The sequence below is a fragment of the Rhodamnia argentea genome, chromosome 5 (assembly GCF_020921035.1).
Source record: "Rhodamnia argentea isolate NSW1041297 chromosome 5, ASM2092103v1, whole genome shotgun sequence".
NCBI lineage: Eukaryota > Viridiplantae > Streptophyta > Magnoliopsida > Myrtales > Myrtaceae > Rhodamnia > Rhodamnia argentea.
In genome coordinates this window covers 2,963,102-3,073,324 of record NC_063154.1, presented here as the reverse complement: position 1 = coordinate 3,073,324, position 110,223 = coordinate 2,963,102, and the positions used below count along the sequence as shown (strand labels likewise).

At 41.2% G+C, this 110,223-nt stretch overlaps 12 protein-coding genes, 1 long non-coding RNA gene, 1 other non-coding gene and 1 pseudogene across 22 annotated transcripts; 9 read left to right on the top strand and 6 right to left on the bottom strand.

The window, feature by feature from the left end:
* Positions 1 to 2,943: 2,943 nt before the first annotated feature.
* LOC115726726 (receptor-like cytoplasmic kinase 176) lies at positions 2,944 to 6,077 on the top strand. Of its 2 annotated transcripts, none has more exons than XM_030656735.2 (6): positions 2,944 to 3,288; positions 3,858 to 4,165; positions 4,374 to 4,509; positions 4,606 to 4,748; positions 4,848 to 5,029; positions 5,089 to 5,369. In XM_030656735.2, the coding sequence occupies exons 1-6, from the start codon at positions 3,243 to 3,245 to the stop codon at positions 5,234 to 5,236; spliced, it is 963 nt and encodes a 320-aa protein (XP_030512595.1). In that variant the 5' UTR covers positions 2,944 to 3,242; the 3' UTR covers positions 5,237 to 5,369. The 2 variants fall into 2 exon arrangements, with proteins under 2 accessions (XP_030512595.1, XP_030512594.1); XM_030656734.2 differs by lacking the exon at positions 5,089 to 5,369 and adding an exon at positions 5,376 to 6,077 and having other exon boundaries at positions 2,978 to 3,288; positions 4,848 to 4,971.
* A 594-nt stretch (positions 6,078 to 6,671) lies between these two features.
* TRNAK-UUU lies at positions 6,672 to 6,744 on the top strand. The gene has a single exon. It is a non-coding gene; the product is annotated as a tRNA-Lys (tRNA).
* A 340-nt stretch (positions 6,745 to 7,084) lies between these two features.
* On the top strand, positions 7,085 to 10,347 carry LOC115726724. 4 transcript variants are annotated; one of them, XM_030656730.2, is made up of 9 exons: positions 7,090 to 7,205; positions 7,293 to 7,409; positions 7,855 to 8,167; positions 8,315 to 8,738; positions 8,831 to 8,930; positions 9,025 to 9,084; positions 9,214 to 9,297; positions 9,490 to 9,597; positions 9,698 to 10,346. In XM_030656730.2, the coding sequence occupies exons 1-9, from the start codon at positions 7,137 to 7,139 to the stop codon at positions 10,004 to 10,006; spliced, it is 1,584 nt and encodes a 527-aa protein (XP_030512590.2). In that variant the 5' UTR covers positions 7,090 to 7,136; the 3' UTR covers positions 10,007 to 10,346. The 4 variants fall into 4 exon arrangements, with proteins under 4 accessions (XP_030512589.2, XP_030512590.2, XP_030512592.1 ...); XM_030656729.2 differs by having other exon boundaries at positions 7,085 to 7,205; positions 9,214 to 9,597; positions 9,698 to 10,347; XM_030656732.2 differs by lacking the exons at positions 7,090 to 7,205; positions 7,293 to 7,409 and adding an exon at positions 7,416 to 7,759 and having other exon boundaries at positions 9,214 to 9,597; positions 9,698 to 10,347.
* A 781-nt stretch (positions 10,348 to 11,128) lies between these two features.
* On the top strand, positions 11,129 to 17,391 carry LOC115726723 (protein INVOLVED IN DE NOVO 2). Of its 2 annotated transcripts, XM_048279436.1 has the most exons (10): positions 11,129 to 11,258; positions 11,293 to 11,672; positions 11,937 to 12,006; positions 12,734 to 13,681; positions 13,983 to 14,164; positions 15,428 to 15,517; positions 15,613 to 15,900; positions 16,096 to 16,308; positions 16,534 to 16,772; positions 17,120 to 17,391. In XM_048279436.1, the coding sequence occupies exons 3-9, from the start codon at positions 11,952 to 11,954 to the stop codon at positions 16,768 to 16,770; spliced, it is 2,013 nt and encodes a 670-aa protein (XP_048135393.1). In that variant the 5' UTR covers positions 11,129 to 11,258; positions 11,293 to 11,672; positions 11,937 to 11,951; the 3' UTR covers positions 16,771 to 16,772; positions 17,120 to 17,391. The 2 variants fall into 2 exon arrangements, with proteins under 2 accessions (XP_048135393.1, XP_030512587.1); XM_030656727.2 differs by lacking the exon at positions 11,937 to 12,006 and having other exon boundaries at positions 11,130 to 11,258; positions 17,123 to 17,391.
* A 1,630-nt stretch (positions 17,392 to 19,021) lies between these two features.
* On the bottom strand, positions 19,022 to 21,076 carry LOC115726727 (expansin-A4-like). The gene is made up of 3 exons (XM_030656737.2): positions 20,825 to 21,076; positions 19,970 to 20,288; positions 19,022 to 19,732 (listed from the first exon to the last, which is right to left on the bottom strand). Exons 1-3 carry the CDS (start codon positions 20,973 to 20,975, stop codon positions 19,423 to 19,425), a joined length of 780 nt encoding a protein of 259 aa, XP_030512597.1. The 5' UTR covers positions 20,976 to 21,076; the 3' UTR covers positions 19,022 to 19,422.
* Positions 21,077 to 31,919: 10,843 nt separating this feature from the next.
* On the top strand, positions 31,920 to 35,234 carry LOC115726713 (scarecrow-like protein 14). Of its 2 annotated transcripts, none has more exons than XM_030656714.2 (3): positions 31,920 to 32,041; positions 32,302 to 34,739; positions 34,931 to 35,234. In XM_030656714.2, exon 2 carries the CDS (start codon positions 32,452 to 32,454, stop codon positions 34,711 to 34,713), a length of 2,262 nt encoding a protein of 753 aa, XP_030512574.1. In that variant the 5' UTR covers positions 31,920 to 32,041; positions 32,302 to 32,451; the 3' UTR covers positions 34,714 to 34,739; positions 34,931 to 35,234. The 2 variants fall into 2 exon arrangements, with proteins under 2 accessions (XP_030512574.1, XP_048135392.1); XM_048279435.1 differs by lacking the exon at positions 31,920 to 32,041 and having other exon boundaries at positions 32,049 to 32,512; positions 32,546 to 34,739.
* A 1,884-nt stretch (positions 35,235 to 37,118) lies between these two features.
* On the top strand, positions 37,119 to 40,232 carry LOC115743727 (ribosomal RNA large subunit methyltransferase E). 2 transcript variants are annotated; one of them, XR_007198542.1, is made up of 7 exons: positions 37,119 to 37,380; positions 37,491 to 37,577; positions 37,665 to 37,727; positions 37,892 to 37,993; positions 39,352 to 39,610; positions 39,712 to 39,897; positions 40,006 to 40,232. XR_007198542.1 is itself a non-coding variant. In XM_030678651.2 (6 exons), the coding sequence occupies exons 1-6, from the start codon at positions 37,303 to 37,305 to the stop codon at positions 39,822 to 39,824; spliced, it is 702 nt and encodes a 233-aa protein (XP_030534511.1). In that variant the 5' UTR covers positions 37,119 to 37,302; the 3' UTR covers positions 39,825 to 39,956. The 2 variants fall into 2 exon arrangements, 1 of the variants encoding a protein (XP_030534511.1); XM_030678651.2 differs by lacking the exon at positions 40,006 to 40,232 and having other exon boundaries at positions 39,712 to 39,956.
* A 152-nt stretch (positions 40,233 to 40,384) lies between these two features.
* Positions 40,385 to 43,782, bottom strand: LOC115743788 (protein FIZZY-RELATED 3). The gene is made up of 10 exons (XM_030678755.2): positions 43,097 to 43,782; positions 42,276 to 42,398; positions 42,040 to 42,144; positions 41,770 to 41,949; positions 41,594 to 41,656; positions 41,314 to 41,508; positions 41,052 to 41,153; positions 40,898 to 40,960; positions 40,733 to 40,801; positions 40,385 to 40,640 (listed from the first exon to the last, which is right to left on the bottom strand). Exons 1-10 carry the CDS (start codon positions 43,562 to 43,564, stop codon positions 40,587 to 40,589), a joined length of 1,422 nt encoding a protein of 473 aa, XP_030534615.1. The 5' UTR covers positions 43,565 to 43,782; the 3' UTR covers positions 40,385 to 40,586.
* A 9,719-nt stretch (positions 43,783 to 53,501) lies between these two features.
* LOC115743745 lies at positions 53,502 to 55,467 on the top strand. The gene is made up of 2 exons (XR_007198543.1): positions 53,502 to 54,107; positions 54,182 to 55,467. It is a non-coding gene; the product is annotated as an uncharacterized LOC115743745 (long non-coding RNA).
* Positions 55,468 to 71,032: 15,565 nt separating this feature from the next.
* Positions 71,033 to 74,761, top strand: LOC115743726 (peptidyl-prolyl cis-trans isomerase FKBP20-1). The gene is made up of 6 exons (XM_030678649.2): positions 71,033 to 71,172; positions 72,450 to 72,574; positions 73,578 to 73,711; positions 73,793 to 73,872; positions 74,146 to 74,238; positions 74,380 to 74,761. Exons 2-6 carry the CDS (start codon positions 72,466 to 72,468, stop codon positions 74,528 to 74,530), a joined length of 567 nt encoding a protein of 188 aa, XP_030534509.1. The 5' UTR covers positions 71,033 to 71,172; positions 72,450 to 72,465; the 3' UTR covers positions 74,531 to 74,761.
* A 189-nt stretch (positions 74,762 to 74,950) lies between these two features.
* On the bottom strand, positions 74,951 to 78,120 carry LOC115743725 (E3 ubiquitin-protein ligase SDIR1-like). Of its 2 annotated transcripts, none has more exons than XM_030678648.2 (9): positions 77,993 to 78,120; positions 77,358 to 77,525; positions 77,188 to 77,242; positions 77,032 to 77,084; positions 76,673 to 76,901; positions 76,413 to 76,527; positions 76,144 to 76,186; positions 75,650 to 75,778; positions 74,951 to 75,248 (listed from the first exon to the last, which is right to left on the bottom strand). In XM_030678648.2, exons 2-9 carry the CDS (start codon positions 77,433 to 77,435, stop codon positions 75,126 to 75,128), a joined length of 825 nt encoding a protein of 274 aa, XP_030534508.1. In that variant the 5' UTR covers positions 77,436 to 77,525; positions 77,993 to 78,120; the 3' UTR covers positions 74,951 to 75,125. The 2 variants fall into 2 exon arrangements, with proteins under 2 accessions (XP_030534508.1, XP_030534507.1); XM_030678647.2 differs by having other exon boundaries at positions 76,144 to 76,189; positions 77,993 to 78,117.
* A 1,050-nt stretch (positions 78,121 to 79,170) lies between these two features.
* On the bottom strand, positions 79,171 to 80,712 carry LOC115743749 (aspartic proteinase PCS1-like). Its single transcript, XM_048279442.1, has one exon. It carries the CDS (start codon positions 80,631 to 80,633, stop codon positions 79,212 to 79,214), a length of 1,422 nt encoding a protein of 473 aa, XP_048135399.1. The 5' UTR covers positions 80,634 to 80,712; the 3' UTR covers positions 79,171 to 79,211.
* A 3,330-nt stretch (positions 80,713 to 84,042) lies between these two features.
* Positions 84,043 to 86,042, bottom strand: LOC115743721 (probable E3 ubiquitin-protein ligase RHC2A). The gene has a single exon (XM_030678643.2). It carries the CDS (start codon positions 85,700 to 85,702, stop codon positions 84,578 to 84,580), a length of 1,125 nt encoding a protein of 374 aa, XP_030534503.1. The 5' UTR covers positions 85,703 to 86,042; the 3' UTR covers positions 84,043 to 84,577.
* Positions 86,043 to 95,707: 9,665 nt separating this feature from the next.
* LOC115743832 (glycerol-3-phosphate acyltransferase 5-like) lies at positions 95,708 to 97,567 on the bottom strand. Its single transcript, XM_048279520.1, has 2 exons — positions 96,802 to 97,567; positions 95,708 to 96,717 (listed from the first exon to the last, which is right to left on the bottom strand). The coding sequence occupies exons 1-2, from the start codon at positions 97,399 to 97,401 to the stop codon at positions 95,794 to 95,796; spliced, it is 1,524 nt and encodes a 507-aa protein (XP_048135477.1). The 5' UTR covers positions 97,402 to 97,567; the 3' UTR covers positions 95,708 to 95,793.
* A 5,420-nt stretch (positions 97,568 to 102,987) lies between these two features.
* On the top strand, positions 102,988 to 108,705 carry LOC115743712 (annotated as a pseudogene).
* The last annotated feature ends 1,518 nt before the right edge of the window (positions 108,706 to 110,223 follow it).

The following is a 110,223-nucleotide window of genomic DNA, read 5'->3' as shown; positions in this document are numbered from 1 at the left end:
GCGAGGTGGATTTCACATTCATTGTTAGGACATTGGTATTTTTCCAAGCCACTCTTGGTGGACATTGTAGGACAAGATTAAGTTGCAAAGTTCCAAAGCCGCTAGCTGGAGAGGAAGAAGATGAAGAGGAAAGAAAGAAAAAAATTTGAAAAAGAAAATTTAAAATTTAAAAAATATTAATATATTATGTCACCGGATGATGGCGGCGGACGGCCCCCATGCCATCTTCGGCTAGCCAAATTTGGCCAGATAAACTGAATTGACACAATTGTAAAAGGTTCGGGATTAAATCGAGAAAAAAATGTTTAGGATTGAATTTGCATAATTACAATAGGTTTAGGAATTTTTTGCTAATTTTCCCATTAGAGTAAGCTATTACATTCCGGCTATTCGAAAGGAGGATTTTTCATATAAAGACTCATACAATTAATCGGCCAGCACAAGGTGATCGCGACCAATGTTTGTCCGATCTCGAGCAACTTAATAAGTTGAAAGCGAGTTCAATTTTGCATTCCTTTTCTATTCGGAGAGTCGAATCTACGTTTGAGAATCAAGCGAAACCGATTTTAGGTAATGATATAATATAACCTTTTCAAGCCTAGGCATTTAGAGGAAATACTCACGTAGAAATAAGAAAAATGCAAAGAGAAAATAACATAAATGATCCTTAAATTTTGACTTAATGTGCAATGTGGTACTTAATTTTTTTATTATGTTCAATATTGCGGTTGAACTGTATGAAAATGTTCAATGTTGTCCCTAAACTTGAACTAATAAAAGGATAACATCGAAATTTTTTATATAGTTTAAGATTAAATTGAATATATATATGAAAATATTCAGTGTTATCCCCGAAAATTTTGATTTAATGTATAATGCGATCCTTAAATTCTTTTATTATGTTCAATCTAGCCCTCGAACTACGTGAAACTGCTCAACGTTGTCATTGAACTTGAATTAATGGAAAGATAACATCGAACATTTTTATATAATTTAGGAATTAAATTGAATATATATCAAAATGTTCGATATTATCTCTGAAATTTTTTATTTAATGTGCAATGTGGTCCTTAAACTCTTTTATTATGTTCAATATAGTCCTTAAACTAGGTGAAATTGCTCAACGTTGTCCCCGAACAATGATAATATTGAATATTTTCATATAATTTATGGATTAAATTAAACATATATCAAAATATTTGACGTTGTTCACTAAAAATTTAGCTTAATGTGCAATGTGGTCTCTAAATGTTTTTATTGTGTTCAATCTAATCCTTGAACTATATGAAAATACTTAATGTTGTCCCTAAACTTGAATTAATGGAACGGCAACATCGAACATTTTCATATAATCTAGAGACTAAATCGAACATATATAAAAAGTTTAGGATTACATTAAACGAATTTAAACCTGAGCGACGGCATTATACATTGAACTAAAGTTTCGAAACTCATTAAAAACGTTGCATATCATGTCAAAGTTCAAGACCGCGATTTTTCCTCGCGCAAAACGTTAGAACACGGTGTCTCCCGAGCGAGGAAAACCTTGGACATCGTACGCAACTGGGGATAGAAAAGTCAGTCTCCTTCTAGACGGGCGCAACTTTCAACCAATGCACCTAACAAAAAGATACGAAATGAGTAAAAGTGTGGTCACCAAAAATATCAGAATATATATTAAAAAAATATATTAAAAAAAATAAAAAATATCAGAATGAATTTTAAAAAATAATAATAATTGATGGAGAAATAACGACCCTCGAGCATAATTAAATCTTCAAAAGTCAAACCTAATTGCATGCACCGAAAAGTCCGAGTTTCATCTAGACCTTCTTGCCTGTTTCCCACCAGCTTTATCTTTTTCTTTTTCATTTTTTTTTAGGGGGGTCCGTTTACACCTAAGTGACGACGTCACCAACTTCTTACGCCTATATGACGACGTCGTGACGTGATCATTTTATTGCTTACTTGAAGTGATTCGAGCGCTTTGCTTCTCCACATTCCAATTTCGAATTTATTGCATGAGGTGATCAATTATTGGGGGAAAAATCTCAAATGATGATTTCAAATGCCCTCTCTTTCTCAAAAGGGCTTTTCTTACACCTTCACTTGTGGCCGTCGAGGGCGGCATCGCCTGTGGCCGGCGAGGTCAACCCTCACCTAGCTCTCTTTGGCTATCGCCCGAGAATAGTCATCGGCGAAAAGTAAACTGAAAAATAGAAAAAGGAAAAAAATAAAAAATAAAGAAATATAAAAAAATAAAGGACGAAAATGCCCTTGACCAATCTGAAGATTTGGCTCGTCGGTGAGGTTAGACACTTTTTTTATACTAATATGACTATTTCATGGTTTTATGTGAAATAATATTCAATTTATACTCTCTTTTGAGAAAAAAAGGACAATTCATGTCTTTATTTGAAATTTTTTCTAAACTATTAAAGTCAACAATTTATGAAAATCTCAACACAATCATTATCTGCCCGGCCAAGCCCTTCCATTGTGAAGCAATTCAACGTCTATTGTTTCTCTAACCAAAACAAAAAAAAAGATTTTTTCTTGACATTAACACTCTCAAACATTCAACTAGTTAATTTGAACGCGGCACATAATCTATTGATAACATCCGGAAGAAATGCCGAGGCTTACACGAGTTAATGCGGTGTGTCGACCGAATATCTCTTGCGTGCATTCTCCTTACAGCTATGCAAATTATAAAATCGACTATGAAGTGAGCTCGTTCGTAATCGGACGCCGAATTTGATGGTAATTTTGTCTTCCAAGTGCAGGTGCTCCTAAGATCGTAGACACAGAAAATTTCAATACCTGAAAGCGAAGACCAAGTCAACGCCTTTCCCGTTATTGGTGGTCATCTTCTTTTCGATTAGAACTTTCGAAGCACCCAGAAGAGGACAAACCAACTCTCTCATCTACCGTTGTCTGTTGTCGATTTCTTTATCAATCCGTGTAATAATTCCACGGAAAGACCTTTGCGTTTTCTTGGACGACGGCTAATTTCTTCGAGTGAGAATGGCTTGCTTTCACACCCGAGCGCCTCCCCTTTCCTCCCCCTTTGCTCGGGTCTAGTTTTCACACTCTCCATCATTTTCCTCCGTTGAAGCTTCAACTGCTGCCTCTCTCTCTCTCTCTCTCTCTCTCTCTCGCTCTCTCCCTGGAAGCTGGGTTGGTTCTCTAGGAGGAGAGGGGAGAGGTGAGAGTTTTGATCTTTTCTTAGCTTCTCGTATATGGGGTGTTGCTTGAGCGCAAGAATCAACTATCTGTTTCACACAGGTATGAACCGGTCCTAACTCGTTTTCAGATGAAAGTTTGAGCTATGCTTCTTGCCCCAACTCGTGTACGAGGATTGCATTGGGTGTTATTGCCTGAATTAAGGACATGTGATGGATAAATGAGCTAGCTGTGTTGGCTATTGACCCTCCATTTGTTTTAGCAAGTTTCATTTTCTTTGATCAGGGGAAAGCTTTATTAATATTGATGAGTTGTCTTTTTGGCTGATCCGTTTGTTGTTGGGTTATTCCGGATAAAAGTTTGTACTCAAGCTTCTCTTGAGTACCAGAATCTTTATTCATGTCTAAAGCTGCTCTTGTTGTCTGGATCTTGAATGCTTGGTTTTGAGTATTTTCAGTCCTGTTTTTTTTTGTAGGGTCTAAGATCACTACAAAAGGTTCTCACTATTATATGTTTTGGCTGCAAATAATTACATCAAACAATGCAGAAAATGTTGATATAGAATGTTGAGACAGGTTGGAGTAGCTGAAACCGATGATCGGATGTAACCTATGAAGAATTACTATTCTTTCATATGTGATGAGATAAATGGCTCTTTCACTTTTGTGTAGGGGGGAAGCAAGGGAATGTCTCAGGTGGTTTGAGCTGCAAGGTCTCATCCTATTCGGGGCCTCAAACTCCTCGGACAGAGGATGAGATATTGCAGCTATCCAATTTGAAGAGCTTCAGCTATAATGAACTCAGGGTGGCGACCAGGAACTTCCGGCCCGACAGTGTGTTGGGTGAAGGAGGTTTCGGGAGTGTTTACAAGGGATGGGTCGATGAACGGACCTTCGCTGCAACCAAGCCTGGAACTGGCATTGTCATTGCTGTCAAGCGGCTTAACCAGGAAGGTTTCCAAGGTCACAAGGAGTGGTTGGTGAGTGTCATCTTCAGTACTATGTATCTCTAAATAGTTTAGACATTCACAGCTTCTCTCGCATATGTTTGCCTTTGAATGTAAAAAAGCGGACAATGTCTATTAGGCATGTGGCATGCAAATTATTGCTGGCCATGTTCTTAAAGAATTTGATTTTAGCCACGCATGTCAGTTTTGTTCTCTCTTTAACATTAATTTCAAAATGCAGACCGAAATAAATTACTTGGGGCAGCTGTACCATCCCAATCTAGTGAAACTGATTGGTTTTTGCTTGGAAGATGAGCACCGGCTTCTGGTGTATGAATTCATGCCTCGAGGCAGCTTGGAAAATCATCTCTTCAGGAGTGAGTAGCTTCCTGTACTAAGCGTGCTCTTCTCTTCTTTTCTTGAAATTTTTTTCTTGTAAACTTGTAACTTAAAAGTCCAATCTTCATAAACAGGGAATTCCTACTATCAACCACTTTCCTGGAAACTCCGCATAAAGATTGCGCTTGGTGCTGCCAAAGGTGTCGCATTCCTTCATAGTGATGAGGCCAAAGTGATATATCGAGACTTTAAGCCATCCAACATTTTGCTGGATTCGGTATGTAAATGGAAAAGTTCTGTAGTGATATATAGCAGAAAGGACTCAGAAGTTTTTGTCTCGCACTTCGCACTCTTGAATTTTGCATTATGTGTATAGGATTACGATGCAAAACTTTCCGATTTTGGATTGGCCAAGGATGGGCCGACAGGCGACAAAAGCCATGTCTCTACAAGAATAATGGGTACCTTTGGATATGCTGCTCCAGAATATATGGCCACAGGTATCTGTCAATTGTACAGTTCATTTTTACATTCTGATATCCTGATTTTTAAGCAAATGTTACTGCCCGCAATTTCATCCATGTTGTCCCGAAATTATCCTGTACTAGGCGGAAAAGCCTACTACTTGATGCAGCATTTTCTAAGTTAGTACTCGACTCAGGTGAATTTGTGAGGACTGAGTCAGATCTGTTATGGAAAGACATCATGAACTGGTCATGTGCTCATGTTTGTTCATTTCGGCTTGCATACGAAGATTTCATCTGATCGACCAACAAGCTGTGGAGCTAATTTTTTAACGAAATCCTTAAAGACAATCAACTGGCATATCCAAGCATCATGATGGTCATGATCCATAAAAGTCGCCCGGCCTAGATTCCAACATTTAACTCTTTCTCTTGTGCAGGGCATCTCACTCAAAAGAGTGACGTCTACAGCTTTGGTGTTGTCCTCGTCGAAATGCTATGTGGCCGGCGAGCTGTGGACAAAAACAGGCCGGCGGGAGAGCACAACTTAGTCGAATGGGCCAAACCTTACCTCACGAGCAAACGGAAGATTCTCCAAGTGATGGATCCTCGTATTCAAGGGCAGTACTCGTTGGGTGGGGCCCTGAAATTAGCGAAGCTCGCAATCTGCTGCCTCTCAACCGAACCTAAGAACAGGCCGAATATGAACGAGCTGGTCCGAGCGTTGGAGCAACTTCAGGCTTCCGAAGAGGCGAAGGCTAACGAAACTTTGTCAGAAGGGCAACACCCTTCAAGTTCGAGCGATGATTCCAAACATCCCAGGAGCACCAACGACAATCATAACAGACACAACGCATTTCAATGAATGGCATGGTCTGTAGAGCTATGCCACAATTGGGAGGCGGGTTTTGAACTCGCTGTAGCTACACTCGCCGAACGAATCTTCGGTTTTCAACCTGAAAACCGTAGGGAATTACGATCCCCGGACCATTGTCAGTCCCAATGTTTTCAGCACCTCAGCTGCCGAATCCTGAAGAGAGAATACTGTATCTGGGTTGTATGTTATTCCTGCATAGCCGATAATATCATCCACTTGCTGTGTATACAGGTTGTTTATTGTAATGAATACCGACTTTTGCCTTGCTGATGGAAAGATCGAGCTGAATCGGCACATCGATAGAGGCTTTGGATACCTATTTACGCACTCCGCATCCCGTTCTTTCCTTTCCTTTCCTTTCCCTTCACTTTATCCTTGAAAAAAAAAAGAAAAAAAGGGAAGCTTTGAGCAGCAATCCAAAGGGCTTATAAAGCAAAGCATCCTTAGCTTTGTGTGCGCTATGGAGAAGCGGTCTGATAGCTTTTTCTGGGAATATATGCCATTCCTGTAAAAGAGAGTAAACATTCTCAAATTGTGACCATATGCAAGATGAGGAGCTGGCCATGGATTAAGATCACCATGTGACTGGAATGTAGGGCAGAGAAAGATAATCTTTGTTCACAAAATTGCGGCGCTTTTCCGGCGAGGCACGAGAACGGTGCATCTTTGTGAGTGACATACTCGTGTGTCCGTCTGCATTTCAATCTTTCTACGCTAACAAAACGACGTACTCGTCTGCAACGGGTTTAAATTCAGAGAAGCTCGTTTTGGTTAATCCTTCGTAGATTCATTTGGGAAAGGTCGGAGGTAATCATAAAATTTACATATATAAATGTAGAATTAGGAGCATGCGACCAAAGCCGTCTTAGCTCAGCCGGTAGAGCGCATGGCTTTTAACCATGTGGTCGTGGGTTCGATTCCCACAGACGGCGAACTTTAATTTTTTTTTTTTCGCCCCTGAGGAAGGTCGACATGTGACGAAAGTAAAAACTGTTCATGGGGTTCCCGTCAATGCCTGCCCAATTTGCCAAATGTAGTATTAAATTCAAATGTGTTTTTGGTTGACCTCCAAGACCAAGATTCATGTGATCACCATGCACTCCACTAATGCCCATTGCCGCCACCACCGCCACCCTCCGAACCAGATTCTTCTCCCACCGCCATTTTCTCCTGCACTCGCACACACTTTTGTAACTCCTCTCTCTCCTTTTGCCCTTTCTTATTCCCTATGCATCTCCTCCTCTTCTTCTTCTTCACATCCCTTGGTTCTCTTCTTCATCTGAACCTGGCTTTTCTTTTCCTTCTTCTTTCAAGGTTTCTAATAATGAAATTCGAGGACTTGCTGATGCAGAGAACCGAGGAGAAGCAGAAAAGACAGGACCTTGAGGAGGAGGTCTCTCTCTCCCTCCCTCCCTCCCTCCCTCTCTCTCTCTCTAGCAAATTGGTTCTTTTATGACAAGATAAAGAAAAACATTGACAGGTGACCAAGTTGCAAGCAGAATTGGATGGGCAGCAAGTGCTCAACAGGGTCTTGCACTGTGCACTCGACTGCCCTGCTTCTTCCCACCCGGGTCTTTCCTCTCTGATTCCACCTCAGGTGATGAGCTCCACCATCTAGGCAACCGTTGATACACGATGTTTGCGATTGTATTCGCAGTTGCATTGCATTTGATTCAGTGTTCTTGTATTTGTGTCATGACCTTGTGCCGTGTCATCTGTTGTCTTGGTTATCTTAATGTCATCGAAAAAGTAATGTATGCCGACTCGATTTTATTAGGGCCGAGCCAGATAGATTATAATGATGGGTCTAGATGAAGGTGCAGCACCCTTTTGGCTTAAGAGATTTCATGATGCTCCCTAGGACTTGTCGACCTCACGTTGACGCCCCAGAAGCTTGAGTAATTTGAGCAAAAGTATGAGACCAGCCATGTCAATATGACATGGGTGGTGCATGTGCTGTAGAGCTGGGAAGTCTCTTTGCTTCTCTTACCTAATTGATAAGGCTTTTGACTATGATTTCCCAACGCTGTTCCCATGTACAGGTTCAGGCGCTTCTGTCTGAATTAGCTATGGTGGAGGAAGAGATCGTTTGGCTAGAGGGGAAAATCAAAGATATGAAATTGAGGCTGTACCAAGAAAAGAAATACACCCACGAATGGCAGATGCTGCAGCAGCCCCGGCGACGGCGGCAACCGGATCGTTGTATCGAATACCAAGCGGAGCTGAGAGAACACGAACAGCCTTCGAAAATGCACTATTTAGAAGAATCGAGGAAGCAGAAAAGAATCGGTCAAAGAAGAGCTTCGGTTGGTTCTGCTTCAGACATGCTAAGCATCAGTTCCACGAGGTCCAGTGGTATGTGATCATTATTAGCACATATTTGTTGCCAACTAATGAAATAATCTCTAGATATTTCTTAATGACTTTCGATTTCGTACCTAAATATGAACTTTTGATCCGTGTTCACGAATTTCTTTTGCTGTACGGAATGTGATCGAGCAGAAGAAACTATCGACAAATCAATCAACCATGTCTGGAGCAGTAGATACCACGATGGTATGGGCCGAGAAAATGGATACGTTACAGAGAAGCCTAATGAGCTCTCTGAAAAGCTGATCAAGTGCCTCATAAGCATATTCCTTGAATCGAACCGCATGTCGCAGGATAGAGAAGGACCTAATCATGTTCCGAAGCTCGCCCTAGCTTGCAAGAATTCCCAGTCCTCTGCAAAGAGCTCGTTTGGCTGCAAAATCTCTTCGACTTTTATCGATGGTTACATCTCCAGTCTCGACCCTTACGGCGTGTTGCTAGATGTGAATGGTACTTTCAGAGATATTGGTCGGTACAAAAGCTTTATCCCAATCACCAGAAGCTCATTAGACATTGTGCATCTTCAGGAGTGTTTGCCTGCAATTGGGAAATTAAGGTGAGTCCCACAATCATTGAGAGAACCAACAGTCGGTTGGACAGAAAATCTCTTCGAGAGAAAACTTATGCAACTCCGCCGATTCTTTTCAGGGTCTTGGTGCACAAATTGAGCAGTGTAGACCTGAGCTTCTTGACATATAAGCAGAAGTTAGCCTTCTGGATCAACATCTACAATGCCTGTATAATGCATGTACTGTTAAGACATCTCAAACGTACATGAACAACATCTGAAATCGGTCACTGTCTGACACATAATCTCATTTCTGCCAAACTTTCCGATCCAGGCTTTTCTGGAACACGGTCTGCCCTCCTCTCAGGAGAAGCTTCTGGCGCTAATGAACAAGGTATGCCGATACTTCCTGAACTGATAAGCAAGCATTGCGCGAACGTGGTTTTATTTACATGAAGTAAGATTTCATCTTTAGTACAACGGGAACTCGATTTCGATTGACTATGATGAGACTTTGAGGCAGGCTGCATTGAACGTGGGCGGCATAGTACTAAACGCTCTGGCAATCGAACATTTCATTCTCAGACATCCATGTGAAAGCAAACATGTAAGTGCAAAGAGGACAGGATATTTTAGTCAGGCTCTTGAAACATATTCATCAACGGTTCTCTTGCTCGTTCATGTTAGTTCATCTTCTGGACAGATTGATGGTTATTATACTCTAGTTGACTTGGCACCAGTTTTTTGTATAATCATCTCCGAAGATTCGTCTAACACCACGAACTTGTCTGTGCAAAAGGGTTCAATGGACGAGAAAGAAATGCTGCTTCGTCATGCCTACGGCCTCGGCTATCCCGAGCCAAATGTAACCTTTGCCCTTTGCCGGGGCAGCTGGTCTTCCCCTGCAGTAAGTTTAGTTAGTCTCCTAACTGTCACTTCTCATTGATTCAACCAAAACTCTTAGTCGTCTGCTCTTGCTATTTTTTGCTAATTCTGTTGATTCACAGTTGAGGGTCTATACACCAGAAGACGTGGTGAACGAGTTAGGGAGAGCAAAGGTCGAGTATTTGGAAGCGTCGGTCGGGGTCACGAGCAAGAGAAAGATCGCCGTGCCAAAGCTTTTGCAGTGGCACATGAGCGATTTCGCAGATGACATGGAGTCGCTCCTCGAGTGGATCTACAGCCAGCTGCCGCGTTCCGGGACTCTCAAGAGATCGATGATGGAGTGCTTGAACTACGACGCCAAGTCCCGGGCCTCCAAGATGGTCGAAATCCAGCCTTACCAATCCGAGTTCCGGTACTTGCTGGCCCTGTAACCGAAACAAGCAGAGACATGTCCCAATCAATGGGAAGAATGCACCAGAAATCCGACAGATTCCGCTCGTCAGGAGGCGAAAACAATGGCCAGGCAGCGTTAAGCCATGGTCTAGGCCACGCTACGACGCAGCGTGATTTGTGCTCGTTTTTCGGTCCGATTCGAGATTCAAGAGTGCGAAAAACAGATTATCTCGGCTGATCGAGCAATTATTTGGATTTTGGGCAATCAGCATTCTTTCTGTGTAAATGGATCAGATCCCACCTTTTGACTCTATAACATGAATTCAGTGATTTCGCATCTTCTTGTTGAAGAATGTGGTTGCTATGTACTTATGTAAATGGGAAAAAGATATTAACGACGGACAATAAATGTGGAATAATTATGTTTTAAATTAATATATGCTCCAATGAAATATCGAGGCATCATTAATGCTTTGGATTGGACGAGCATAGCCATTTACAGCGTAACAATGTCGAAGATACTCAAATTGAATGTCCATTTAAAGTGGGATGCACCCCCTTTCATATGTTACACTATTGAACAAAAATAGTTATAAAATTGAGATAATACCATGAAAAATTTCAAATTAGTACACTTATGAAAAATTTACACCAAATTATTTTTTTGACCATAAAAAATCTTAAACCGGTACTTTTGTGACAAATTTACACTAAAGTAGTTTTTTTTACCAAGAAAAATCCCAAGTTAGTACATCCGTGATAAATTTACTTTCTATTAAATTGGATTAATATCACGAAAAATATTAAATTGATAAACTTGTGATAAATAGAGAGTAAAAATCACAAACCGATAAATCCGTGAACTGTTATATGTCATCCAACTTAGCAATTTGACGGTTAAATTTAACGAAAACAAACAATGAGTAAATTTATCATAGGTGTATCAATTTGGGATAAATTTGTTACAAGTATTGGGGTTTTTAATGATAAAAAAATAATTTAAGATGAATTTATTATAAGTGTATTAATTTAGAGTTTTTCGTGACTTTGATGAAATGGTAAAGAGTTAGGTGAAGAAATAAAATCCTCGGTGGGCCTCGGCTATCATTTCGTCGCCTCGGCCTGCAGCTGCGCATAACCATGCTGCACACGTGGACGGTCGCGATCTCAGATTCGCCTAAGTAGAGGCTCTCCACTGCCTCCACGCGTCATTCGGTTGACCGAGTCCCGTCCTCCACCTCTGTCCGCTCAGCTGTCACCTGATTGGTCGACAGCACCGGGAAGGAAAAGGTTCCTGGTTTTTTCCTATCAGCGTTGATAAAAGGTTCCTGCTTTGCTTCATCGGTTTTAGAACCCACTTGTCAAATTTCTTGTTTATGTCTTTCCCTCTTGTTTTCTTCGCCTTTTCTTGAGAATCTCTGCACGACAAAATTTGTGCGCAGATCCAAGTTCACGCACCTCTGCGCGCCTGCTGTCTTCTCTATCTATCTCTCTCTCTCTCTCTCTCTCTCCGCCACTGACGCCACTGTGGACTGTGGAGTAAGGGCAGCACCCGTTCGTCTTTGTCGTGTGATGGAATTATTAATGCCCTTTTGACAGTCCCAGTCGTTGCGCTGGTTCTTGACGAAACCCCCCGCGAAAACCCTCGACTCCGGTGTTGAAGAGTCGCATCCCACAATCTCCAGAGACTCTAATCTCTTCGAGGTAATGCGCATTCTTGACCGAATTCGATTTCCCGAGTTGAATTTCGTGTTCTCGGTCTGTCGGCGTCTCCGTGCATGCATGCCTGGTTTTGGGTTTTGTTTCGAATTTTGGGATTTCGCCATTTTCTTATTTTTGTGTATTGAGGTTCAGAACGGGTATGAATTTGTCGAATTTGAGTTTTTGGTGGTCTTCGTGCTTATTCTACGGTTGATCTGATGAAACTGAAGCTCTGTCTTGTTCTCACTTTCACTCCCACTCTTGTAGTGGCGATTAAGCTGCATGATCGTTGTATTGTTAGGAATGGGGTGGGGCTGGTTCCAATTGGTTTCGCATTGTCAGATTCATTGTGCCGGACTTTCTGTTGAATTTTGTTGCAATTCTCTGGAATTTGTGGGTACAACTTTTCGGTTTTCCAGCTTTATTTGCTTTTGAAACTACAGGAAACTTGTTTGTTCTGTTTTGAAAGTGTTATTATCTGAAAACAAGGAAATATAGTTTTCAAATTCAAGCTGGAGGGGGAAAACAGTGGTTTAGTTGTTTTTAGTTTGACTGAAAACACGGGCATTGGTAGATGTGCTATCACAGCAGAGATTAGACCTACTCTTACCTAGTGTTGAGCACCCCAACCACCCTTTCTTCATGACTGTTATCGATGGAGACCCAGAGAGGGAAGCAGATTGAAGAATGCTTGACATGGACTAAGCTTGAAGAAATGGCCTTTCCAGTGTCAGGCTTTTGGAGGAGAAGTTTCAAGGCAGTTCCCAAATATCTTACATAATAAAGATTAAGTAAAACATGATTTACTTTCACATTCACTTCCTGCATATATCGAGTAATCCATGGATGTGGAGATCGTTAGATCCATGGTTTCTTTTTTTTTCTTTTTTCCTTTTTTTTCATTCTGTGAATATCATGAATATTTGCAACAACTAAAAAGTTTAGTTTTATGTGGCAAGTATGTGGTGAAATGATTTAATTAAATTAGCTTGACATAAGTTATTTGTACACTGTATATACCAAACAACGCTACGTTTATTAAGTGCTATTCTTCATCTATCCAGGTTCTGACTTTTTGGGTATCAAAAAAATGGGAAGCTTATCTGATCACCAATCCGATGGGGATACAGACATTAGTGATTCCGACATGGATGATTATGAAGATAAATCATATGAAGAGCTGAAGAGTGGGAATCACCAGGTCAAAGTTTCAGATGAGGCATTTGCATGCCCCTACTGTCCCAAAAAGAGAAAGAGAGATTACCAATATAATGAACTGCTACAGCATGCTTCCGGGGTGGGCAAGAGTTCCTCGGAAAAGAGAAGTACAAAAGAGAAGGCCAATCACCTAGCTTTGGCAAAGTACCTGGAAAAAGATCTATCGGGCGTGGCCGGTCCTTCAAAACTTGTTGATGAGGGTAAAGCTCCAATTGGCTGTAGCCATGACGATATGTTTGTCTGGCCATGGAAAGGAGTAGTCATGAACATTCCTACTCGACGAGGGGAAGATGGGCGTTACGTCGGCGAGAGTGGGTCCAAGTTGCGGGATGAGCTGACGAGAAGAGGCTTCAATCCTACGAGGGTTCACCCGCTTTGGAATTACCGGGGTCACTCTGGAAGTGCAGTGGTGGAATTCAACAAAGGTTGGCCAGGCTTGCACAATGCCATGTCATTCGAGAAGGCTTATGAAGCAGACCATCATGGCCGCAACGATTGGTATGCTGAGGGTACCCCACAAGTCGGGCTTTATGCATGGGTTGCCCGTGCCGACGACTATAATTCAAATAGTATTGTTGGGGAGCACTTACGCAAGATTGGTGACCTGAAAACCATTCCGGAGATTATGGAGGAAGAGGCTCGAAAGCAGGATATGCTTGTCTCTGATTTGACAAACATAATAGAGGTGAAGAATAAGTACATGCAGGAGATTGAAGAAAGGTGTAATGAGACATCAAAGTCTCTGAATGTCATAATGACAGAGAAGGATAAGCTTCATCAATCTTATGATGAAGGTCGCTTACATGTTTCTGCTTGAAGCTTAGGATTATTTTCTTAAGAATCTGAGCTTAAAATATTCAATCCCCACGTTTTGAGTAATATTATACTCTAAAGCTTAAGATCAATCTTTTGATCCTTTTTTTCAAACTTTCAAACAATTAAGGAAATGACACTATGATCTTTCCTAAATCTCTTTATCAGAAGAGGAACAGCCTTGAATTTTTAATTTACATCTCAATTCAGCATTTTTTTTATGTAGCTTATACGCTTGAGAGACCTCAAACATCACATTTTCTTTTTATGGAGCATTTGCAGAATTGAGAAAAATACAGACAAGTGCACACGATCACTATCGGAGAATTTTTAGTGATCATGAGAAGCTTAAGTTCCAACTAGAATCCCTCAAAAAGGACCTAGAAGTGCGTGGACAGGAGTTGGAGAAGCGTGATGCACACAATGAGATTGAGAGAAAGAAGCTATTGGAAGAGATTGCAGAGGTATTTTGTGCTTCATTACTGCGTATTTAATATAAAATATCCTCGTCGATGTGCTAGTATTACGCATTTACCATTTTTGATTTGGACTATCACTAAACCTGGTGGAAATGGAAAGATCAAATTTTCTTTATGCGAGCGAATTGAATGCTGCATTTATGATTAGGAGAGTGGAATTGTTAATTCTGGGACTATATTATTGGAGACAACCCAATTGATTTTCTATTAAGTATTTAGAGTAGGATCTTTTTATGGCAGATAATACATGACTTTCTTGAATGCATTGCTTGCTGTCTGAAATTAGTGGGACCGATGAAGATACCATGAGATGCATCATGCATGCATGAAAAAACACGTTTATAATTATAGAATTATCATTTTAAGAAAACAATGTTCTACTTGGGTGATACGCTCGTCCATCTTCATGAGTGAAACACGATATTGGATTCATACGCATCCTATGAGAACTAAAGACAGAATTACGAAATACATACTCTAGTTTTTCCAAAGAGAAAAGAGTCCGAAGAAACAAAGTTAGCCTTGAGGAAATATGACTCCAGATGGGCAGTGTTGGTTATATAACTAGACTCATGGAAGAAATATATGACAGCCTCGGTGTTGACTGTATAATTGGACTTGTTAACTTTTCAAGAGTAACTAATTTCAGAAACGTTACTATAGAAATAATATACGACAAAGGATTCTTGTAACGGATGGGACTTAATTGTCTAGCTTTGTGCTGCCTGGCTCTACTTTTGTCAATTACACCGCGGCTACTTTTTCTTTTCGCTAGATCATGTAGGGGCCAGCCTTTTGAAAGTTGCACTGTGGGGAGTTTTTAGAAAATATGCCAAGTAGGCTTGATGGTCTCATATATAGGAAATTGCTTTATCAGAATTTCTGGCCCTTGTTTCACTCTTACGCAAATGTTTTCTCCAAGAATTCACAAATATGTAAACCTCCATTTTTTTTCACTTCCATTTTAGTCTAGTTTTCATTTTTTGGAGCATCTACCTTTGCTCATCATTTTTGTACAAATAGATTTATGGTATAGATGTTGTAATATGTTCATATGTACATGTATGTGTGACACAAACTAACAATGCAACATTGATATCTCCTAATTCATTAAACTGCTCGCGAATTGACACCTACTGATAGACTCTATTTGCCTTTACCAATTAATTTTCGGTGTTACATCATCCTTTGTGCATGCTTTTGAGAGTACAATCATTTGGTGAGGCTAACTTCTTTCTTTTACATCAGAATTCCCAGAAAAACAGTTCGCTTGAATTGGCTGCTTTGGAGCAACAGAAAGTTGATGAGAAAGTCATGAAACTGAATGAAGATCAGAAGGTGTTCTCATCATATTTTTTTCTCATGTCAAGAGAACACACATCTTTTCATATTCTTCCTTTTGAGACTTACAATGATAACTAATAAATTTCCAGAGGCAAAAAGAGCAACTTCATAATCGAATAATTCAACTGCAAAAGCAGCTTGATGCAAAACAAGCCTTGGAATTGGAAATTGAAACACTGAAAGGGTCATTAAAAGTCATGAAGCACATGGAAGACGAGGATGATGCTGAAATTTTGAAAAAAGTAGACGTTTTGCTGTCGGATCTGAGGGAAAAGGAGGCGAATCTTGAGGATGTAGAAGCACTGAACCAAACTCTCATAGTGAAGGAACGTAACAGCAATGATGAGCTTCAAGAGGCTCGCAAAGAATTGATCACTGCAAGTTTGCTTTTCCCTTCCTCTTTTATAGCAAGATTTAAATTTTAGCTAGTTATTGTGTTCTCTTGTAACATTTGTCATGTTTTTTCTTTTTTGGTCCTTTTTCTTCAGTTATCTCACTCAACACAAGTTGCTCTTGCAGCTGTATGATGCTGATTTGACTTACATAAGGTGCCGATCGAATTTACTTTGCAGGTACTAAAAGACATTGGTTCTAGCAAAGCACACATTGGTGTGAAGAGAATGGGAGAACTTGACAGTGAACCATTCCTTGAAGCGATGAAGTTGATTTATAATGAAGAAGAAGCAGAGGAAAAAACGTTAGAGCTCTGCTGTCTGTGGGAGGAATATTTGAAAGATCCAGACTGGCATCCCTTCAGAGTTATTGAGGTTGAGGGGAAGCATCAGGTATGACTTTTGTAGATTTCTCCTATTTGCCTTTAACCAGGTCTGCAAGCAGCTTTTGTTTTCATCGAGTCAATAGATCCCATATAACTTTGGGTAGCGTACACTATCTCACGATGCTATATGTTCCTGTGGCTTTTCATGCCTCTGATATTTTGCAATTCTTCCTTCGTTGCTTTTTCTTAGCATGTGAGAGACAGTTTCTTTTCGGAATATACATTTTTGCAGGAAATAATTGATGATCAAGATGAGAAGTTGAATACTCTGAAGAGAGAAATGGGTGATAAAGTGTACCGGGCAGTCACGGCAGCACTCAAGGAGGTAAATGAGTACAATCCAAGCGGAAGATACATAATTTCGGAGCTATGGAACTATAAAGAGCGGAGAAAAGCTTCGCTCAGAGAAGGAATTGATTTCCTTCTGACGCAATTGAACACACCTAAACCCAGGAGGGGAATGTCTTGAAGGTTAGTTTTCATGTGTGAATTGTGTCTTTGCCTGTTATATACAAAAAAGAGGTGATAGACTAGCGAGGATAGCATGCTGAGTTAATTTGGATAGTCAGACAGGGCTTCCGGTTACGCAACTCTCTGTCGATAACGTTCTTTGTCGGGCCAGAAAAACTAGTGTTTCTCTGTACTAGTAATGCTGATGCCAGGACAAAAAAAATTCATTACTAGTACTAAAAACTTCATTTCTCTTTCTGGTACTTCTCTGGATCTTGCCTGTCTGATGGCCTCTCTTAAACTGTGCGTTCATTCATGATAGTCCAGAAACTACGTAACCTGCATTTTCTCACATACAATTTTAACTACAGGACTGCAAAATACGAGGGGGGCGGAACGCGGCAATTCCTGTGAAGCTCTAGCAATGTCTCGCCAGAAGATTGATATTTCCATAACTGGTGACCGGCAATGCCCATTCCGAATAAAGCAATTATCTGTGAGTCATGGCATGGTTTATATTGTAGGTCATTCTGTGCCCAATAGCACAGAAACTTTCCGGTTTTCCATGTAATTAATTTGTACGGGGAGGCTTAACTGACTGCGTACGAGGATTGAATCTTAAACTTAAATTGTCTACTGATCTGCTGTCATGAGCTCTCGTACTGATGGATTCTGGTTACATCACAAGTAACACAGGTATACATGAAATACCTCGTTAATCTCATCGGTGGAGAGCGGTGACCGGACCCCGTGGCTATCCTTGTCGGCATCACCGTAAAAGGTGTCACATTTGTCATGGAATGTTCATTTCGAGTAATAGCCCATAGCTTTGCCGGCACACGCCCACGCACTAATTAAGTACATCAAAAAAGAAAAAAGGGAATACTTTTGGAAATCGTAGAGGTGCAGACTGGTTACTCCAAATTGATAATCTTCTGATTTTAATCGACATTAAGCGAAGCTTAACAAGTACTTGAGGGGCATTGTTTTGGCGACTTTTTAACGTTTTCCTTTGCGCAAAAGTAATGAATGGGGAGTGTTTTCCACATTTGTTGGTTTGCAAAGCTGTCAATTTGAAAGAAAATTTCCTAATCTGTTCCTCTCCCCGGGGCCCGGCCCACCCAGTCATACAATTATTTATATTCCTTTCTCCTGTGTGTTTCATGGTGAAGACCCCAAAAACCCTAACCGTAAACCCTAGAAATCGAACAGTGCGATGGGAGGGGATCTGCTCTGCTCTGCTCTGCTCTGCTCATGGTCCTCTCTTCTCTCTCGATCGAGAAATTATTGCACCGAGTGATGGTGTAGAATGCGTGGACCATTCGCGATTAGGGCGGTGATTAGAAAGAGAGAGGCTAGAGTGGGCGCGTTTCTAATCGACGAAGACGTGGGCGCGAGGTCGGTGGATCAGGTGCCGCCTCTCGTGGGGTGGGGCTCTGGTATCTGCGAGATCCGCCGTGCCCTCGTCGCCTTCGGAATCGATTAGGGTTTTGTTCTCTGCCCCACGATGACGGACTTCTTCAATCTTTACACTTGATATGAGCCCGGAGTCAAGAATCTGTTCGCTTCTGTTTCTGTCATTTCGAATCGCATTTGTTTTGTGTTTAGCCGAGAAAAATTTCTTCTTTGTTTGTTTTTGTGTGTGTGTGTGTGTTTTTTTTTTCCTCGATGAAACATCATATGCGTACAGAGAAAGCTCCGATCTAGAGCGGTTGGGCATCGGCCAGACAACCGCAGGGATGAGGCATCCACAGACGAGGGGATTCTTGGTCTCGTTCTTGTCTACTGAGTCCATCTCACATCCTGTTCTTTTCAAAGTTTTCATTTTTCTTTGGTATTTCTTCTTTGCTAAAGGAAAATGGGGTAATTTCAGCCGCATCTTTCTTGCGATTCTCTGTTTTTTAGGTTTTTCTATCCGGCAGAGAGTTTTGTCATTTCGCTGTAGTAATAATGTAACAACTGTGATTGTAACGTGAGAGGCCACGAAAAATGTTCTGTTATGATGTTTCCATTTAGCTGAGAAAGGAACCGACAGTGCAGAATTTACCCGTTCCCTTCATCTGTTAAGCTGGTACATTGCAAAGTGAGCTCTGCCTTCTTCCTAAGCTAGAGAAGGAACAGAGCAATCTAGAAAGTTGGAAAGTGGAGGACAGACGGTAATTTCTCAACGTCCCATCACTGATCTACATTTATCGGAAGGAGGGGGGGCAAAAGAGCAAGAACAAAATAAAGCAAAAGCAGAGGTTGTAAGAGAAGAACAGAGTGAGAACTGAGGACGCAAAGTATGATTATCACATAGATATATATTAATGAAATGTGAGCTTCCATTAAGGTAAGCAAAAGCTGCGGGCTATTATACGAGCTTTGAAGCCACTTCAGCTCCGACATCAAACGCTTTTCTTTTTTTTCTTGGTGTCTAGGATTCCCTCCTCCCTCCTCCTATCCCCAAGAGTCAAAAAAGTGTTTCTCCACCACCCAGACGCAAAACACGGGCACACAAATTATACCCCCTAACTTTCTCTCATATTCTCACACTTTTCTCTCTCTCATCCACTTTCCAAGAAAATCAAAAGAAAGTCATTAAAAAAAAAAAGAAAGAGAGACAAAAGTATAATCAAGTTGGTAACTTTAAAGATGACCCAGGAAGCGGGAAGCTTTTTTACGCAGTGGACTAGACCCTGAAGTTCTTGCCGGTGAAGGTCTGGCCGAACTGCCAATGGGCAGGGACGACGTTCCAGGAGGTGGAGGTGCGGCGGTCGCTGGCGGTGACCCGGAAGGAGAGGGACTGGCCGACGAGGACGGAGTTGGACTGCCAGTTCTGGCCCCAGTTGCGGCTCATGCTCATCCACCCGGTCTTCGACCCTTTCACCCACACCTTGTTGATGTCCCCCGCGCCGGCCACGTTGCTGATCAGCACCAGGTTGAAGTAACTGAACCCGTTGATCGTGAACCTGATCCCTCCTTGCTTGCGGCACGGCACACTGCCAACAGATCCAATCGGACACTCAGTTATATGTTTGTTCGGGGAATTACATGAGACCCATGAGGTCTCATTTCAAGAAAATCGACCTAAAAATTATTTGTTGGTCATGCGGTCGCACATGGACCGAAAATCTCGAAGAATCCAAAGTTCAAGAAAAGTCCATGAAGAATTCAAGGCCCATGTACAGTTTTAACCCAGAAATGCGTGAAACCGAATCGCTTGGTCACTGACTCACCGGCGGTAAGACACGGGGACGATCCCAGCGCGGTACTCGGCGATTTTTAGGAACATGGGCATGGCGAGATCGAAGTGTGTCCGCGGAGGGTTGCACCACCCTCCGTTGTCGTTGGGCAGGGCGTAGTTCGGCGGGCAAAAGTTGGTCGCCGTCACGAAGATGGACGGGCTCCCCGAGTGGCACCACTGGGGTTCGTTCGCGCACTTGATCTCGAAGCACGCGCCGCAGCTGAACCCGTTGTTGAACAGCGCCGTGCTCAGCGCGGCGGTGTTGACGCCGTATCCCTGGCTGTACAGGTTGCCGTACCCGCACGCGCCACCTGCGAGGAAGTTGGGAAAAGGCAGGTGAGTGGCTGTTTTGAAACATTTGTCTGTTGTCCACGAATGTTTGATGAAATGCGTGTGAGAGCAAGTGTTAAAATGGACAAGCCAGGTTCTTGATGCAGATGCTCTTTGATGCTTCCTGGAGTAAAGTGAAACCACATTTGGTCCGAAACAGGATAATGTGGTTGATTTCAAATTTGGGTCTGCCATCTGAATAGCGGATCACCAAGAACATAATGCTTGCTAGGTGTTTGCGAAAATTGGATGGACGTCCAAGTGGTAAAGTCGGCTTCTTGGTAAAGAGCACTATGTCAAAGCAGTTTCGAGAAATGTAGCTTGAAATTGCAGGGTTGTGATCCTAACTTTCCTAGGAAATGCAGCTTGAGAGATCATGGATTCACTATGGTTAAGCTGCAGACGAGAGACAGCATTCTGAAAACTCTCTCAGGTCAACCAGAGAGTTTGCGAATAGTATGGAAAGCAAAGAAACTCATGGGAACCGTGATTGAAGACCACAAGATTTGGAAGGTACCCATTGTCCCAGATGCGTCACTGCCGCCATAAAATGTGGCATGGGCGCTCTGCCACGCACCGCCGGAGTAGACACCAGGGATTCTGGCCTCGGCCAGGGTCGAAAACAGTATTAGAGAGACAAGGCCAACCACACTGGAGACGCTAGCCATGGCCTTGACTTCTCCTATAGTCAGTGTTAGAGACGGAAAGGAAGTGAAGGGCTGTTAGAGAAGACTTGTGAGGAGAAGAAGATGGAGAGCCTCCTATTTATGGAGAGAGGGAAGCAGAGCAAGCCACATTGTCAATAAAGCGATTGTTTTTTGCGACGACATTACTTCCCTTGATTAATGGTGGTCTTGTCTCTCATGATTAATCGAAAATCAACTTTATAAACAACATCTCATGCTCCCTTGTTGGCGCCAACCCATTTCAACCACCCCTAAAGAATTCGCTTGTTTCAATGTTATTTCTATGACCCGGGTTTGCAGAAATGCCCCTGAGGTTTAACCCACACTATGAAGAGATTCGGGATTTTTGCTGTGGAATGAGTGCTGCGAGGGGGGGGCATAAAGGGGAGATGATGGCCGCAAGTATTGACATGAAGGCACTTTGCTTCAGTGGCAAGTTGTGCCATCAACTACAGCTCTTCTTTCTCAAATTCTATTCTCTTGCAAGCTCTTTCTCTGTATCTACTTTACCTGTTTCTGTCTGACTTTTGAACTTTTTGGACCCAAATTGAGGGCAAGTGGATAAGGGATTAAAACTCAAATGATTCTTAAGGGCACAATTACAATAAGCGATCGCAGAAGAATTAGCATCGACAGTTCCGATTAACCGTGAAACACCCAAAAAAAAAAATTTCTTACAAAGATTGTATTTGTAAATTAAAAAAAAAAAAAACCATTTCAGTGTAAGCAACACTTGTTAAACATGTTGCCATGCCAAGAGCAAGGGAGGAGTAGGTGGGTTTACAGCTAAAATTTGGGTCGTTCCCCACGTTCCAATTAGTTGAAAAGGGGAGAGTCCAATTGCCGCCAAATTGATGGAACTCACCGAAAAGGGCGAGGTCGAGTTGGGGTCCCACGGATCCGCATTCATCGGTCCACGTATTGCGCCGTGCATTAGCCGTACGATTTCTCCCACGATGAGACTTTTGAGGAATGCCTTCGTGTCCCAGGCCCAGTCCCAGGTTCGGCTCGTGGTCTTCACGGTCACGTTCTTTGACCCCCTTTAAGTCAAAGTCTCCCTTTTCTGGTTCTTTTGTTTTTTTTTTTTTTCAAGTGTCTGTTCTTTTACTCGAGCTATAGATGTTTCCTTTTTGGAATAATAACAAATTTGAAAATTTGAAAAGTGAGGGGTTGGGGATTTTCCATGCTCAAGCATGATAATCCAATCGAAACAGCCCGTTTAGTGATTTGGGTTATGGCGCAACAAATCTTCTAGAGGGCTTACGAGAGCATAATCGGTTTCGGGGTATGACTTTTCCCTAGTTCATTATGTCGTCTTCGCGAATCAAACTTTCTCGAAATGAATTTCGCTAATCGACCAACGAAACTTTCAGGAGTGCCCCCTCTCCCTCGACAAGCATAAAGAGAAACTGTCTTCGCGCTTGTGCCAACCATATTATTATAAAGAAGTGTCCGGTGCAATTTATACCCAAAAACCCTTGATGAGAATAAAGAGAAACCCCGTCTTCGGACTTCTCGCTCGATAAGTCTCCTTGGTTCAATAATGTAGCTGCTCAAATAATAATACGATGCCCATCTTTTTCAACGGGACAAGAAGAGAATGACAAGAAGCTCTCGTCTTCTCGATAGCAGCTTATTACAATATAGGGGGACTAGCATGATGGTCAACTCCAATTAACTAACGCATAACAATCATCTCTCGGCAATTGCCATCTTTGGAGACGGAACTTGAGGCCAAAGCAACCTAACTCATTGCTTCTAAAGCAATTCTAGTCGTTTTTCTCCGTTCTAAACCTAATCTTGCCCCATACATCTCGAACTAAGCCGATGAATAATTGCGAATTGAGCTACCAAATCCGACCTAGGAAGATAAGGGATTTGACCGACGAGAAAGGCTAGGAGAGCTTTAGGGGCCGGGGTGGTGGTGGTGGTAGTGGTGGTGGTGGTGCGGTGTTCATTGTTCCACTGCCTTTTCCATGAAGAGTATAAATTGTGCAGCCCGAAAGAAGGATCCAACCCCATCAACCAAATCGAAGAAATCCGCCACGTCGCCCCCCAAAATAATTGAAGGGCGTGTAGTTCAACAACACCACACTAACCCTAATTCACACACACGTCGACAGTAAACCCTTTTGCATTGCATGTGAACATGCCACCAAGAAGATTTCTCTCCCAACCCATCTTGCCACTTTTGAACTCCAATCCCTCTCCCTCATTTATGTGTTTGAAACTAATTCCCACCTTTTGACTTTTTTATTTCTTTGGGATTTCCCAGGAATTTCTTCTTCTTCTTCTTCTTCTTTTTGTGTGTGCTTCTTTGAGATGTGCAGTGCCTTTTTCTTCCTTTAGAAACCCCGGAAATGTGACACTCATGTCTCACCATTGTTGGACTTTAGATGGCTTATGGGGTGGTGGTGGTGGTATTGTGATTTAAAAACCGACAGCCATACTAGAGGCAACAATGTAGAGTAGTAGTTCTCAGTTTGAGCTGGCCAGGACCCGATGCTCACGCTTTAAAATTGTTACCCTAATATGCATATCTAGAAAGTTTATTGCATTATTCTTCGGATTGGATCGGATTGGATTGAACTTGGCGGGTCCAACCTGGCCAGGTCGGGATTTCTAACTAAATCGCCTAGCCCAGGCTTACCCAACATTGCCTATCCGGCTCGGGTAGTATCGAGCCCACTCGCAGATGGCTACGACAATGGCTAGACATAGTGCTAAGGAAGTGGACAAGTTGTCACCAAAATTGGTCCAAATATCATCAAAATCAACTTGTGCGAGCACAACTGACTATTTCCAATTATCTATTTTCAGGCTAGGAATTGCCAGGAGAAAAGTCGTGGAATTACATTGAATGGTTCACATAGGCTTCTACGAGATGTATATTAAGGAAAGCCAATGGTGTGTGGATCTCCATAAGAGTATTGAGATCACACAATAAAATGTTTTCTTGAGCACCCATGAAGAAGCATCGCTCGGTTTGATTGGATGGAAAGTGATTCAAACGGTGGAAGGTAATTCAGTTGGCAGCACAAAGTCGCTGATGCTCGATAAAGGAAAGCAAAAAAAAAAAGCATATCAAATTGGATTCCTCGGATCCTTTTTTGTGATTTAGAAGCCAGAGGAAATCTTTCCTAACTTTAAGTGATGATGAAGCTTCTCATCCATGACATGGAGAGATTTCGAGATGTCTGCTTGGCTTATCATATCTTCCACGAATCTACCGGACAAGAAGGCGGTAGCACAAACATGATTATTAAGTTGATATATAATTGGGAATTGAAATTCCTAACTTTAAACTTGTGAAATGAATCAAATCGTAAAGTTCGGTTAAATACCTAATAATAATGCTTTTTTTTTCCTGATATGGGTATATAAGCCGAAAAAAATAAATTGCAAATTACGAATTTTGAGGTGAGAGCCATAATAACAAGTTTTATTGACTAGTGTCTCATCAAAAGCCAAAATGTTTATAGCCATCTGATTGCAATTGGCTTTAAAATATCAAGTTTTAGTTTATATATAGTTGTATAACTATCTTGATGTGATCCAAAGTTATTTTTTTCTGCGTTTTTATGATGGATCACATCAAGATAGTTTTTTTTTTTTTCCTTACCAAAAAAACTATCTTGATGTGATCCATCGTAAAAACGCAGAAAAAAATAACTTCATTAGATTGGTAAATATCGACAGCTAATATATGAATTCAAATATCCGTGTGGACTCGGTAGGTGAATCGATAAATTATCTGATGATGTACTATTTTCTCGACTCAACTAATATATGCACATCATTGAATCCTTAATGGGGACCAACAAATATCGACAACTATGTATACTTCCACACTTACATATTTTTTGCTCAATAAGCATATTTTGCCGAATTAAGTAGTAGACAATAACAAACGAATTCATCATCGAACCTGAATAATCTCCTTTCCGACGACACGGTAACCCCACTAACGAGACAGTTCAAAGGTAAAACCGCGCCATAATTAGACGTGATTAGATAGCTGCGATTAGTAGCATGTAATGATCATAACTTCATGTTCAGAAACCCAATAATCATATAAGGGGAAAAAAAAAAAAAAAAGGTTGCCATGCCGACGAAAATCCTCATGCATGCTTGAATCCAAAACTTGCCTGATCTTTACCAGACCACCCAATTTGGACCTAGGGACCATTACCACGTGATGCTCCCACTTTATATGAAAATAAAAGTAAAAATAAGAAGACAAAACATGATGCCTATGCGTTTTTGTCTCCATAGACTCCATTCAACTTTACGCAAACCCCAAGAGAGAGACAAAAATAAAAAAGTTCCAATTTTATCGAGCAAGCAAACGCAGAATCATATACACAATAATACAATATTTTTACACTATCCCCATAATTATTGCTATATATATATATAGAGATTGCTCTTATGATATGATCCTTTCCTTTTAGACCCATTTTAAGATGGAAGCCGCTAACCCGATAGTCCGACAAGATTGTTATTATTTATGACCCCATAATATTTCAATTAATGAATGTTTTATGCAAAACACGCGATGATGATGCGTGTATCTATGATAAAAAATAAGTAACAATACTTGTCGACTGTTAAGAAAACATTTTTCTATTGAGATTGTGATGTCCAAGCTTCTTCTTTTTCCATAATTGTAGGGAGGGTCCTGTCTGCAAATTTATTAATTGCCTTTAAGGTTAAAGTGGACTGTACATGTTTCAAGTCCGAATCTGATTTTTTTTTTTACTCGGAGCAATTAATTTTTTTGTGTCGGAATGTGGAGAGGGCCCCCAATTGATGCACCGTGCATCGTTTAATCAATGCTGCGTAATTATTATAAGTCCTTTGAATACCCAAAAGAATGGAGACAAACGAAAAACTGCGAATCAATGCTCATCATTTAATGAGTCTTGATAACACTTCGCTCGGCAGGATTTCATTGTTCCGTGTGCAAAAATAAGGCCTCTTTTTTTTTTTGGTAATCAGTAAATCTCAATAAGGCTTCGTTTGTTTTGCGAAGGATGTGAGGTTTTGAAATATATTTTTCGGAAAGTTATTTTTTAGGAAATGACAATGTCTTTTCGGTGTTTGGCTAAATTATGAAAAAAATCGAAAAAATATTTTCCCTCGTTTGGTAAGAAAATTCGGATTTGATTTTCTTCCATGGACTCCTTTTTAATGATCTTTTTTTTTTTCTGCTTTTTTTTTCTTTTCATTGTTTTAGCCAAAAAGTTGATGATTTCGATAAAAATGGTGTTAAAAAAATTGTTGGTTAAAGAAAAGCTTTCCTTTTCAGGTAAATTGTCAGTAGTTTAACAGCATTTTTATCGAAATCATCAACTTTTTACTATAGTTTACAAATTAAGGATTTCTGTTCTAATTACCTACGTTTATTTGCATAATTTACCAATGATTTACTGAATTTTATGTGAAATTACTAACCTAAATTAGAGTCATATGCAAACTTTTGTCAGATTAAATTGCCAACTAATTTTAGATTATCAATTTTCATTTTAGTTACTTATCAACATTTAGTTTTTATTTTGTGTACAAAATTTTCTATTGAGGTACCGATTAGTAACCTTGTAAATTTATTTACTCTTTCTAAAAATCACCAACTTGAATTACTATGACATATCAAGTTCTCTCGAAAAAATTGTTCAAAAAGTCCTAAATCTATCGTACGTCGCCCAATATAGTTCTAAACTTTTCAACTTTACCAATTTAGTCCTAAATCTATTATATTGTGGCCAATTTAGTCATAATTTTTTTAACTGTGCTAATTTAGTCCTAAACCTTTTCACGAATTGTCATTGTAGTCCTTTAGGCTAATTTTGACAGGATATCACCGACGTGGCGTTTCATCCAACGCTAACTGTTCTACGTGGTGAAGCTTGTCCTAGCATGAATATTTTCTTACTTTTAAATTTTTTATAAAATTATTATTTGTTTATTGATTTTTCATTTGTTCTTTTCTTCTTGATTGTGCCAGTGGGGCCGACGTCCTTTGCTAAGGGCTGGGTGAGGGTCGCAGGCCTCGCCTGCCCTTGGTGTGGCCAGTGAGGGCTTTGTGGTGCCGCATGCACATTGAAGAAAAAAATAAAATAAAGATTCATAATTTTTTAAAATAAAAAAAAAATTATCCACGTCAGCATGTGTCACACCACGTGGGGCGGCGAGCGCTGACTGCATTGCCATATTTGCGATTACGGGTCAAAATTATTTAGAAGGACTACGTTGAAAATTCGTTAAAAGGTTTATGACTAACTTGACAAAACTTTAAAAAGTTTAGAATTAAATCTTTTTGTGATATGAAGTTTAGGACTAAATCGACACAATAAAAAAATTTAAGACTAAATTAGCGAATTGTGAAAAGATTTATAACTAAATTGGCACAATTGAATAGTTTACGACCGAATTGACCGTCTTGCAATAGATTTATGACTTTTTGGATAATTTTCCAAAATTTTCTCATATTAAATGACCACCCAGTATTGGGTTACCAACTCTCATTTCCAACATCGCGGGGGTCGGATAGAAGCTGAACTTTCTCCCCCCTCTCTCTAAACTCACTTTAGTTGTCATCTCCCCGGGTCAGCATCCTTTGCTCGATGCCGACTCTACACTTGCTCTCCACCACCGTCGGACAGTCACGGCCACTCTCGGCTCGAGTCGCGGCCTTCTTCCTCTGCTCTGGACGCGTCGACCTGGGCTTGCGTCCTCCGCGGGTATTTTCTGTTTCTTCTTCGGGCATGCGCGCACAAGGCACCACCAGTCACAGCCCCAGGTTTCCCTGTTTGCACAAAATTGCTCCAACATTTCAAGTTGGGCCAAACATTAAAGTCCACTCTTCGCCGCTCGAGAAGCCCTAGAGTTGTAAGAACGGGATCAAGGCCCACCATTCCAAGCTCATCTCGCCACGTGCGAATTTCTTCACGTGCGAGTGACGGCAGCCTCGCATGCCTGGCGCCGCCACTGGAAAGTTGTCTAGATTGACCCAAGCATGGAGGTTAGCTCTCTTCTTCCCCACTATTCACACAGCCCAGTCATGTTTTCACATGCGCGGGCGGCGCATTGCGTGCGCGCGCGTCACGAAAGCCTATCGAGTTACTCACAATTTAGCTCTATATAACAAGGCTAGAATGGACTAGTTAGTGCTTTGCATCTCCATGTGCTATCATCGGCTGACTTTCAAATGATCCAAAGTATGTCGAACGGATCCCAATCTTTTCGGGTGCATAAAAATAACGACTTTGCTCTTTTAAGTTTCGTGATCGGATAGTATGCGTGTCGATTTTCTGTGTATCCCGACAAGTCCAAACATTTCTAGGCGATTCCCGATGGGATTCGAATCCAACAAAAAAAAAAAAAACAAACATAAAGAGAGGATGAAACTCCGTGATTATCTAGACCAATATCTTGTTGGTGGTAACTATTAGGATTCGGCGCACAATCACAAAGAAGTAAAGCGTAACGAAAAAGAGAAAATCAAGACACAAGGTTTTTATCTCGGTTCATTCTTAAATTAAAGCTACTTCCAAGAGATAATTTTACTATAATTAGCATCTCGCGCCTCTCGTTATATCGCTCAATTACAAGAGAAGAGAATATATATAACAAGAACGATTCATGGGCACAAACTCAAACTATAAATGAAAATTATATGCTCAAACTATGAAAATTATAACCTGGACTACGTGCTTTTTTTTATTGGGCGGTATGAATCACACTCCCATCATGTATGAACGCTCTTGTTGACCGAATATAAAATTGTGGACACGTAACAACAACAACAACAAAGAAGCATCACAGGACGTTCGTGAACATGGTGGCGGCTAATGAGCTCGCCATCAATCGCCAGTTTTCCTTGGACCTCCATGCCATGCTCTCTGGTCAAATCATCTTCAAGCTAGAACCATCGAACTCGTTGTCCGGTCAATTGCTCTTCCATTACACCTGGCTTTGACCGGTGAGTCTATGTCGCATCCCAATAGCTATGGAAACACGTCATCGTCGGCGGCGATTAATAGGTTAAACAAAGGAGGTTTGGTTCATGTTCACGAGTCTGGACTTTACAGAGTCGGACCAGATCACCCGTGCGCTGAAACAGTGCACGTACGGTCAAATCGATGGAACTTGTTGAATCCAACTGTGAAAGAAATCTAGTAACCCTAGTTAGGGTTTCTTTTTTTCTTTTTCCCACGGGCACATCAGCAAATGATTAACCGTGCGGTTAAGCGACGATTCAAAGCACGGGAACAACCCGTTTTCATGCGCGAGGAAGGCCGCCTGCAAGTCGGGTAGTCACTTTCCACGAAATGTCTCGAGTGAAAACGCGGGCTGGACATTCCTTTCTTGGACCAGACACATAGGATGCAAGTTTGAGCCTAGGGTTTCCCACCATGAGGTCAGAATCTTGTCATATGGTGAACAAGAACATCGGATCACATCGAATGTGATCTAGAGAAGGAATTCGCGGGCGTGACAATTGGGTCGACGGAAGAGAAACTGTTGACTGATGTTGATGACTTCCCCCCAGATCCACTCAAAAGTTTTGTTGGTGCGTCGTGACTCATCAGAAAAGGCTGGTCCCGTTTGGATTGTCGCCTTCGCTTCCATTTGGCGACAAAAACAGAATAAATTAGAAGCAGCCAAGCATATGTGGCTGGAACAAAATTGTCAAAAAAAAAAAAAACCTTAATCTTTTGTCCACGACTAATTTAGTCCTATATTTTTTTGATGAATTTTCAATACAGTTCATTCCGTCAATTTAGGTCAGAAATTGCTAACATGACGATCCGGTCAGTGTCATCTATCCTCCCTGTTAGCGTCATCCATCTTAAATGGCGTTCCCGGCATCGGCGTTAGCGTGACTGGAGAAGGAAGAAGATGAACAGTAAAATAGGCAAAAGAAAGAAAAGAAAAGAAAAATAAAGAAAATTCAGAATTTTTTATTAAAAAAATGATTACGAAAATCATATATGTCAACGATTTAAAGCCAAAATTGGTTAGTTACACTACATTGAAATTTTGTCACCGGATTGTCCATATTGAAAAGTTTAGGAGGAAATTAACCGTCGTACAATAGATTTGGAACTTTTTTAACAATTCCCCCTGTATGATTGAGATATATTTTAGCTAGGCATGCACATAATAAAACTTTTTGATTTGGATAAAACATAAGTTAGAAATTAAAACATTGTTCGTGAGTAACGAAGTTAACATGGGTTAGAATAAAAACACATAATACGCAGCGATGTGACGAAGTTAAATCTCACATGTACTTGCTAAACATAACAAGATTATGTTTAATTTTCTGTACTTAGCATTTAGCTACATAGCTAGCAGATGAACGAACCTTTTTCACGTGTCTATGCTGCTTTTGCCTAGAGAGAACTTCTGCTCTCGCTGATTGGAATTTGGATATACATAGTTGTACCCAATCCTGGACCACGACGATCGCCATCTTATCAACTATACCAACTTAGGCGGATGCTGTGGGAATATTCTCTCCACAATGATTGACCCAACCATAGTAAATGGAAAAAAAAAAAGCAATTAAATGTTCTGACGTAGACATTTGCAGTATATTATATTCTTGTCCTTGTAACTTTTGTGCACGAAGTACCATTTACTGAATGTCTTCTTGAAAAAAGCTTGTGTTTTTTTCTCCATCCTGTAAATGGAAGAGACAGAGAATAGAAACCTCAAAGTGGCATGTTGGATGTTATTGATATTGAAAACGATGTTCATTTCTTACCTTAAAGCATGCACAATGCGAGGGTCGTGTCTATATTATATGGGATAATGACACAGATTGTCTACAAATTTTGACTAAGTATGCAATATTGTTTCTGAACTTTTAGTTTGCTCAATATGAACTCTAATTTTTAGCCTAATTTGCAATTTCGTCCCCAAACTTTTAAATTATTTAGAATCCCTACATCTAATCTAAAAAGAACTCCAGCTCAATGGGATTGATCGAATCACCAAGTCAAGCAGACATTACAAACTTCTTCTTGGTAATACTAGGTTGTATATGATCATAATCGGTGATCAGTATATTTTCATATACCGAAGTGTGCTTCAAATGGAGTTCAATCATTGAAGCATGAAATGAAAACATTGAATGAGAGGTTCAACGTGATCCCCGAACTTTTAGTGTATGTTCATATATATATATATATATATATATATATATCCAATGTCATGCTTCCATTAATTTAAGTTCATAGACAATATGAAAAATTCTCACATTGTCTAAGGACTAGTTTGGACATATACCAAAAGTTTAGGGATTACATTGAACAAATTAAAAATTCAAGGACGATATTGCACATTGAGCTAAAGTTCAGAGATTACATTGAAAAAAAATTAAATGTTATGGACCACATTACATATTTGGTCAAAGTTCAAGGATTATACTCGTTTGAGGAGTACATTTAAGAGGGTGAGATCTAAAGATGGATTACGAGACACAATATGTAGAAACGGGAGAATCGAGCCGCTTGATTACGACATGTGATGTTGCATATTTATTCGAAGTGAGTGGAACATAAATGAAGCCGGAACGGTCAAGTATGTATGAATTCCACAACACGAGTCTCAAAGAGCCAAGTTTCTCTTTCTCCATACTTTTCAAGATCCAACGTGTGAATTCTACGCTGATATTTTCGAGACCGGAAAATATCATTTGTTTGTACGCTGATGTTCGAAATGAGGGCATTCATTAAATTACCTTACGGTAATCAACACAAATGAAGAGATACCGTGATCGATATTTCCGTTATTGAAATAGCCAGGAAGGAAATAGTGAAATTCAATTTCCCTTTTATGTTTGGGTTGAAATTCAAATTTTCTTTTAGGCCAAACATGAATCCATTTCCACCGGATATGTGCGGTTGAGATCGGGCGAGCTCTCGTCCGCCCTCATCGTCACTTGCTTATACCGGGACTTTTCATCTTCCTCCCGTGTTTCATGAGCGAAAATCTCAACTTCTCCCTCTCTCTCCCGCTGCTGGTTCGTCACCCAGGTACCCGTGGGCTTCTTTCTGTTCTTCGTTTTCATTCGAAGCTCTTAATTTGAAACCAGGAATTCCAGTTAAGGTTTTGGGCTTGGTCTTGAAAGCTCCTTGTTACATCTCCTGGGCTAGCGATGCTCTTAGGAGTTTGCCGCGTACCCTGTTCATCATCGTTTGTTGTCGTGTTGATTTCCGTTTCTGGGTTGTCAAAAGTAAGCGCGCGCGGCATTTATTGCTTGCCTAAGTATCTCTTTCTCTGTTTGTTTGTTCAGGGGAAGTGATAGGAGGGTGACTTACGTTTCGCCAAGTTCAGGGTTTATGTGTATCTGGGTTTTTGTGAATCTAGACGAAGTCACTGGGTAAGAAAGGAAGCTTTGTAGGCAGAGATTTATTAGCTTGTTCTGAGCAGCAATATAGCGTAGATGGTTTGCCGCTATGCTCCAATGGAGGGAAGAGTCGGTGGTGTTTGTGGTTCTGCCAATGGGAGTACGCGCAGTGATGAGGCGATCGCGGTCTCGCTGGATTGTAATCTTGTGAACAGGCTCAAAATTGATGATGGGGACGATGGGGACGATGGGCAGAATTTCACGGGTGCTATGCTGTCGTCGTCTGATCTGAATCTAGCTAGAGTAGCTCCGTCTTTGAGAGTGGTCAGCTTGGAAAAGGAGCCAGTTGAGGACTGCGATTTCAGCGACGTGGTTCTCAAGTACATCAGTGAGATTCTTATGGAAGAAGATGTGGAAGAGAAGACTTGCATGTTCCAAGAATCCGCAGCTCTTCAGGCTGCCGAGAAGTCCTTCTACGAGGTCATCGGTGAAAAGTATCCCCCTTCACTGGATAGCCACCTGATATCTTGTACTGATATGAATCATGATAGTCCTGCCAATCTTTCTACCGTCAATTCTGGCGACCAACGCAATTCGTATGGGTACTTGGTAGAGCCAGGATGGAGCCGTGACTTGGGTGAGCCCAGGGTCTCTATTACTTCTTCTGTTTCGAGTTCCTATACTTCAGTTAGCTCCCCATATAGTAGCAATAGTACTATTACGGATGGGTTTGCTGATTCTCCTGTGAGTATCCTTAGGTTGCCCGAAGTTCTAAGTGAAAAAGAATCAGCATTTCATTTCAAGAAAGGCGTTGAGGAGGCTAGTAAGTTTCTTCCAGACAGCAGTTTTCTGTTTGCCGATTTCGAGAAAAATAGCTTGTCTTTTAAGATACCAGAGAAGGATGCCATGAGTACTGTCCCAAAGGTGGAGAAGACTATGGGGAACGGACACTCGGATAAATCTAGGGGAAAGAAGAATCCTCACTCTGAGGATGTATGGTTGGAGGAATCAAGAAGTCACAAGCATTCATCCCTTTCTACTGAATCAACTGTGAGTTCCGATATGTTTGACGTGGTATTGCTTAGCTGTGGAAAAGATGATCCACTTCGTCAAGAGTTGCAAAGTGTGCAGCAGAGCGGACCAACAAAAGGGTCGAACGGGAAAAAGGGCCGAGTTAAGAAGCAGGGACGGAAAAAAGACATGGTTGATCTGAGAACGCTCCTGACTCTCTGTGCGCAGTCTGTCGCAGTAGATGACAATAGAAGTGCAAACGAGATGCTCAAACAGATAAGACAGCACTCATCTCCTACTGGTGATGGAATGCAAAGGATGGCACACTACTTTGCTAATGGTCTGGAGGCACGCTTAGCTGGTTCCGGAACTCGGATTTACACTGGCCTCATGTCTAAACCGACATCAGCTGCCTCTGTCTTGAAAGCTTATCACCTATACCTTGCTGCATGTCCATTCAGGAAGATCTCAAACTTCTTCTCAAACAAGACGATAATGAATGTAGCCGATAATGCAACCAGTCTGCACATTATTGATTTTGGCATCCTCTACGGTTTCCAATGGCCTTGCCTCATAAAACGTCTCTCATCACGACCTGGTGGACCTCCTAAGATTCGGATAACTGGGATTGATCTTCCGCAGCCGGGATTCAAGCCAGCTGAAAGGGTGGAGGAGACAGGGCGCCGCCTGAAGAACTATGCGAAGACTTTTGGCGTGCCATTTGAGTTCAATGCTATAGCACAGAGGTGGGACACCATCCAACTGGAGGATCTTAGGATTGATAAGGATGAGGTTCTTGTGGTGAACTGTATGTACAGATTAAGGAACCTACTCGATGAGACGGTGGTGACTGAGAGTCCTAGAGATATTGTTTTGAATCTAATGAGGAGGATGAATCCGGCGGTCTTTATTCTTGGTGTTATGAATGGGGCCTATAGTGCCCCCTTCTTTATCTCCCGGTTTCGAGAGGCTCTCTTTCACTACTCTACTATCTTTGATGCTCTTGAGACGACTGTTCCCCGTGACATTCCAGAGAGGATGCTGATTGAGAAAGAGATATTTGGATGGGAAGCCATGAATGTCATTGCATGCGAAGGCTCAGAGAGGATTGAAAGGCCAGAGACCTACAAACAGTGGCAGGTGCGGATCATGAGGGCAGGGTTTACACCGCTTCCATTAAATGAGGAGATCACAGAGATGGCAAAGGACAGAGTCAAATCTTACTACCATAAGGACTTTGACATCGATGAAGATGGTCAGTGGCTTCCGGTTGGATGGAAGGGGCGAATTGTTCATGCACTCTCAACTTGGGTACCTTCCACCAAAACGTATTCACCCAAGGCATGAAGATGATAGAACAAGTTTTTCTCGTGGTAGGTCTGGTCTTTATGCTATATAATTTGGGATTTAGAGTTATCTAAGTTATTGCCTGTTGTTATCATCTGAAATCTCTTCGTCGTGCTGAATTTGTGCATTTTCCATTTGCATCCTACTGCATACGTATATATGTGTTTGAAATTGTAACAGAAAGATTTATGCGTTTAATTCTATTCTTCTGAATCAGGTGGGCAGAAACATGTTCAGACAGCGCTAGGTAACGCGGCGACTTGCTTATCATCAGATAAAGAACAGAAATAGGTGAATAATGGAGTGTACTGTTTATATGTTCTTCGTTAGGAGGGACCCTCATAGGTTACTGGACATACGCTGGAAGATACCTGGGCTGCACTTGCATCAGCAGATTTATGGCTGTGATTTTTAGATAGTTCTCTTTATGTTATATATTGATTCCAATAAGTTGTGAAGATGTGCTAATTGTTAAGAGTGCAGACCATTCATTGAACGATTAAATATGCATTCTTTGATTAAATTTCATTCCTTCTTTACATCATCGGCCTTTGGTCTTCTTTGTTCCTTGCTCATTCTTGAGCTTCACTTGATAAGGTTGAATGTTTGTGAGATCCATATTTGCCGAGATGGGTGGCAATAATCCAAAGTCTGAATTAGGATTAATATCTGAATGCTGGAAACGCCATAAGTACGCCTTTACCCCGATCTATGTATGGTTAGAAAGAGGAACTGATTAAAATGCAGAGTTCTTGACTCCTCCCTCGTCCCTTTCTGTCTACGAAGTACATGTACAATGACACTACAATCTCGAGGTTCTGCAACTTGTTCTATTACATTGTCGTATAGACAAAGTCGTCTTCAACTTTCTCAAGATGATTTCGACGACACAAGCTAGGCGTCCCCCGTCGTTATGACAACAGAGATGATTCATCTTGGGTAGTTTCCTTTTCTGCTGAATGGTTGGTTGCACTCCCGCTTGCAGTCGTACTTAGCACTGGGCCACTGGCGATTAGAAATGCAGAAATTCAACAGCTTTATTATAATATAAGGTGCATCCTGTGCCGAGATGTGATCCTGTTGATTAGAACTCGAGCTACCCTTTTGACCTTTTCTTTTGGAGTTGATTGTGAGGGAAGCAAATTGAGGCAATATGGAGAAATCGGATGAGAAGAGAAAGGGCAACGTCTCGGCGAATAAAGAAAGTTGCTGAAATGTGGCTGGGATACATCATGAAAGCTCTATGTACACCCATTAGGTAAAGACCTATCCACATTTCTCTGGTCAGATGATATAAGCTTAAAAAATGACACCAAAATCAAATTCCCAAGTTTGACTTAGCATCTTGTTGAGGGGTCCATCATCCATTCATAGATTACTACTTATCATTAGACCCGTCAAACGGATGGGTTAAGTCGGAAATTGTCCAACCTAAATAGGCTAATTCAACCTATTTTGACCAATTTCCATGCAATGCAAATGTAATGATTTATACTCGATCCAATGCATACCCACCACATACCGAACTGACCCACATTCCTAAAACACTGTTATATTATCTTAATTAGGAAAACTCATATCAAAATTGAAATGAGAATGCGAAATGAGTATGCATAGGATCGAGTGAGGGAGAGAGAAAATGAAGAGAGAGCGAGAGAGATAAATTAGGTCTAAGTAAGTAAATTATAAATCAATTTATGACGCCCTTAACACACATATTATGTTTAAAACCATTTATTAAATACAGCTAATCCATTTGCCAGCTAGCACCATAATATATAGGTTTATGACAAATTTTGACAGATCTACTTACGATATCAATTTCTCATAAATTAATATGCAATGCCGATGTCCCAAAGATCTTGTGATGTTGGAACATGCACATAATGTGACGAAGATTACACTTAAATGAATGAGAGAAACTAAACGAAGACTAAGTTCTTCATGTGTTCAGCGGTAATCAACTGATAAATAATTCTTGGTTTGTTAATATAATTAGCTAGTTATCGACGTGTGTCGTGCACGTACACGTTGCATTAGCTTTTCCGATACAAATATAAGTATATAACACAGGCTACAAAGACTTTGTAGAGGCTTTTTTTTAAACTGATGCGACTCAAAATACGTCATCTGAATCAAACTCTGAGCAATGACATTGATTTTAGCTTGAGACTGCGAATATTTTGTGAGTACAAGATTTTGATTTTTCATTGGTAAACAAACCATAATCTGGTTGGCGGCTACGATAATCCCGTTGAGGATTGGGCAGAGCCGTTTAAGGAAAAGCCCAGCTCGGCCCGGACCGGCTCGAGAGTTCCATCCATCAAAACAAATCTAATTGGGTGTTCCCGGGAGAAGAATTGGACCCAACGAAAGGACCCGGTCCGACCCTGGCCCTCCAATTATTGAAAATGTCGGGCCGGATAGGGCAGTTCTGGCCCGGCCCATAATTCTACGAGCCACTCTGGGCCACCGGGGTTGTGGGCGCCGACCCGACTGCTTGAGGCAACGCCGACTCTGCATCAGCTCGCAGGCTTTGTCGCACGCCTTGGCTGGCCGGCCTGAGACTGAGATTGAGCAAAGCGGGCAATGAGCGGAGCCGGAGCACCGGATTTCTTCTACAGAGAAGCTCAACGCCTCGGCTATGTCGCTCGCTCTGCCTTCAAGGTCCTCCTCTGTTCTTTTCTTCTCGTTTGGTCTGATTCGAATATGGGTTTCTTCTTCGAAACCATGTAAAAATTTCTCACCTTTGCTTTTCGGTTTCGCGCTCCGAACAGCTGCTACAGATGCAAAATAAGTACAAGCTGATAACTGCTGGGTCCTCTGTTCTCGACCTCGGCTGTGCTCCTGGCGCTTGGCTTCAGGTTCTCTCTAGTCAGCGACCATTCGACGGCTTTCTTGAAAGCTCGCCGTGAATTTATGGAATCTAACTGATGCATTTCTGTGTCCAGGTTGCTTGTCAGAGTTTGGGTCCTCTGAAAAATGGTGGGTCTGTCGTTGGGATTGATCTCAAGGTATGTTGCTCTCTCACCGTGCCGGTTGTGTATGGCTCTGTTAGTTTCTGATCAAATGGAGTGGATTCGGTTCAGAGTAGTCATCTCTGAAATAAGTTTTCTGTTCTTTGAGGGAGTGTTTTTTCTGGATGGTTTCACCTGAGAATTGGGGATTTGCAGAACAGAAGGTCAAGGTTCCTACAATGCACTGCGATGCTAGAGTTCAGACAGTTTGTGCCGATGTTAGGAACTTCCCGAAGCACCAAATTAAGGCTCTTTCTCCTCAGGTAACTCATTGTAACTCATTAACAAAGTACTCTCGCAGACTTCTCCTTTTGTGAATGGGGTTGAACACAAGTTCTAGATGTTTTGTAAATCCTTGTTTAGTTCCTTACTTTCTGCTTCCTCCTGAACCGAGGATAGTGTTTTGCCACTGGAGAATCATCCAATGTCATGGGTACCAAGGATTAGCATGTAAAGCCACGATTTAGCAAATTGTCACGGGATATCCTCCGAAAAATTGGAAGCACGGTTCTCGTTCGTTTTGTCTTAATGCCAACGAACTCCACCTTGGGTGTCTAAGGGTGGGTTTGATTCAGTTTTGGAAAAATGCAAATGCCTTCGACCTAAAGGGGTTTAGGAAAATGCTAATTGTATTTTGTAAAATCTCATTTGAAAATGAGCTTTGGGTTGAATGGTGTTTGGTAAAAACAACATTCTAACGGGGCTTTGAATGCAATTTTTTAATTTTTAATTAAAAAAATTACCCATTGCCGGACCGACGAAGAAGATAAACAGTAAAATGGGGGGCAAAATAAAAAATATAAAGAAATGATGAGGTTAGTTTTGGAAGGAAAAAATCTCTTAGCATTTGGCTAAATGCTGAAAGCTCAGTGCTGGTCCCTACCAGCATTGGGCTTTCAGCTTTCCCAAATGCTGGCTTAAAGTTGAACCAAATACTTCAGTATTCTCACAATGGGTTTTGGGGGCTAAAAGTCCCTTGAAAATGCTGAACCAAACCCACCTTAAATCCTGGCTCATGAATACTTTATTAACCTCCTAAACAAGATAAGAGACTACCTGAAGCCTGATTTAGTACTCTCCACACAAAACTAGTTGGACTTGCATTGGAATGTGTCTAAGTCACTAGTCCATTTCCCTAATCACAATTCCATCCTGTGCGTTGAAGCAAAATTCGTTATGCATACTTCAATATTTTGAGAGATGGAACATCTAATGGTACCCATGGGAGACTATTGATTATTTATTTATTCATGCTGCCTTCAAGCCTCACAAATTACTAATTAGGAATTATAACTGGTCAAGGTAGGACACCCTTTCTACACTCTGCAGTGTGTGTATATATGCAATTACTGCAAAGTACTTGTATTGTTTACTCAAGATCATTTCTTTGGAAGTTTATACCTACTGAATACAGCTTCTTGCTCCATAAGAACATGCTTCGTTTGCATCAGGTAGCTAACCTCCCTCAACAAGGAGGGTTTTTTGCATGTGTTTTGATGCTAGTCTTGACATATTCATAGACAGTTTTCTTTAGCCAATATTCTCTGCTCTGTAGCACTTGATTAAATGCAGCATTGCTTCTGAATTAATGAACATCTGAGATTTGCCTGCCTCTTCTCAGCAAAGAGGGTTTTCCGTCGTACTCTCCGACATGTGTCCCTTAGTTTCTGGGATTGCAACTACAGATTCGGCTTTATCCACTGAATTAGGGATGCGAGCGCTTGAGGTAGCTGTTGGCAGGTCTGCCTTTGGTCACATGAATGGCGGTATCCAAATGGATGGACAGTCAAACCCATCTGCTTCTGCTCCTGATGACAAGGGTGTGTTGCGACCAGGGGGACACCTAGTCATTAAGCTTCTCGAAAGTGAGGATGCACAAGGTAGATTTTCAGTCACACAGACACATTGTGGCTTCTCTAATGTGTGTTGTTAGGAGAGATTTGTGATCATGTACTCACATTTTTGCTTATCGAGTCTACAGAATTCCGCCGGATTTGCGGTCCACTTTTCAGTAAGACATCATGGTTGAGGCCCAAAGCTACGAGGCCTTCATCAAGAGAGATCTTTTATATCTGTCAAAGTTTGCTCTCCTGAAAATGCCGTTGCTTCAATTGTTTGAGAATATTCCTGGAAGCTAAGCTTTCTTGGGCGATCCGGTTGGCTGGCGCAAACCTAATCGTCGGCGGACTTTCTTTTCTCTAACTTACAGATTGGCTGTCCTTTATCGTAATAATGGTAGTTCACAATATGGAAGTTATTAATGTACTAGTCCTAACCATGTATTATTTGACTGGTATTCTTTTCCCCCATCCACTACACAAACCTAATTGTCGGCGGACTTTCTTTTCTCTAACTTACAGATTGGCTGTCCTTTATCGTAATAATGGTAGTTCACAATATGGAAGTTATTAATGTACTAGTCCTAGCCTTCAATGGCACAACTACTATGAGGAATTGTTGCTTTTGAGGTATCCAATTCACTGTTATACTTTCACCTTTCCAGATAGTTTGCATGAGGTTTCCGCAGCAGATGGGAAGCTCCTTGATTGAGCACAATCTCTCCAATTTGTTCCTATGGAAGAAATGTTTCAGCATATGCTTGTTTCAGCATACTTTCACCTTTCCAGAAATGTTTCTCCAATTACACATAATAATACCAGTGGCTAATCATCAAATCATTCACAACTCTTACTATACCACAAATTTAGTATTGTACAAAAATTTCTTCTGTGCCATTCAAATTCACGAAATAGTGTAATTTCAGTCTACCGTGCAAGATCTTTTTACATTTAAATGTATTCCGACAATTTTTCTGTAAGAGAGACACCCTAGAGCTTGAACAAAGCATACGCAGCTTTATCTGATATGGGTTCGCCCCAAAGACCAGAGACCTGTGTCCTTGACCGGTGCCTGCAAAACGCGAGACAGGAAAATTTGTGAGGAAAACAACCAAGAAAGCAAGCTTAGTCAGAGCAAAGCGGCATCGTTCACGAGTTACTCACCGGTGTCCTCGCTGATGGGAAGACATTCCAAAACCGCAAGGTCTCGTCACCAGCTCCTGTCACTATCGTCTGCAAGCAACAACAGAATTGAGACTGACGATTTTGGCAAATGCAACAACTGCATTTGGAATGTCCATCCGGAGACATGGCAAGCAATTGCATTACCTGGCCATCCGGAGACATGGCAAGATATAGTACTCGAAGACTATGGCCAGTCAGAGTTGCAACCTGTTTATGTCGCTCCTTGATTAGTCTAGCCTTCGACAGCTGTGATAATGAAACGATGGAGACTCTAAAACTCACTCAAAGGCTTTCTTACCTTAGCCATGGATGGATACTTCCAGACCATTATTTGATTCTGTGAATACCCATGAGTGCTCACCAGCTCATTCACATTCTTACTCCAAGCCAGATTACATACCTGCAAGCAAATATGTGATGATATGGACTTTCTTTATGATTTTCTTCTGAGTTCTGTCCATATGTGGGAAGGAATTGGCACTGCCATATGTGCACTCGAGAAGTATTTACCATATGGAGTAGTTACGCACTCAAGTATTAGTAGTTAATCGATTCACTACCTGACTCCCGGTGTCAACACTGCTCGACTGATGGCCGCTGCTGGTGTTCCAGAAGCGTATGCATCGATCAGCAGTTCCTCCTCCCGAAGCAAGTAGCCCGTTCTGATGTGGAGACCATGCTATGGCTTTTACTGCTGCAGTATGCTCGGTAAGCTTCAGAACTGGTTGCTGAGAATGTTGATTCCACACCAGTAGCTGATCAACCAAGTAACAGCATGTTTCTAACTCCATGCTCAGTTTAATATGGAAGATAAATGACTTATCAGAAAACGAGAATTACCTGATTGTCGTTCCCACCTGAGGCAAGTTCTCTGTCATCATGGGACCATTTCAATCCACATACCTGAGTAATATTAAAAGAAAAGGGGTGACTGAGGTAGCTCAAGATTCAATTTAGCCCTCTGGACCAAAACTTGTAGACTGCAAAAAAAAAAAAAAATCTTGCTCTAGTGTTACCTCAGATTTGTGGCCGACAAGCTTGCCTACGAAGTCACTTGGAACGCGGAGATCATGCTGAAGTATGACCCGGTCCCTGCTACCAGAAGATAATACGCGCGAATTCCATGCCAGGACCCCTGTTCTGGTCTGATGACCGCCCATTGTCCGAACTCTCTTACACTGAGTTCCATCCCATATCTGTTGCACAAATAAACATCTCATTCGGTGATGTCTCCAATGGTATGAGCCCTATGATGTGCAAATGTGTGAGGATTTAGATTCGGTTACCTGAACTTTACCAAGGCTGGTGCCAATTGAAATGTATGAACCCTCTCGAGTCCACTGTATTGCACAGATACCATCATTAGGTCCCAGATCACACAGCTTTGTCACCTGAAAACAATATGATAAGCATTGTAACACCATTTTGACATTGCTCATTGTTGATTTTACATCAAACTCAAGGTAAGACATTGAGAACCAAAATCTGGTAGAGATCAATTAAGACTGGATATGCAGCTTACTTTGCTGTTTGATGCACTCCATAGGTAAACACAAGTGCCCAACCCAACCGCAAGCACATTCTGAGACGACCAGTCAACAAGATTCAAATAGAAATCGTCTTGCAGCGATGGGGCATCCAGAACCTGCATAGTAAACAATTATTCTTCTGCTCCCATTCTTTAGTGCTTCATTACCAACTACAGCCATCAATTAAGCTCACTACATTTTGTCTAATTTCTTCCTACCCGCTACGGAATGTGTTCTCTGCTAATTCATAGCTATTCTGCATTCATTAGTTAGTCTGACTACAAAGTGAGCTAGCTATTACCCTATTCTTGGTTCCCACTCCTTTGGGCCCTTTTAGTCAGCATTCCAATCAAGCCGGACAACATTGCAAATTTTGATATATTATTCCAATTAGGAATTTGGAGTTAGCTTACTTCAGCTAAACTATTTTACTGTTTGACTAAATAAGATTTGCTCATGAGAAAAAGCATGCTGTTCAGATCCATCAATTTTCCTCACTAATCGCAGCAATCAGGGTAGTTCACCAACTCATTCTTAAACAATGGATACCAAAGCTTAAATTGATAGGTAAGGGACACCACCGGCATATAAACTTGTTAAATTGATAGAGTCTGATATCTTGTTAAAACGTCCAAATAAAAATTTAAGTTAATAGATGGAGAGAGATTACGTATATATAAAGAACATGTAAATCTCGTCGACTAACATGGATACTTTTAACGCTCAACTTTGACATAATTTCTCATTAGAAAGAGATCAAAAGAGTCTAAATAACTCTCAACAACACCACATTAAAGCAGCTGAAAATCTTCACCTTATGCGGCGTCTTGGGAACCTTCCTTGGTGGCTTAGGAGGTGTCGAAGCTTCGCTGGAGAAACCGCTGTCCTGCCATAGGATTGACGGCGAATAGGGAGAGTTCGGGCCCGAACTCTCTGTCTTGAACCGCAACATGTTCTTGCTGGGGCTCATGGGCGACCCTTGACCTGCAGGAGAGAGAGACACAAAATCAGACCCAAAGAGCTCAGCCTTCAACAACCTCGAGTACGCCTCGTTCCCTCCTTCCTTAACCGGCGACCCATTTTCAATAAGCCCGAAAGCGTGGAGCCTGGAAGAAGATCTGCAAGGGATGAATCTGTCGCTGACAGCAGAGGACTTGGATGGGGATGTCAGGTTGGAGATAGCCCGAAAGGATGAACCCGAAAACGCATCGAGCCGAAGCGAAGTTTCGGACATCCCAGACGGGAGATTGATGCCGCTTTTCCTCCTCTGAGCTGAATCCATCTTCTGGGTGTTGCTTATCTCTATCTCTCTCTATCTGGGTGTTCTGTGATTTTCGATCTCGGGCAAGACAGAACAGAAAAGCCCTCTTCCTTGGCTCGCAGAGAGAGGGCTTTTCTTGCGTCGCTGCGCGAAGAGAAAGACTTGCAACGGTCGAATGACCGCGTGGTTAGGGTATATAGGAGCGGGTTGATTGAATTCCTGGTGAAAGGAAAGAGAGATTCGCAGTGTTTTGGGGTTTTATACGGAGAGACATGCACATGAACATCGTAACGGTCGAATTCATGTACAGTGATCGAGCTCAATTTAGCTGTAATAAATCTGCTGCTTTTGCTTGCCAAACTAGCGACTAGCCGTTGCTTTTTGGGTGCCGCCTACTGGCGTTCATTAATTACTTAAGTGCCCCTGTCTCCGGCCTTCTTGTTCCTTAATTTCTTGGCTTGCATATTAATCGCCGCTTGGCCAATCTAAGTCATAGTAATTAAGTTGCCTAATGAAGTAGAATTGAACTTATAGCCGTGTAAAAATTGACGACAATTAGGGAATATTGAAAATGTGAAATGATTGATGATGGTCGGCATATGAGCCGTCCTCGCCTAGTGCTATTTGATCCTTACTACGCGTAATCTTTTTTTCTTGCGGTGCATTTACGAGTATTAACAATCTCCTAACATGTAATTGTTTGAATTCTTAGGAAGTTTATCCACAAAAGAGAAAGAGTGAAGCATTGTATATATCCTTACTATCGAAAGTTCTTGCACATTGAATCATCTCCAATATTACCGATCTCCGGACTTATATAATTGATTCATTCTGTTAAGTCAACTATAAGCCAACGCGTTGTTGACCTCTTTTAGCGTTCAAAAAACATTCTGTCAAGTCAACACGCTATTGAATTGTTTTAGGGTTTAAAAAAAATAATCGTTACCGATAAAAATCCTAGATGGACATATATTACTTCTCTAATGTGTGATATGATTTAGGTAGTTTCTTCAATAAGGATGCGCTTGTTTCATGAAAAATAAGTGATTTTGAAAAATGATCGCTTATATATTTTAGAAAAGTAAATAAATGAAATATTTTTATCGTCCACGAAAATAGTTAAGGCATAGATTGTTATCAATGTAGCAAATATTTTTTGGTTGACTAATTTTTCTAAACGATTTAAGCAATCATTTTTAAAAAAATATTATTCAAATCACTCACTTTTTATGAAACAAACGCATCAAAAGTATAATCTTCCCTTATAGGTATCATATGATCGTTGTTGATTGTCTTTTGTGGTTTGAGAATATTACTATTCAAGTCTTCTTTCTATGAGCACTGTAGACTTGAGTCTTTGACTACCTTTTGGGCCTAATACTATTGCTTTGTCCAGGCTTTCATCTTCCTCTGATGACCGGGTCGGGTCTCGACTTGGCCCGCGATTGTGGAACTGTGGTATCAAAGTACGAAATCACAATGTTACTACAGTCATAGATTCGAGCTCACCGGTGAAATGGCAACCGCCAGAGAAGAATGTGCTGAGAATTAATGTCGATGGGTCAATCGAGGAAGGTGAATCGGAGGGCAGCGTATCGTCCATCTGCAGAGACTACTCCGGGAGACTTGGTCGATGGCTTTGCGAAGAAGGTGAGGGCAACAACCGCTGAGCAAACAGAAACCCTAGTGTGCTTAGAAGCCTTGAAGTTCCTTCGGTCAATCACCCCCAGTTGTGCCCCTCGTGTGGTGTTGGAGACAGACAGCTTGACTTGGATAAGAGCAGTAACAGATAGTGATCTGCCTTCGTGGGAAGTGGAACCACTTATCAAGGCCTGCAAGAACGAGTTAGCCCATTTTGATAATTTGGGATTAGCCCATTGCCATAGGGATACAAACCAAATTGCGGACTGGGTTGCAAAAGCCCATAGACATCACTCTCTTCGTAAGAACTGGCTTTCCAATCCGCCTCGTGTTCTTTGGGAACTTATATGTTCGGAAGCCCGCATAATTTGGAATGATCAACCTACTTGAGGAAATAAAAGGAAATCTTTATCTAACCAGAAAAAAAAAAATACGGTCATAGATTATTGTGAGAGCTTTAATTTTTTTTAGCGTAGGGCAGTATTTTCCTCTATCCGTCTGTAAGGGTGCGTATGGTAACGCTCCGGAAAAAGTGTTTTTGTTCCCAAAGTGTTCCTAGAACACTTTGGGAACAGAAACGCGTATGGTAAAAAAAAGTTCCCAAAGTGTTCTGGGAACACTTTTTAGAAACGGGAACACTTTTGGAGCAGAAACGAGAAACAAAAAATACTTGTTTCTTTGTTCTCGGAACACTTTTTATCAAAGCTTTTGAACACATTTTATAACACAAGAGGAACACTTTTTGCAACCCTCTGTTCCTGGACTACTCTTCACACTCTCAAAGACGACGACTTTTTATCAAAGCTTTTGAACATATATATATATTTTTTTTTTGTAGTTACCAAACGCGTTTCTGTTCCCAAAAATCGTAACCGGGAACAGAAATAGAAAAAAATGTTTCTGTTCCAAAAATTGTTCCGGGAACGTAAACGTTACCATACGCACCCTAATTGACTAGTTATAAGTTATAAAGATAACGTACACTCAAGTTTATCTAAGCATAGATGTGGGTTTTCTCCGTAACTTGTAACCTGTCAATTTGAATGTTGGTTGGAAGAAAGCATGTCCTGAAAATATACGCGGCTTTGTACCACGAGTCTACTTTACCTTCAAATATTTTTTATGTAAGAAATTCATTTGGAATAAGTGTCAAGCCTTTCATTAAAATAAAAATATCGTGTGTCTGGGGAAGTCGTTGATTTACCATGAAAAAGTTATAATCCAATAAGCAAAAGTTTAAATAAAGAACTCAGATTTATATATGATAGATACGTAAACAATAATAGCAGCTTAATAGCGAATTATACAAATCCTTAAAGTGCGATACGACGTAATAACACGGCATGCGTACCGTCGAGATTCGTGGAATGAACATAATTGGATTGTACCTTCCCATATAGAAATCAAAGTTGGAGTGACATTACTTTTGTACCTAATGACAACTAGAGGTGTGCAACCAAATCGGGTTTACCAGGAACCCGGATTGGCCCACCCAAAAAATAAGGTCAAGAAACGGTTCCTGCTCAAACCGGGCCGGGAACCGGTTTCAAATTTTGAGAACCGGTTGAAACCGATTCAGTTCCCGATTCTAGGTGAAGACTCACCCAAATCAGTTTTAGAAGCGGTTTTTAGTTACTTACAAAAAAACACCTAGTGCCCGATCTAGCGTCGCTTGCCCTTTTGTTGCCTCAAGGCCCTCACCTCTTCTCAATCCTCTGTTTCTTCCCATCTCATCTACCCTCTCTCTCGTTGTCTCCGACTCGTCACCATTGGCTCGCCTCTCGTTGTCCCCATCATTGGCGCCGCAAAGACGCAACACGGCTCGCCGTCGCCTCTCTTTTGCATCTCACCGACACCGATGTAGCTATCCGGAGCGAGGTAAGTTCAATTTCATTTGTCTCTTTGTACATCTTAAGCCGTTGTGGGTGATTGACATATTCCTCAGGCTTATATGTGCCAAGTTTGCTTTAGCTTATGCTCCCGAGTCTCGAGTTCATAATGTTAGCATTCGGATGCCCATTTCTGTTAGCATATTATTTTGATTGGAAAAAGAATGAAAACAAGTTCTCGGGTAGATTCTGGAACCGAATCGAAAAATAGAGTTGGTTCCAAAACAGATCCAAGACAAACAAGGTTGATTCTCGGTTCTAAAAACTGGAAATCGGTTATAACATGGCCGGTTCAAGGTCCGGGTCCTGGACTCGGCCCACCCAACCATGCTCACCCCTAATTACAACTTCCGGTGGGTATCTAGAAATGCACCTCTATTTTCCGTTAATCCAGTCCTAAACTTTTTAATTTGTCATATTAGTCATCGACTTTTGGACAATTTTTCAATGTAGTCCTTCCGGTCAATTTTGATCGGAAAATGATAACATGGATGTTGGTCGTCCTACGAGACATAGCCGCTGCTGATGTAATTTTTTTAGTTTTTATTACTTTTTTTTATTTCCTTTGTTGTTATTGTTAAAGGCTAGCAAGGGATCACCGGCCATTGGCCTCGATGACCCCCACCGGCCACTAGGCGAGCGCCTGCAAGCCTTCGAACATGACTAGCGAGGGCCATAAGTTGTAACCAATCGATTTGAATGTTGGTTGGAGGAAAGCATGCTCTAAAAATGTACGAGAGTTTGTAGCACGAGTCTACTTTACCTTCAAATATTTTTTATGTAAGAAATTCATTTGGAATAAGAGTCGAGTCTTTCGTTAAAAAAAATATATCTTGTGTCAAGAGAAGTTATTGATTTACCACGAGAAAGTTATAATCCAATTAACAAAAGTTTCAAAAAAAGAACTCAATTTTCCGTACAATAGAAACAGATACGATAATAGCAGCTTAATAGCGAAAATATACAAATTCTTAAAGTTTGATACGACATAATAACACGATATGCGGATTGTCGAGATTCATGGAATGAACATAGTTGGATTGTACCTTACCAAAAAAAACATAGTTGGATTGTACCTTCCCATATAAAAATCAAAGTTGAAGCGACATCACTTTTGTACCAAATTACAACTTCTAGTGGGTATCTAAAAATCCGCTTCTATTTTATGTCAATTAAGTCTTAAATTTTTTAATTTGTCAAATTAGTCGTAAACCTTTGGACAATTTTTCATTGTAATCCTTCCGGTCAATTTTCGTTGAAAAATGATGACGTGGATGCTGATCGTCCTATATGGTATAGCCATTGCTGACGTAATTTTTTTTTTCGAATTTTTAAATTTTCTATTTCTTTTTATTTTTCTTTGTTGTTATTGTTAAAGGTTGGCAAGGGATTGTCGGCCACCGGCCAAGACCCAACGACCCCGCCAGCCACTAGGCAAGGGCCTGCAAGCCTTCAAACATTCCTCGCTGGCCACAAGGCAAGGTCTGCAACTTGGGCTCGCGGCCCTCGCGCAATGGCCGCGATGGGCATCGGGCCTCGGCCGATGCCATCGGCCCTTAACAATAAAAAGCGAAAAAGAAAGAAAAATTTCAACGATAGCGTTCCGACGTCCTCGATCAATTTTTTAGCCAAAAATTAGCCGAATGGATTACATTGACAAATTATCAAAGATTTAGGATTAAATTAGTTAAATTAAAAAATTTAGGACTGAATTAATATAAGTGGTAATATATTTAGGGTTTTCTTGACACTTCTTTTAAAAGTTGACTTTTTAAATCGCCATACAAGATGTCATCGCATGATGTTGAAACAAACGACAGCGATTGACGAATTAATCGTGTCCCAAAACGATGGTTTTTCTGACGCACAATGCACGGTCCCGCGTAATTAATGGGAGCGGTACGATATGAACGAACGATGGAGACCCATATCTGAAAGTTGTAAAATTGAGATCAATGACGATTTTGATTATTTCAGAAAAGTAATTGACCAGAGGCGGGTCATCCATCCGCTGCGACGCATCGAACTGTTAAAGATCTTAATCGCAATCGATGGATTCGCAAGTGGATTATCATAATCCGATTTGATTTAAAAACACATACGATGCATCAATTAGATGAATTTAGAAAGTTTTGGCGTCGAATCTACCGATTCTATAGGAACTTCTTAGTACTATTGATTCATGGTTTATGCACGTTTTATCTAACTAATCAATTGTTTATGATAGCATTTCGCGATGTGTAAAGAAATCGAGACATGATATTTATCCCGGTTAGCCCTCAAACTCAAACTATGGATGTATCTAAAAGAGATTTTTAGTTCGGTTTGTTAACCGAATCAAACCGAAATAAACTGAACAAAAAAAAATGATTTATTTTCAATTAACTGAACCAAAATACACAAATTTTTTGTCCGGTCAGTGGTTTAGTTCAGTTTTGACACCCTACCATATCAGTAGGTATTCATGGACTCAAATCATATTTTTTTTCTTACTATGCAGAAAACTCTACATTAGTGTTTTGGCACATGCTCGGTGATTATCTCAGCGAAGAAACTTAGTGTGATTGTCTAGGGAAGTGGAGAAAGGTAGTCCTAAATCTTTTGTCAATTTGCTAATTTAGTTAATCCGGCCAATTTTGGTTGGAAATTGGTGACTAGGACGCCGGCCATTGCCATGTACAATTTTCATAATTTTTTAAAATTTTACGGATTTTTTGTTTCTTTTATTTTTTTACTCTCTTTTTTTGTTTTTATTTTCTATTTTTTTCATTGTGGCGGGCAAGGCCGTGCTACGTCTAGCCACTAGGCGAGCGTTAGGCCCTCGCGGCCTCGCCTAGCAACAGGGATGTTGAGCCATTGTTCGGCCAGCGAGCGGCCACTAGAGGTGATAAAATCGGCCTAGAACCCATATTCAATGGTGTGAGTCATAAATGGGTTACCTTGAGTTTTAAAAATAAACTTAAGTGGGTCATAAATGGATTCCTTAACAATTTAATGGGTATTACATGGATTTTAAATAAGTCATAAATGGGTTAACTGACTATAGTGAGTCGTAAACATGTCGTTTTTTTAATTTTTTAATTTTTAATTTTTCCTTCCTTTTTCTATTTTTCTACAAAATCCAACGAGGGCTTCGTGGCCCTCGGTGCACTTAGAAGGAAAAAACAAGAGGGAAGGAAAAGATAAATAAAAAATAAAAAATTGATTTTTTTTAAAAAAATATATAGTTTTTATTTGGTCGGAAAAATATAAAAATTATAGATAGTATTTTGGCAATATAATTTTTATAAGAATTTTTTTCTATGATTGGGTTAAACGTGAATGTGTTTTAGCAATATGGGTTGGGTCATTATAGATCGGGTATGGGTCGAAAAATTTGCCTTGTGTTGAATGGGTATAACCCGATCTACTCTTTTGACAAGTCTAGCGGTCACTATTAAAAAATACAAAATAAAAAGGATAAAAATAAATAAAAATAAAAGTTCATAAAATCTTTAAAAATTATAAAATTATAATGTTAGTGCCGGTGATGCCACGTAGAAGAGCCAACTTTGTTTTTTTTTTTTTGTGGTCGAAACGTAGAAGGGACAGTTTCCACTTTAGTAATTTCCGGCTAAAATTGATCGGATAGATGAATTGGCAAATTGTCAAAAGGTTTATGACTAAATTGGCCAAATTAAAAAATTTAGAATTGAATTTGACATATTTACAATAAGTTAAGGATTTTTTTTTATAATTTTTCTCCTAAAATTTATGAGACAAAGTTATGCAGGAACCCTCACAAATTAAGAGGCAAAAGGAAAAAAAGAAATGGCTTAGTTCCTATAAGGGCACCTCGGTATTTGGAGCATTAGCTAAACATGCGGAGGTAAACCGTCCTACGTTGAGACTTACCATGACGATATTTGTTTGAAAATTTCGAAATTTGAATACTTTAGATGCGAGCGGAAACCATCTTGAGCACGGTATTTTATCGTTTCCGGTGTATACTATGCTCTTGTACACTTACTTGTAACTGAAAAGCATTTATACTCGTGGGTGCGTCACAACCTAAAACCCCTTAATGCCAATAAATTTGATCTTTGAATGTCCCGTGAAATCTACACCAAGTAATTATCCAAAAGAATCAAATCTAACATGCATCATACTTCAACCATTTCTATCATCCCTCTCCTTTTTCTTTATCAAGAAGAAAAAAAAAGAAGAAAGAAATCAAAGGAACCCCAAGGAAAATAAAGCAAGAAAAGAAAAGAAAGAAAGAGCCTGTAACGTGAAGAGGGGGAGTTAAGATTTGATTTAGCCGCGCAGCAAAACATCAGCTCGAGGTGATGAGATGTGGAGATATGAATCAGACACTGCAATCTTGAAAGCTTACCACAAAAGGGAAAGAGCTCGCAGGATCCAGCTCAGGGTCGAGACACCACAGCCCCAGAGAACGACACCGGAAGGGGAATTCAAAACCTAGTACACGCAATCGATGTGGGACTCCCCGTGATATTAGGGGGAAAGGTCAGATCACATCGCTGCCCCCATATTCTTTCTCGTGCCCCCCCGTTGCCATATTTGGGAAAATTCTTGTGCAGGAAGCAAAGAGTTTCTGTGTTAAAAAACACGTTTTTACTGGGGCTGTTTGTATTTTTGCCATTTCTAGGGTGCGTTTCGTTGTCTTTTGACTTCTGTGGCGCGAGGCTCTGGTTCAGAACAGGCCTATCTTTCTGGGCAAAGATTTTGGTGCCATCCAGATTCCTACGGGTGCTCCGGGACCGTCGTGCTGTCGCTCACCTAATGAATACCGTTCGACGACTTGTCCCGTGCTGGTCAAGAGAGACCCGGATGTTATTTATTTGTAATGACTCTGCTTCGTGTAGATCGGATACGAGTTATGTAAAGTTGACTGAAAGAAGCGGTTGTGTCGAGTGAGCCTTGTTTTCTTTTATTATGTGCGCTTTCCACTTTCTTCGCTAGTAACCTACTTGATGTCTAGACAAATCTATCGTTCTACTATCTAGTGGTGATCAATTCTCAGTCCGGTCCGATTTGGTCCTACAGGAACCGGGAACTGGACCAGAAGGGCCAATTCCAAGTTTTTGAGATAGGGAACCGATGGATTATCAGTACGGGTGAGCAATACAGACTTTATTTTATTATATTAATGGAAATTAGGTTTACATTTAAAGAATAAAAATAATAATAAGTAGATTATTAAGTTCACATTTAATAAATAAAAAAATAAGTGCGAGCAGTCTAATTCACCCCCGAACCCGAAATCGGACAAAAAAAATCATTGGTTCCACTTTTATGAAATCGGAATCGGATCGAATCGCCAATTCGATCGGTCTGTCTTACTCACCCCTAGTTCTATCATAGTCTACAATATATTAATCTCGACGGAGTTTCGCAATCATAAAAGCCCTGGCATCGCTCGATCCGATACACATAAAATACATGTTGCATGAGTACCGAGGGAGAAATGAATAAAACCGATTAATCGAAGTTTATAAAAGATATATTTGCCTTTAAACCCTAGTGCAGCGTTCACATGTTTTCTAAGTAGTGAAAAACTCATGCTTTTGCTTATTACGGGCTTGTGTCTGTGTGTATGAAAGCGAAACAATTACCTCCTTTTGCATTTGTAGGATATTAACTCCTGCTTTTGCTTTTTCCTTTTGGTTCATCATATCGAATTTTGTACAAGTGTTTTGCGTTGTCCTGCTCTATCTAATTCCTAGGCTCAAGTAATCTTAATGGAACTGACCAAACCAAATAGCATATTCAAGAAAATGTATAAACTCCTGTTTACCATAGTTGGTATTAGAGCACAATGCATTCGTAAGATATATCTCCACCTACAAATGAAAGAAGCTATTCTTTCAATCTTGAAATTCTATTGACAATTACATTTATTCTCATGTCCAATTATAATCTCCGATAATAAGAAAATAGGCAAGATCAAAATTCTTATTAATTTTACAAATGTGTATTCAAGATTTGAATTAAAATCTCCTCCATCCTGTGACTTTGAAAACAAAAATGATTATGTGACGGTTCTTATTCTACCGTAAGAATAACAGCCTGTTGCGGGTCACAAAACGATAAATAACAAAAAAATGTTACGCTCACAATCACCCGAACACCATTATGCTTATAAAGCCCTTTTGGAAATCTCTTCTTCGTTTCTTGAAATGATCTTATGTCAAATGTTTTCTGTTTAGTGAAATTTATTCCCCTTTTACTTTGTCTTTCCAATGTGCATACAATACATGCATGAACACCTTTTCAAAATATTCTTTTATTATTTTCAGCATTGATCAGTTAATGGAGACAAGGCTCCATCGGACTCTATATTAAGAAGAGGCTAAACACTCTCATATCTCCACTCTCAAAACGCGCACACACATTCTCCCTCTCCCTCTCCCTCTCTCCTCTCTCTCTCTCTCTCTCTCTCTCTCTCTCTCTCTCTCTGGCCTGTTTCTTGATCTTCCACTTTGTTGTTTTTAGGCTCCTTTCAATCTTTTCCACTGTGCAATTTTCCACTTGTGTGTTCCTGATCTCTCCCTTTTCCTTAGTGGTTGACATGGGATTTCAACACAGAAAACACACAGTAGCTCTCTCTCTCTCTCAAGACAAGGGTTTCGAACCTTTTTGCCAATGCCCATTGATTTGCTTTTGTTTCTTCGCTTTACCTTTTCCTTTACCTCCATGGGATGCTAAAAGTTGGGTGACTATAGATGCTAGGGTTAGGGTTTTTCATCTCATCTGCATGTGGATTGGCCCCTATACGGAGAAGCCCCGAGTCGTTGTTTGCCATTGCAGCATCATGAAGATTCACACAGAAAACTTTCTTTTTGAAGAGAGCGTCTTTTTTAAATAATCAAATGGTGGGTTTTAGTTTATGTGGTCCCTAATTCCACCCAAAAAGCGTCTCTCTTCAATATGATTTTTTTTATGGGAATCTTGATGATGCTGCAGTGGCAATGAACGGCTATTCACTCTCAAAAGCCAGAAGTCCCGAGATCAAACTTATGAGGACGAAGGTAACTTTAACAGTGACATCTTTCTTATCAGTATGTTTCATCAGTTAATACAAAGCAAACCCTAATTTCTCAAGAACTCTCCAAAGAAACTAGGTATTCAAAAGATTGATGCTTGCTGTCTTTGTTGGTGGGTTTTGAGGTTCTTGGTTTCTGCGAACCCAACGTGGAACAGAGTTTAAGTTCGAGAAAAGAAGACGACTTTACCTTGGTGTATACTGGGTTGCTGATCATCATATGTTTCTGCTTTTTCGGTGATGTTAATATTTGTAAGGATGGGACCGAGTGATGCATCTGAATTTTTCTTTTTCCGTACAGCAACGCGCCTCCTGATCTTTCGCTAGCTGTGTCTGTACTTGTGTCCAAGTGTAGAACTTGGATAACTCGAGAGCATGATGTGATTGAAAGCTGTTTCTGCTTCATGTGTCTTGTTATTATGTCGTCACTGCAGGTATGTGTTCTTTTGAAGGAGTTCTTTTCTGAGTCTCATTTGGCCATTTACTGTCTTTGCTTGGTTCCCATAAGATTAGCAAGTTTGCTTGACTGACTCGCTTCTTTGAGACATATTTGTCATTTGGTTCTTATTAAGGCATTCTCTGGTTTAATCTATGGTTTCTATGCGGGTTTCCCTAGGCATGTCTTTTTTTCTCTGGTTCCCCTCATATCAGCTTTATTCAGGTATTAGCATCACTAAATGTCATCTTTCTGAAGAGTGGAGCCCGATCCGTCGAGTTATTTTCCTTGTGTCACCTGACTAGCCTCCCTGCTCGTACTCATTGATCACACCTTAACACAGAAGGACAACATTTGGCCAAGAAGAGGTACAGCAACAGATTTCGGGGAAGTTTTTTTATTCTAAACACCTGGAAAAATGCCCATCTTCCTTTCCGTACTTGTATAGGGGAAAGATGATTCCTCTAAATTTATTGAGATGATCATTATCCTAAGTAAGGAATTCATCTGCTGCTCTGTCTTCCTCGGTAACGTAGGATTTGCAAGATGCGCGAGTCAAATACAAGGAAGGACCGCGTGTTCCCATCACAGCTATTCTTCCTTCCCAAGTTTCCTCTTATTTTTGGAGACCTAAGTATCTGGGTTTGTAGAGATAACATGGAGGATCGTATAGCTAGCCTTTGTTTGTGTAAAGTGGATCTTCTTCATTCGCATCTCCTTAATCAACCCTTGAAGACCCTTTTCGTGACTTTTGTTTTGTGATTTTCTTTTGATCTGGCCCCTTATATCCAGTGAGGCTAGGCTTGTGAATGCTGACTAATCTGTGACTATGAGCGGGAGCAAAACGAGTAATCTGTCTTGTCTAAAGAGAACTTGCATTGTAATCTATCAAGAAAGACTTTTGTAGCAAGCTTTCGCCACTTCACCTATCCCTACAATTACTCAGGAGATTGTCCAAGTTGCATAGTCTACCTTGTCCATTTGGAATCTCATCAAGATTCGCAAATGGAGGACCGTCCAACTTTAGGAAGGTCCCATGCCACCTACCGAGACCGGGTGTAGTTATTCACCGGCACCTATTAACATGACTACTCTTTACTATGTAAAAGTTGCTGCATACCTTACAACCATAAAGAGACTTACCAATACGCCCATGACCAACTATGCAAATGTGCATAGCTTTTTCAAGGGCTTTCTCAAGAGGTGGTGGTGGGGTGGTGATGATGACTGCACTTGCTATCCTGATTATAATGCGGCGATTCCGTTGCTGGAGATTACTCCGATTAACATTAATTACGAAAACCCGAAAATGAGCGAAGATTTTCTGGAAGAACATTGATCCCCATTAGCCATCTGCACATCCCTTTTACCAGCTTCAAGTTTGAACAATGCCTCCCTAATTGAAATGCGATTCTCTCCCTAGCTCTCTCTCTCTCTCCCCAAAAACATGTGGCTAGACTTTCTATGTGGAATCCGTTTGGTTCTGTCTTTTTGTAGATGTGTACACTACCTACAGTTCTTTCAAATGGAAAGTCTGCGTTATAGTATGATAGAGTTTGCAACAGTGGGGGAAGATGATTGGATTCTCTAAATCTGAGGGTGACAGAGGTTTCATGGTTTCGTACCGGTGAAACCCCACCTGTATCATCAGTGTATGTCTGTACTAGGGTTATAATGTGTACCTTCAGATGTCATGCCTGATATGAGAGAGAGAGAGAGAGAGAGAGAGAGGCTTTTTTGCTTCGTGGGATTTTCCACATAACGCTTTTTCATGCATTTTGCACTCCAAATATTAACTAAAGACCTATCATCGCATATTTTATATAAAATATTTATTAATTAAGAGATTATGTGATTAGAAATAATAAACAATACTATCAGATTATCGAGCTAGTAGCTTTCGAGACATATATATGTTGATTATCTACATTTATATAACTTAGACTTATTTGATACCATATATAAAGAAATAGGATTTTACTCAAAGCAGGTTGTGGGGGATACTACACAGTATGACACATGTGGATTCATGCTTTCTCTTTTTGAACAAAGATGGAATGAAGAATTATTCATGGAATGACATGATGGAATAATTCATTGGGCAATGTGTTCTTTTTCCGACAACTGGGTGTATGCGGTATAGGAGTGCAATTATGACGACCTGGAATAATCCGATACGTAAAAATCGACACGCACAATGTTCGATCCGATCTTAATACAGTAAACCGGATTTCTGTACACTCGTTGCTGATGTACATACTCGCCATCATGATTGTCCTTGCTCTCTCAATTGGCAAGTGCGCATGTTACTTGGTAGTTCCATTCGACAATCTCCTCGAACCAAGTATAATTTCGCGAAACATGCCGGCTTTGTCCGATTTAAATAATCTCTAGAAAGAAAGACAACACGTTTCGCAAAAACCTTGGGCTTTAAGTTGATAGACGAGTGCGTGATTTATCATTTGATTGTTCTCCTTTGAGTGACGAGTTCTTTGGATTGAATAACAACGGCTGGATAGATCGTGGGCTTTTGGTAGTGCCACTGGACCAAGTGCTTCCATACAGGGAAGGGAAGATAACGAGGGCTAAGTCCGATTTTAGATTTCTAAGTTTTCAAACTTTGCGTGATTTTGTCCTCTAACTTTTATTTTTTGTAATCCTCGCGAGGTAAGTACCTTGCGCCATATTAAATAGCCCACGTTTTCAATTAATTTTGACATTTTTTGAGAGCGGTCGCGAAGGCATTCGATTGCACGGATCCAGAAAGTTAGAGGATTTTTTTATTTATCGAAAGTAAAATTTGGAGGAACCAAATAGCACGGATTAAAAAAAAAAACTAAAGAGGACTAAGTTGCACGAATGCTAAAACTTAAAGAGGAGATTAAAAAAAAAAAACCGCACATTTACATAGGATGAGCAAAATAGTCGGTGGTACAGGCACACGTGCAGAGGCTGATGAATTTGCGGTTGATCCCAGAGCCTTCCCGCCCCGACGGTGCCGCCACCGGCACACGTGTGCCCTTCACGGCGGCTTCGCACGTGCGTTGCGCCATCAGACTAATCCTGTATAAACTTGGGATGATATGGTGGGGGAGGATAAATGTCAAGAAGTTCATGTGGTGTAATCGTATTCCCGAGATAGCAAAAAAGAAACCCCAAGAAACAAGGAAATTCTATCCCTTTTTATTTTTCCAAATTCCAATATTAAATTTCGACCAAAAAAAAAAATTCCAATATTAAATCAGGCTGTTATCTGATAATTTTAATTACAATACGGCGGTTTACGAAGTAATTCTAAAAAAAAAAAATCAAATTAGAATTGGGGATAATAATATAGATTAGTTCAATTTTCTCTCTACACTTTAGTCCAGAACTTTTAATTTGTTTAATGCGGTCCCTGAACTTTTGATACATTCTCGATCTAGTCCATAGACCATATGAAAACGTTCAATGTTATCATTCCTCAATTCAAGTTGATTGACAACAAACATTGAATATTTTCATTCAATTCATGTACTAAATTAAGTATGTGCCAATAACCACATCGAACAAATTTAAAGTTCGGGGATGTTATTGTATATTGTATCAAAGTTCATTGACTACATTAAATAAATTTAACGTTAGATCACATTGCACATTTGATCAGAATTAAGATATCATTTATGTTATTTATCCATAGCATTAAGATCCGATTTGGAAACGCGATGCACGGAGCGTAATTAAATTGGGATGGTCGGTGCAAAAACCCGGGGGGCTTTGGTGCATGGAAGACAAGTGCTTTAATCGCTTTCTCGATATCGGCGAAAACATCCTTGGAAAACACTCTTCCGACGCAATGCGCTAATCTCAGCGCCGGCACCTATTCCGCCTACGTAAAATCTTTTGGTTCGCCATTCCATCTATCGAAACCGGTCGGTGTAAGATTAATTCGCAGCTTCTCGATCGAGGATGGATGATGAAACGTGTGCGCAAGCGTAATTGATTGTCATCCATCGGCGTGCCAGAAAGAAGCAGAGCTAATTACATCCGCATTGCTTAAAAATCAAGAAACGCAAGCTACGATTGGAGGGTTCGCCAAATATAGAGAGAGAGAGAGAGAGAGAGAGAGAGAGCCCAATTTCAGACACATATTTCTATAAAATCTAGCATTTACTCGGAAGCACGAGCCGACCGGATACATGTAGAGTTCTCCACAGTGAGAGCCTAGATCGATTATCTATTGTGAATAAATGACAAAATCGAGGCCGAAGAGTAATCACTAGAGCATAAGGGTCTTGACAAGGATCAGCTCATGACAGACTTTTAAGATGGCGAATGGGACATAAACGGAACTGTGCACCAAACATGAGATCCGGAATATATATGTGAAAGTTGAAATTAAGTCACATATGAGTCTTTTGAGATAACGACAATGCTTAGCTTTGGAATTGAGGGTGTTCGCGGTGTTTGCACTTTCTTGACGGGTGACCTTCTAAAAAAGTGAGACTCGGAATGAGACGGGCCGAAACAGACAATACCTCGAACGAGTTAAATTCAAAGTTTCACATGATGATCTTGGATACTCTATGTATAAAGCGTCAACATTCGTATGTGCTGTAACTTTTCTCTTAGGTAACGACATATTATTTGTTAGGATGCATGTGTGAGCTATGTTAGAGAAATCCTACATCGGAAAATTGATATGGAGTTAAGCGGTTAATATATTCTAGTTGATCCATAACTTATTGATTTAAGTTTTTGAGAGAATGTGGGTCAAATTAAATATGTTGACGGGCTCGGACTTGAGCTCCCTCTTGGTGATCCAAAAACGTAGAGACCAATACTATAATTATGAAACCATAAGTTAAGCTAGGAATTAAGGATGAGTAAGAATAAATGGAGACAAACATTGCTAGATCAATACTTACCAAAAAAATTTTTTTTTTGCTAGATCAATCATATGAGTCTGATCTTAAGCAAAGGAGAGAACGAAGTCAACTTGACGTATGTATATAGTAACACCCATTAAGTTAGTCAATCGAATAATCTTGTCATTCTACATAAACATGATTATCTCTTCATTTAATTTTAGGTGGCGAGTAATGTCACCCTTACGTGTATATAGGTACCCAGACACATATATAAATACGTGATATGTGAAAACACAAAATGTCATCGTGTGATTAGCGTTTTCCTAATCGGCCGATAATAACACCTTCATTTGTTAATCCTAGCTTAGGCTAGATACTTAATCCCACTTAGTCACGGAATCAGTAGGACGGACTTAATTAAAACACGACACGTAAGGGTGTGAGCAAGCTGGGCCCGTTTGTATTGACTTTCCCGCTAATACAACCTTACGTAATGTCTCAATTGTCTATTTTAATCCTAAGTAGCCCACCTATTTTTGGAATAGACATATCCATCTGAGCATCAAGCTTCGTCCTTTGGTGGGCTTCTATTCGCGTACTACGTTGTGGTCGAGTTTTTTGGTTTCTTGTTTCATTCCCAAATCCAAGACAAGATAGGAATTGCCTGTTGCCCTAGCCAATTTCCAACAATGTTTGGCCGGCAAACTTATTATAAAAAAGATTTTGTTATCATAATAATTTTTTGATGACCGTGAGAATAATAACATATGTTGTGGATAACAAATTATTAAATGCGTGAACCTCATAACAATTTAAGGTCCAGAAGAAGCTGTTAATCTCACAACGGATCAAAAATAGTTATATAATTATTTCTCTATATCAAAATAAGCGATTTGACTTGAGACAAGTTTTTAATCGAAAACCTCCAAATGATCGATTCCTTCGGGTGCTCTTCCTTTGATCAAATGTATGATCTTCCCTTAGCTTTACAAAATTAGCTTCACAACAAAATTTTCGAAAGGAAAAGTTAATTGCACATCCAAAGTCCATAGAAGAACGGTTATCGTATGATATGAACATGATCGTATGGTTGTCCATAAATGAAGGTATGAACAATAATATGTCACAACCTTACCCAAAAAATAATAATATGTCACAACCAGATCACAATAAATTGTTTGAGTAAGGGCACACTTTCATTTTTTTTTTCTATTGGGAAAAGTGCCGAAAAAGTCATAAACCTATTGCATTAGATCAATTCAGTACTAAACCTTTTGCATGTGTAACAATTTAATCCTAAATCTTTTTCATTTGCGCCAATTCAGTACTAAACCTTTTATATTCCTAATTGGCTAGATTGACTCAATCGGCATAAATATAAAAGGTTAATGATGGAATTGGCACAGATACAAAAGATTTAAGACTAAATCAACACTAACACAAAAGGTTTAGAACTGAATTGGTATAAAAAAAATGTTTAGAAATGAATTGGCATCAATACAATAAATTTAAGACTTTTTTGACACTTATCCTTTTTTCTATAATAACACGACTTGTCGAAGAGGGGTTCTAATTCACCTATTGTACTGTAACATCCATTTCCCAATCTATGCGAGGCTCGGCATATCAGTAAGTTTCCCTATTCATAGTACCGATGTCCTAAGTTGGTGTAAACGAAAATAAATATATAAACAAAAACAAATCTTTTTGTTTTGTTTTTTTCGTAATTTTGATTTTTATTTATATTAGAAATCAAAAGTTAATTATAACCAAATACTATTTTAATTTTATTAATTCAAAATTTTTTTATTTCAAAAAATAACTTTTATATTCCCTATATTAAAAATCATATCTAGTTATCCAACTTTCTCCCACATTCCCTATGGATAATTTTATCCTAGCAATACCCCTTTTATATTCGACTTTATCCTGTCTTGAGCAGGCACCAAACACAGTATTAAGATAAATTTAATCATATCCAAAGTTTTATCTTGATTACCAAATGCGCCTCGAGAAACATTTCTTAATTTTACACACATGTCACGTACAACTTGCAAAATTCTCGCCATTTCAACGGGCTACAATGTGTTGCATGAATCTTTAGAAAAGAAGAAAAAACCGAAACATGTCCTCCGACTCTAACGCCAAAAAAAAAAAAAAAAGAACGTAAGAAAATTCAAGTAATTATACTATGCAATTTAATCTTTTCTTACCGCTTAACATGTAATAGATATCGGGGTTCAACGTCAACTTATCGAGGACAACATGTCCTTCTTCCATCTTCTCTCTCTTTTCTTGGCTTCGCAAGTTTCCCATTTTTCCTTCCTTGAAACAATTATCCGACCATCCGACACGTAACGCTTGAAGTCGCGATTCATTGCCACATTAAAGAAATAACAATATATCTTTTCATTCGATGAACCAAGTAATGTCCTGCGATGCCGCATCTTTACATCAGAATAGAATATTTTTATAATATCCCGCCAAAAATTAAATCACGACACTTAGCGTACTGTCCGAGCACTTGTTAGGCACAATTAATGAGGAATGTTTCAATTTAATCAAAGAATTAATTACAAATAACAAAAGTACAATGCATTGGAGAAATTACAGAGACATCCTATTTGATTTTTCGATTGAGCGTCGAAAACTCATTTGTAAGAAAATCGACTTTTTTTTTTCATGTTATTTAATAGTCGCAGCTTGGGAAATTCATGCGTGATTTTTAAAAAATGAATATAGGTGGGGCCCAAGCCAAGGAGGGCCCCGTACGACGATCTCACGAAATATTTCCCCACCCCCACGGGCCCCACCTCTCTATTTCGTCGTCTTCCTCCTCCATCACTTCACTTCATAAATGCTCTCCTTCTCTCTCTTTCAGTCACATCATCTTCTTCCCTGAGTTGCAATCTCTCTCTCCCTTTCTTTCTCTCCGTGGGCGTCTGTGGTGTGACCCACCACGGCAGCGGGAAAGAAGGAAAGAGACAACTTCATTCAACCAACCCATAAAGAGCAGACTTTAATTTCCCACTCCCCTTGGAGAAAAAATAAGATCTTCACATGGCTAGCGATCACGCGCCGGCGGTTTACTTCGACGACAAGTGGAAGCTGTCGAGGAAGGAGGCGCCGTCGCCGTCGCCGTCGCAGAGGAGGTGCGCTTTCGCCAGGAGGTGCGCGAGGCTGGTGAGCGAGCAGAGAGCGAGGTTCTACATCATGAGGCGCTGCGTCACCACACTCCTCTGCTGGCGCGACTACGGCGACTGATGGATTCGATTCCTGCCCTCTGGTCCGTCGCGTCGTCGAGTGCCTCCGCGGGCGACGACTCCCGATGACGATTCATACCTGGGTCCGTGAAATCTGCCGGCCCTGATCGTCGGTCTAACAAAAGGAAGGATCTTTTTCTTCTTCGTCGTCTTCTCTCTCTTTTTTTCCGCAAGATCTCCCGCCTCTTGTCTTTTTGTGCGATGGTTCTTGATTGGGTTTTGATCTGAGAACAAGAAAAACCCAAACCCAGTATAGGGTTTTCGGTTTCCGTTTTCCTTAGTGGCGTCCGAGGAAGATAAGAGGAAGATTTTGCGAAATGTGTGTAGAGATTTTCGCTCTCCCCCCCTGTTTTCAATTTTTCTCCTCTCTGCTAATCCAGTTCAAATCTGGAATTGGTGTGTTGGGCCTCTCTGTTCGCTGCTATGTAACTGGGAAATAAACGGATTTAATCCTGGGCAACGAGGCTTCTTTCTTGCTTCCTCCATTGATGTTCTCGAGTTCAGTTCTTCTCCACAATTAGCTCTCTCTCTCTGAGGTCTGACTCTGAACCTGAGCTTTTGCTCGGATCTGGTGCGCAGGAGTGACAAATACAATGGAGCGAACGGCGGGCGGGTACTATACTAGTGGCTAGGAATTCAATGAAACAAATGTAAAATGTTGCATTAGAACAGGGAGAACGATATCTCCAATGGCTGAGGGTCGTGAGCGCAGATCATGGACCTCGACTCGATTGATTGTGATGGGGGGAGAAAAATAAATAAAAAAATTCACGAATTGGAGCAAGAAAGAAAGAAGGGCGCATCGTGGAGGACGCCCACTTTCTATCGATGGGGCCTTGTAACTTAATGCGCTTGTTCATTCAATAAAAGAAGAAATCTCCCCCGGGAGTGGTTGGGTGGGTTGGGGGGTTACAAGAAAACAAAAAAAGCCAAAATTGGAAAGACCCTTTGGTCCGGCAAACTCATCTTCAATTTCAAGCATTAAAGTGCCTGCGTCCTTTCCGGTTTGACCGTTCCTGGACCACCTCCATTTCAATTCTCGTGTCGTTGGCCAAACAAATTGAAAAGAAAGAAATAAAGGCATGAGGCTGCGTTTGGTTCAACTTTTCTAACGGGTGTCGGATTTTGAGTTAAATTCGGGACGTAGGGCAGGTTTCTTTGAGATTTCTTTGGCCAAATGTTGCCCTCGGCAAAGAACTCAAGCCAAATTCTTTCAGCATATTCATAATGCTACTTCCATAACTTAATAGATCAAAAGGAGAGATGTAATTTTCATCGCTTTAGGCGTGGTCACAGCCCAAAAAAAAAAAAGAGAGAGAAAAGAAGTTGGCTTTCCTTGTCATTTTATCTTCTTTTCATGCACATTCTCGGCAGCCTAACAAGGTTTATAAGCTAATCGTTGTTTTCCTATTAACCTACGAGATTAAGGACAAAGTAGGAGAGTCCTAAGGCTTAGGGCCCCGCGAAATCGGGAAAATGATTCGTCTAATGATTGTTAGTCGACCGATCAATTGGTGGATACATGGATCACTTGAAGATTTGTGCCCACAGATTACAGAATAATGATTGCCCTTGCACCACTTTTTGCTAGTGATTATTAGGCTCAATACCACCCCAAAAAAAAAAAAAATAGCTTATGTCCCAATTATAACAAAAAAAAAATTGCCTCATAAAAAATCTTGGGAAAATGCCAAAAAAGGGCCCCAAGTGTACTTGTTTTCTCAATTAAGGGCCTGAAGTGCAACTTGTGTCAAAGAAGGGCCTCAAGTGCCATTTTTTATTCAAACGAGGGCCCGAATGGGGACATTTTTGTCTTTTTACATTTTGTGATTATTTTCCTTTTTTTTCTTCTATTTTTTTTCCTTTTCTTGCAAAAAAACCAGGACGTTATTGGTCCCGCAAGGTCGATGATTAGTCCGGATTAGGAAACGAATTAACGATAAAAAAATCTGTGGTCATCCGATAATCACCCTCCCCATTTTCAAGATTTCTCCCATGAAAATTAATCAACATAGAAAAGAAACAAAGATTAGAAACCGATTTTGCTGGAACTTGGTTGATTACCCAGCACCTTGTTTTTTGGTCTCGTCTCGTCAAATTTGAATAGACTTCAAAAAATCAAGAACAATGAAGGATATGGGAGATGAAGGCGGGGATGGTGGAGGCGAAGGCGGAGGTGGAGGAGGCGGCGGCGATGTGTCGTCGCCGACCAACAAGGTCAAGTTTTTGTGCGACCACGGCGGGAAGATTCTGCCAAGACCCGGCGACGGACATCTCAAGTACGTGGGCGGCGAGACCAGCGTCATCTCCATCTCTCACGACGCTACCTTCTCCGGTGCCTTTTTCGCTTTTCTCTGTGACAATTTAACGTTGGATTTGTTCGTGTCATATGGAACTCTGAGCATGTTTTGCTGTTTTGTCGGAGCAGATTTAATGAAGAAGCTGATTACTACCCGGATCGATGCAACCTTGCACCCGTCTGCAGCCGGCGATGAGAGATCCGCGGCCTGAACGGCCGAGATCGCGGGCGGTGAGGACGCGGGGCAGAGAGACCGAGGCGGGGGTCCTCGCGTCGCTCATCGCCGCCGAAGCGACCTTGCCCTCGTCTGCAGCCGGCGAGGAGAGATCCGCGGGCTGAGCGGCCGAGATCACGGGCGGCAAGGACGCGGCGCAACTGACACACGATTTTTAATCAATTTTTCTTTAGAAAAATTTTCAAAAATCCATAAAAATTCATAAAATTGAAAAATCAATTTTGGAAGCCTTGGCCAAGCTTAAGGATCCATTTTTGAACAAAAAATATTTTTTGGTATTTTTCACAATTTTTGATATTTTTGGTATATTAGAAAAATACCCAAAAAGTTACAAAAAATAGTATTTTTGGCCTAAAAAATATGGGAAAACATCCAATATTTTTATTTTAATTCCCTCTTCATTTTGGCCATTTAAAAATTGGAAAATTCAACTTGGGGTCACATGAGTCTTCACAAATGTGGACCTAAATTGAGCCAAAAAAATCATTTGAGGTCTTTCTTTTATTTTTTTTACTTTGAGTCAGTTATGACATTTGATTCTTACACCTTTAATTGCATTTTAGTCCAATCAATTTCAATTTTTGAGCAGATTGCAAAATGTGCTTCTTTGCATTTCCAATTTAGTCCTCGATTTTCAATTAGGGTCAAATTGGTCATTTTAAAGGCGAACCCATGCGGAAATGAATGTTGACCCACAAGTTTTTTGGAGTTCTAAACACACTGGTGAGGTCAAATTAGCACAGGTTAGTCGTTAAGAGCACTAATTGGACAAATTTTACTTCCGAGTCGCTCGCTAAATTTGGGGGTTTATGTATAATTGGATCCACTGGACCGAGTGTTACCATTCTTAGGTTTTAGACATGTTGTGGAGTTCAATGTTGAGCTTAAAAGTGCAAAAGGGGTCACATTAATGCTGAATTAGGCACACAAAAAATAAAAAATGGAGCAAGTCAAATAGTTGACTAAGCCAACCCAAAGAAAAGTGCACGCACAGAACCTTATTCTTCCCATGCACACCCATAAAAAGCTTCAGCAGTAGGGACGCCCAAAAGAAGAGGCAAATGAGGCGCCAATCCGCAAGACCCAGTGGATGATCCAACTTTGATTGACGACCCGCACCAACCCGGCGACGTCCGGTCGGGCAAAACGTGTGCCGCACGTGAGAATCCAGGCAGAAATACCCATAACAGACTTGAAGACAGCCAGGCAAGGGAGGGAGGAGGATTCCTTTTGGAGCCCAGTTTTCTCTCGCGCGCACGAAAACCTCGAGGAAGTTTTGGATAAAAAGGATTTCGGTTGCAACAGAGAGGGGGAAACAAAAAAACAGACTGAGGAAGGAAAGAGAGAGATTAGAGAGAGAAAAAGAAAAAGAAGGGAGATTAGAAAGGGAGAGAGAGGTGCTCGCACAGGGAGAGGGGTGATGGAGGCTCTGCAGAAAAAGGGAGAAAAAGAAGGAAGCCATTGAAGCTCGAGGGGGCAGAAGCTTCGAGCTCGTTTTCCTACTTGATTCAAACGGCATCAAGCAAGGTCATCACTACTACCAGCTACGTCACGATCGAGGGAGTACTTCAAGCCCGATCTGCTACTCTGAAGCATCTGAAACAGGTGGATTCCGTCACACGTCTCAAACTCATTTTCTTGTAGCGTAGCTTGGATCAATCGCGATTTCGTCAACGTTTCAAGTCTGGATTACTCCCGATCTCTCTTTATTCATGTTTGCTGGTTCTTTTTTACTGCATGAAACCTTCGCGTCGACCTCTAAATCCCCTTGGCTCACCTTGAGTTCGTGAGCTCATCCTAACTGAAACCGAAGCAATAGGAGCACCAGGTAAGCCTCTTGATCCTTTCCCGATGCTGTTTGATAGGAAATGGGTAAGATTTAACGTAGGAATCGTTCTATTACCTTTTTCATAAGAGAGTAGCTCTAGATCAAGTTTAGTTGATGCAGTTCAGGCTCGGTTCGTGCTTTGTCTTGAACGAATGACGATTTTAGTTGAAATGAGGAGACGATTTATAGAAGAATCTTGAAGAGACAAGCAGGTTTCTGCATTGGTACCAAGCTCGCCGGAAAAGTGCATTCTGGCCGCACCTGTTTGGCCTCTTTTAGGATAGTTCCCACCGTTAGATCGCGCTGATTTTCGGATATGTTATAGATGACGTCGAGACGATTCCGTCGATACCTAGATCGTCCAAATCGGCCGAGATTTCACCGTTGGATCGCGCCGGGAAGCCGTCGGCCGTCCATCCCGTCGGAGTCTAGAGGTAGGAGATGAAGTTGACGTGGCGGTCAGCGGGTCAATGCGCTGACGTGGCGCTGACGTGGCGATGATGTGGCGCTGACGTGGTGGCCACGTCAGCGCGGGCGGTTATAACTGAATAACAAAAAAAATAAAATCGATCCGACGGGTGAAATAATGCCACGTGTCGCGATCGGGATTTTTCGGAAAATAAAAAATGAATTGTCAAAATATTCAGATTTCCTGAAAATAAAAAAATCGATTTTGTGATCACACGGCCCAGGTTTGGCCGTGTGTCACATTTCCGATCGTTGGATCAATGATTTTCAAAATTCAGATAATAAAGAAAAATCATTTTCGGAATTAAAAAATAATCCTCGATCGGACGGTTGTGGATTAGCCACGTCGTTCGATCTTGACCGTAGATCTGATCAAGAGATCAAGTGGCTGTGGATTAGCCACATGGTCAGATCCTGACCATAGATAGGTTCATAGATCGGAGCGTCGAGAGCGTGACACTTGGCGCGCTCTAAACCATAGATCCCAATTCTAGATCGGAGGGCCATAGACTAACCACGTGGCCTGATCTTGTCCGTAGATTTTAACTTCCGATCGGAGCGTCCAGAGTGTGCCACGTGGCGCAATCTGAGACACACATCAATTTTTGGGCGGGATTTCTTTTAAATAGAATAAAAAAATACGAATTTTTTGAAAATTCAAATGGAAATGTTGATGCGACGTCGTTTCGATGCCGCGCGGGTCCGAGCGTGGGTTTGGACCGGGTTGACTGGTCCGTTGACCGGGTTGACCCGGTCCGATTAATAATAAATAAAAAAATAAAAAAATTGAAAAAATCATAGAAAAATCCAAAAAAATTAGGAAAAATTGTAGAAAATTCCCAAAAATTCCAAAAAATTCTCAAAAATTGAGGAATGGCCACAATCAACTGGCCAATCCTATTTTTGAGATTTCTTTTCCTCATCTTTCGAAAAATGACAATTTTACCCCTCAAGGGCAAATTGTCCCTAAAAATTTCATAAAAAAATTCCAGAAAATTCCAAAAAATGTCGGAAATTAGGAAATGGGTCGGTTTAAGTGGCCAATCCTATTTTCAACATTTCTCACTCTGAATCTCTTCCGAAATGACGGTTTTACCCTTTTTGGCAAATCGTCCTCAAATTTTTACAAAATTATGATTTTGCCCTTCTTGGGCGGATCACTTCCAAATCATTCCCGATCTTCTCTTATGCTTTGAATACCTTTCTCTAAGCCAATAGGGCTATACTATGAATGCCACGCTGATTTGATGTGATTTATCCGCACGTTATGGATTCCTTGATTTGAGCATTTACTTTGATTGATTGTGATTGCTAGGATAGTCACTCCCATCCGCATGAACTCCTAGATTAGGATTCGTACCTCACTCATCTGCATGAAATCCGAGATTAGAAAATTCAATCAACTTAGGTACCGAAAGGGCGTCAACTCTGATAGTTGGCGTAACTAAGTCCCCGATCCCATTTCTCTGGTTCTCGCAGAATCGAATAGAAACTCCCGACTATTCGATAGGGTTTCCAATCGTACCTTCCACGAAACGATTGGTGGCGACTCCGAGGCATGCACACGTAACACATGTCACTAGACCACACTGAAGGTCGACTACGTTATTTTATGTTGCGATTTGGGTAATGGGCCTTGGGAGAGGCCCGCGTCCGAAGGTTCACACGCAACTGGACCCGAAGGGCGACCCATTAGCCCTCTGCTCCGAGAGAGGGTCGCGACAGGGGCGGAGAGATCGAGGCGGGGGTCCTCGCGTCGCTCATCGCGGCTGAAGCGATCTTGCACCCGTCTGCGTCCGGCGATGAGAGAGTCGCGGGCCGAGCGGCCGAGATCGCGGGCGGCGAGGACGCGGGGCGGAGAAGCCGAGGCGGAGGTCCTCGCGCTCGTTTGCGGCTCACGCCTGCTGGTGCAAGGGGAAGAAGAAAGAAGAAAAGGAAAAAAACAGAAGAAAAAAAAGGAAAATAATCACAAAATGTAAAAAGACAAAAATGTCCCCGTTCGGGCCCTCGTTTGAATAAAAAATGGCACTTGAGACCCTTCTTTGACACAAGTTGAACTTCGGGCCCTTAATTGAGAAAACAAGTACACTTGGGGCCCTTTTTTGGCATTTTCCCAAAAATCTTCAACTTTTACTTTTGTCCTAATTCTACCGGCCTAATATCCAAAAAAATCTTAACTTCTAGATCTGTCCCAATTATATCTAAAATTACTTTTTGTCTCATAAAAAACCCATAGCTCTTACTTTTGTCTCAATTTTATCACCATTAACCTTCCGCTCATAATCATCATTAGCTAATCCTACGTGGCATTTTCACATTGTTAATAAATTACACCTAAACAAAGCAGACATGAAAAAAAATCCCTAATTTCTTTTTTGTCATTTGCTTTCATTATAAATTACTAGGAGATATAGAATCACTCAAGACGGCGCGTTTCAAATTGTCCCCGACACTCAAAAGCCCAAAGAACGGCTAAATGTGGAGATTTGATTATTTGGACGAACGATCCCAAATCTCGTCGTCCGTAAAACCTGCTGTTTTTGAATTTCGAAAATTCATGGGTAAGTTCAACAAGAAAATTCGAGCCACTTAGAATTGATTAACAATGATTACGAACAGAAGACCGACGATGATAAAATTAGAGCAAAAGTAAAAGTTGGGAGTTTTTTATGAGACAAAAAAAAAAATGGATATAATTGGGACATATGCTAAAATTTAGATTTTTTTTTTTGTATTAGGCAGTAGAATTGGAACAAAAGTAAATTTTTTGGGTTTTTTATGAGATAGAAAAAAGTTTTGAATATAATTGAAATAAAAACTAAATTTGGGGATTTTTTTTTTTTGGGTATCAGGCCGTGATTATTAAGCATTGCTTAGTAGAATTAACTATTTTGCCAAACTCTAAAGAGGTTTGTCTATTGTGTTGGGCTGTCTGGTCATTCGGAGCGAATGTATAGAGCTATCACACTCTACAATACATTCTTTTTGTTAAATTTTAGAAAACAAGCATAACAATTGATGTAAAAGGTGGAGCTATTTTCGCATCCCATACGATTAAATCAAAATACTCGGACAACTCCAAAGACGAAACTTAACGATAATTTAGACTGCTAATTCATGTCTTGATTTAGGTTAGACCTGTTAAAATCATTTTCTCAACTGGTATATGAGTTAGCTATGCTTAGTAAGTGGATTATAAATGAGTTTAGAGTGGTAAAAACCGAAATAATATGTGTATTAAATACGTTTACAACACTCATTTCATTTTAAAATACGAGTTGAGTGTTTTAGCAATAGGGATCGAATTGAGTACATGATTGGTATGGGCCGGGTTGGGCCTGACTTGTGAGTCAAAACGGGGCTAAATGGGCCTGATTGGATCAAAACATTATTGACACAACTCAAACCCAATCCGATTCGCCCAATTTGGGCCGAAGAAATGTCAGACATCCTCGGACCCAGCCGGCCTTTGCGGGCCCACGTGGCATTACCGGAAAGGAGCCCGTTTAATCTACAATCTGCAGTGAAAAGCAGAGGGGAAAGAGGAGAGAAGCCGCGGAGAAGCAGCTTTTATGGCCACCGGTCGCCGATCTCTGACGCAGCTCGATCAACTCCTTCACTCCCTCATCTTCTTCGTCTTCGCCGATCGTTGGGGCTGATCTTGTTGCTCCGGTCAGCTTCAAGCTCTTCCTTTTTTCTCTTCATGTTATCATCTTTCTCGGTTCTCGTCAGTGTTAAATACTTGCATCAGTTGTCTCCTTTTCTTGCGCTCTTTTAGTGGATGGTATAGATGCAGTGCGATGTTCAGCTGCTGGAATAGCTCTGTGCATTAGAATTTCGGCGCTTGATTGTGCTTTAAGCCCTCCGGGGATGCTGTGATGAGTTGGTAACACGTCGTGTGAGGATGAGATTATTGCTTGTCCTTGGCTTTAATTATAATTGGACTTGTTTATCAGCTTTATGTAGTCACTATTAGAGCACAGACTTAGTTGAATCAGCGTTCTCTTGTTCGGGAAGAGTACGAATTTTGTGGAATGGAGTGATGAAGCTTTCAATTAGCTTAACCTAAATCCTAGACTTATTGAAAAGAGCGCAATTAAGCTGTCCCGATTGTCATGTCTCTCGTTTCTACTATATGGGACATAGGCAATTTCCAACTACTACACAGATGATATCCTAGGATTTGATTGCACTTTTTTAAAAGGTCCAATACTTGAATGCATGAATTGAAAAGTTTAGCACTTGGGTATCACTCCTGTGCAAGGGTTGCAATTCTAGACTTATTGAATTTTGTGGAATGGAGTGATGAAGCTTTCAATTAGCTTAACCTAAATCCTAGACTTATTGAAAAGAGTGCAATTAAGCTGTCCCGATTGTCACGTCTCTCGTTTCCACTATATGGAACATAGGCAATTTCCAACTACTACACAGATGATACCGCAGGATTTGATTGCACTTTTTTAAAAGGTTCAATACTTGAATGCATGAATTGAAAAGTTTAGCACTTGGGTATCACTCCTGCGCAAGGGTTGCAATTCAAAGTAAGCTTTTCGTTCTTTTCTTTTTCCCGTCAGGCAGGGTCTTTCATTTTTTTTGATCTTTCAAAGTGCATGTCACCGCGTATGCATTGGTTGCTAAGATTTGTGAGATATTAATCAGTTGAAGGTGAAGTGAACTAATAGACGTTGTTGATGACTTACTCGGTGAAGCTCCTAGAAGTTTAAGCGGATGTGTAGTTCAACTTGTCAGTTATTTGTCTTGTACCTTGAAATTTAACACTTTCTTAGTTTTAATTGTAAATTTTAGGTTGTAAAGCATGTTGAGCACATCATCTCTTCTTCTTCTTCTTCTTCTTCTTCTTCTCCGATCAAGCATGTCCAGCACATCATAACCCAACAGAAGCCTTTTGGCATGCATCTGTAACTCAGTACCTCTTTCCATACAGCCAGGCTTTACATAGAAGTCATGGCTGAGGCAATCGATTTGACTGGTGATGGAGGGGTCATGAAGACAATTGTGAGACGAGCAAAACCCGATGCAGTCTCTCCTTCGGAGACCCTTCCTCTTGTTGATGGTATGCAGCTAACTTGTCTGATTAAAACGACAGTCGTGTCTGATAATCCTGTACATGCATATGAGGACACAAGTTCATGAATTTGATACCTTATTTAAGGCCTTTTTTGTCTTCCTATACAACTAATACTCCACATATCCTTTGGCGTTGGTATCAAGTAGTACTGTTCAGTCAGAATCCACCTTTTAGTTCTTTTTATGTTACTGGAAACAGCACTTTCTTAAAAATGAAGCCCACCAAATCAATGTATACAAAGAAGTATTTATAGCAAAGTGCAACATCTCCGTTAAAAGGAGGGAAAAAAGTGCCTTTGATCTTCTGTTTCTATCAGTGGACATCCTTGAAGCTGACCTATTCAAGAAAAGACCTTCCAGATGAACCTTGGGCTCGGTGTTCTATATTGGTATTTTCTTTTCTTGTAGGAACAATACCCTATTGCAGTTAGCTGACAAACTAGTCGTGGAGTTTTATTCTTACAGTGCCAGACGAAGTCAGTTGTTATGCAGCCAATTCTTTGTTCTCATTAGCTGGTGGCATTTTTTTTTTTTCACTTTTTGGCCAAATAAGATGGTGCATCATCATAGATTCATAGAGCTTTTGAAATGATTGCCATACTGCCTTAGATTTCGTGTTGACAATTTACTAATGATGAATGCTAGGCCTTGACATGTAACAGTAAGGAAATTTATCTGCCCATCTTGTGATGGTGAGCCTAAAGTTGATTGCTGGAACAGAGGCACATAATTACACCAAGAAAAATCAGGAAGAAGATAGGAACCTTTATTTCTTTCTTGATGCAATGTCCAGTTCAGCAACATAATAGCTTACTTAAACTCATTGCCTAATAGTAAGCCTCTTAAGTAAGAAGTATAATGCTGGTTTTAGCGAGTGCATCAATACATTGTTTGTAAAAGTTTGAAAAGTAAGAATGACAATCCTAATAGCTACATTTAGGTGGAAAGCTGCTCTTAAATGTTTGATTGATTGTCTTTTTGTTGAGCAGTTCGTTATGAAGGAGTTCTTGCTGAAACTGGTGAAGTCTTTGACTCGACACATGAAGACAATACTCTTTTCTCCTTTGAGATCGGAAAAGGCTCGGTGATCAGTGCTTGGGACATTGGACTGAGAACTATGAAGGTAAAGGATTTATAACTTGCCCAAGTCTGAAAAGTGCGTATTTTGTCTCCATTGAATGTCCTTCTTTCTTGATTTTGTAAGGTTGGGGAGATTGCTAAGATCACATGTAAGCCAGAATATGCCTATGGCAGCACGGGTTCTCCACCTGATATCCCACCAGAGTAATGTCTGTGCTCTTTTAATTCTTTAGCATTACATTTGTCCACTATACAACGACCCTACGTATTGTCAGTTGAGAAAAGAGAAGCAGAATGTCAGTTGGTGTTTTGGGCTGGTGAAATCTCGATATATCTAGATGCTTTTAACAAGCTGTCTTGACTATTATGAATATGGCATCTTCGTGCATCCTCATCAAAGCTTACTTGTGAAGTTCCTGAAAATCTCTTTATTTTTTTGGAGGAAGTAGTGTGATGTGTTTATCACTTCTTATGCAGTGCAACTCTTATATTTGAGGTGGAGTTAGTTGCATGCAAGCCGTGCAAGGGCCTTACAGTGAGCGGTGTTACAGAAGACAAGGCTAGGCTTGAGTAAGTCATCTAGGAAATGTTGTGCGGTCGATTTGGGGAATATGTGTAGTTCTGAAATTTCTATTATCATTGCTTATAAGATGTCGGTAGTGCTTTAAAAAAGAAAATATGAGGGTTTTTCACTGTTGAAATCCTCCATAGGGAGCTGAAGAAGCAAAGGGAGATGGCTGCCGCGACCAAGGAGGAAGAGAAGAAGAAGAGGGAAGAAGCTAAAGCTGCGGCCGCTGCTCGCGTTCAAGCCAAGCTGGATGCCAAGAAAGGTCATGGGAAGGGAAAGGGTAAAGCAAAATGAACAGCCTTATAAGGAGTTGCTTCATGCTTCCCCTAAACTTGGCTAGGATCTTAACCTTGAGTTTCGTGGAATATAACTTAAGATGACACTTACCATACTTGACGGTGTGCTTGGATTTTATTGTATAAGCATCTGTATTATATTTATCAGCTTCATTTTGAGGGAGCAAAATTGACCAGAAAGGAGAGAGTATGTAGCAAATCGACTCTGATGAATGGCATTTTCGTTACGCTAGCTTTCGTATTTCGCGTATGTCCCAAAGTCTGTATACAGAGAAATTGCAAATGACATTGCAGAGCGTTTAGAACTCTTGGTGGTGTTCCAGATTGGATGAATTGGTGGTAAATGCCTAATGGTACCTCAACTCTCAGGCGTCAGCACAAAGCATATAACGACTTTCTTAAAATTTCTCATCTTTCGTTATAAGCAACTGTAAGACTCCCTGATGCCATTTAAAGCATAAATGACAGTACTCAATCCTGCTTCTTCACAATGCCTATGATAAATCATCGACAGCACAAGCTTCGATCGACAAGTATTGGGACATCTACATTACACTTGGTACTCAGCAGTTTATGGTTGGCTCTGCCGCCAATCAGACCATGAATGTAGTGTCGATTCCTTGCCCATTTTCACGCCATCCAGATGCAACTCTGAATTTACAAACAGGACACGTTCCCTGCTGTCTCAACCATGGATCAATGCAAGTTGCATGGAACTGCGAAATAACATCATCCATCAAATTCTTCAGTTTTCTCAAAAAGTACATAACTAATAGCTTGATAAGGTGGATATGAGTTGGGTGTTACCCCCTTGATACCTTCTGTATGAAACCCTATTTATCGTTTAAGACATTATTCCTGTCCAATTTTCACGATAATCCAATCCAACAAATATAATTTGTTGCTGCCCAACAAGAACGCCTCGTATGCAATCCACAAAAGGAATTATTATAAAGACTTCGCAACAAAATAGCCACATATGGTTAATGGAACATCATAGTTTGTCGGTCTGACTTATTCCAACAAACCAAGTATATTTGGCAGACTAGTTACTCGATGGACGAAACTCGAAATTCTGGCAAATAAAGTGAAAGGAAAAATTCACTGTGAAATTTACCTGATGCATGCACGGCAAGCTTCGGATGAGCTCTCCTGCTGAAACTTGCTCCAAGCATACAGTGCACATCAGCTCGTCATCTGAACTCTTCATGCTCCCAGCTGCAGCACTTACATCTTGCTTTTTCTCCTGAAAACGTGCAAATAGACATCATGCTCAACTGACACCACTCATCAAAGACACGACCCATTAGAAAAAATTGGATGCAGAAAGCTAGGCCTGCCGTGAACATTCAGCAAGAACAAAGTCATCAATGTCTCAGCAACCTGGACAGCTCAAACCTCAAACGGTGCATTAAGATAAAGATGTGAGCCTTAAGATTACTATTGTACACTGTGCTCAGAAAATAACTTAACCATCCTAATGTTTCTCACAGCAAAATAACAAATCACAAGAAAAAAGACAGCTGACGCATGTCTGGGGGGAAAAAGAGCAGACATCCACGTGATATTCTAGATTTTATACTGCACAATACAAGATGGTGCAGTCAATACCTCAATGGATAATGAAGACAAGCCATGTTCCGCAGAGGAGCCACTACTGTAAGAAACAAATCGATTATTTAGAACATGGATAAAACCTATAGATACTACCGCCCATGAAATTATGTGATAAAGACATTGTGGAACTAGCATTAATTAGGCCATCTTAAACTACAATAAATCACTGCAAAAGCTAAGAAACAGAGAGGAGTAACCCCACAAACACAAAAGCCCAAAAAACTAAAAGATTTGATAAATCTCTTATGCCTGTGCAGTCTTACCATGGAAGACCAGTAACCTTGTATTTGTGGACGGGAAGAGCATTGATCTCTTCTTCACTCATTGATGGAACTGATGGAACATTATCAGTATCCAGTACTCTCAAAGTTTCATAGTCTGCAAACAAATATGACTGATCTGTTAACAACCTCTCACAAATGTCAATAAAACATTTACCATGAAAAAGATGAAAAATCTTGAAATACATGATAATCACAGAAGGCGATCTCCAAAAAATCAAAGTCAAAGTGTGTCACTAAACCTAATTCATCAAACTCCCGGTCCAGAAGAGCAAGCTGAAGCCTAAGGCCTTGCAAACGTCCTCTTGTTGCAAGTGCTATGGATGGTGGCATGTGCAACCGCAATTCAGTATGACCAAGTAGGCTATTGGCAGCTGCAGCGTGGACCTGGGCCTGAGCTTGAAGTTGTTGACAAGTCGCATACATCCTAAGGGTTGTTGCCATCAAGAAGACACCAAGGACGAGCCAGAGCTGCACAAATTTTCCAAAGGTTGGAAGGCGGGGAGGAGAGAGGACCTTATTAATCAGTCACAAACTGCTAATGTATAAGAGAGGCGTCTGAAAAAAACCAGTTTTTCAGTTTGAAAGTCTAGGACAGCACCAAAAAATTCGGTGACATCTGGTTGGAGTTGAGCATCATGAACAGCAGGAGAACTGATGCAATCAAAACCACAGATGAATCAAATACGTAATACTGACAATTGACATAGGTAATAAACCTGAATCAGAACATTATTTCTTGAAACAACAAACATACCCGTGACAAGAAATGCTAGTGAGTTAGACTTAACCGGTCGCGCTGCATGAAAACGCTGGTACAAACAGAAAACTTTAAGTGATACAGACAACTAGGACAGGATGAAATCGAATGTAGCATCAAAGTTGGTAAGCAGTATGCTAGCTATTGTTTAAGTACGAGAAACATACCACAGCACGGCGCTCGGGAATAAATTCTGAAAATCCAGTTTCTATATCTGGTCTACTACCTCGAAACACAAAACTCATCTCCGTACAAGTTTCCAAAGAACAACAGTCACAGCTATAGTGATGGTCGAATGTGTAAAATTAAGTATGACCAACCGTCCCGTCAATTATCTGCAAATATCAAGGTACATTGTGAACTTGGCAGTCATATTGGAAGGACAACCAAGCAAAGGAAAGCATTTTCAGGTGAAATCGATAATCATCAGACTTGTTAAATGAGAGAAGAAACCCTAAGCTTAAATTAAAAGCAACTGTGAAACTCCAAAAATAAACACATTAGCCGAAGCAAGCACCTTTACTGCACGAAGACTAACGCCATAAAATTGCCAAATTGATGAAACCAAACATGTTAAGGTTACTGAAAGATTAAATTAAGAAGAACCCTAAGCCCAAAGTTCACCACAGCACATTTCCCCAGTTTTTCCGAATTAATCCGCATTCACCAAAATTCAGAACCCTATCCCCAAAGTTGCATCTTCATCCTTCCACGATAACACTTGGGTTGAAAAGAATGATCAACAGAAACAACAGGGGAAAAAAGAGAGAGGGCATCATTAATCGAAACGAAAAAAACTCACGGGATCATGCTCATACAACCAGTCAACAACAAGAAAAACACATCAATTTGATATCGCGGTCGAACTCTTTCTTCGAAAAGGCTCCGACTATTTCAAGGAATCGAGAGAGAGTCCGAGTTGAGAGAGGGAGAGAGAGAGCGGGGGAGAGATCTGAGTCGAGTCGGACGAGTCACGTTTCTGGGGCTCGCTCTCGGCGTCTCCCTCTCAAAGGACAAGCCGACGCGTTCCTCGTACGTCTGGTAGGACCAACAGTTAAACCCGTTAAGCGTTAATGCTCCCCATCCCATCCCACATTGGCCTTCAAACGACGTGGTTTCGGCAATTGCCGCCTTCTCACACGAGGCAACCCGAAATTTTGGTTTCACATCTACCGTAAATTGTTTTTCACTTGTTGTAAGGATAGATTGGAGGCAACGTAGAGAAAAGCTAGTGCACTAAATCAAGTGCCGTCTTAAGCCCGGTCATTGGCTTGGACCGGCCCGGCCCGGCCCGATCATTCGGAGGAAGAATCAGAAACTAGTTTTGGCTTTTCTTCTTCGTGTCATCGCAATCCCAGGCACGAATGGTGGGCGACACTGCCAAAGGAGACGGTGCTTAATGTCGGGACGGAATCAAGTCGAGTCTTAACCGTGTACAGAAAGACAGCGGGAGCGGAGAAAAACTGAAAACGGACGTTCGTGTGGCTCTCGTTCGTCCACAGTTTTCATGTTGGAGAGGAGCACTTAAAGAGCCGGCCAGGCAAACGACAATTATTTCATCCCCCACCCAAAAATTTGATTTAGACTGAGCATGCCGATCTCCAGATCTAATTTTGATTCTTGTCTGATCACTCCAGAAACTAAACTTGCATAAACCTTATTGGATGTACAAAACAATCACTCTCGATGCCCGTTATAACGGCTTTCCATATGATCAAAACTCTACACAAATTGTGATGACGGTCAAAGTTCTCTGCCTGAATAGCGTCATGTTCCTCTTGCATTGCGCGATCTTTGGGCCACATTTCGAAAGAATATTAGGTAACCTATAGAAAAATGTATACCATCCATCTTGATTGGTTGAGCCTTATATTGATACTCTTGTGATTAATGATTAAAATGATGTCGATTCAAATGATCAATCGATCATAAATAGATTATGGACACTTCCTATCAAGAAACAATTTCAATTTGGACTAATTGGTCCCACTCTAGGTTGACCTACCTACATCACACGCCCCCTAACCTAAGCCAAGCCGTTGACTAGCAAGATCGCACCTAACCTCAGCGAACCCGACCCGTGACCTCTCCAAATCAAACTCCATCCACATGTCCTGCTGATGGTGATGACCAATCACAAACGCCTCCACCCCCAGCAGATCGGAGTTCCCGAACGTGAAGCAATACACCCAATCACTCCCCCTCCACTCTCCGGGCACCCGATACAGTAGCCTCCGGCCCGGCACGCTCATCTCGGCCCCCCGAAAAACCAGCCTCACCTCGGGCAGTTCGGGCAACTCAGGCCGAGCCGAAGGGACCAGGTAGCACAGGTCCATGGCTCCTTGGAACACGAAGTTCGGGTCGTTTAGGACTCTCGCCGAGCCCCGAGTCTGTCTCGAGAACTCGTTCTTTAATGCAGCGTACACCGGCCCGAGGAGGAAAGTGAACTGGGTGCCCGAGTCGACCATGGTCTGGCCCGCCCCGGTGTGGTCGGGCTCGAACACGGACTTCGGGAGGGGCAGGACTTTGCCCGAGACCTTGATGCCGTCCATTTGGATCGTGTACGCCACCCGGTCGAAATAGGGTAACGGGGTTGAGATCTGGACCAACGGGGTGTAGTTCAGGGGCCCGACCCAATCGAAGCCCGCGTCCCCGAACAGCAGGACGCCGGAGGAGTCGAGGCCCGAGATGCAGTAGGAGAACTTGCCGAGGCCCATCTGGGTCACGAGGGACAGGGACCCGCGGTTCATGCCCATCAGCCCGGTGGTCCTGGCGTCCTCGTCCGGGCTGCTGCTCTGGCCCGAATCCATGCACCCGAAAAGGAAACCGGGCCGGGCCGACGGGCCGATCAGGAGGGCGTCCGAAGCGAGGGTACCCTCCGCGGAGGAGGCGTCGGCGTAGGAGACGATGACATGGCAAAGCTTGCTCGGGTCGCAGGAAGCTGGCACGGGCAGGTCTCGCGTCTGGGCCGCGCAGGTCGGGGAAGAGCAGGGGACGGGGGAGTAGGACTTGGAGGCGAGCGGGTGGAAGACGGGCTGCTGCACCTTCGGGGAGCTGCAGCGGAGCCAGGAGAGCTCGCTGCCGGTGTCGAGGACCATGGTGGCGGGCTGCGGCGGGAACCCGACGGAGACGGAGACGGTGAGGGTGATGTTGTGTCGGAAGGGGAGCCTGCCCTCGGCGGAGGCTCTTGCTCTCGGGAGGGAGGAGGAGAGGCTTGGTATGTTCTGGGTCTTGAGCGGGAGCAGGAAGAGGAGTTGACGGTTGGGTGTGGGAGGTGAGGGAGAGAGAGCGCCGTTGCAGTTGAAGACGGCGGCGAAGAAGAGGAAGGTGAGGCGAAGACGGTGGTGGCGGCTGCCGAGAACGGCCATGGACAGGATTTGAAGAAGGTTTTCGGGGAGGTTCTTCAATGGAGGGAGGGAGTGAGGTCTGGTTTTGGTGGGCATGGGGACGTACTTGTTCGTGTCGTCTGGACAATTACCGACTTCCTTTAACGTGCGATTGCTCTCGAGGGAACTGAGTTCGGACCACCTTTTCATCTATTGGTGTCGAGGACCATAGTAGCTCCCCATGTTCCATGCTAAACTAGTTTTCTATAAATAAACCAAAAAATTGACCGCCTTCTTGCGTGTTTAGTTTGGAAGTACGTAAATGACTCCATGGACAACTTAAGATTAGGGTAACTGGAAATTCGCCTCGGTGGCCACTCTTTTTACTTAGGAAGAAGGGAGAGATGGAGGGTTTGAATCCTCACCTTTGGAGGGAGTTAGGTGGAGATGTGTGAGAAGAAAGCGCGCGCACATAGCACAAACGGTGACTTGTAAAATAGAATAGAATAAGACCGGACAAAAAAAAAAGCGTAAAATTAGTGAGCATAATTTAGGCACAAGTACAACTTATTTTGTGGAACTCACTTTGCCGCTTTTTGCGACCATAAATTAATAATACATGTTGGACAAAAAAAAAATTAATAATACATGCACACCAGATAAAAGTTCCCAAAAAATCTTTTTCGTAAATGCAACACTATGACATGTGACATCCAAACAAAATGTGTCCTCTCGAATGTACAATCTTCACGAGAACCCGGACACACCACTCGACCACCACCTAATCCCCAGCTCCGAAACCAAGTGAAAAATATTATCTTTTATTTATGAATTCGGACATTTGATAAACATCACTTCGTATTATATATATGTATATGATTGAGGGCATACATAAACCTAACTGATGTTATCAAGTTTAGGCCAATGGAGAATCCGAGCCGTGGGAAGCAACCAAACTTCGAAAATCAAAGGGACCTCTCAAATTCTTTATTGACCTTGATTGACGTGAGATATGGTGTCCAGCACTACCGAGTATAGGCTACATTATATTATATGATATGTTTATTTTTTTTCCCTAATGTGTAAGATATTAATAATTGCCAAGTTTTTTTTTTTTTTGGAAAGTTGCTTGAATTCAGTGCTTGTACGATGCGAGGGTTTCGACGGTAAAAAGAACAGCTGGTCTCGGTGTCTCCGAGGTCAATGGGAATGAAACCGCCGGGGTTGAAAATATTTGACGTGCCAAATTAACCTGAATGATTAAAAACTTTGGAATACTAATACCATTCTAAACTTTACCCCACATATCAAATACCCTCTCATCCATTTTAAAAGATATAGATTACCACATTCGCTTTTTCGCATTGTATTTAAGACTATATCATCTCCCACGCGCATATGATTTACCGGGTTACTATTCTCTTTCTTAACCTACTCCATCATGAACGTTTGATTTCGCTGTTCGAGCGTAGATTTCGTGTGCGCATAAGTGCAAATAGGTCCTTTTAGGTCGTGAAGATGCAAAAAGTAGGTTTTGAAATATGAAGATGGCACGTGAGACGCAAAGTTGAGGACCGGTTTTTCCCACAAAAAAAAAAAATACAAGGAAAGATGGGCGGTCGAGTGATTGGAAGGATATTACGAAGTCCAATTTAAAGTAGGAAATGAAGAAAATCATAAGTAGCAAACAAAAAATTTGGTGTGCTTTCGCCCTCAAGAGGAGAAAATGCTGGGCGTGATGGAAACTCGATTCAAAGCACTGCAATGTAAGTAGCATCACTTCCGGACCCCCCCACAACGCAACCCCGCCAATTAAATCTGTCTTAAGCTTTTGGTTTAGTGGTTATGAAGGCAGGTCAAACGCAACCCCTCTCTCTCTAGCTCCTTATTTTCTTTACTAACTTTTATGGGCGCGCATTACCCGAACCTTAAGACATCGCCGCATCGATTCATCGACTCACTAGAGGCGGGATATGTGGGGCTTCGTTCGATGATAATTGATGTACTTTTACCTATCGCGAACGTGATACCCGATTCGGGTCTAATCTCGCTATTGATGAGATGGTCGAGAGCAGCTTTTAAGTGATTCTTGGCTTAGGAATACAGGACAGGGCAAGAGTTCCAGCTGTTTCAGGAAAATTCAACAAAACAGCTGTGGCCAAACGAGGAGGAATTAGGTGGGGGTGATTGAGCAATCGTGGGTCCAAAATACATAAAGTCGTCCTTCAAATGTTTTCCCAAGCCAAATGACAAGATCATCAGTGTCATTCTCAAGCGAGAGCATAGTCATAACATCTGCCAGTTTAGAGTCAAACTAGGAAACAGAGCACAAGTAAATGAGAGGAGCAGGACGGTTGGGGCAATAGCATGGCTCTCCTCTGAAAGTTCGTTTCTGACAAAGGCACTAACCTTATAAAGGGAAGCCCCGCAAACAGTCCTCATGAACACACCACACCACACCACACCACACTGGGCTCGTAAGCCCCTGTCACCCTGAAGAAAAATGGGAACTCTCTCTCTCTCTCTCCCCCCACAGCTGATTCGAGAACTCATGGTTCATGAGTTATTAAGTTATGGACATCGCTTGCATACAAACTTAACTAAATGGAATTATCGGTAGCGTCCGTACGAATGACCAGACAACCAGAAAAGTGATTGGAGGAATCGGGTATGGAGGAGATTCACAGGGCATGTAGCGAACCAAGTTGGGGTAACAAATTGCTCAATCAGCAGGTCTGCAACGAACCATGTCTCAAAGCCGCAGGCATTCAAATTTGTGCCCTATATTCAGTATGGCCTTCAGAGGAGGAGATCTGCGAGTGATGGTGGCTACCAACAACAACAGCAGCCCTCAATTTCCGATTTCCGCGACAGGGTCATTATACACAAAGACCAACCAGGCAAAAAGGCGGTGGTAGCATCCGTTTCGAGTAGTAATGTAGGAGGGGCAGCGAAGTAGCTGCCACACCAACTAGTCGGGTGGTATGGTGGTGAGGATTTGAACAGCAAATGGAAACAAAGCATAATTTCTATTTACCCTGATCAGTGGTCAGAACAAAAACAAGTAATAATGTACGTCTCGTTCACAAAACGTTTCCCAAATCCGACGACGACAGACACAGAAATAATCGACAGATCTTCATGAACTACGGTTCAACAGATGACTTATCAAAAATATAAAAGGATATCACCGCATTCAGGTCACAAACGCCATGGCACCCACCAGACCCCCCAAAAAAAAAATCACACTGTTCACTGCCCCTTTAGGCATCCCTCTGCTCAGTACCTACAACTACAAGTGCTGGTGTAACAGAACTTGGGAAAACATTGTAATGACTAGTTAGGTGATCTGCTCATACCAGAAGCATTAGTTTCTCTACCATCATTGTAAATCCAAGTTGCTAAATGGATCTCAATTCTCACCTATCAACAAAAGTTAGAGACAAGTTTAATGTCGATTGGATTGGATCGGCAAAGGTTGATAATTCTGTCAAGAAATTCATCACTCGTCCAGGGGGAAAGATAATTTAGCAGAGAGAAGCATTCAACTTACTCATTCTTCAGCTGCATAAGCGTTATCATATTGCTTTGGGAAAAAAAAATAACACTGACGAATACAACAAAATGCGTCCTATCTAAACAGATAGAGAAAAGGGAAATACACAAAAGAGATTGCCATAAATCCTGCTAAACCAGCACGTCGACTTGGAACAGTCAGTGGGGTACATGAGATTGTGGACCTGCTTCTTCTCCACAAAACAAGATCCTTTCTTGCAATTCACAGTGATCCTCATAAAATTTTGGCTACTGCTTCATCCATTAAGAACCAGGCAGTTCCCCCACTAAATCCTTCCTTGCAGAAGATAACTCAAAGTCCCGCAAGAACAAGCATCGACAGAACATCACGTTGCTTTTCACTCTTCATCAATCCAGTGATCAACTTGTCAACCCAGCAGAACAAGTATTGAGAGAACATCACATCACCTTTCTATTTACACTGATCCTTCCCTGACTAATATTCAGTCCCTTCTGCACTGGAACCTTAGCCCAAAGAATATGCCCTATCTCCTGCTTGCAGCATTAGCTAAAGCCCTCTGCCTCCTCAAAGAGGGCATATTAGAGGTCGAAATCGACCTAGCTCTCACAGTTGAATCCAAACTGGACTCAGAACTTGAAGCAACTGACGATCCCGACCGTCCACCAAAACAAGCAAACAGATTCCTCAAAATCCTCCTGATCCCACCACTCTCTCTACCTCTACTCCCTCTTGCAGCCCAAGAAATTCTCCTAGGCACTCCTCCATTATTAAACCCACCATCCATTTCCGTGTAAACAACCGGCAATTCCCTCTCGCCACCTCTTCTTCCACCAGAGAACCGTCCCACCGCGAATCCCCCACCAGGTAACCTCCATATGGTCAAACCTACTGTCTCCTCATCCTCCGACCTAACATTTTCACCACTATTCGACTCCTGGGATTCTGGGGTATCTGCCGGCAGCTCGTGGCGGCACACAGGGCACGAATTGCGCATTGACAGCCAAGGCAATATGCAATCAGTATGATATAAGTGCTTGCAGGGCATTTCTCTAGCCTCAGACCCTAATTCAAACAATTCCTTACAAACAGCACAGTGCAATTCAGTTGACACGTGGTCCTCACCGATTTCAATTGTGGGCATAGACTCAATTGCCGCTTTTGATGCTGGCGGATGCTCAAACCTCCCAATACCATTGATTTCGATCTGCGAGAGCTGGTCAAGCAGCCTATCAAAGCCGGATCCGAGCAAAAACTCAGATATGCTCGCAGGCAAGGGCCTCAACCCGGACCCTCCACCATCATCGTAGTACAATTCATAGCTGCTCCTCTCGCCACCATCATTGCCGCCATCGGACGGCCGGCGCAGCACGATGACTGGATTGAACGGAGACCGGTCACCCCCGTTCCTGCGGCTCCTGCGCAGGCCCAGGCCGGGATTTTGATCCTGGTTCGACCTCGACCCGATCATGTACATCGCGGCGGTGGGGAATCTCCTGCGGCGAGCATCGCTGGGGATCGGCAGCGGCGCGTTCTCGATCTCCTCGACGAATCCGCCGTCGCAATTGGGGCAAGTGATCGAATCTTGGCTCCAAACCCTAATGAAACGGCTGCACCTATAGCACCAGTACGACGACGTCGCTGAAGACATCTAATGACCCGAAATCCGGTGATCGAATCCCGAACCCACCTCCCCTCCTGCAGATCCAAGGAGCAAAAACCCAACCCCAACAACCCTAAAAATCAAGACTTTGGCTCAAGCACCAGCGAATCTGAGTTGATTTCCTCCGCAATCAGCCAAAAAGAAACCCTAATTCGCGGAACCGACACCAAAGAAGAAGATGGATTCCATGAAGAGAGGTTCAATTGGGATGATCATCCGAGGAGAGTCAAGATCAAATCTTTTTTCCCTTTTCCCCTCTCTTTCTTGTGGGGGAGGAAATTGAGGAGAGAGGAGAGATCGTGGGTGGAAGACGAGAGAAACGGCGAAACCGCGTTTATCATCTGTTAGCGTGTAATCTAAGCTTTTAGCGATAGGACACGTGGCTCCACTTTGGGGAGATAAAACGACGTCGCTTAATCCCACTAATTAGATCGGGAGGTCGTTTAAAGTATTTAATTTTTTTCCTTTGGATAATTGCAAGTGACGACCCGGTCAGACGGGAGCGAATGCACGCGCGCGGCGCAATGTTCATTTTGGCGCGTCGGCGTGCAGCGGAGGCTCGAATTGAATTTACAGGACCTTCTTAGGTAATCCAATAAAAAGGAAAAATAAGAAGGCCACTCTCCAAATGCTACTTTCGAAATTTTGTATAAATTTCATATATGTTATCGCTGTCGGCGTCTTTTTAATTTTATCCCAAGTAAAATTTTGGGGATGTATCTATAAGCATATTGGCAAAAAGCGTGAGATCAATAGAAAAAACCAAAGTAGGTCGTGAGATCGAGAGAGCACTTCATGAAGAAGTTGTTTATATTTTTGCTTAACAAGTAATAAAGGCGCATTGCGTGCTTTATATTGCAATATCAAATCCTTCAAACCGAACTAACTCCAAAAAGTCCGAGCATTTACGTCGCAGCTATACGAGTATCTCATTTGCAATTCCTTTGAGAATTCAAGCCATCGAGATACTAAATGTAAATTGCTTGTACCAAATCACTTCGGTTAATGAAAGTTTAATTTTCCACTACATATCTTGCTAAGAAAATTGCAAGAACAAATATTAGAAAATGATTTTTTTTTTTAAAGATACGTAAACAAAATAAATGGGGATGAGATTCGACGCGAAAAGGTGAGATTAGAATTATATTCTTGTAGCGGGCGGGATAAAATATGATGGTGATATTGAATTACTTTTTCTTTGAAATTGTTGGTGGAATACGATTAAATAAGGTCAAAATTAGAATATAGAGGAGAGTTATTATTAAGAGAGAAAGAAAGAAAATACCTTGCTTTTTAGATAAATGACATGAATTTGACAAAAAAAAATAAAGATGAATGACGTGGATATATCTAAATTCCAGCTTAATTCCGGCTGGAATTTTACGGGGAAGGGGTGGGGGCCCCAGGCGCGCGCCTACTTGGTGGGTGGACGGCCCCGCCCGCCCCACAAAACAAATGGGATTCGGACAGCGCGTGGGAGTCCGAATCATGGGTGGATTGCGAAGTGATTGTGTGGGGCCCACGAGGTTGTCTGACCCGTCACCACTTCCTTGTTCCTCCTTTAAGTAAGGGCCGCGTTATGGTCGATGCTTTGTGGACATCAATCATGGGCGGCTAACGCCGTTTGCATAACGTTTTCTTGGTGTGTGTGTCTATATATATAAAACCAGATTACAAGACAAAAATTACTCTTGCCACGTGGACGCAGATCTCGATTCCAATTGGGCCTGCCTAACTTTACCCTCTTTTTTATGGGGGGTCAGAAAGCCTAACTTTACCTAATGGAGCTGGGTTTTTGGGTAGTTTAATTGTCAGTGAGTCCCAGTGGTCTCCCCATTTTTAGGAAGTTCTACCATTTCAAAGCCTTCCGCTCTATTGGTTTATTCACAATTTATCCTTCTATATTCTACATCAATTAGGGGTGATCGATTTTTGATCCGATCTGATCTCACCCCGAAACCAAATCAAGAGGACCGGTTCCCAATTTCAAGGATCAAGAATCGAACCAAAAGGTCCTAAGATCGGATCCAACCTACCGATCCGGTCCAACTCTCAAGCGGTCCAATAATCGGATTGATGGCATTTTTTTTTTATAATTTGGAGAAAATCACAAAAATAAATTTTAAGTTTATTACAATCGTGCCAATTCAGTCCTAATTTTTTTTTACCGATTCAATCCTAAATATTTTACAATTGTGTCATTTTAGTCAATCCAGCCAATTTTGTCCAATCGGCACTTACGTAGACACCAACCGGCACTAACCGTCCGGCGACATGATGTTTTAATTTTTTTTTTTCTCTTTCTTTTTTTTTTCTTTTTCTTTCTTTCTTTTTTCTTCCCTCTTCTTCTTCCTTCTCTAGCTGGCTGGCAGGCTCGGCCTTGCTGGTGCTAGGTGAGGCTAAGCCTCACTAGCCCAAATCTGAAATCCCATCCGCGGGACCGATCGCGGCTCGGTGAAGGAAATGGAGCAACTGAAGCTCGTTTCTCTGTTTCTCGCCCTCCTGCTCGCGTCTCCGTCCACCTCCATGACGAACGTGGGTGACCTCCACCTCGCGCAGTCGAGTTTCTCCTCTGTCCACGCCAAGAAGTTGATTATGCAACTCAATTTATTCCCCAAGGAGAATGTCAACATTGTCGATGATAGGGTTTCCTAATTTGAGGCTGGAGTTGGGGGTTCCCATTGAGGATTTGGGCTGGTGAGGTCCAGCATTGCCCAGAGACGGTGAGGCTTGCCCTCACCGACCGTCACTTTTGGCTGGTCGCTGAGGTCCAAGAAAAAAAATTCAAAAAAATATACTAAAATATTATGTCGCCGGATGACCAGTGTCCATGTCGGCACCAGTTAGCTAAAATTGGCCGAATGTACTGAATTGACACGATTACAAAAGGTTTAGAACTGAATAGGTAAAAAAAATGTTTAGCATTGAATTGACACAATTGCAATAAGTTTATGATTTTTTTGGTAATTTTTCCGGTAATTTTTCCATAAATCGTTATATTTTTTTTCAGAACGATGTATTCATCGGACTACCTCTCGTTAATTGCACAGTATATTCGCTAAACCCGAAAGGCATACTAAGCATCTTAAACATCTTAGGTTTAGGTTTTTTTTTTTTTTTAATGTAATTCGATCCGATCCGATTGGTCCACCCCTTGGAACCGGGAACTAGACCCAACCAACCGATTTGGTCCGATCCGGGTAGTTCCCCATTTGGTCCCTTCCAAGCGGTTCCTAATTCGATCGGTCTATTATGCTTATCCCTAATATAATTTACTAATTACTATTGACATAAACTATTGTCTCGGGTTTGATTTGGATGGACCGATTAGGAAGGAAAAGAAGGGGTTTTAGATAATTGCGAAGAGAACCGATTTCAAAGGACTGAGTCGTGATGTCATTCGGATGCCAGCGATGAGTAAGAAAAGAAGATAACGTATTATGACACGTACATCCTTTGTGTAGTTTATGACAGATGTAAAATAAGAGTATGAGTAAAGAAAAAGGAAATTGTTAGGCAATACACAATTCCCTCCATATTTGAAGGGATTCAGAAGGAGTTAAAATTGACCGAATCAATTCGTCACAATCCGTCAATAGGTATACGGCCCTACTAGTAAATGAATTAGGGTGTGGGGATGCTAGTAAAAGTCAGAGAGAGGAAACATTTTTTTTTTCTAATTAGGAGAAAGCAATAGGCGCACGGAAGGGGAAGTTGTGGATGAGAGCTTGTAATTAATCACTTGTGACAATTAAGAATGGAAAAATACTCAAAACCCTTTTGTTAAGATGTTTGTGGCGGGCGTTCTGTTCTAATTGTCAATTAAGACAAGAAACCTCTGATTAAGAAACCATCAAATGATAAGATTGGAGTTTAAAATTACTCTAGTCGTCATTATCTCACCGGCCATGTACCCTATTCTAAGGAGTGGTTAAAGGCTGTTGAGAGAAGTCGACCATGTTCACTGAATTTGAAGCACTAGATGGTCTGCCTATGACGCACGGGGACATGAAGGGCATGTTTTCTTCATCTTCTATGACGAATACTTTCTCAAAGTCAAAAGAAAATCAAAAATCTAAACTTTTTTATGCAACGTGATGCACATATGCAAAAGCGGAATAATTTCTTAAGTATCATAAATCTATTATACGATAGCCGGTTCGATCATAAACCTTTCGATTTCGCAAATTCAGCCATAAACATTCGGATGATTTGTCAATATAGTCATCCTAATCAATTTTGATCCGAAATCGCTAACACCGGGTTGTGTCACCTAAGACGTCGGCATCCACATCAGCGAGTTGTGAAGAATACTTGGCAAATTTCCAAATTGTTCGGGACCGAAGTGGCAAAATTGAAATGTTTATGACTGAATTGGCCTCCGTACAATATGCTTATGACTTTTTCCAACAATTTTCCCCTCGCAAATGAGCCATCATGACTGGAAATTACATTAGATACCCTCAAGTCTCGTGATTTGGAAACCATTTGACTCTTTCTTTTGTAATTCATCCTTTGGACGACTCATGCATGTAGGTTAACCAACGGGGTGATTGAATATGAACTTTCCTTTAGCCTTAATATAATGTTAGCAATATGAATGACAAACGCTAGTGTGTGTACATATACATAATCGCACCATATTATATTACTTAATAAACCAAGGTCATGAATTGGTCTTTGTATTCCGCATATAATTCATTAGCATCTTTGTACTAATTAAGGCTCCGTTTGCTTCACAAAATATAACTAATTTGAAAAAAATATTTTTAAAAAAATATGTATATCTATTGATTAAAAGCGAAGTGCATGCTGATGTTCTCGGAACATGCGATTGCTCCCCATGGCGGGCGAACTATTCTGTGGACCCCGCATGTAGTTGGTTAATGACTATTTTGTTTGGAAAATCACAATTACCAACCAGTCCTTTGGGCGACCATCCGCCTATGCATTACCCCCAAAATCCCATCGATTGAGAAAACTTCTCGAGGAGTTATTAATGCGATTAGTATAGTATATAGTCTTTAGAAACTTACCAAAAGTTTACATGTTAACACTATCTTAATTGTCAACAGGTGTACGACTTTATTGATAAGGAATTAGGAAGTAAGGATACTAGCATCATATGTGCAGAGTTCAATTTTTGCTCTCTATAGACAGGACACAAGTTAGATGCTAATGTCATAAATGTGGGGTTTTCTCACGCTCTACAGATAGGCAGAGCCAAAATCGGAAAAAAAAAATGACAATTAGATAAATGAGAGAGAAAAAAATTTATCTTGATTAATCAATCGATTTTAGAGGTCGGCTCACCCAACACCTGTTTCGCAGAAATTAAGGAAAATGGAGCAGGTGTCCTTTTTTTTTTCTCCAAATTGTCCCACTAATTTGACCCTTTTTCGAAAAAAAAAAAGTTATTCGCTGGGTTCTTTCTTTATTATTTTGCTTTTGGCTCTTTCCCTTTTTCAGCTTTCACTTCCGGAAAAAAAAAAAAAAACGAACCAAAAAAAGCTGAAAAGCTGACCGCAAGGGAACTTTCGCACCGTGGCCATGCGCAAAGAAGGTGCGAAAGCGAAGCCCACTCGCCAATAATAATGATGACGCTTCGAGAAATTCATGGAAAAGCTACCGAGAAAGTATGGGAATTTTCTCATCTTTTCTCCTTTTTTTCCCGAGAAAATGTTTGAGGGCAATGCGGAAAAAAAATAAAAATAAATCTCAAATTAGCACGCTGGTTCCATGCTCTCATCGCAATAATTTTCACGGCATAAAAAAATTCACAAGCGGATACATTTACGCCGTGGTTTGATCCGAATTAATTTCAGTGTCATGAGAAATCCTTATCCCGACACACCAAAGACAAATTTAAGAAAAAGGTTTTAAGGAAAAATCAGGACGAGATCAGAGGCTTTAGCGGGGTTTTCAAGACTAGCTTTCTACCTCTTCGATGAGATTAATGGTTAATTCCTTACGGACCTCTTCCTTTCTCGATCCTTTCTCTGTTCCGGTAAAAGATTTCTATTCACCAACTTTAATTTGCATAATATTATTGTCTTTTTTTTTTAATTATTAAGCTTAAGGAGAAATTCTTTTTTCCGTTTTCTCGTTATAGAAAGAAAGTCGTGATATTATTGAAGGGACGACGACTTTGACTGGAATATATGCGTCCGGCGGCATCGCAATAAGGAAGAGAGAATTTGACCTTTCGGTGATTTATTAAAGTTTTATCCCCGATAAGGAGAATCGGAACTCTTTTGGATTCATCCTATACTCGAACTCTGCCGGTGCCCGGGCCCACAAGAAAGCCTTCGAGTAAAAAATAGCAATAATTAATAAAAATGAAGAAAAATAAGAAAGAATAGATCCCCGGAATTGATTCTTCAAAATTTGCGTACATGCATATACCTCCTCTAATTTAGCCTCGCCATGCCTGATTTCGACGTGGTCGCAACACCTTTTGCCTTGCTGAGATCCGGCATGGGCATCACGGCCCTCGAGCCCTCGCATGCGACCGGCGATGAGTAGAGGGAAATCTAGGAAATAATTTAGAAAGTATAGAAAAATTACGAAAATATTCACCTCATTGATTTCTGGTTAAAGTCGGTCGGAATGGTTACATTGACAAATCGTCAAAAGGGTCAAGACTAAATTGATCAAACCGAAAAATTTAGAACTGAATTGGCCGCTGTGCAATAAGTTTAAAATTTTTTGGATAATTTTCCTTCCCATACGTAATGTATTCGGTGGATCAACACGTGCTTCTCAGACATCTTATAGAAACGGAAGAATATGTCGTAGCCAGCGACCAGAAACCATATCAAACGCCCACTTTGAAGCTAGAAAATCTCTCCCTACGTGGTTTGTGCGGTTGAAAGGCGTCTTCACCACCAAAGAAACAAACACATCTAAGCTTGGCGATGTCCATGAACAATGCATTAGTCAAAAATTAGAATTAAAACAGATTATTATCCAAGTGCCGACGCGACATTCCATTCTGTCTTAACCCGCGTGCGTCATGCATTGCGTTATCATCGCTGCTTATAATAATCACGATCTAATCTGCCCATTAAGTAAATTGATCCGTGGATTGGTGTCGCGGGCTGACGATTTGGATCATGAACCGTGCAGCACTTAAAGCTTCGATTCGTCCTGTTTGACCTAAAGTAAGCCGGCTCTCGCTCCTACATTCACATTTAACGAAGAGGATTTTAGAGAGGAGTTCCCCGAGAGGATGCTCGTATTACTCAAGTGCTTGGATGGGTACAAGTACAACCATGGGACTGGGGAGACGTCACCCTTGTTACCTTATGTTACATAAACCCTTCTTGGTACAGTTCCGATCGATGGGAAGTCTCCAGGATATAAGTGGGGAAAATTATAAAAAAAGGTCATCCATTCATCGTAATTATACCAATTCAGTTTTAAAACCCTTTTGCTTTGCCGATTGTGTCCTAAACCTTTTGTATATATGTCAATTCAACTCATTCGATCAATTTTGACTAGAAGTTGTTGACATGGATGCCAGCCATCCTAAGTTGCTCGGCACGCGCTTATGTTGTCATTTTAAATAATATTTTAATATATATTTTAATTTTTTTCAATTTTTTATTTTAATTTTCTTTTCCTTCTCTTTACTTTTTTTTTGGGGGGGGCCAGGCCCACCGACGATCCTCATAACTCACCGGCAATGAGGGAGGGCGTGCAGCCCCTCGCCTAGATCCGGTGAGGGCCGCAATGCTCTCACCTAATGCCGGTGAGAGTCACCAAAAAAAAAAAAGTAAAGAGAAGGGAAAAAGAAAAGAAAAGAAAAGAAAATTATAATAGATTTAAAACTTTTTTTTATTAATTTTCTGATACAAGTGTTGGTAATCCAATACTACCTCCCGACAAAAATCCTAGGTACAACGAGGTTCTGGATTGGTCAACTCTCGCCTAATCTAGGCCCATTTCTTTGGTCGGATGAGCCCGATGGCCTTTTGTCTACGACACTCGGATCTTAGAGGATTCGGGTAAATTAAAACTCCCTGTAAAGTTAGCCCTTGGAACAATAGAAGAAGCAATGGCTGGTAATAGTAGCTGCATCCCCGATCCCCACCAACCCTGATGTACATGTCTCGCCACAGATGCACTTGCACAGCCAGCCCCGCCACGGAGCCGCTGCTGTCATGCCTCGTCCTGTCGCCACCGTCTAGCTTAGGATCGCTGGCTTGCTGTATCTCTCTCTCTCTCTTAAGGCTTGGTGGTTAAAACTAGCGACAACCTGGGTGGCGACCACTGCGGCATCACGCCGCACAAACCCGACCGGCAACGAACAAACTAATGAGAAAGAGAGATTGTTAGAGTAATTAAATACTAAACAACGCTTCATCTAACAGCTTAAACTTTTATAACAGTTGGTAATAATCCTATAAAATCTCACGGAGACTTGACGAGAGACAGAGGGTAATGAAAACTTAATGAGGACAACTATCCTCGCTAATTGCCATATTGTGCATATTGGATGTCATAGCTCTTATGCCTTTAGATGTTTTGTATGATGATATTCACCGCGCCAAAAAGAGTTTTGGCTGCGTCACCGTCAATGGCCAAGAGAGCTCGACCACGGGCGATGAAGATGGTGGCAGCGGCGTAGGGCGAGGACTAGTGCTGGCAGAGGCAAAATGAGAAAGGAGAGAACTCAAGAGATTTTTGACATCTCATTTCATGTTTTTTGATTCTGCATATTCTTTTTTAGGTCGTCGAACATGACCAATATTAGAGAAGCGCGTAATTATCCACTGTGGATTATTTACGACTCGGTTGGTCAAGATATCACACGCGTACCTACCAGTAACGGCGTACTTTTCTTGATTAATCTCTTCATCAAATGATCGAGCGAGCTCTCTTATTGTCATCACTAGGTTAAACTGATGCTGGAAACACTAGGTGTTGAAATGGGACAAAAATGAATTTTTAGAACAAAGTTTTCAAAGATCTCCTACGAACGAGAGATGTTTACGTGATTCGAATGACCCGGCATATGCTGCATCTCACTCAAACTTTTGACATTTTTAAAAGAAAACCTAAGTCCTCGACATGGCCAATCAGTCGATAGCAAAGTGTATTTTAAGATTTGCCTTTGTGTATGGTTTGGTTTGAGAGTGAGGCTAAACAATTGCCCCGAGCTACGAAGCTTCTCGTCCAGTTGACCTTATCGAGACGACTTGACTAAACCAATCTCTTCTTTCCAACCTTAAGTTCATTGAAGTTGCAGAGCTACTTTTGTCTTATCTAGCTCACAGGAACTCATTGATAATCATGACCGTTTGATGTCTGCTAGAGGCCTGACTGGTTGTCGAACGAAAAATGACACAAATGGTTTATAAACTTGGGCTAAATAAGTAACGTGATCTCTAAAATTTTGTTTTGCTCAATATAGTCCCAAAACTTTTGTCCAATATGCAGTATCATCTTACAGCTTTAAATTTGTTCAAAACAGTCCCTGAACTTTTGTTATATGTTCAATTCAGTCCCTACATTATATGAAAATGTTTGATATTGTCATTCCATTAATTCAAGTTCAGAGACATCATTGAATATTTTCATATAGTTCAGGAGCTAGATTATCAAATTGAACAAATTAAAAGTTAGAAACGACTTTACGCGTTGAACAAATTAAAAGTTCAAATACCACATTGCACGCCGAGCCAAAATTTAGGGGTAATTTATGTCACTTTCCCCTTGCCGAACTTAGCCATGCGTGCATGACTACATCTACTTAACTGAACAACTTCAAATGTGATCGAGATTGAATAACATTCCCTTCATACTTTGCATGAAACAGGATCAACTCCCAATTAATGGTAATAAATCTCCGCACATTTGTTTAGTGTATATTGATCTCCCGACTAAACAAAGGGAAAGGAAGAGAGAAGAAAGAATGCAAACCCTTTCTTATGCACCTAGAGGATTTGCGGCATGTCAAGTCCTAATAAGGCTCTTCACTTCTTAAAAAAAAAGAAGAAGATACAATAGTATCCTGGAGAATATTACATAGTAGATGTAACCATCGATTAGTCTTGTTGCGATCTACGGCCATCTCAATGAATGAAGGGCTTGAACGTGCTCACGACTCTTTTGACGCGATCAAATAACGAAGTGTACGACGATGTTGACACATTTCCGTCGTTCCCAGCAAGAACTCTGTACTTGTCCTTTCGAGTCAAGTTGGTGCACTCGAATCCTAACGTGGTCCCCAAGAGCCTCTGGACATAGTTGGCGACGTCAATTGGGCTCTTCCCGGAAGAGCAGGTCGCCTCAACCGGCAGTTGGTTCAAGAAGGTCACCTCGTAGATAGGTCTAGGGTTCATGAAAAAGAAAATGGAGTCCATGGCCTTCCATCCTCTAGCTGTTGTCGCGTGAAACAGCCCAACTCTATAGTTCATCGCGACAGGCACTATTTGATCGGTTAACTCGGCGAATAGCGCGCTGAACCTCAGGAGGAATGGTTCTCGGCATGTCGTCCCCTCAGGGCACACCGCTAAATCGCCTTTTGACAGTTGGTCCTTGATCTTCTCTCGGTCGGCTTCTCGGGTTCGGGTTAAGCGGATTGTAGGTATCGGCGACAAGATCTCTGATAGCTTCGACAAGGAATAGATGACGGCCGGGATCTTGCGGCCAAGAGCAGTGGAGAGGACCACAGGGTCCATTAGGGTGCGGTGAGTGCAAACGAACAAGACGCCGCTGGCTTTGTCTCGGGAAACGGGGGGCGGTGGTTTTCCTTTGACGATGACTCTACCTCCCAATATCGGCGCGATGATCCGCATGATGCCGATAGGCAAGATCAAGCCCACAACGATGCGGATGACGGCTAGTACTATCCCAACGGGCATCCAAACGAGGGTCAAGAAGGCCATTACTGGGGTAGGGCGTTTTGCAAGCCTGCCGTCGTGGAAGATCACCTTGAGCGGCTCGGGAGGCTCTAGGTTGTACTGCTTTCCAGCGAAGGGTGGATGCTTTTGCTCCTGTAAGCAAAGAGGGAAGCCGATTGTCCATGAATCGAAGTGGTGTCTATGAATTTAGCCATGGATAGCGAGTCGTATACAGACCTTGCAAAGAGAGAGAAATGAAAGGCCTCGCCTTCCTAGCCCTTTAGAAGGCCTTTCACCATCGCCAAAGAGCTTGTCGACATGGTTGGAGGCGGCATGAACTCCGCCCTCGACAAAGCCCGTGGCATACCCAAATCCGTTCACGGTGAGCTCGCTTCCGATGACTTCGTCGGCCCTCAAATGCTCCTTTGCAAACCTCTCCACCATCACTCCTGGCATCCTGGTCACCACCACCCTCTTCTCGTAGCCGCTGAACTCCCTCCAAGCATCCCCATTCAAATCGTCCATGTAAAACTTCGGCAAGACGGCTCTAGACACCGCTTCAATCTCGGATTCTGGAACCCCAGCTAGGGCAACAAAGATCATGAGCTTCAACCCGTAATCTTCCATCCCGACCGCATCGAGGCAGCCGATCACGGGCCATAGCAACAGCAACAGAACAAAACGTAGCAAGTTGGACGCTTCAAACGCCATCAGCATGAAGTAGGAGAATAGGTCTGGGTCCTTCAACAGAGTCCCTTCGAACTCCGAGACCACCGACGACGACGGTGACTCCGCCATCGCGAGATTCCAGTCCCTCGTATCCCTTCTCTCAAACATATAGGATCTTTCGAATGATAAGATGTTAATTATCTTAGGGTGCGATGATGATGCGCAACAAAAGCGTTTTTAGGGATTATAAGGTCATGGGGGTGAACGTACAGTTGACCTGCGTCTAATGTCCGAACGAAAGGCGGTTTATCAAATCACAACCACCAATTTATGTACTTCTCTAATAAGCTCTCCAGTGTAAATCTCCACAATTTCATGTGTCCAAGCACCAAACAGGAGGCTTGTACGCCACGTTTGGGCTGAAACGATGGATTACTTAACCCCAACAACTTCGTCTCCTTCGCTCGATCAGTTCCTCGGGCTTCTTGTCCATGTTCGCACCGCAGGTGCAACCAAAGATCGTATCTCACATGAAAGGCTTTAGGTTGCTGAACTATTAGGGTAACTTTTCTACCAAATATATATATTAGGGTAACTTGAGCAATGCGTGAACAATTCAAATCGGGTTTGGATACGGGATAGCATGCTCATGCAGTCAAATTCGATCGAACTTGCCATGAATTTTATAAGCAAGGTTTTTAGCTTGTCTAATTAGTGCCAATAGGTCAATGGTCACGCAGTTGCTGGACCATAGACTGTAGCTAAGTTAATCATCATTAGACGTGAAGATTGTCTAACTTTAGTGTGCCTTAGTATGGCGTAGGATTAGCTGGAACTTCCAACTCCGTTTGGTACTTTCACTTGACGCGGTCTCGACAATAGCCGTCGCACGAATTTGAGATCACAAACGAAGGAAAAAAGGTCTTTGTCATCCGTGGAAGAAGCCATAAAATAGTACCGATTGATGCGATGCCACATGGAGGAAAATGTAATCGATCTCACACTTGGATATTTCGGATAAAATAGATGGACGTTCAGATAAGTAGCTGTAGCTAGCTACATGTGAGTGGACAACTCTTGTTTTGCTAAGAAATGTTAAGAAAAGACAGAGTTAGACATTCAAATGGCTAATCATGCCATTTTAAGAGGATTAATAATTTAGAGAAAGGTTTTATAAAGCTAATCTTACATAACACTTGCGCAGGTGAGAATAATCTCAAATGTGTCAAGTCCATAATATGGCGGGGTGTCAAAGGAAGCTTGGTGGACGTAAATTTCGTGGTTGGTCGGAAAATTATTCGCTAATTAGATATATTGGTGAACCTTATTATGGGCTAAGCATCTTTTGGAGGAAATCAATCTCAGCTCCAACTTAGGTGAAGTTTGGTTTGAAAAGAGGCAGGAAAGTATATCGAAATATTCTTTCATTTGCTGGAGGATTTTCGAGGGAACAGTCCCCATATATGAAATGTACGTGTTTCGCACGAATTTCTCTGTGACAAAATATCTTTCGCCGAAATTCGTTCTTCGGCTTTAAAATGTGATAAAGGATCTGTGGTGCTTTCGGACATGATAGATCCAGATAGTCGGAAAATCAATATGTATATTATGTAAAGATTCTGATATAATTACACAAAGGTGAACCCAACCAGAATTCGTCTCAATGAGAAGATTCATAAAGTACAATCCTAAAGAAATCAATACACATAAACTTGGAAGAGATTATACAAACATAGACCAGCTCGGAGTTTGACTTGACGGAGTGGCTTAGAAAGCACAATTCCTACCAAAGAACGAGCTGATGCACCCAAACTTTGCGGGCGTTTGACTTAACGACAAAGCCTAAACATGTTTCGATACCACACCGGAGTTTGACTCAACGAAACAAGATCTGGGATAAAGAAAAATATCGAAGTTTGACTCAACTATGAGAATCTAAAAGCTATAGTTAAGAAAAGTAAAGTGCAATGTAAAAAGTAAAGATAAGATATATATATATATATATATATATATATATATATATTGATTTATTCAAGGGCCCTAATGGTGGATGTCGGATGGTATTTATAATGGTTGAATTGATAAGCGCCTTTTGACGGTTGTAGCTGTCAGCACTTCTTTATCGGTTGCTCCCACATCCACCATTCTGCATGAGCTCATTTGACCAAGTTTTCAAGCAGTTATTTTGGGTTTGTGTGACGCTCCATGTAACTCCTCAAACTTCTCTGAATCGGTTCTGTCCTCTTCTCCTCTCACTCTGGAAAATCGTACCCACGTTGTCCATTCTTTCAGGACCTTCGGACCAAGTCTTTAGGAGGCTTTTCAAATGTTCAAGTAACCGTTGATAATTATTCTTAAGCTGGATATCCAAAAACATGTTTCTTTGTTCCGGCGTGCTTCTTGAATATTACATCAAATCCTTGCTGGCATCTTATCTTATCAGTACCAACATTCATGGCTATTTCGTCTCCATCATCATGTGTAACTGGTTGTGATACACGACATTGATATGTGGTAGTATATATAGGCTTCTCGAAATTCTCCCGCTGGTCGATAACATAAGACTCCTCGCATGGCAAGTGGGAGTCATTTTCCCTCACGCTTTAGATACATGCATTAATAAATTATTTTTGGGTGTCAACATATGCCCATTTTTAAAAGAATTAAAAGGAATTTAATTCTTTTAAACGATACCTCGACTTCACACACCTTTCTTCACGACCAAGCTTTGCATGTTGCCCCGCACCCTGATACTTCGTACTCTACGCTTCGCTGGCCAGGCTATAATTCTCATAGCATTCTAACACTTTGCTTGATCGCTTGCGGATTTCGAATCATTGTAATCATATCTCCCTCGGATCGCTAGCTTTTTGGACCTCGATTTTGAAAGAGTAAAAGTCAAATCTTTTTGTTTCTTCTTCCTTGCGCTCTTAAACCATAAACCCTTGTCCATACTTCCTCAAGTATTCCACAGATTCAAATGGTGTCAAGTTCATGTCAGCTCTCTTCAGCAAAGATCATAGCAAATTTCGGAGATCTGGAACGAGATGATTGTTCCAACAACTCGGCTTGATACTCGATGCTCCCTTCTTGTGACATCACACCCTCAACCTCCTCTACATCTATCTCAAACTTATTTTGTTCGAAAGAAGATAGAGAGTTCATTCAAATAAGTGTTGACATTTCAATTTTTCTCTGCATTAAAGCTGGGGCTGCAGCTATTAATTTTGTTCAATCTAATGTATCATCTGAAACTGAAGAAAAGACAGGCGTCATTTCAACAAAGCAATTCTCTCCACTAATTAGTACCTTACTTTTAGCCCCGGTAAGATGATTACAGCATATTTCATCCGTTGGACTCTTGAGATTCGGACAATGAGCAATCTTTATTGCTGCCGAGTTTGGTGCAATATGTAAGCCTCCAGAAATGCTAATCATTTCAGGCAAACAGATTAAAGATATATTTTTTTAATTTGGGAAGGAAAAAGGTACTCTTGTAAATAGAAGCACCTTCACCCCTCACTATACTTAAGAGAAGGGGGAAGTTTATGACTTCGAGCTCCTCTATGCTATCGAGGTTTTCCAGAACATGTGCGTAAAGACAAGCTTTTAAGATGAAACAAACATCTTCGATGCAGTAGCCCCTCATAAATGTGTCTCAAACTCTTCATACGACATATGTAAAAATATTCGAGTGATCCGAGAAATTGCCTATCATCCTCCCATGTCTCCAATACAGTCTCGTTTCTATCAGCGTCATCGTGCATGTCGGTTTTGTCATGAATAACCTGAATCTCATCACAATCCTGAATTATGCAGCATTTCAATTGCTCCATGTTCTCAATCCCAAAATCAAATTGCTTAGTGACATCCGTTTGGCCAAGAAAAATTCAGTAGTACGCTAAAGAAATTTGGACATCCATGCCATATATATATATATATGGAACCAACTCTTGCATTTGATTCTATAGCTTGATTCTCTGCTTCTTCTTTGCATTCAATAAAACGATATTTCGGCGTGGCACTAACATCTATATAATTGGAAATTTAGGTTGGTCATAAACAAATCGAGTTGCTTGAACAATCTAACTTTTTATATATATTGCATGTTTATTTACTGTGCTATGATCTTCTGTGCAGAATGTAAAGGTGACTTTTGAGCATTTAATAGGTTTTAAGGTTAATGCCATAAAAAACCCCAAACTAGTATAGATAAATTTATCCCAAACTAATTTGTTGATCACCAAAATCTCCAAACTAGCGCATCCGTGATAAATTTATGTCAAACTAATATTTTGACCACAAGAAACCCCAAACCGGTACACCCGTGACAAACGAAAAGTAAAAATCTCAAACCGATAAACCCGTCAACAAACACGTGTCATCTAATTCAGCAATTTGATTGTAAAATTTAACGAAAATTAATGGAATGTAATTTTGTCACATGTGTACCAGTTTGAGGTAAATTTGTTACGAGTGTACCGGTTTGGAGTTTGTTATGATCAAAAAATTAATTTGAGGTAAATTTATTACAAGTGTATCGGTGTGGGGTTTTTCACTGTCACCTTTACATTCCGTATGGATGATCATAGCACAGTAAATAAACATGCAATATATATCTCGCCTAATTTGTTTTTTGGGTTCAAAATTGGTCCAAGATTTGGGTCGAGATTGCTTCAAATCAATTAGAAGTGAAGATTAATTCAAGATTAGTTCATTATTTTTCTTCCCAACACAATCATAAGCGGATGGGCTTGGGATTTTGAAAGGAAAATTGGCGAGTAGGATTTTTTTTTATAGAAAAAAAAGGGGATGGTCATCATCACTTTTTGCTTGCATATCTATGCATAATAGAGTAGGTTTCGTTCATTCACGAAGAAAAACTTAACTGCATAGATTAGCATATCAAATAGGTCGTATTTAATCATGAGATTAATTTATTTCGAATTTCAACTCATAAAATGATGTTCATTGTCATTTATTAATTTTAATCGGTGCATGTTGCACGCCATTTGCGTTTTGATATGTTTTTATGATCTAATTTCAATTTTTTTTTTTTTGTAGTTAGTGTTTCGTGTACATCGTGTTTAATTAGTTATTGCATAGAACGCATGTCATTATTTAAGTTAGGAACTTATGCTAATCTAATAATGCGCATATTTAAGGGATTTAATTCCGTCTTCATAAGACAAAGAAAGAAGTAAAAATAGAAAAAAAAAAAGTGTAATGTCTCACCTTGGTTATGTCTAGTTAATTGTTGCAACAAAATAATTATTATCATTCATGTCATTTAGTGATTGAAATCATGCACTTCTAGGACAGCAGCGGACGACACAAACAATATTGCAGATTGATGATCGGCATTGATAAACATATATCAATAACAAATTTAAAAGGAGAACCGACGCGAGATGCGATGTGTGCACCTGGCGCGCTCATAATTTGCTCTGGATCGCCTAACTTGAATACCATGTTAAAAAGGAATATAATTCGGCATGTATTATTTAAAAATTTTAAAAACTACAAGAATTATCCTTCGATGAAGATCAATTAACGAAGAAAAAAGGGCCACTGCAGTGTAATAACACCCAAACGACCAGCAACACAATTTGTGCGCCGGGCTTGAAAGAGAGTGGGCCAGTTCAGGCCCACAATCAGGCCCAGTGCTCGCTCTCTCTCTCCCTCCCTCTCTCTGAGGGTCGCAGCCTCTTCAACTTTCAGGCGCCTTCGAGCTCCGCGACCACCGAGGCCCCGAATACCGACGACCACCAACAGCTTCCGCGCTTGATCACCTCCTGTTGGGCCAGTGACGGAAGATAGCTGCGAAGAACAATGAGCAGCGAGAATGATGCATGGCGAATCATCCGCGTTCCTGGCAGGCCACCGGTTCCTCCTGTACCAGCAACTCAGAGGTTTCTTCTTAGTAGACGAGACGACTGACAAATCCTGAGTGAAATATCTGAACTTGACTTTTGCTGATGTAGTTTGCCCTTCGGAATTGGCGTTTCTTAAGCAGTGAACGCGGTCGCCGCTCAGATTGAGCAGCCGAAGCTCACGAACACTGTCACAAGGTCAGTCTCAAGTGTTTTACGTTGGAATATATGTATTAAGCTCGTGGTGCGCTTCTCAGACCTCTGTTTCTTATTTGGTCGCTCGAATTTGATAATCGGTTCTTTTGGTTATCGGTTAGGCGTTTGAGTCAAATTGCGCCATTGGCGGACCTCCATTACGCGAAGCGGGTGAAGAAGAAGTGTCTCGAAGGAGGTATGTCTTATTGTTACTGGTGGGATTGGTCACTTAATGATAATGGCATTTGAACATCATTGTTTCTTGCACCTTTGAAATTGAGGAACGATGTTTGTTGTGCATGTCGTTTTGGAATATTAAGATGGAAATCATAGGTGGAGCTTCGCTCATCAGGATTGGAGCTTTACTCATGAGGTGTGCATAAGAGTAGTTGCTTAATTAGGTGTTTCTATTGCCTTTTTCTCATGGGTTACCCTTCAAAAGTTTAAAAGATCATTGCAATGTTGTTGTCATCATGCGAGGGTTGTTTAACAGGAACAATTTCATGCAAAGAATTAAATGTCTGTAGTTTATACTCACGCGTGGAGTTCTTGATCAGACATAAGTCCTGCGTATTTACTGCTCTTTAAGTAACAGAAAAGAGGGAATAGAATCTTCTGACCCCATGCGCGTCAATTGTCATCAGATAGAAGAAATTATATTGAAACTTTTAAGCCCCAAAGCTATGAGAAAGCTTTTTCTGCATTGGAAGCACCGTAAGTCATTAATTTGAATATAGCAAGTCAATCAGCATTAGATATTTAAAGTCATATTCACATAATCGCTGTAATTCCTCTACAAGACACCTTCTCCTAAGCCACACTCTAGACTGATGAAGCTGCGGTCTTCAGTGGATGGTTTGCTTATGTTGTGGGGTGAATGAGGGGTGCTCCTCACCTCCTCCAGTTGCGCATGCATATCCTAAATTTTCTCCATTACTGCTGGCACTTCTTTTGAGGGACTATTATGATAAACAAAATGCCTGATTCAGGAAGAATATTTTCTGTTGAAATTCAAATGCTACCATTGGTTTCTGGTCTTCAGCTTGTTCGCTAATGAGTATTGGCTATGCAAGGCTTTGAAAAACTTGATGAATAATTATGAAAACAACCTGTAGTGCTTGTTAATTTAAGTGCACAGTTTGTTGTTTTTCGCTTAATCAATCTTGAAAACTGATTGAATAGGATTACAACAGCCCTTATGTGCACATGAAGTGCAGAAAAGGATCATTAGCAGGAAATAAATAGGATTGAAAGATCAGAAAGTTGAGAAAACAAGAAACCAAACAAAAACAGTGGCCCGCTCAATATAATGTAATTTGCTTTTGAGGATGAAGTGGTAATTGTCTTGAAGAATCTTCTAATTATTTCCTATACAAGGTCCATTTGCTGGAAACCCGGGATTGGTGTTCGTATTTTTTATGAAAAAATCATCTTTTACCTACCCAGCTGTTCAGCGATTCTTTGGCTGGTTTCTTGTGGAACTCTGGAAGTGTCTGGTTGTTGTAATGGTTTTGACATGAAAAATTCAGCTATGGTGATCTTATGTCTGGCTCCTGAAAATGGTGATTTTGATGGACTTCCATGTGACGTGAAGAATGTAATTAGTTCTTATAAGTTGAGTCGTTTTGTGGCAAAAGTGGGTTGTTTTCTTGTTAGCATTTCAGGCTGATTTTCCCATATTTCGCATTATGTTCAATAACTTGTAGAGAGAACCGTATTCAGCTTTGACAAGTTATGGTATCCATGAGTGGTAATGTTTACTTACGGAGTATCTTACACTGCCATGAACCGCTGGCGTGTTTGACATCTGTTCATGCCTTTTCTCTTCTCACATTTTCCAAGTTCTTGAGAATTTTTATTTCACGAGTTCTCCCTCATTTATTTTTTGACGGGACATCTCATTTGAGCAACTAGTGCATATCGGGTGATAGCTCTGCATCAAACTGTTATTTAGAAAAGAGTTCTTTCGCAATGATTATCCTTCTGCCGCTTTAGGAGGTATGGTTGTGTTTATGACCAAGGTGGACAATTATGGGCTTCGCTTGGGAATTCTTTTGGTCTTTGTAGTTTTTTTTAAATGCTGTATAGGTTATTTAGGCCAAAGAGGGCTTCTTGGTATAGGTTGTTGTACACTAATATTGTTTGCTCTACTATGTCCACGCATCCAGTCAACTGTACTTTCAAGTAAATGAGTAGTCGGGACATCTTTACTGGTTGATCGTTATAAAGCAACAATAAACACCTGCGTTGTCCATGGCATTAGATTCTTGTAAGGTAGCACTTCTGTGGCTGGATAGGATGGCATTGTATATGTAGATCAAATTGGCTTTCAAACCCTGAATTTAAACGAAATTTCCATCTCTTGAATTTTTTATCCTTTTTCTTGTTCATAATGTATATTATTTTTTTAAATTCATTATGGCGTGTAAATAAGTGATGCCTGTAGCCCGGAATGAAGACGGATAGGATATACCATATCCTATCGAATGTTAGGTGGAAGTGTATATCTTTCTCGAATTTTCCAAATTGCACAGATGATTTGATTTTGGGAAATTCTATTAGTTGTAATTAGTATATCTTTACATTCAAATACGCTTGCAAGAAGATATGCTACATAAGAACTGAAAATGGCGTTGTTTCACTTCATTATGTGATGACAAAGTGGGAGTTTGTTCTTTGTACTTATTCGTGCTAATTTGTGATAGGTCTGCAAATATGCTGCCTTGTCAAAGGAATAGTGGGTAGAACAGCGCAAGCTATGGCCCACCTCATTCCATCCACCAACCTAGTACGTCTCTTTTAAAATATCCAATCAGTAATGGTAATGCATGTTCGTGCCTTAAGGTCAACATGTTGCCATCATGTTTTAGGACATTTTTGCAGTTTTAGGGTATTTTCATCAGCATGTGCAGATATCTCTGATTCTAATGTCGTGTCAATTAAAGGAGCAGGTAAGGTGGTTTTTCCTGGATAACTTCCTTATGAATTTATATGTTCTTTGGGCAGCTTAGGGTGTTCATGTTATACTTTTGACCTCCTTCGGAATATGTTTCCAAGCATAATAATTTGGAAGTTGGAGTCTGAAAACCAGAGACTTACAGAAGTTGCAGTTTGAGTGCCCATCTCAAATTTGATAAGCTTTCTTTTTAGAAATTCAGGATGTGATTGATTTTACTTCATTCAATTGAGTTATATCAGTTTTGGTTGCATCTGGACTGAGAGGAGTTTGGGGTCATATATAAACCAAAGAAGTTACTCTCAAGGAATAATTGATCAAGCCATCTCCATCATGCACAATGGCTGCTAATGAATAATGACTATAGAGACCAAGGGTTGCTAGTTGGTTGGAAATGACTCTTTTAAGGCACTTGGCCAGGTTTAAGTCTTATCATTCCCCTCTCCCACCTTTTGCAATCAAACTTCAGCTTCACCTCTTTGCATAACGCAATTCAATGGAGTTTGTGCAAATCTTTGTCCTTTATTTTCGCATTTCCATCACAAGGAACCATCTGGTCCTCTATATTCATGTGTATTATGTGCAGTTATCCATACCCTATGTCCATACTAATTTGTTCTCTTGACTTCTGATTTTTCTCATAGCAGCAATATCAGTGGCATAACTGGGTTTAGTGAGGAAGACTCACAATCAGTTGTAAGTTTTATGAAGTACGCTCTGGAATTGGTGAAATCTCATGGTAATGTGGTAAGTGTTCGCATATGCCCTTGACTTGCGATTGATGAATGTAACTTTGTTTGATTTCTTCAGGTTCACAGCTAATTATATCTCAGACTAGTCAAGATCTGAGAGGTCTTGGATATGAGTCCTATCCTGGACTCCCCATCTTACCAAATAAATAAAAAAATCTCTTATACATGGCAGTCATTTCTTTCTGAGGGTTATACTGCTTTGACAATTTGTGAGACAACTTGACCTGCTCTAAGGCCTTGCTTTTGTCCTACTTTTTATTATCCTTTGAATAAGGTATTATATGACGCAAAGCACATCCCAGTACATGTTTGACGAGTATCATTTCTAACTGCTCAGTATTTGCACTTTCAACACCTGTCCCTTCAAGCCTTACTGGTAGAAAGGCTCACGGGAATCATATTGGATACGATAAGAAGCGAGATTTACTTATTGTAATTAGGGAAAAAGCCACCAAAAACCCTAAACTATGCCCGCTGTGACACATTTACCCCAAACTTTTATTTGTGACACAAAAAACTCTAAACTTGTACGCATGTGACACATTTACTCCAAACTTGTGCTTGTGTGATACATTTACTCCAAACTTTTTGTTGTGACACTAAAAACTCCAAACTTATATTCGTGTGACACATTTACCTCAAATTTTTGAGGTAAATGTGTCACACGAATATAAGTTTAGGATTTTTGATGTCACAAAAAAATATTTTGGGGTAAATATGTCACACGAGTATAAGTTTAGGATTTTCAATGTCACAAGAAAAAGTTTGGGGTAAATGTGTCACATGAGTAAAAGTTTGGGATTTTTGGTGTCGAAAAAAAAAATTTAGGGTAAATATGTCACAGTTGGCATAGTTCGGGGTTTTTTGTGGTTTTTTCCCTTGTAATTAACTTCACAGGAATGTGAAGTTTTCATGTGAAAGTCACATTAAACGACTTTTGAACCAAAAAACGAGAAGAAATCTGTTTTACAATAGTGGAGAACAATCCGATCATTTCGAAGGCTGGGTCCTTTAGACAGTTATCATTTGAAATGTTCATGCAGAGACATAGTAAGTACAGGTTTCGGGAAGGAAATGTAGCACTTCATGTTGCTCTCCAATTGTGCATCCAATTTTGATTTAAGCTGGTGTGGGAACTCTTAGGTTGTGGAAATTGCACAAATTTTGCTTTTGTTACACCATTCTCTTGTCTACAGGTGGTCAATCCTGCAGAAAATGTAGATCCTCTACCTAATCAAGTGATTGCAAGAGCATGTGATGAAGTCTGCTCTAGGCATACTGCAAAAACAGAAGTTGGTGCTGAATGTAGTAGTTCCACCAAATCGTCTGCTGTCATGACTGGATGGGTAAAACATGAAATTATGTCTTCAGCGCTGTTCCTCAGGTGGGCCGGAGCAAGTTGAGACATCCATTTCTTGTCTACATCCTTGGTGGTGGGTAACACACTCGCAGGAGCTCTTCATTTTCGCACCCCTTGCAACATGCTGCGATAGTGGCCATTGGATCATGTACTGCCAGGGACACACGCTTATTCCCCGATGTGAGATATGCAGATGAAGCTGCCAAAGAGGAGCATATCCTATCTCCCGCAAAGTCTCAATCAAAAAGACGGAAAACTGATGGCACTAAGGTAAGCTTTTCCTTTACATGTGAAGGAAATCCTGGCAGACCTTTCCGGCATGACAATGGCATCTAGGTGTCAGCTGCTTCTTTGTTTTGAAGTGCATGATCTTTTCTCAACTCATCATACTAGTTCATCCGTGATTACTCAACTCAAACTCCTATTAGCTCTCGGATGGTTGGTTGGGTGGATGTTATAATCATACCTTAGTTAATTTCATTGTCTCAATAGACATGCTAAAAGTCAAATCTGTATAGACGATGATTATTAAGTGAATACCTTTTGATGACAACGCTTTCTCAACCAATAATACATGCGCTTTCCACCTCATAAACTAGTTGGCACTAAAGATGAAACACTCGAGGATTGTTTGGCACTGAAGATGAGGAACCAACTCTTGAATATGCCCTTTGTTGTGTGCTTGAGAAAATTTCCGCTGGCCAACATCATGGCATAATTATCCTTACCCAACGTTTTAATTCCTAGAAAATTCCGCGAGCTCTCTGGATCATAGCGCCTTCCCTTTCTCTTTCTTTTTTCATTTTCTTCTTCTTCTTCTCTTTTTTGCCTCCTTTCTTTCCTTCCCGTGCGCTGCTGAACGTCCACTTTCTTTTCTTTGAGTTTTCAGTTTTGTTTCGCCTTGACTTGGTCAATATTACAGTTTCTCATTAAACAAATTGCAAAACCGGCTTTGACCGGTTTGATTCCCAATTTTATACCGTGAGCTGATTTTGAACCGGTTTTCCTTAACTACTATGCCACGTATTGTTTACACGAAAGTCTTTTTCTTTTGAAAATAATATTTATATCACTTAAAGGACAAAATATTGCTCTACCCACGTGGTAGAGCTGACGTGGTCCCTTTCTCCACTCATTGTGCGACACGTGTCGCAGGGACCCACCAGGGAAAAAAAAAAAAGAAGAATAATTTCTCACTCTGCACGATCTCCCTCCCTCTCTCTCCTCTGTGTCTTTCCCCCTCTCTCTCTCCTCTGCTACCATGGCCACCGGATGCGAGCTTGTAGTCGCCTGTGGCCAACGAATTCAGAGTTCGAGTGCGAGCAGCCATGGCCGAGATAGCCTTGCCAATTCTCGGCCATGGCCGCGAGTCGAGCTCAACCAGCCATGGCCGAGGCAGCCTTGCCGATTCTTGGCATGGCCGAGACAGCCTTGCCGGTTCGCGGCCATGACCGCCAGATGTCGAGCTTGCAGCTGCCTCACTCGTGGCAGGAGAACGCAAAGCTCCAGCTCGAGCGGCCATGGCACCTGCAAGCTCGAGACATCTCGTCCCTCCCTCTCGTCGTTACCCTCGACTTCATCGAGGAATTGAGCAGTCCTCACTCGCCAGCATTGCTGATCGAGCCGATCGGATCTGGCCGAACGACATCGATGACGACCATGGATGAGCGCATGAGCCGCTCATCCCGAACCGTGCGCCAATCAGTCATAGCTGGCCACCACCACCACCATCCTCATCGTGTTGAGAGGGGGAAAGACATAGGGGAGAGAGAGGGAGGGAGATCGTGCAGAGAGAGAAATTTTCCCTCTTTGTTTTTCTGGTGGACCCCTGTGACACGTGTCGTACGATAATTG

What these genes read in the sequence shown, in the direction of transcription:
- LOC115743726 (XM_030678649.2), top strand. Translation starts at nt 72,466, where the DNA reads ATGGCTGAGGCAATCGATTTGACTGGTGATGGAGGGGTCATGAAGACA. An exon ending in CCACCTGATATCCCACCAGA is followed by an intron (nt 73,873 to 74,145) that starts GTAATGTCTGTG and finishes CTTCTTATGCAG; the next exon opens with TGCAACTCTTATATTTGAGG. An exon ending in GAAGACAAGGCTAGGCTTGA is followed by an intron (nt 74,239 to 74,379) that starts GTAAGTCATCTA and finishes AATCCTCCATAG; the next exon opens with GGAGCTGAAGAAGCAAAGGG.
- LOC115743721 (XM_030678643.2), bottom strand. Translation starts at nt 85,702, where the DNA reads ATGTCTTCAGCGACGTCGTCGTACTGGTGCTATAGGTGCAGCCGTTTC.
- LOC115726713 (XM_030656714.2), top strand. Translation starts at nt 32,452, where the DNA reads ATGGTTTGCCGCTATGCTCCAATGGAGGGAAGAGTCGGTGGTGTTTGT.
- LOC115743788 (XM_030678755.2), bottom strand. Translation starts at nt 43,564, where the DNA reads ATGGATTCAGCTCAGAGGAGGAAAAGCGGCATCAATCTCCCGTCTGGG. An exon ending in TTCCCAAGACGCCGCATAAG is followed by an intron (nt 42,399 to 43,096) that starts GTGAAGATTTTC and finishes TTTACTATGCAG; the next exon opens with GTTCTGGATGCCCCATCGCT. An exon ending in CCAGCCTTGGTAAAGTTCAG is followed by an intron (nt 41,950 to 42,039) that starts GTAACCGAATCT and finishes TTTGTGCAACAG; the next exon opens with ATATGGGATGGAACTCAGTG.
- LOC115726723 (XM_048279436.1), top strand. Translation starts at nt 11,952, where the DNA reads ATGATCGTTGTATTGTTAGGAATGGGGTGGGGCTGGTTCCAATTGGTT. An exon ending in TATTGGAAGAGATTGCAGAG is followed by an intron (nt 14,165 to 15,427) that starts GTATTTTGTGCT and finishes CTTTTACATCAG; the next exon opens with AATTCCCAGAAAAACAGTTC. An exon ending in AGGTTGAGGGGAAGCATCAG is followed by an intron (nt 16,309 to 16,533) that starts GTATGACTTTTG and finishes ACATTTTTGCAG; the next exon opens with GAAATAATTGATGATCAAGA.
- LOC115743725 (XM_030678647.2), bottom strand. Translation starts at nt 77,435, where the DNA reads ATGAGTTTTGTGTTTCGAGGTAGTAGACCAGATATAGAAACTGGATTT. An exon ending in TTCCCGAGCGCCGTGCTGTG is followed by an intron (nt 77,243 to 77,357) that starts GTATGTTTCTCG and finishes TGTTTGTACCAG; the next exon opens with CGTTTTCATGCAGCGCGACC. An exon ending in GCTTGCCGTGCATGCATCAG is followed by an intron (nt 75,249 to 75,649) that starts GTAAATTTCACA and finishes GTTATTTCGCAG; the next exon opens with TTCCATGCAACTTGCATTGA.
- LOC115743727 (XM_030678651.2), top strand. Translation starts at nt 37,303, where the DNA reads ATGAGCGGAGCCGGAGCACCGGATTTCTTCTACAGAGAAGCTCAACGC. An exon ending in TCGCTCGCTCTGCCTTCAAG is followed by an intron (nt 37,381 to 37,490) that starts GTCCTCCTCTGT and finishes CGCTCCGAACAG; the next exon opens with CTGCTACAGATGCAAAATAA. An exon ending in CGAAAGTGAGGATGCACAAG is followed by an intron (nt 39,611 to 39,711) that starts GTAGATTTTCAG and finishes TCGAGTCTACAG; the next exon opens with AATTCCGCCGGATTTGCGGT.
- LOC115743749 (XM_048279442.1), bottom strand. Translation starts at nt 80,633, where the DNA reads ATGCCCACCAAAACCAGACCTCACTCCCTCCCTCCATTGAAGAACCTC.
- LOC115743832 (XM_048279520.1), bottom strand. Translation starts at nt 97,401, where the DNA reads ATGTTTGAGAGAAGGGATACGAGGGACTGGAATCTCGCGATGGCGGAG. An exon ending in CATTTCTCTCTCTTTGCAAG is followed by an intron (nt 96,718 to 96,801) that starts GTCTGTATACGA and finishes CTTTGCTTACAG; the next exon opens with GAGCAAAAGCATCCACCCTT.
- LOC115726726 (XM_030656734.2), top strand. Translation starts at nt 3,243, where the DNA reads ATGGGGTGTTGCTTGAGCGCAAGAATCAACTATCTGTTTCACACAG. An exon ending in GGAAAATCATCTCTTCAGGA is followed by an intron (nt 4,510 to 4,605) that starts GTGAGTAGCTTC and finishes CTTCATAAACAG; the next exon opens with GGAATTCCTACTATCAACCA. An exon ending in CCAACATTTTGCTGGATTCG is followed by an intron (nt 4,749 to 4,847) that starts GTATGTAAATGG and finishes TTATGTGTATAG; the next exon opens with GATTACGATGCAAAACTTTC.
- LOC115726724 (XM_030656729.2), top strand. Translation starts at nt 7,137, where the DNA reads ATGAAATTCGAGGACTTGCTGATGCAGAGAACCGAGGAGAAGCAGAAA. An exon ending in ACAATGCCTGTATAATGCAT is followed by an intron (nt 8,931 to 9,024) that starts GTACTGTTAAGA and finishes TTTCCGATCCAG; the next exon opens with GCTTTTCTGGAACACGGTCT. An exon ending in TTCTGGCGCTAATGAACAAG is followed by an intron (nt 9,085 to 9,213) that starts GTATGCCGATAC and finishes ACTTTGAGGCAG; the next exon opens with GCTGCATTGAACGTGGGCGG.
- LOC115726727 (XM_030656737.2), bottom strand. Translation starts at nt 20,975, where the DNA reads ATGGCTAGCGTCTCCAGTGTGGTTGGCCTTGTCTCTCTAATACTGTTT. An exon ending in TGACGCATCTGGGACAATGG is followed by an intron (nt 20,289 to 20,824) that starts GTACCTTCCAAA and finishes ACTTCCTCGCAG; the next exon opens with GTGGCGCGTGCGGGTACGGC. An exon ending in GTCCCCGTGTCTTACCGCCG is followed by an intron (nt 19,733 to 19,969) that starts GTGAGTCAGTGA and finishes ATCTGTTGGCAG; the next exon opens with TGTGCCGTGCCGCAAGCAAG.